The 121,896-nt window shown below is 42.7% G+C and overlaps 8 protein-coding genes and 2 long non-coding RNA genes across 10 annotated transcripts; 9 read left to right on the top strand and 1 right to left on the bottom strand.

Annotated features, from left to right (window-relative positions):
* Positions 1–209: 209 nt before the first annotated feature.
* On the top strand, positions 210–4,439 carry LOC136179468 (interferon-induced protein with tetratricopeptide repeats 1-like). The gene is made up of 2 exons (XM_065956298.1): positions 210–292; positions 3,053–4,439. The coding sequence occupies exons 1-2, from the start codon at positions 210–212 to the stop codon at positions 4,437–4,439; spliced, it is 1,470 nt and encodes a 489-aa protein (XP_065812370.1).
* A 4,754-nt stretch (positions 4,440–9,193) lies between these two features.
* On the top strand, positions 9,194–17,744 carry LOC136179467 (interferon-induced protein with tetratricopeptide repeats 1-like). Its single transcript, XM_065956297.1, has 3 exons — positions 9,194–9,252; positions 15,355–16,671; positions 17,732–17,744. The coding sequence occupies exons 1-3, from the start codon at positions 9,194–9,196 to the stop codon at positions 17,742–17,744; spliced, it is 1,389 nt and encodes a 462-aa protein (XP_065812369.1).
* Positions 17,745–20,476: 2,732 nt separating this feature from the next.
* On the top strand, positions 20,477–22,630 carry LOC136179389 (uncharacterized). The gene is made up of 2 exons (XR_010666513.1): positions 20,477–20,949; positions 21,994–22,630. It is a non-coding gene; the product is annotated as an uncharacterized lncRNA (long non-coding RNA).
* LOC136179390 (uncharacterized) lies at positions 21,993–23,889 on the bottom strand. Its single transcript, XR_010666514.1, has 2 exons — positions 23,636–23,889; positions 21,993–23,029 (listed from the first exon to the last, which is right to left on the bottom strand). It is a non-coding gene; the product is annotated as an uncharacterized lncRNA (long non-coding RNA).
* An 8,412-nt stretch (positions 23,890–32,301) lies between these two features.
* On the top strand, positions 32,302–39,727 carry LOC136179466 (interferon-induced protein with tetratricopeptide repeats 1-like). Its single transcript, XM_065956296.1, has 3 exons — positions 32,302–32,403; positions 35,111–35,205; positions 37,865–39,727. The coding sequence occupies exons 1-3, from the start codon at positions 32,302–32,304 to the stop codon at positions 39,162–39,164; spliced, it is 1,497 nt and encodes a 498-aa protein (XP_065812368.1). The 3' UTR covers positions 39,165–39,727.
* Positions 39,728–54,592: 14,865 nt separating this feature from the next.
* Positions 54,593–60,576, top strand: LOC136179465 (interferon-induced protein with tetratricopeptide repeats 1-like). The gene is made up of 2 exons (XM_065956295.1): positions 54,593–54,675; positions 57,433–60,576. Exons 1-2 carry the CDS (start codon positions 54,593–54,595, stop codon positions 58,778–58,780), a joined length of 1,431 nt encoding a protein of 476 aa, XP_065812367.1. The 3' UTR covers positions 58,781–60,576.
* A 2,998-nt stretch (positions 60,577–63,574) lies between these two features.
* Positions 63,575–71,046, top strand: LOC136179464 (interferon-induced protein with tetratricopeptide repeats 1-like). Its single transcript, XM_065956294.1, has 2 exons — positions 63,575–63,633; positions 69,683–71,046. The coding sequence occupies exons 1-2, from the start codon at positions 63,575–63,577 to the stop codon at positions 70,980–70,982; spliced, it is 1,359 nt and encodes a 452-aa protein (XP_065812366.1). The 3' UTR covers positions 70,983–71,046.
* Positions 71,047–77,509: 6,463 nt separating this feature from the next.
* On the top strand, positions 77,510–82,370 carry LOC110005563 (interferon-induced protein with tetratricopeptide repeats 1B-like). The gene is made up of 2 exons (XM_065956293.1): positions 77,510–77,514; positions 79,217–82,370. Exons 1-2 carry the CDS (start codon positions 77,510–77,512, stop codon positions 80,505–80,507), a joined length of 1,296 nt encoding a protein of 431 aa, XP_065812365.1. The 3' UTR covers positions 80,508–82,370.
* Positions 82,371–94,073: 11,703 nt separating this feature from the next.
* LOC109999801 (interferon-induced protein with tetratricopeptide repeats 1-like) lies at positions 94,074–100,053 on the top strand. The gene is made up of 2 exons (XM_065956292.1): positions 94,074–94,156; positions 96,914–100,053. The coding sequence occupies exons 1-2, from the start codon at positions 94,074–94,076 to the stop codon at positions 98,259–98,261; spliced, it is 1,431 nt and encodes a 476-aa protein (XP_065812364.1). The 3' UTR covers positions 98,262–100,053.
* A 2,998-nt stretch (positions 100,054–103,051) lies between these two features.
* Positions 103,052–110,515, top strand: LOC136179463 (interferon-induced protein with tetratricopeptide repeats 1-like). Its single transcript, XM_065956291.1, has 2 exons — positions 103,052–103,110; positions 109,163–110,515. Exons 1-2 carry the CDS (start codon positions 103,052–103,054, stop codon positions 110,460–110,462), a joined length of 1,359 nt encoding a protein of 452 aa, XP_065812363.1. The 3' UTR covers positions 110,463–110,515.
* Positions 110,516–121,896: the final 11,381 nt, after the last annotated feature.

The following is a 121,896-nucleotide window of genomic DNA, read 5'->3' as shown; positions in this document are numbered from 1 at the left end:
GTATATATGGCTGGATTAATGGGATGCTATGAATATAAATAAATACTATAAATATAAGGATATTTTTAGGATTATAATATACAGATTAAGGTGCAGTGAGCATGCTATACTAGATTACAGATAATATACAGAATATGGACATATTGTACAGGTCGATAACTTATTGAGGTGATATGAACATACTATATAATAATACAGGTGGATGAGAGATGTGTGTGTATGACCAGGAGGAGTGGTGGGGGGACGATGGGTGTGAGGTGATGTGCAGGGGAAAGGGGGCGGAGTTCGGAAGGTGAGATAAAGTTCAGAGTTTGGGGGGCAGAGTTCAGTAGAGAGACAGCTCTGGGGAAAAAGCTGTTCTTCAGTTCAGTTCAGATCTTTATTGTCCCTGGAAGGGAAATTTGATTTGCAACAGTGGACACAAAAACACGACAGATAAACAGACATAAGTTGAGCAACACAACGTGATGAAATACAACCAAGAAATATAAAATATAAAAACTCACTGTTCGTTGAGAAGTTTCACTCAAATGGTATAAATAAATACATGTGCTTGCTCTGCTTGAAAGTGCAGTCAAGGATTTAAAGAAGATTAAGAGCATTAATTGCAAGAGGAACATATGAAAATTTAGATCTGTTTGCCTTAGCCCTGGGCAGCCTGTACCTCCGACCTGAGGGGAGAAGAACAAATTCCTCTAAGAGAGGATGGTCAGAGCTGGACAAGATAGACTTTGCTTTTCTAACAACTTATCTGTTCCAGATTTCTGACAATGAAAGCTGCTGAGCTTTGCTGATTATTTTACTGGCTGTATTGACAATATTGGAAAGACGATTTTTGTTCTGAACAGAAAGGTTACCATACCATGAGATAAAACAAAAGGTTAAAATTGACTCTATAAAAGAGCGGTAGAATAAAACCATCAGTGTCTTGTCCACATTAAAAGTGTTCATTCTGCGCAGAAAGTAGAGTCTCTGAAAGCCCTTTTTGCAGATTGCATCTGTGTTCTTGTCAATCACAGTGCCCAGGTACTTGTAACACTCAACATTCTCCACAGGTGTACCTTTGATCATAGGCGGGAAGGTTGAGTGGGAGATTTTCCGAAAATCAATGACCATCTCTTTTGTTTTTTTGACATTGATCTTTAAGAAGTGGCGGTCGCACCACTCCACAAAGTCCTTCACAACAGGCCCGTGATCGACGTCTCCATCCTGGAGCAGACTGATTAGAACAGTATCGTCTGCAAACTTCAGGAGATGCCTGTTGTCATAGGTGCTCCTACAGTCATTTGTATATAAAATATACAATAAAGGGGACAGGACACACCCCTGTGGTGAGCCTGTGGATGACAGCCACTTCTCGGATAGGGCACCATTTGCCCTGACTGCCTGAGGCCTGCAAGTTAAAAAGTTCAAGATCCATTTCACCAACCCAGCATCAAGGTTAAAATGGGACAGCAGTTTCTTTTCTAAAATGTGGGGTTGGATTGTATTAAAAGCTGAGGAGAAATCTACAAATAAAAGCCTTGCATGTGTTTTTATACCCTCGAGATGTTTATATGAATAGTTAAATAGAGTAATAGTGGCATCAGCCACACCTCTGTTTGACTGATATGCAAAGTGCATCGGGTCAAGCAGGCCCTGAACATGATTGGTCAGAACTCTTTTGACCAATTGTTCAAAAGTCTACATTACTACTGAAGTCAGAGCCACATCCCTCAGGTCATTTAGCTCTTTGGGAGATTTGTTCTTAGCCACAGGTACAACAATAGAATCCTTCCACAGCTTGGGGACCTTGTGCACAGTAAATGACAAGTTGAAAAGATCTGTAAAAACATCACATAACTGATCTGCACATACTTTAAGAAATTTGCCAGTGATCATATCTGGTCCGGGACGAGCAGTGAGCTATAAATCAGGTTGTTTCTGGTCGATTATACACTGACGACATTAGAAAACAGACGAATAAAGACAGACCACTACTGCTAGTCGCAACTCGCGCAGCGCCATAGACTAAATGATCAGTCTGCTGGTTCTGGTCCGGAGGCTTCTGAAGCGCCTACCGGAGGGCAGGAGGGTAAACAGTCTGTGGGCAGGGTGGGAGGAGTCTTTAAGGATGCTGTGAGGTCGCCGCGGACAGCGTTTTTTTTGGACGTCCTCAATGACAGGAAGTGGACACCTTGTGATACGCTGGGCGGTTTTTACCACCCGCTGTAGCGCCTTACGGTCTGTGACAGAGCAGTTTCCGTACCAGACTGTGACACTGCTGGTCAGGATGCTCTCGATCACACAGCGGTAGAAGTTCATCGGTACAGCTGAAGACTGGTGGTGTCTCTTCAGTGTCCTCAGGAAAAAGAGGCGTTGAAGAGCCTTCTTAACCAGACTGGAGGTGTTAGTGTTAGATGAATTAACAGACCCAAGAGATTTTTCCAGAAATCCTCAGAAAGGTTGGTTTGTAATTCGATTTCCCAATCAGCCTTGATCTTATTTACCGCAGACTCGTTAGTTGTGAACAGGAGGTCATAAAGGTAGGAAACCTGACCTTTGGGCAAGACTCTTGCCTTGAGTGCCAGATCAATGCCACTGGAGTTTGGAACTTGAGGGAATGCCGGTGAGTGGGTCCTAGCAACATCACGGAGCTGAAAATATAAAAAAAAAAGTCGGAGCTATTTAAATTGAATGCAGAACGTAATTGTTCGAAACTGGCAAAAACATCATTAATGTATAAGTCACCCAGACAGCGCAGGCCATTCCTCTCCAAAGATGTAAATCGTGGGTCAATCCTAGCTGGTATAAAAAGGTGATTATTACGTATGGGCGTTGCTTTAGGGAGGGAAAGCCACCCAAAGTGTCGTCTAATTTGTGACCATACAATGTTTAGAATTTTAACTGCAGTACTCATTTAAATACTAGGTGTCTGAGTTACATATTGCTCCTTTAAAACATCTTATTTTCTTCATGGGAGATGAACAGTAAACATCCAAACATAGCACACTTCAAAGCAAAAAACTAGCTGCTGATGTGTTTAAATGTTTGTTTTTGTATTCTCCATCAGTGCTGCTCAGAGTCAAACCACACTGGAGTCCCTGCAGTGCCATTTCACCTGGGACCTGGACCGCAGCAGGCCGAAACTTTTACGTCTCACAGACAAGATGGAGGACTTCAGCACAGAGGAGGGAAATAGATGGCTGGGCCACATTTACAACCTGTGGGGGTTCATTCAGTATAAGATGGGGTTAAATGAAGAGGCTAACAGTTTGTTCCATAAAGCTGCAGAGACCCTCAACAAGCTGAGAGATGCAGATGAGGGTGCTTGGTTAGTGGTGAACTACGGGAACCTGGCCTGGCTGCACCACCACCTGGGAGATCAAGCAGAGAGTCAGGCTTACCTGTCAAAGGTTGATGCCCTGATGGAAAAATACCCATCTCCATCACAGGACGACCTCCATCCAGAGATCTGCGCTGAAAAGGCCTGGACCCTGACGTTCTTCGGAGAGGATAAGAAGCTGGTTGTTGATTACTACGAGAAAGCTGCCAGGATGCAGCCGGACATGGTGGATTGGAACACCAGCTATGTCATATGGTTAAAGAACGCCCAAAACTTCAGTGACCCAAGGCTGGACCCTGACCTCTTGGAGAAAATGAGACAAGCCAAGGAACGGGATCCAGAGAACTTGTACCTCGCTGCGCTCTACCTTGACCAACGTGCTGATGAAGGAGAAAACATTCGAGATGAAGTCCGTGAGTTGGCTGGAAATGTGAGCACTCTGTGCTGCAGTGGCAGTGGCATGTGGGCCTTACTAAACCTTTACATAAAATACATATCAGTTGATGAGGCCGTTGATTTGGCAGAGAAAGTTCTGAAAGAACATCCAGATGTGTGTTATCTGAAGAAATTAGTTGCGCTCTGCTACAGATGGAGGATCATTTATAAAAGCAGTAGTTCCCCAGAACAAAGCATGATGGACAGAGCAATCACTCTCCACGAGGAGCTGCTCTCTCTTTACCCTCACTCTTCACTCAGAAACGAAACAGACCTCGCAACTATCTATGCAAAGTCACATCACAGCAAGGCCAAAGCTGAGCAGATATTTCAGAAACTGCTCAAAAATGAACCTGCAGAACCTGAAGACAAACAGATGCTATACAACAAATATGCAAATCATTTATACTTTAATCTAAATGACTCCCACAGATCGACACAGTATCACATGAAGGCAGCAGCAATACCAGAAATATCCTTCAGCCGTGAGAACAGCATCAGAATCCTGGAGGAGACTAAAGACAGAGGCATAATGTGCAGAGAAATAGAGGAGTTTCTCAGAAATCTGCAAGAGCCAAGGAAGTCCAGATGGGGAGGCAAATTTAGGGGGGACAATTTTGTCCAAGCAAAAAAAAAAAATAATAATTCTACAAAGGCGTATTGCTTTCACACGTGGTAATAAAGAGCAACAGAATCCTGGAGAAGAATGAAAAACAGGAGGGGGCCAATTCTGCCAGGGCGTCCAAAAAATAAGGATAAAAACTAACTAAAAACAAATGTCTTGCCATACAAAACTATTTGAAATAAATTAAAGGAAGGTTTACTTTTATTATTTTCTCTTTTAAGTCTCACATTTAACAATAGGTTAAAAAAAACTCAAGTTAAAATTAGGATTTTATTTTAGAATTAAGTCTTGCTTTTCATTTAAGGCCAAAAAAACACTTGTTGCTGCCACTTTTATGTCAGTGCTAAACTATGGCGATGCTCTTTACGTGCACGCATCCTGGCAAAGCCTACATGCGTTGGATACTGTCTACCATGGGGCACTGAGGTTTATCACCAATCTAAAAGCCCTTACTCACCACTGCTCCTTGTATGCTCGGGTTGGTTGGACTGCCTTGTCTGCACGTAGACTAAATCACTGGCATTTTTATTTATAAGGGTATTCTCGATCTGCTTCCATCCTACCTACAGAGCTACATATAAAGTAATGGAAGTTACCATCTTCACCTTCTTACCATCCCTAAAGCCCGTACGGAATTAGGAAAAAGGGCGTTCAAGTATGCTGCTCCCTCTTCTTGGAATCGGTTGCAAGATACTCTAAGTCTTCGGGAGCTGGTTTCCTTGAATGTTTTTAAAGGTGGTCTTAATGATCTGGAGGCAGAAATATCTAACTGTAGATTTTTTAGCTAACTCGTATTGTCCTTTTTGATCGCTTTGTTGCTCATGACTTATGACAGATTCTGGTGAACTGGTTCTTTTTGTGATTCCTGTATTTATGTCCATTGTTGTTAAGTGTTTTATGTCTGAAACCCTGTAATTGTGCTGCTGCCTGTCTTGGCCAGGATGCTCTTGTAAAAGAGATTTTTAATCTCAATGAGACTTTTTCCTGGTTAAAAAAAATATATATATATATTTTCTTAATTATTTTTATTTTTGGGCTTTTATGCGTTTATTTAGAGATAGGACAGTAAATAGAGTTAGAAACAGGGGAGAGAGAGAGAGCGAGAGAGTTGGGAATGTCTTACTAATTCAGGACGGAGTTCCCTTCATGACATCACAAAGGGCAGTAGCCCCTCCCCCAGGTGGGTGACACTCCCACAGCTAGGTGTTTGTTCTGCCCTCTGAGTCTGCCTTCTTACCGTAAACAATAGGACATGGAGCGAGAAAGACCAAGTACACCCAAGCCCTTCCAGAGACAGGGCGTGGTCAGACACAGCTCATTTACATATTTAAAGGTACAGACACAGAAACAGCCTGTTCTGAGCAGGGCTGAAATAGAGGGGTTTATAGGCATGATCAAATACAGGATCAGAGTGGATTTAGAACAAGAAACTTCACACATGTTTTTGGAAGTTCTGAGAATTTTTTTAACTGGTTGAAGAGGAGGAGACTATGTGACCTTTAAATCTTACACCCTAGCTCCTGGTAGGTGTGACGTCCTTTGTAAAACACGGTCGTCATGGTGAATATTTAATGAAGAAATGTGTGAATTGTGATTATCATGTATTTTGCTTCTGTTGTGTTTTTTCAATGCTGTATTTTCAGATTTTAGAATTAATGGATTTTATATGAATGTGCTTCGCTTCAGAAATTTAAAGTCCTCATTGTTCATGTGAAAATGTATTTTCTGTTACCTGAAAATTATATATTAAGATGCTCCTGTTTGCTCAAGCTGTGTTTAAGCTTTATACCAATAAATGAACAGTGTGCACACCAAGAAATCGTCTTGAAGTTTTTTGTTTCAGTGGTTTCACCTTCTTCAGTTCTAAACTATCGGGAGGACGGAGCTAGAAATTTAAGCCTCGTCAGATCATAAGCGTCTGACAATTATTAGAGTAAGTTATTTGGCAGAAATATTCGAGTTCAATGAACATAAATGAAAGAAATTAGCTCTTTAGACAGATTAACAACTTCACATACACTTTACTGCCTGGGTTTACAACTAGCACAGGCGGCATCTGCTGGTGAACTAAGAGTATTACAAGATGGCGTCCATAAACTGATTCATCATCATGTTGCAGAGTACGGTGAATTTATAATCTGCCGCTCTCCTCTCCGAACACACGCACGCTGGCAAACTGATCATGTATGTGTGAGTATTTTATTCAGCCATTATACATATACAATCATTTTTAAACAATACAGACAGTTCAAACAGAGTCAACAGTCATGTGTTATGTAGCGACTGAAAAGGAAAAGGCAGAAGCAAAAAGCTTGAGATGCTTACGTCATCAACATGCAGGAGGAGCGTGAGCAATTAACAGGAAGGCCACCTACTGTCTGAGCCTTTTATACACTTATTGTGTCAGGAAGAATAAGAACATTTCACAGCAGCACATGTTCTGATCATGTGTGTCTTGGCACAGTGAAAGACTAACCATCAATCATGGCATGGATGAACCACTTGTCGCTCCAAACGAGCAACAGCAGAAGAGCAGTTCAAGTTATGTTGGTAGAAAATTTGTGTAATGTAGAACCAAACCCAAACTTTATTTTGTATGCTCATGCTGGAATGCAAAAATAACGTGATTAAAGTTTCAAGTAACCATTAGAAAACCACTCAGTACTGGGTAGATATTGAGTACTTCTTCATCACATGTTGTAGAGTAGTGAATTATTATTTAACGGATAATGAAAGCTGGATAAACCACATAAATCTACCTGTTAACTAATGGTTACCTAGAGCCCTTTTCACATATGCACTCTGGATTATATCTAGTGGTTAGTTTCCCATTCGTCTCCCAGTAAGTATGCAAAATGTATGTACCTTATTGTAAAGTGTTACCCATGTATATTGTGACTTGTTGTATCTCTCCTGTTGATTTTCCATAACACACATTGTCTGTATGCTGCATTCCTGTACTGACTCCGTCCCACTCCGGGCTCCGGCTCATCATTGATGGTGAATTGAAGTTTTGGGCTGAATCCTGGAATAAAAGGAAAACCGATGTTGAAAAACAAAAACCTCATACTCTGTCAGTGTAACAGGTTGATATTGACAGCATAAGACTTTCCCCAAAACACTTGTTTTTCATTTTATATCTTCTTTTGAGTTTTACATTATTCTCCTGCCTGTTTATTTTGGAGTCTGTGTGTGTGTGCCCCAACTGCTTGGGGCCCCAGACCAGTAGGGGCCCCTCAGGGCTCACAAATGTAAACCAAAGCAGTGCCCCAAAATGACAGTAGGAAACCTCCCTAAGGGGGCCCCATCTGACAGCACTCACTGTTGTTGCCCTGCTAAGTGTCACATACATTATTGCTTTGAAAACCAAAATTTGTTTCTGAAAGTCAACAAAGTAAAATGAAGAGGAATAATCCCCAACAGACTCTAGAATTACCACAGTGTGAGTGATGACGTCAGGAATGTGGTCAGAGCCGTTGACAGCTTGGTCGGAGGTAAGTTAATGATGATTCACACTCCGTCGATAAACACATTTTATAGTATTTTTTTAGTTGTTTAGATGTAATCAAACTGTGGTTTTCAGTTACTGATCATATTCGATTCATCCCGTATCAGTTCTGTGGAGTTTTGAATAATATTCATAAAGTTATTCATTAGTCGTGAATGTTAACGGCTAATGTACTGAATGTTAAGCTAGCGTCTCGCGCAATAGGAAACCCCATAGTCACTCCGAGCTGCATCATTACCGGTGACGTCATCATTGTCTTACGTTTAGCAGCTTTACTTTTGTCTCCAAAAAGTTTGTAACCTTACAAACCGATCTATGTAGCCATTTATCCACGACCTATAGTTGTCATGGTAACAGTTGAATAAACAAACTAGACAACGGGCTGCAGACACTCAGGCTCCATCAAAATCTGGTAATATTACTGTACCTTTTGAGTCTGCGTGGTTCCTCATCTTCTCACAGCGTCTCTGCCGGCTTCCTCACCCTTTGTTTGTCAACAAATGCACATGGTGTCAGAGGGGGAGGCGTGACCGTTTTTATGACACTGCAGTTGCACTCAGAGACCTCCTGATGGCGCCAAAGTGCACCAAAACTGACAACATATTGAGACTTTAAGTTTTAATTCTTAAGAAAGGAAAGGAAAGTCACATAACATCCTGCTGATAAGGAAAGTGTCACGCCTCTATCACAGACAATTAAAGCTGCTGCTGCACATCACGTCATCCAGACTAGAGAGCTGAAGCTGGAGCGACTGTAACCAGAGAGCACCATCAAGAGGAAACATCTGCTCGACTAAGTCATCTTCAGAAAACGACTGAGAGGAAGAAACAGTAGAAAGATGAGGTGAGTATCTGACTTGCATACGAATGTTTACATGTTTTTAATTTATTAATTCCAAACCCTTTCCTTTTAGTCTTTTTCTTCCCCTTTAGCTTCATTATTTTAGTGTTTCATAAATTTACTTTTCTCACTTTGTTGCTTTTGTGACTTTTTGTTTGTCTGGGGTAAAATAATAATAATACATTTTATTTATAAGTTTCAATTTCAAGACACTGTACATTTGTTAAAAAGACAGAAGGATCAGAACAGTAAGGACAGACTAACAGACACTGCAACATTACACACAAATCATAAATAAAACAACATAAAGGTGCAGCGACAGATATACAGAACACACATCACAATCATAGATTAAAAGATTATTTGGAGAGGTGAATTTTGATTAGTGATTTGAATGTAGAAGGGTCAGTGCAGTGTTGAATGTGTGTAGGGAGTGAGTTTCCAGAGGGAGGGGGCAGCTATGGAGAAGGCTCTGTCCCCCCGGGTTCGTCGCTTGGTTCCAAGTGGGGGAGACAGGAGGTTGGCTTTTAAAGAATGGAGGCTGCGTGCAGGAGTGTGAGGGTGAACTGTGAGATAGGAGGGGACCTGGTGGTTAAGGGCTTTATGTGTAAGGAGCAGGATTTTGAATCGGATACGGTACGAGACAGGGACCCAGTGGAGATATATAGGACAGGGGTGAGGGGTTCACTGGATCGGGTGTGGGTGAGACGGGGTGCAGCACAGTTCTGGATGTATTGGAGTTTATTAAGGACTTTGGATGATCATTTTTAGAAACAGAAGGGTATCAAGTGTATCACTTTAAGCTAATATTAATAAAAACAAGTTAAAGATGGATTTTGATAAACTGTTGTCTGTCGGTGAGGTAGGATTTTAACCAGGAAAGAGCAGTGCCAGTGAAGTTGAGTGAGTGTTCTATGCTGGATAGAAGCACCGCATTCAAGCAAGGTCAGTTCACCCCTCTGCTCAAAAAACCCACACTAAACCCAGCCCAGGTTGAAAACTACAGACCGCTTTCTCTTCTGCCCTTTCTGTCAAAAATACTTGAGCGCACAGTCTTTAAGCAAGTCTCTGAGTTCCTGTCCAGAAACGATCTTTTTGACCCAAATCAGTCACGCTTTAAGCGGGGCCACTCTACTGAAACTGCACTACTGTCAGTAACAGAATCGTCAGTCCTCAGTTCTATTACTGCTAGACCTGTCTGCTGCCTTTGACACAGTCAACCATCAAATCCTCCTATCCACGCTCTCTGAACTTGGCATCTCAGGATCTGCCCTCTGCTGGTTCGTGTCCTACCTCTCTGGGCGATCCTATAGAGCAGGGGTGTCCAAACTTTTTTTCTTGCAGGCCAAAATTGTCGTGTTAGAAACGCTCGCGGGCCACAGGTTTTTTTCTTACCCTTTTAAATATAGTTGAAAAAATAGTAAGGCTTTGTAGATCAGAATCAAAAGAAACCCTTTCATAAAAGGGAATCAAATATTTTGATTTCTTCGTTCTACTTTATTAGTTTTTTTCTCAGAGCCTGTAACATGGTTCATTTAGCTCAGGTCATTAAATGGTTAAACAACAGTCCGCTTGTTTGCAAAAACTTTGCATATGTTTTTTTTTCATAGTTTACAAAAAAATGTGGAAAATAGTCAAATCTGTAGATTTAAAACAACAACATACATGTTACTGAACATTTTCTGTTTTAGGAATATTGTTCAGCACTTGTTAACATGAAAAATAAGATAACGTGCCAATCTTAATCAATAAAATCTTCTGATTCTTCATTTGAAGTCACGGGTCAAATGGCCCTCGGGCCGCACTTTGGACACCCCTGCTATAGAGTGTCGTGGAAGGGAGAAGTGTCCAAAGCGCACAGCTTATCCACAGGGGTACCTCAAGGGTCAGTGCTTGGTCCCCTTCTCTTCTCCATATACACAAGCTCAATTGGTTCAATAATCCGCTCTCATGGCTTCTCATACCACTGCTATGCTGACGATACCCAGCTCTTCCTGTCATTCCCACCAGACGATGTTACAGTCTCTGCAAGAATCTCATCATGCCTTGCTGATATCTCTAAATGGATGAATGAACAGCACCTTCAACTCAATCTTTCAGAGACTGAGCTCCTTATCATCCCAGCCAGTCCCTCTATGCAACCACAGATCAATATCCAGCTTGGAACAACCAAACTCATGCCCACAAAGTCTGCCCGGAACCTGGGTTTCATGATCGATGACCAGCTAACTTTTAAGGTTCATGTAGCTTCGATTGCCCGGTCATGTCGATTTGCCCTGTACAACATCAGGAAGATCAGACCTTACCTGTCAGAACACGCTACACAGCTCCTGGTACAGGTTCTTGTGATATCACGCATCGATTATTGCAACTCTCTACTGGCAGGTCTTCCTACATGCACTATCAAACCTCTGCAAATGATACAAAATGCAGCAGCACGACTGGTCTTCAACCTTCCCAAAAGAGCACATGTCACTCCGCTGTTCATCTCCTTACACTGGCTCCCAGTTACTGCTCGCATCAAATTTAAAACTCTGCTGCTCGCTTACAAAACAGCCACAAAAACGTCTCCTCCTTACTTTAACTCTCTCATCCAGGTCTACGCTCCCTCCCGCCCACTACGCTCTGCCAATAAAAGGCGTCTGATCCAACCTTCACAACAGGGTCCTAAGTCTCTGACTAGACTCTTCTCCTCTGTCGCCCCCCGGTGGTGGAATAAACTTCCAAACTCCATTTGATCTGCAGAGTCCCTCTGCACCTTTAAGAAAAAGCTAAAGACCCAGCTCTTTCATGAATACCTACTAACTTAATGATGATGGTTTCGATATCATTGATGATGACGGTTGTGACGATTGTTTTTGTTTGATAACGATGACTTATAAGATGGTTTCTATACTGATTAGAGCTCCCAAGAACTGCCGTCAATGTTGTGCTTTGCCTCTGGTCACTTCCTGTCAGCACCTGTGTGTCCAATCAGACTCAAAGCTGATTGTTTGCTCTTACTGACATTGTTCCCTTTTTTCTAGATCCTTGCTTATGTTGTACTTACTCTCTGATGTACGTCGCTTTGGATAAAAGCGTCTGTTAAGTGAATTGTAGAATTTTAGAATTGTAGAATACTGTGGCTGATGGTGTCAGGGGCTGCAGTGAAGAGGTGGATTGTGTAATGGAAAATGGATTTTGCTGATGTGTTAAAATAAAACTGTGACAGTTGCTGAAATATCGCTGTTCAGATTGCACCATGCCCATATCTGAAGGAGGGGGGTTGTGAAGATTTCCATGAGAGAAGGATCTTCCTGCGGGCAATCAAAGAGGCAAAAGCAATAACATTGTCCTGAGTGGTCGAGGTGACAAGGTCGTCAGGAGACCTCCCGAAAATAGCTATATGCAGGGATGGATTGATGTTTAGACCTAAAATGTCGGAGATGGGTTTAAAGAAGGATTGCCAATAATTAACTAATTTATTATTCCTTTTTCCAGAAATCCTTAGAAAGGTTGATTTGTAGTTCGTTTTCCCAATCAGCCTTGATCTTATTTACCGCGGACTCGTTAGTTGTGAACAGGAGGTCATAAAGGTAGGAAACCTGACTTTTGGGCAAGACTCTTGCCTTGAGTGCCAGATCAATGCCACTGGGGTTTGGGACTTGAGGGAATGCCGGTGAGTGGGTCCTAGCAAAATTACGGAGCTGAAAATACCGAAAAAGGTCGGAGCTATTTAAATTGAATGCAGAACGTAATTGTTCGAAACTGGCAAAAACATCATTAACGTATAAGTCACCCAGACAGCGCAGGCCATTCCAATCCTAGCTGGTATAAAAAGATGATTATTACAGATGGGCGTTGCTTTAGGGAGGGAAGGAGAGCAGGAGTCAGCCTCTAATCAGCACCAGCTGCACTGGGGTGAGATAAACCAAAGTATAATTTTGTGAACATTGGCTGCCAAATAGTAGCTGATAAAATTGGGTAGCCCAAGCCCTCCCACTGACCTGCTCCTCTGGAGTAAAGTTTTACCTGTTCTCGCAAATAAAAGAAGAAATAATGTTGTTTATAGATTTAATAAAGGATATATTCCTTATAATTATATCTCCCCCCCCCCCCCCCTTTTGATCCCTTTGAACCCTCAGACCAACTTTAAAGCAACTGATAACGGCTCAATGCGAACAACAGTGAGGAGAGCGGACAGCCTTGCCTAGTGCTGCGAAAAAGAGGAAATGGTTCTGAACGCTGTGTGTTTGTACACACAGATGCGTAGGGGGAGGAGCAGAGTAGCTTAATCCAGGAGATGAAGCTGGCACTAAAACCGAACTGTTGCAAAGTGAAAAAGAGATAAGCCCACTCCACCCTGTTAAAGGCCTTCTCTGCTTCGAGAGATATTACAGCTTCAGGTTCCGTAGAAGAGGACGGGGTGTGAATGATACCGAGAAGCCTTCTGACATTAGAAAAAGAGTGCCTCCCCTTTATGAATCCTGTCTGATCTTCTGAGATTACTGTGGGCATAATAGACTCCAGGCGACGGGCTAGGACCTTAGCTAGAATTTTAACGTCAACAGAAAGGAGTGAAATTGGGCGATAGGATGCACAGCTTGCTGTGTCCTTGTCTTTCTTGTGAATGAGAGATATAGAAGCTTGCATGAGTGTGGGTGGCAAGGTGGCATGATTGGTTAAACATTTCAAGTAGGAGTGGAGCAAGCAGGTCAGAAAACTGTTTGAAAAACTCTACAGGATACCCGTCTGGGCCCGTTGAATTGCCAATGCGCATTGAGCAAATGGCCTCTTTGATTTCAGGAAGTGTGTCTGACTGTCATTAGGGAAAACTTTCGGTAACATTAATTTATCAAAGAAATTACATAATAGACTTTCATCGTTAGGGGACTTGGAGGTATACAGTTTAGAATAAAATGACCTAAATAAGTCGTTTATCTTATCTGGGTCAGAGGTTAGACAGCCTGACTCGTCTCGTGTCTGGGTGATCTGGTTGGAAGCCAATCTGGCCTTTAGTTGGTGGGCCAGAAGGCGACCCGCCTTGTCAGCATGTTCGTACATAGACCCACGAGAGCGGAGGAGGAGACATTCAGCTTCTGTAGTGAGAAGAAGGTCAAGCTCTGTATGGAGTCCTAGCCTTTCTTTGTACAAGTCAGGTGTTTGGGAAGTCGACAGTAAAACATCAAGGTTAGCTATAGATTTTTCTAATTCCCTCTGATCGTTGGAATAACAATTTATTCTATGATGATTTATCTAATTGTTTCTCTAACTTAGGCAAAACAATGGACACCCAACTCTCCCACAGGGAATCGTACAAAGGGGCAGAGGGGAGGCGGAAAAACGGATACATAATACTAACCAAAGAAGAAGAAAACACAGGAAGAAGGGGCTGCAGACTACAAAATAAGACAAAACAGACAATTGCCAGTTACTTTTGGGTAATTATAAAAACATAAACGGTCATCCACCAGCATATTTGACCCTGTTACTCAGACGGCCCAGTGTGTGCAGGTCAGACCACCACAGCAGTCACAATCTACCCACCTGTCAGACCACCGACAAACAAACAACGTCTTTTAACCGTTTAAAGGTTTACTGAACTCTCCTGATCATAATAATTCATCAAACTGAGTCCCAACGGTTTAAATCCAATAAAAGATTTAATCTAAACACATTAGATCCACATTAGGAGCCAAGTGTACCAATCCAACCCTAAAGGTTGGAGCGAGACAAATCGCAGTCCGTTGATTGGTTAAAAGAACCGCCACTTTCCGTCTGACAGCAGTAATAAAGGACAAACAGAAAACGCGCCATGTTTAAATATCCCGTAGGTTTCGAGAGTTATTTCAATGCTGTTTTGGATTTTTGGCCCCCATGGGCGACCTTGGAGGTGCAGACCACTGACCGGACCGCTAGGTGGAAATGAGGCTTTTGACTTGTGAGCCATTTTGTTGTCAGTGTGCAGAATGTGGTTTGACATTATGCTGCTGCAATAAACAAGGCCTTCCCAGAAAAGAGGTTTTCTATTTGGCAGCACATGTTGCTCCAAAACCTTTATGTATGGTTCAGCATTAATGGAGCCTTGACAGATGTGCAGTTTACCCATGCACCCCCATACCATCACAGGTGCTGTTTTTTTATCGGAGCGCTGATAACAAGCCAGATGGTCCCTCTCCTCTTTAGCCCTGGAGGATGCAGCGTCCATTTTTTCTAAAAAGATTTCAAATTGTGAATTGTCAGAACTCAGAACAGTGTTCCACTTCGACTTAGTCCATTTTAAACGACCTCAGGCCCAAGGAAATCCAGCAATGTTTCTGGATCTGGTTTATATACAGCTTGCTCTCTGTATGGTAGAGTTTCAGCTAACGTTGTGAATCCAGAGATGAGCTGTGTTCACAGACTATGTCTCCTGGAAGTGTTCCTGAGCCCATGCAGTGATGTCCACCAAATAATTTAGTCTGTTTTTTATTTATCTGAGAAGTTTACTTGATTATCTGACTATATAATAGGATAATAAAAGTGATTGACAGTTTAGAAGAGTAGAGGAGACACTGCGAGACGAGACATAACAAATAAGAACACAAGAGTCAAAACTAGCTGCTGATGTGTTTAAATGTTTGTTTTTGTATTCTCCATCAGTGCTGCTCAGAGTCAAACCACACTGGAGTCCCTGCAGTGCCACTTCACCTGGGACCTGGTCCACAGCAGGCCAAAACTTTTACGTCTCACGCACAAGATGGAGGACTTCAGCACAGAGGAGGGAAATAGATGGCTGGGCCACAATTACAACCTGTGGGGGTTCATTCAGTATAAACTGGGGTTAAATGAAGAGGCTAACAGTTTGTTCCAGAAGGCTGCAGAGACCCTCAGCAAGCTGAGAAGCGCAGATGAGGGTCCTTGGTTAGTGGTGAACTACGGGAACCTGGCCTGGCTGCACCACCACCTGGGAGATCAAGCAGAGAGTCAGGCTTACCTGTCAAAGGTTGATGCCCTGATGGAAAAATACCCATCTCCAACCCAGAACGACCTCCATCCAGAGATCTGCGCTGAAAAGGCCTGGACCCTGATGTTCTTAGGAAAGGATAAGAAGCTGGTTGTTGATTACTTTGAGAAAGCTGCCAGGATGCAGCCGGACATGGTGGATTGGAACACCAGCTATGTCATATGGTTAAAGAAGGTCCAAAACTTCAGTGACACAAGGCTGGGCCATGACCTCTTGGAGAAAATGAGACAAGCCAAGGAACGGGATCCAGAGAACTTGTACCTCGCTGCGCTCTACCTTGACGAACGTGCTGATGAAGGAGAAAACATTCGAGATGAAGTCCGTGAGTTGGCTGGAAATGTGAGCACTCTGTGCTGCAGTGACAGTGGCATGTGGGCCTTACTAAACCTTTACATAAAATACATATCTGCTGATGAGGCCGTTGATTTGGCAGAGAAAGTTCTGAAAGAACATCCAGATGTGCGTTATCTGAAGAAATTAGTTGCGCTCTGCTACAGAAGGAGGATCGTTTATAAAAGCAGTAGTTCCCCAGAACAAAGCATGATGGACAGAGCAATCGCTCTCCACGAGGAGCTGCTCTCTCTTTACCCTCACTCTTCACTCAAAAGGGAAATAGACCTCGCAACTATCTATGCAAAGTCACATCACAGCAAGGCCAAAGCTGAGCAGATGTTTCAGAAACTGCTCAAAAATGAACCTGCAGAACCTGAAGACAAACAGATGCTATACAACAAATATGCAATTCATTTATACTTTAATCGAAATGACTCCTGCGGGTCGATACAGTATCACATGAAGGCAGCAGCAATACCAGAAAAATCCTTCAGCCGTGAGAACAGCATCAGAATCCTAGAGGAGAATAAAGACAGAGGCATAATGTGCAGAGAAATAGAGGAGTTTCTCAGAAATCTGCAAGAGCCAAGGCAGTACAGATGGGGAGGCAAATTTAGGGGGTACAATTTTGTCCAAGCAAAAAAAAAATAATAATAATTTCTACAAAGGCGTTTTGCTTTCACACGTGGTAATAAAGAGCAACAGAATCCTGGAGAAGAATGAAAAACAGGAGGGGGCCAATTCTGCCAGGGCGTCCAAAAAATAAGGATAAAAACTAACTAACTTCAGTTCTAAACTGAAGAAGGATGGCGCTAGAAATTTAAGCCTCGTCGGATCATAAGCGTTCTAATTCTGCTAAAGCCTATCACACTAAACGATTTCATCAATACATTTAAAGAGACACACACACTAAAACAGAGTGTTCTGAGAGAGCTGGTTTATACAGGGTCACAAACATGACATGAATAACAATGTTCACATCCAGCACAAAGATTAAATAGAAAACAAACACTCATTTCTAACATAATATATTCCTTTTAATTATTAGAGTAAGTCATTTGGCAGAAATATTCGAGTTCAACGAACATAAATGGAAGAAATGAGCTCTTTAGACAGATTAACAACTTCACATACGCTTTACTGTCTGGGTTTACAACTAGCACATGCGCCATCTGCTGGTGAACTAAGAGTATTACAAGATGGCGCCTATAAACTGATTCATCATGTTGCAGAGTACGATGAATTTATAATCTGCCGCTCTCCTCTCCGAACACACGCACGCTGGCAAACTGATCATGTATGTATGAGTATTTTATTCAGCCATTATAAATCTACAATCATTTTTAAACAATACAGACAGTTCAAACACAGTCAACAGACTCTAGAATTACCACAGTGTGTGTGATGATGTCAGGAATGTGGTCAGAGCCGTTGACAGCTTGGTCGGAGGAAGGTTAATGATGATTCATGCTCCGTCGATAAACACATTTTAAAGTATTTTTTTAGTTGTTTAGATGAAATCAAACTGTGGTTTTCAGTTACTGATCATATTCGACTCATCCCGTATCAGGTCTGAGGAGTTTTGAATAATATTCATAAAGTTATTCATTAGTCATGAAAGTTAACGGCTAATGTTCTGACTCTGGCTCTCCTAAATAACACATTTTTTTCATTTATCAGGGGAGATGTTTGATCCCGGCTCACAACACAATTCATCGGTTTCTGTTAATTTGTCTGTAAATACAGAGCCAGAACACACGAGCTGTCTCCTGAGTCCTTTCCACAACCCAGAACACACGGGGTTACATCAGCAATGCACAAACAGACCGTTATATAACGTAACTTTCTACATAGGGTTGCAAACTGGTTATACTACTGCCTAACAAGTCTGTAATACGGCAGAATGAACATCCCTGCAGACATCATTTATTACAGATTGAGCTGTGTCATTACCGGTGATGTCATCATTGTCTCACGTTTAGCAGCTTTACTTTTGTCTCCAAAAAGTTTGTAACCTTACAAACCGATCTATGTAGCCATTTATCCACGACCTATAGTTGTCATGGTAACAGTTGAATAAACAAACTAGACAACGGGCTGCAGACACTCAGGCTCCATCAAAATCTGGTAATATTACTGTACTGCCAAAGTGCACCAAAACTGACAATATATTGAGACTTTGAGTTTTAATTCTTAAGAAAGGAAAGGAAAGTCACATAACATCATGCTGATAAGGAAAGTGTCACGCCTCTGTCACGGACATTTAAAGCTGCTGCTGCACATCACGTCATCCAGACTAGAGAGCTGAAGCTGGAGCGACTGTAACCAGAGAGCACCATCAAGAGGAAACATCTGCTCGACTAAGTCATCTTAAGAAAACGACTGAGAGGAAGAAACAGTAGAAAGATGAGGTGAGTATCTGACTTGCATACGGATGTTTACATGTTTCTAATTTATTAATTCTAAACCATTTCCTTTTCGTCTTTTTCTTCCCCTTTAGCTTCATTATTTTAGTGTTTCATAAGTTTACTTTTTTCACTTTGAGGCTTTTGTGACTTTTTGTTTGTCTGGGGTAAAATAATAATAATACATTTTATTTAAGACAGAGAAATTGAGGAGTTTCTCAGAAACCTGCAAGAGCCGAGGCAGTACAGATAGGGAGGCAAATTTAGGGGGAACAATTTAGTCCAAGCAAAAGAAAACATCTAATTTCTATGAAGGCGTTTTGCTTTCACGTGGTAATAAAGAGCAACAGAATCCTGAAGAAGAATGAAAAACAGGAGGGGGCCAATTCTGCCAGGGCGTCCAAAAAATAAGGATAAAAACTAACTAAAAACTAATTTCTTGCCATTCAAAACTACTTAAAATAAAATAAAGGAAAGTTTAATTTTATTATTTTATTAGTTATTTTTATTTTTGGGCTTTTATTCATTTATTTAGAGATAGGATAGTGGATAGAGTTAGAGACAGAGAGAGAGTTGGGAACGACTTACTAATTCAGGACGGAGGTCCCTTCATGACATCACAAAGGGCAGTAGCCCCTCCCCCAGGAGGGTGACACTCCCACAGCTGGGTGTTTGTTCTGCCCTCTCAGTCTGCCTTCTCACCGTAAACAATAGGACATGGAGCGAGAAAGACTGGAGTACACCCAAGCCCTTCCAGAGAGGGGGCGTGGTCAGACACAGCTCATTTACATATTTAAAGGTACAGACACAGAAACAGCCTGTTCTAAGCAGGGCTGAAATAGAGGGGTTTATAGGCATGATCAAATACAGGATCAGAGTGGATTTAGAACAAGAAACTTCACACAGATGTTTTGAGAAGCTCTGAGACTTATTTAAACTGTTTGAAGAGGAGGAGGATATGTGACCTTTAATTCTTACACCATAGCTCCTGGTAGGTGTGACATCCTTTGTAAATACAAAGTTGTCATGGTGAATACTTAATGAAGAAATGTGTGAATTTTGATTATTATGTATTTTGCTTCTGTTGTGTTTTTTCAATGCTGTATTTTCAGTTTTTAGAATTAATGGATTTTATAAGAATGTGCTTCGCTTTGGATATTTAAAGTCCTCATTGTTCATGTGAAAATGTATTTGCTGTGTGACCTGAAAATTATATATTAAGATGCTCCTGTTTGCTCAAGCTGTGTTTAAGCTTCATACCAATAAATGAACAGTGTGCACACCAAGAAATCGTCTTGAAGTTGTTTGTTTCAGTGGTTTCATCTTCTTCAGTTCTAAACTATCGGGAGGACGGAGCTAGAAATTTAAGCCTCGTCAGATCATAAGCATCTGACAATTATTAGAGTAAGTTATTTAGCAGAAATATTCGAGTTCAATAAACATAATTGAAAGAAATTAGCTCTTTAGACAGATTAACAACTTCACATACACTTTACTGCCTGGGTTTACAACTAGCACAGGCGGCATCTGCTGGTGAACTAAGAGTACTATAAGATGGCGTCCATAAACTGATTCATCATGTTGCAGAGTGCGATGAATTTATAATCTGCCGCTCTCCTCTCCGAACACACGCACGCTGGCAAACTGATCCTGTATGTATGAGTATTTTGTTCAGCCATTATACATCTACAATCATTTTTAAACAATACAGACAGTTCAAACAGAGTCAACAGTCATGTGTTATGTAGCGACTGAAAAGGAAAAGGCAGAAGCAAAAAGCTTGAGATGCCTACATCATCAACACGCAGGAGGAGCGTGAGCAATTAACAGGAAGGCCACCTACTGTCTGAGCCTTTTATACACTTACTGTGTCAGGAAGAATAAGAACATTTCACATATGCACTCTGGATTATATCTAGTGGTTAGTTTCCCATTCGTCTTCCAGTAAGTATGCAAAATGTATGTACCTTATTGTAAAGTGTTACCCATGTATATTGTGACCAAGGGGCAACCTCCGGTCTCGAAAAATGAAGCCTATGCGGAAGTACAAAAAACTGCAGTTCCTCGAGGTTCCGCTTGAGGCTGGCTGCAGAAACGCCGGAAGTGCCATAAGCCCACAGCCAAAAAAGCCCGTTTTTACCACAGGAATCAACATGTTTACAGCCTGGTTCAAAAAACGAGATATATCTGAGAAGTTGACGGCCCCTTCTCCTCACACTGTGGGGGGGGGTGAATTTTTTTATAACTCATCGGATTTTATTCTATTAAGGAAAACGACTATGCCCATATTTGGTTGTGTCAGATTTGATTGACAGCTCTGCGCGCTGCATCTGTCTGTCAGGTCAGCAGGTCAGGAGGCTAACAGCTTGATCCGTCTGATTTCTCCTCTTTCTTACTTCGTTTGGAGAGTTTTTTAACACATATCTGACAACATACACGGCTTGCTGTGCGGTTAACAGACCATCCAACAAGTTGATGCTTCAGTTTTCTTCGGTAAGTGATATAGTAGTGTTATATTTACTGCTTACTCATGTGTTTATATTTACGGACCTAGCTTGTTTAGCGTTAGCTTGTAAACCAGTCGGCTAACTGTGTAGCTCATTATTTACATTATTTATATTATTTACATTATTTACATTATTTACATTATTTATATTATTTACATTATTTACATTATTTATATTATTTACATTATTTACATTATTTACGGTCAATGGTTTAGAAATGTTTGTTGTTAAGATGTTGTTGTTGAAAATAATGAGTTTGTGTGATGTTAGAAGCTAAAGGTTCACCTCGGTGGTTATCTGATGTTATGATGAATGTTATACTCCACGTAAATGTGGACATTAAAAAACAAACTTTGTGTAGTAATTATCCGTCAGTAACATAAACTGAACTGAACCTAATGTGCTGTCTTAAGATTTGAGCAAACTGTTAACAACTTTAAAAAACTTCACTTTGTAAGAGCATCTGTAACCATTAAGAACTATATTAATAACCATATTAATTTTCAATGAACTCATACACAGAATATAGCTGTAGAAATATAAAATATAAATAACATGGAATGAAAATAAGATTTAAAGCACATAGATATAAAGTATAAGAAATAGTTTGAAGAGTACAGCCATGTACTGAGCTCATGTTAATAATAAATGAGTTACTGTATGTTCTGTACTAAAGCACAGAGAGTTGGGACCTGTTACTGATTTAAATAATTCAGGTAATATTTGTTTCATGTTAAGAGTACACAGTACTATCCACAATAAATTGCTTAATTTTTCCTCACAAAATCTGAGACAATTTAATGTGGAATATCATTGTGTGAGTGAGAGATGATGATTACAATAATGTTTATCTTCTTAACTTTGAATAGATGTTGATTACCTGAATACTGGACCTTTGTTGTCTGGGTAGTACACTGTTGAATTTATAAATGTGTTCTTACACACAGATGAATACAGAAAAATAGATGAGAACAAACAAAATGATTTAATGAATAACTGATATTTTCTCTCTTTCTTTGTCATCCTGAAGACCTCGCACTAAAAGTCCATGTTCTCCTGGATCCATGTCACATGCTCGAGCTTCTTCTGAATGACTTTTCAACAGTCAAAGTTTTGCTGAGAGAAGATGGCCAGCAGATAAGACAGCAGTACATGAAGGAGCTCCACAGGCTTCAGGAGGAAGAGGAGGGTTTGCACCTTGGAAGACTGTATTCATGCTGTTCAAATAAAACTAGATCTCCTCCAAACAACTTGCAATCAAACTATTTTCTTCCCATTTTAAAACCCTTTGTCCAGTTTAGATGGGAGAAGTTGATATTATGTGATATTGATCTGGGAAGACTACATTTCTAAATCATTTTTAACTGTGTTTTTATTCACAAGTTATTGATCTTATTTACTCTCCACGTATCTTGATTTAAGAATGGGGCTGTGTTTAAGGGCAAATTTTTGCAATGACTCTGTTCCATCCCACTTTCAGAAATGAACTGCATTAGTATTTATCAAAAGAGTAAGAAGTTGTGTAAAAGTAGACTTCCTTCCCTAAGCTATTGAGTTGAGCATTAATCTGAAATGTATACTCATAAGTAGACATAAAAGAGTGCATTTATATAGAAATATTTATTTAATCTGAAAAACAACATTAAAAAAAGTCTGTTTTTACAGCAGAGATGAACATGTTTACAGCTTGGTACAAAACAAACAAATAGGTGTGATTAGCTCATGTCTCGATGGACACACACTGTACAGGGGGGGGGGGGTGAATGTTTTGATGAAGGATAAGAGTTATTCACAATAAGGCGTGTAGCTGACCAGCTTGACAGGTGGGCGCGGTGTAACGGTTTGTCAAAAGGCTTAAAACATGCCTCAGCTCTCAGCCTGTGGGTGACATCACTCAGGCCATCCGGGGGAGACCTCCCTCACAGCGAGCTGTTGAAGAGAAGCAACTGAAGTCCACCCCAGAAGAACCAACAAATGCAGATGTTGTTGAGGCTCAGGTTTCTTCCTCTGTCTCTGCAGCTCTCTGGGCACCTCGACGGACAAGTCACCAATAATCCACACTGTGTCTATAAGAGAAATACAAAGGTGTTCAATTAATGCCTCAGACAACACAAAATGTACAGTTAACTACATGTGACAGCTCAGGCTGTTTTTTTGTTATGAGCAACATCTGCAGGAATAATATTGAACAAGGTAGCTGCAGCTCATCATAATAGATGCCAGTCTTAAACACTATTTTTTCGAATACTTAAAGTTTTTGGTGTGAAGCTGACACTGTCCACAGACTCCATGACTTCACAGGGTTCAATAGAAAACAAATGTCTTATAATAAATACTAAATAATTATTTTTCAATTGTCATGTTCACCTCATCGCTGTTGACATCAGTAAATATAAGACTCAGACATTCCTCTTTTTGTCAGAACAGTAACATGAACTGTATGCTTTGTAATATTGATTTCTTCTGGATGTCTCATATTTATTTACAGTTTATGGATAAAACTTTGTTAATGTATTTCTCTGTTAACACTGACAAAGTCTAACTTCTCTAACAAATAACTCATAAACATAATTGTATATTTAAAAAAGTGTAGTTTTAAGACTTTAATTAAATATTTGTGTTGAATATAATTCGTTTTAACTGTGTTGTAGAAAAGTTAAATGTTAACTTACTGTTTGTAGAGTTTTCTCAGGACGAGCAGGAATAGGGGATGATAGCAGCCTAGCTGTTAGCTATGCTGTCAAGTGGACTGCTAACGTCGAGCTGAATGGGCGGAGTTAAGTCCCGCCGGTCCTTACTGCTGTCGTTAGGTTGATCCGAAGTTAGGTTGAGACTGCAAATCCAATATGGATGCGGCCGTCGATTGGACTCATTTTCTGCCTATGTCACAGACGGGTCAGGGTTCGTCCAGTAATATTTACAGTCTATGATTGTGACTTGTTGTATCTCTCCTGTTGATTTTCCATAACACACATTGTCTATATGCTGCATTCCTGTACTGACTCCGTCCCACTCCGGGCTCCGGCTCATCATTGATGGTGAATTGAAGTTTTGGGCTGAATCCTGGAATAAAAGGAAAACCGATGTTGAAAAACAAAAACCTCATACTCTGTCAGTGCAACAGGTTGATATTGACAGCATAAGACTTTCCCCAAAACACTTGTTTTTCGTTGTATATCTTCTTTTGAGTTATACATTATTCTCCTGCCTGTTTATTTTGGAGTCTGTGTGTGTGTGCCCCAACTGCTTGGGGCCCCAGACCAGTAGGGGCCCCTCAGGGCTCACTAATGTAAACCAAAGCAGTGCCCCAAAATGACAGTAGGAAACCTCCCTAAGGGGGCCCCATCTGACAGCACTCACTGTTGTTGCCCTGCTAAGTGTCACAAACATTATTGCTTTGAAAACCAAAATTTGTTTCTGAAAGTCAACAAAGTAAAATGAAGAGGAATAATCCCCAAGAGACTCTAGAATTACCACAGTGTGAGTGATGATGGAGGAATGTGGTCAGAGCCATTGACAGCTTGGTCGGAGGAAGGTTAATGATGATTCACGCTCCGTCGATAAACACATTTTAAAGTATTTTTTTAGTTGTTTAGATGAAATCAAACTGTGGTTTTCAGTTACTGATCATATTCGACTCATCCTGTATCAGTTCTGCTGAGTTTTGAATAATATTCATAAAGTTATTCATTAGTCGTGAATGTTAACGGCTAATGTACTGAATGTTAAGCTAGCGTCTCGCGCAATAGGAAACCCCATAGTCACTCCGAGCTGCATCATTACCGGTGACGTCATCATTGTCTCACGTTTAGCAGCTTTACTTTTGTCTCCAAATTGTTTGTAACTTTACAAACCGATCTATGTAGCCATTTATCCACGACCTATAGTTGTCATGGTAACAGTTGAATAAACAAACTAGACAACGGGCTGCAGACACTCAGGCTCCATCAAAATCTGGTAATATTACTGTACCTTTTGAGTCTGCGTGGTTCCTCATCTTCTCACAGCGTCTCTGCCGGCTTCCTCACCCTTTGTTTGTCAACAAATGCATGTGGTGTCAGAGGGGGAGGCGTGACCGTTTTTATGACACTGCAGTTGCACTCAGAGACCTCCTGATGGCGCCAAAGCGCATCAAAACTGACAACATTCAATGCTCTAAATCTCACGCATTGGGAGTGAGAGACACACATTTCAACCTGTTCACACGCTCACACGCCACACCTTGTATTTCTCATGCATAAATTACCAGGATAACGCCCACAAAATTGCGCCGCTATTTTTTTAACAGTGAAACAGATATGAATCAAGTGGGTTTCCCATAGAGATCAGAAGGAGCTTGCCACGCACCAGTTAATCAAAAAAAGAATATATATATAGCTACCCCAACAACCAATCAATAAATAGCATTGCTGTATCCGGGTAAGATTTAGATATTCCCGCTACAACAACGCCACATTCTGGTTACAAAGAAGACGCTCGCACTTTGATTCTGACGCTCGCTGAAGTACAGACTGATCGACGTGGGAGAGGACCGTTATATTTACAGTCTATGGAGAAGAGAACCATATGGTATTAATACAGTAAGTCATCTCATCATTTGATTTCTGTATGTTGGGGAATATTGTGTCCAGTCAGCTGGTAATCAGTAATATTAGCTTACAGTTTGACCAGAGTGTGTGAACTAGACAGCCAGTTGAATTCTTGCTAATTTCAGCAGCTATTCTGACACCTGTTTTTTAGTCCTAGATCAGGAGCCGTATTCACAAAGCTTTTCTCTTACCTCTGTAACCGACCTTTCTGGGTTCGTTGGACCGGATACACTTAATAAGAAAACAATAAACGGCACATAGGCGGGGAGCTTCTTTATCCACGGCTTCCACTTTATTACACACACACCTGTGTACCAGTGTAACAGGATAACAACAATAACAACTGCTTTATGGCAGCTACAGTAACTCTCGCGGGACACCTCACTCTAAAAGCGAGTGAGATATACAGTACATATAACAAACACAACAATCTGTCACAATCTGTGACATACGTCCCCCCCTCAACTTGAAACGTCCCCGTTTCACATAAAACATTGGCACAGGCACCCATGAGACAACAGGAAACCTCTCAAAACAGTCCCCTAGCAGAATTTAACCTGAGCATGAAAAAAACCCCTCTGTATCACAGTTGTCACCCAAATGTACTTGAACAGCAAAAATACATGAAAAAGAGGGAAACAAACACCAAGCATCAAACTCAGAACCTCACAAAATCCTGAAGACGTGAAGGTGGTCGCAGGACACGCCCCCTGCGTTCAGGCCCTGAAAACTCCCCATACAGACTGATGTCCACACCCCCAGCCAATTGTTGCTCAACCATTTGCGGCGACAACGGGAGTGGCGAAACCCCCAAAAGAGGAGATACTTTAAGGGTAGAAGGGGAACAGTCCCTGTAGGCACTGGTAAAGTATAACGTTTCAGCCTGTCATGGTGAACCACCTGAGTCCTCTCCAGAGAGTCCAGAGGGTTGCTGATGCGGTAAGTCAGTGCAGCCTCACCTCCAGACGCCAACGCCTCCATGACCCGGTATGGGCCCTTCCAATGTGGTGCCAGCTTCGTGAAGCTCTCAGTGGGATTATTCAACCACACCATCTCTCCCGCCTCATAGGCACGGTGGCAAACATCAGCGTCATAATACAGTTTTTTTCTCTCATGAGCCTCTGCAGCATTGAGCCTGGCGACTGAGAAAGCAGCCTTCAGTCCATCCACCATGGATGACACATACCATGGCAGAGATCCAGCCCCCCGAGAGTCTGAAACAACACCAGGCACAAGCACATCAGCAGGGACACGCGCCTCCCAACCATGCATACCACGGTCTGTTGTCGCCCCAACAGAGCCAAGGAAACGGGCCTGCGGGAAAGAGCGTCGAGCATTTTTATTGCTAGGGCCGTCCTTGTGCATAATGGTCCAGTTGAAAGGGTCCAACTCCAGCACCCAGCGACCCCTCCGTCCTGTGGGGTTATTATCAATGGCCATGTGCCTGAGCCTCAGCAATGGGCGATGATCAGTCACAATTGTAAAGGCAGACAGTCCCACATAATGTCTAAACTCATGCACAGCCCACACCACGGCCCACAGCTCCCACAGCTTCAAAGGTGGACCAGCGCTTCTGTGCATGCGTGAGAGCCTGGCTGGCATAGACAATCACCCTTTCCAAGCCGTCCACATCCTGTGCCAACACCGCCCCAACAGAGTCCTTAGATGCATCCGTATAGACTTTGAACGGGAGTGCAAAGCTGGGCAATGTGACCACTGGAGAAGATGTGAGCACCCGTTTAAGATATGTGAAAGCCGTCTCACACTCAGCAGTCCATTCAAAAGGCAAATTTTTCCCAGCAAAGCGGTTAAGTGGGGCTGCAAATTGTGACAAATTCTTCACAAATCGCCTGTAATATGAACAGAGACCCACAAAAGCTCTAACCTTAGAAGGAGAGCGGGGAGTTGGTCAGGAGTTCACCTTTTCGGTGTTCCAGGGATCAGGTTGGAGGCCCTGTCTGGAGACCACATGGCCCAGGAACACCACGTGATCCCTGGCAAAGTGGCACTTGCCAGGATTTAGCTTCAGGCCCGCAGACTTTATCCTGGTCAAGACCTCCTCCAGGTTGGCGAGGTGGTCCCTGAATGTGCGACTGTATATCAATATATCATCCAGATACACTATGCAGATGTGCCATGGCAGACCTCTGAGGATCAGCTCCATCATGCGCTGGAAGGTGGCTGGTGAATTAGTCGGACCCATCGGCATGGCCCTCCATTGGTACAAGCCACGGCCAGAGGCGGAGAGGGCGTCGAGGCTGTCATCAACATCACTCAATTACAGGGGGGAACAAGTGGTGTCACATCAGTCTCCTGAACTGGGTAGAATTCACCCAAGTGAAGACCCTGTTTAAGCTCAAAAGCTCTACCAGTGGGCTTGAGGACACGAGCCACAGTCACACCATCTTTCACCCTGGTCACTGTGTGAGCTACCACCAGTCCAGTCATCTCAGGAATGTTGGGCTCCAAATAGCCGTCAAGGCCTGCAGTGGGAACGCTGGCCCCCGTGGGGTAACGGACGTTGCCTGGCACCAAGGCTTCGCTCAAGCGGGGAATGGTCACCACATCAGCTCGGGACACATTACAGCAGCCAGGTACAAGCGTATCCAGCATTTGTTCATTTACTGCACGAGAGTCAATGTAATTCTTCCTCAGGGGCGTGCTCCGCAGGGCAGGGACAGACATGCGAATGCTCTCACTGATCAATGACACAGTGGCCCCAGAGTCCACCAGCACAGCCACTTCAGTTCCTTCAACCACCCCCCTTACATAAGAAGTGGGGCGGTCTAAAGTTTGACTGGCATCCCCACTCACCACAGGTGCAGCTGCAGCGTCCCCTTGAAGGTGAGCGGAACAATTGCTCTCGTCTATCATTTTTCCCAGCTCTCAGTCTTTGATTTTCATCACAAATCTCTTTCATTTCCATCCTCATGAAGCACATCTCATCTGTCAATTTATTTACAGCTCGCTGCAGATTATCCGTCACTGACACAGACTGCACAGTTGAAGTTCCTACAGGTAGCTGGGTGACCAGATAGGTACTCACACATTCTCTCTGGCATTTTCCCAACGCTTCGCAATGGTCAAAGCTTCCTCCAAATCCGTAGCACCCTGCTCAAGACACTTGGCTTTCAGCACCGGATCCAGGCCAGCAAGGAAGCGACGAAACTTCTCCTCTCTCCGTGCAACGGCCCCATAATCCGGGAACGCCTCCGCGACGAGCCGGCTCACATCAGCTGCATACAAGTCCAAGGTCTCCCCGGGAGCTCATGCTCGAGCAGATAAGTTAGCTCTGAAGCGGTCCATATACTGTCTCTGCCCAAAAGCTATCCCCAATCTCTCTTTAACAGCAGCATAGTCCGACTTAACTGCTTCAGGAAGGCTGTCCCACAGCAGAAACGCCGATTTGCACAGTCGGGTGGGGAGGATGGCCACCAGCTCATCATTATAGTCGCTGCCGCAGCCCAGGGCCGCTCTGACCGCCACCTCCAACTGTCTCACCCAGCCAAGGAAACTCTGGTTTCCATCGCCGGCAAAAGGAGTAGGCAGGTCAACACAAACTTCTCTGCCGGGCGAACTGCCGGTAATTCTCCCCGTGCCGGGTTTCAAAGGGTCGTCATAACCGCACCACATGTCCGTTACTTAGTAACGTTACGCTGCTCAACAGGTTAGCGGGCTAGCTATACTGAGGAAGCTAAGCTAATGAACGGCAGCGTGAACGTAGACGGCACGGCAAAACAAAGATTAACCGGTAACCGACAGAAAGAACCACCGCTGCCACCAATGTAACAGAGCTTTCTGGGTTCGTCGGACCGGATACACTTAATGAGAAAACAATAAACGGCACATAGGCGGAGAGCTTCTTTATCTACGGCTTCCACTTTATTACACACAAACCTATGTACCGCAAACAGGATAACAACAACAACAACTGCTTTACAGCAGCTACGATAACTCTCTAGGGACACTTCTACATGCATTCGTACGCTGACACTTTGCATGAAAGTATTTTCATTTAATTATCGAATAGGCTATGCCTTTTCACATATAGGCTATCTAATTGTTGTTGCTGACGTGGGCTATTGAAACAGAAGCACAATTATTCCCTTGCAATTTGGATGTTTTTGTAAGTCACTCATGTGCCTAAAGATTCTTTGTGAATACGGGCCCTGGCCTAGTCATATTTTGAAATAGGCTGGACCATTTTTGTGCAGATACAGAAAATGAAATGTCAAATGCAAAGTCAATTTTAGTCAGTCGGCCACTTTTAATCATAATATTTCATTATATTTTATATCCTGGCCATGCATAGTATTAATAATAACTTTGTCTGTTTCAAAGATGTCAGGGAAGAGGCAAATGAGCATTCTTTCATGCTTCGCTCTGAAGGGTCAGCTCCCTAAAAAGGCAGCCAGGTCAGAGGAGGAGACTGTGGAGAAGGCAATAGTGGAGGCAGTAGATGAGGCAGTGGAGGAGACTGTGGAGGAGGCAGTGGAAGAAATGAAGGAGGAGGCAGTGGAGGAGACAGCTAGGGTGTCAGTAGGGGAAGAGTCAGTGAAAGAGATGGTGGAGGACACCATAGAGTAGACAGTGGAGAAGCCACTGGAAAAAGGGAAAAAGAGAGGAGTATGTGGAGCGACCACCTATAGGTGTTCCTTGAATGGTCAACCCAATGGCCATTCTTCACAATCGGAACTACCAGCTCCTACTACTGGTGCTCTATCTGCAGGCAAGAGAACTCCTGTGCCCATCAAGGCATGAGGGACGTAGGCAGGCATGTAGAAGGCAAGGGACATCGAACCAAAGAAACGGCTCTAAACTCAACTGCTGAGGGAAAATGGCAGTATTTACATACATGGATGCCCCTGCCATATTATTCACAACACTGCCAAACATGCAGGGCAGAGGTTTTTGGAAGTAAGTTCAAACATTTACACTTAATATTACCAATCTGTTAAGTCCAATGCCAAGTAAAAATGTTTGCTGTATAGTGTTGTAATAAATCTTTGATTTCATGTTTTGCAGATATCCGGATTTGATCCAGAGGATCTGACTGTGGATGTTGGGTACTGGTTCAAGGGCAGCACCAACCGTAAAGGTTACCTGGCAGGTTTGTGATTCAACCAGCTCTAGTGTTATAAAACAAAATGCATTGCAACATTTTTTATTTGTTTGCTATTGATGTTATATATATTTTACAGAATTTTGTGACTTCCATGGGAGCGAGTACATGGAAATGCTGCTGCACATTTCAGTGCGATGGTTAAGCCTGGTGGATGCATTTTCCAACCCCCTGACAGAAGTCTATCTCCTATCCTCCTGTCCTGCTGCCCAGTATGTCTGCCTATTTTTTCATTGGCGGATATGTCCTTTTTCGAGTAATACATGGAAATCTTTTATGAACTACAATTTTGCAGATGACGAAGTTCATCTTGAAACTGTGTGCAAGGTTCATGAAGCCGATAGCGCTACAGGGCCGACAAGTCCATGACATCCTCTACAATGACACTAAACCAACTGCCAGGTAATGCTTTCAAGTCTCATAAGGAGATAAACCTGTATGCTCATTGTCCAAAAATACACTTTTTTTGTGAAGATTGTTGTTATGAGTTGAGTGAGATCTCTGATGTGATGGAAAGGGCATAAAATGTACATGTAGTCTATGGGTAAAACCCATAGATATTGTTTGAACTACTTTTACTTAATGTGCTTTATCTCTTTCTTTTCTCTCTCTGATAGGAGAAAAGCTGAATGTTGGCTTCACCACCAGAGCTACCCTCAACAGGCTCCTTGAGGCTGGAGACATCACACCTCAGGAGGTGCAGCTATTGCAGCAGGCAGCACTGGCGTTTCTGATCTAACACCTACAATAAACAACATTAACCATAATCACACAAACACACACATCGCACACACACACACACACACACACACACACACACACACACACAGTCACACTTGAGAGCCCTGCAACATATTGAGGCTTTAACTTTTAATTCTTAAGAAATGAAGAAATGAAAGTCACATAACATCCTGCTGATAAGGAAAGTGTCACGCCTCTATCACGGACATTTAAAGCTGCTGCTGCACATCACGTCTTCCACACTAGAAAGCTGAACCTGGAGCGACTGTAACCAGAGAGCAACATCAAGAGGAAACATCTGCTCGACTAAGTCATCTTCAGAAAACGACTGAGAGGAAGAAACAGTAGAAAGATGAGGTGAGTATCTGACTTGCATACGAATGTTTACATGTTTCTAATTTATTAATTCCAAACCCTTTCCTTTTAGTCTTTTTCTTCCCTTTAGCTTCATTATTTTAGTGTTCATAAGTTTACTTTTCTCACTTTGTTGCTTTTGTGACTTTTTGTTTGTCTGGGGTAAAATAATAAAAATACATTTTATTTATAAGTTTCAATTTCAAGACACTGTACATTTGTTAAAAAGACAGAAGGATCAGAACAGTAAGGACAGACTAACAGACATTACAACATTACACACAAATCCTAAATAAAACAACATAAAGGTGCAGCGACAGATATACAGAACACACATCACAATCATAGATTAAAAGCTTATTTGGAGAGGTGAGTTTTGATTAGTGATTTGAATGTAGAAGGGTCAGTGCAGTGTTGAATGTGTGTAGGGAGTGAGTTTCCAGAGGGAGGGGGCAGCTATGGAGAAGGCTCTGTCCCCCCGGGTTCGTCGCTTGGTTCTAAGTGGGGGAGACAGGAGGTTGGCTTTTAAAGAATGGAGGCTGCGTGCAGGAGTGTGAGGGTGAACTGTGAGATAGGAGGGGACCTGGTGGTTAAGGGCTTTATGTGTAAGGAGCAGGATTTTGAATCGGATACGGTACGAGACAGGGAACCAGTGGAGATATGTAGGACAGGGGTGAGGGGTTCACTGGATCGGGTGTGGGTGAGACGGGGTGCAGCACAGTTCTGGATGTATTGGAGTTTATTAAGGACTTTGGATGATCATTTTTAGAAACAGAAGGGTATCACGTGTATCACATTAAGCTAATATTAATAAAAACAAGTTAAAGATGGATTTTGATAAACTGTTGTCTGTCGGTGAGGTAGGATTTTAACCAGGAAAGAGCAGTGCCAGTGAATTTGAGTGAGTGTTCTATGCTGGATAGAAGCACCGCATTCAAGCAAGGTCGGTTCACCCCTCTGCTCAAAAAACCAACACTAAACCCAGCCCAGGTTGAAAACTACAGACCGCTTTCTCTTCTGCCCTTTCTGTCAAAAATACTTGAGCGCACAGTCTTTAAGCAAGTCTCTGAGTTCCTGTCCAGAAACGATCTTTTTGACCCAAATCAGTCACGCTTTAAGCGGGGCCACTCTACTGAAACTGCACTACTGTCAGTAACAGAATCATCAGTCCTCAGTTCTATTACTGCTAGACCTGTCTGCTGCCTTTGACACAGTCAACCATCAAATCCTCCTATCCACGCTCTCTGAACTTGGCATCTCAGGATCTGCCCTCTGCTGGTTCGTGTCCTACCTCTCTGGGCGATCCAATAGAGCAGGGGTGTCCAAACTTTTTTTCTTGCGGGCCAAAATTGTCGTGTTAGAAACGCTCGCGGGCCACAGGTTTTTTTTTTTAAATATAGTTGAAAAAATAGTAAGGCTTTGTAGATCAGAATCAAAAGTAACCCTTTCATAAAAGGGAATCAAATATTTTGATTTCTTCGTTCTACTTTATTAGTTTTTTTCTCAGAGCCTGTAACATGGTTCATTTAGCTCAGGTCATTAAATGGTTAAACAACAGTCCGCTTGTTTGCAAAAACTTTGCATATGTTTTTTTTTCAAAGTTTGGACCCTTCAATGGATGAATGAACAGCACCTTCAACTCAATCTTTCAGAGACTGAGCTCCTTATCATCCCAGCCAGTCCCTCTATGCAACCACAGATCAATATCCAGCTTGGAACAACCAAACTCATGCCCACAAAGTCTGCCCGGAACCTGGGTTTCATGATCGATGACCAGCTAACTTTTAAGGTTCATGTAGCTTCGATTGCCCGGTCATGTCGATTTGCCCTGTACAACATCAGGAAGATCAGACCTTACCTGTCAGAACACGCTACACAGCTCCTGGTACAGGCTCTTGTGATATCACGCATCGATTATTGCAACTCTCTACTGGCAGGTCTTCCTACATGCACTATCAAACCTCTGCAAATGATACAAAATGCAGCAGCACGACTGGTCTTCAACCTTCCCAAAAGAGCACATGTCACTCCGCTGTTCATCTCCTTACACTGGCTCCCAGTTACTGCTCGCATCAAATTTAAAACTCGCTCGCTGCTCGCTTACAAAACAGCGACAAAAACGGCTCCTCCTTACTTTAACTCTCTCATCCAGGTCTACACTCCCTCCCCCCCACTACACTCTGCCAATAAAAGGCGTCTGATCCAACCTTCACAACAGGGTCCTAAGTCTCTGACTAGACTCTTCTCCTCTGTCGCCCCCCGGTGGTGGAATGAACTTCCAAACTCCATTTGATCTGCAGAGTCCCTCTGCACCTTTAAGAAAAAGCTAAAGACCCAGCTCTTTCATGAATACCTACTAACTTAATGATGATGGTTTCGATATCATTGATGATGACGGTTGTGACGATTGTTTTTGTTTGATAACGATGACTTATAAGATGGTTTCTATACTGATTAGAGCTCCCAAGAACTGCCGTCAATGTTGTGCTTTGCCTCTGGTCACTTCCTGTCAGCCCCTGTGTGTCCAATCAGACTCAAAGCTGATCGTTTGCTCTTACTGACATTGTTCCCTTTTTTCTAGATCCTTGCTTATGTTGTACTTACTCTCTGATGTACGTCGCTTTGGATAAAAGCGTCTGTTAAGTGAATTGTAGAATTTTAGAATTGTAGAATACTGTGGCTGATGGTGTCAGGGGCTGCAGTGAAGAGGTGGATTGTGTAATGGAAAATGGATTTTGCTGATGTGTTAAAATAAAACTGTGACAGTTGCTGAAATATCGCTGTTCAGATTGCACCATGCCCATATCCTGTTTACCCTCTGAGGCCTCTGCGTAAACCTGCAGCCATGCTTTGAAGGAGGGGGGTTGTGAAGATTTCCATGAGAGAAGGATCTTCCTGCGGGCAATCAAAGAGGCAAAAGCAATAACATTGTCCTGAGTGGTCGAGGTGACAAGGTCGTCAGGAGACCTCCCGAAAATAGCTATATGCAGGGATGGATTGATGTTTAGACCTAAAATGTCGGAGATGGGTTTAAGGAAGGATTGCCAATAATTAACTAATTTAGAACAGGACCAAAACATGTGAGTCAGGTTGCAAGGAGCCTGGGAGCATCTACCACAAGTTTCATCGATTGTATCTGGAAATATTCTGGAGAGTTTATATTTGCTGTAATGAAGTCTGTGGAGCACTTTAAACTGGATGAGAGACAGCCTAGCGCAGCTAGAAGATGAATTAACAGCCCCAAGAGCCTTTTTCCAGAAATCCTTAGAAAGGTTGATTTGTAGTTCGATTTCCCAAACTTCCTTGATCTTATTTACCGCGGACTCGTTCGTTGTGAACAGGAGGTCATAAAGGTAGGAAACCTGACTTTTGGGCAAGACTCTTGCCTTGAGTGCCAGATCAATGCCACTGGGGTTTGGGACTTGAGGGAATGCCGGTGAGTGGGTCCTAGCAAAATTACGGAGCTGAAAATACCGAAAAAGGTCGGAGCTATTTAAATTGAATGCAGAACGTAATTGTTCGAAACTGGCAAAAACATCATTAACGTATAAGTCACCCAGACAGCGCAGGCCATTCCAATCCTAGCTGGTATAAAAAGATGATTATTACAGATGGGCGTTGCTTTAGGGAGGGAAGGAGAGCAGGAGTCAGCCTCTAATCAGCACCAGCTGCACTGGGGTGAGATAAACCAAAGTATAATTTTGTGAACATTGGCTGTCAAATAGTAGCTGATAAAATTGGGTAGCCCAAGCCCTCCCACTGACCTGCTCCTCTGGAGTAAAGTTTTACCTGTTCTCGCAAATAAAAGAAGAAATAATGTTGTTTATAGATTTAATAAAGGATATATTCCTTATAATTATATCTCCCCCCCCCCCCCCCCCCCCCTTTTGATCCCTTTGAACCCTCAGACCAACTTTAAAGCAACTGATAACGGCTCAATGCGAACAACAGTGAGGAGAGCGGACAGCCTTGCCTAGTGCTGCGAAAAAGAGGAAATGGTTCTGAACGCTGTGTGTTTGTACACACAGATGCGTAGGGGGAGGAGCAGAGTAGCTTAATCCAGGAGATGAAGCTGGCACTAAAACCGAACTATTGCAGTGAAAAAGAGATAAGCCCACTCCACCCTGTTAAAGGCCTTCTCTGCTTCGAGAGATATTACAGCTTCAGGTTCCGTAGAAGAGGACAGGGTGTGAATGATACCGAGAAGCCTTCTGACATTAGAAAAAGAGTGCCTCCCTTTATGAATCCTGTCTGATCTTCTGAGATTACTGTGGGCATAATAGACTCCAGGCGACGGGCTAGGACCTTAGCTAGAATTTTAACGTCAACAGAAAGGAGTGAAATTGGGCGATAGGATGCACAGCTTGCTGTGTCCTTGTCTTTCTTGTGAATGAGAGATATAGAAGCTTGCATGAGTGTGGGTGGCAAGGTGGCATGATTGGTTAAACATTTCAAGTAGGAGTGGAGCAAGCAGGTCAGAAAACGTGTCTGGGTGATCTGGTTGGAAGCCAATCTGGCCTTTAGTTGGTGGGCCAGAAGGCGACCCGCCTTGTCAGCATGTTCGTACATAGACCCACGAGAGCGGAGGAGGAGACATTCAGCTTCTGTAGTGAGAAGAAGGTCAAGCTCTGTATGGAGTCCTAGCCTTTCTTTGTACAAGTCAGGTGTTTGGGAAGTCGACAGTAAAACATCAAGGTTAGCTATAGATTTTTCTAATTCCCTCTGATCGTTGGAATAACAATTTATTCTATGATGATTTATCTAATTGTTTCTCTAACTTAGGCAAAACAATGGACACCCACCTCTCCCACAGGGAATCGTACAAAGGGGCAGAGGGGAGGCGGAAAAACGGATACATAATACTAACCAAAGAAGAAGAAAACACAGGAAGAAGGGGCTGCAGACTAAAAAATAAGACAAAACAGACAATTGCCAGTTACTTTTGAGTAATTATAAAAACATAAACGGTCATCCACCAGCATATTTGACCCTGTTACTCAGACGGCCCAGTGTGTGCAGGTCAGACCACCACAGCAGTCACAATCTACCCATCTGTCAGACCACCGACAAACAAACAACGTCTTTTAACCGTTTAAAGGTTTACTGAACTCTCCTGATCATAATAATTCATCAAACTGAGTCCCAACGGTTTAAATCCAATAAAAGATTTAATCCAAACACATTAGATCCACATTAGGAGCAAAGTGTACCAATCCAACCCTAAAGGTTGGAGCGAGACAAATCGCAGTCCGTTGATTGGTTAAAAGAACCGCCACTTTCCGTCTGACAGCAGTAATAAAGGACAAACAGAAAACGTGCCATGTTTAAATATCCTTGGAGGTGCAGACCACTGACCGGACCGCTAGGTGGAAATGAGGTTTTTGACTTGTGAGCCATTCTGTTGTCACTGTGCAGAATGTGGTTTGACATTATGCTGCTGCAATAAACAAGGCCTTCCCAGAAAAGAGGTTTTCTATTTGGCAGCATATGTTGCTCCAAAACCTTTATGTATGGTTCAGCATTCATGGAGCCTTGACAGATGTGCAGTTTACCCATGCACCCCTATACCATCACAGGTGCTGTTTTTTTTATCTGAGCGCTGATAACAAGCCAGATGGTCCCTCTCCTCTTTAGCCCCGGAGGATGCAGCGTCCATTTTTTCTAAAAAGATTTCAAATTGTGAATTGTCAGAACTCAGGACAGTGTTCCACTTCGACTTAGTCCATTTTAAACGACCTCAGGCCCAAGGAAATCCAGCAATGTTTCTGGATCTGGTTTATATACAGCTTGCTCTCTGTATGGTAGAGTTTCAGCTAACGTTGTGAATCCAGAGATGAGCTGTGTTCACAGACTATGTCTCCTGGAGGTGTTCCTGAGCCCATGCAGTGATGTCCACCAAATAATTTAGTCGGTTTTTTATTTATCTGAGAAGTTTACTTAATTATCTGACTATATAATAGGGTAATAAAAGTGATTGACAACTCAGGTTTAGAAGAGTAGAGGAGAAATTGCGAGACAAGACATAACAAACAAGAACACAAGAATCAAAAATAGCTGCTGATGTGTTTAAATGTTTGTTTTTTATTCTCCATCAGTGCTGCTCAGAGTCAAACCACACTGGAGTCCCTGCAGTGCCACTTCACCTGGGACCTGGACCGCAGCAGGCCGAAACTTTTACTTCTGAAAGACAAAATGGAGGACTTCAGCACAGAGAAGGGAAATAGATGGCTGGGCCACATTTACAACCTGTGGGGGTTCATTCAGTATAAACTGGGGTTAAATGAAGAGGCTAACAGTTTGTTCCAGAAGGCTGCAGAGACCCTCAACAAGCTGAGAGACGCAGATGAGGGTCCTTGGTTAGTGGTGAACTACGGGAACCTGGCCTGGCTGCACCACCACCTGGGAGATCTAGAGGAGAGTCAGGCTTACCTGTCAAAGGTTGATGCCCTGATGGAAAAATACCCATCTCCATCCCAGGACGACCTCCATCCAGAGATCTGCGCTGAAAAGGCCTGGACCCTGATGTTCTTCGGAGAGGACATGATTCTGGTTGTTGATTACTACGAGAAAGCTGCCAGGATGCAGGCGGACATGGTGGATTGGAACACCAGCTATGTCATATGGTTAAAGAACGCCCAAAACTTCAGTGACCCAATGCTGGACCCTGACCTCTTGGAGAAAATGAGACAAGCCAAGGAACGGGATCCAGAGAACTTGTACCTCGCTGCACTCTACCTTGACCAACGTGCTGATGAAGGAGAAAACATTCGAGATGAAGTCCGTGAGTTGGCTGGAAATGTGAGCACTCTGTGCTGCAGTAGCAGTGGCATGTGGGCCTTACTAAACCTTTACATAAAATACATATCAGTTGATGAGGCCGTTGATTTGGCAGAGGAAGTTCTGAAAGAACATCCAGATGTGCATTATCTGAAGAGATTAGTTGCGTTCTGCTACAGATGGAGGATCGTTTATAAAAGGAGAGATTACCCTGATCCAGAACAAAGCATGATGGACAGAGCAATCGCTCTCCACGAGGAGCTGCTCTCTCTTTACCCTCACACTCCACTCAAAAAGGAAATTGACCTCGCAATTATCTATGCAATGTCACGTCACAGCAAGGCCAAAGCTGAGCAGATATTTCAGAAACTGCTCGAAAATGAACCTGCAGAACCTTCAGACAAACAGATGCTTTACAACAAATATGCACATCATTTATTCTTTCATCAAAATGACTCCCACAGGTCGATACAGTATCACATGAAGGCAGCAGCAATACCAGAAAAATCTTCCTTCCGTGAGAACAGCATCAGAATCTTGGAGAGGAATAAACAAAGACGCATAATGTGCAGAGAAATTGAGGAGTTTTTCGGAAACCTGCAAGAGCCAAGGCAGTAAAGATAGGGAGGCAAATTTAGGGGGAACAATTTTGTCCAAGCAAAAGAAAACAACAACTAATTTAAAAGAATCCTGGAGAAGAATGAAAAACAGGAGGGGGCCAATTCTGCCAGGGCGTCCAAAAAATAAGGATAAAAACTAACTAAAAACTAATTTCTTGTCATTCAAAACTATTTGAATTAAATTAAAGGAAGGTTTATTTTTATTATTGTAACAGCCGACCTGCGGGGGTACTCAGACTTTGGAAGGTCCCCTCACAGGGGTCAAATAAATGACCAGTTAAAAATGAAACACAGAAACACATTTAAAGAGAAAAGGTGCCAAGGTTTATTAAATTAACTAACATAAAATTCATGAGTCACCATAAGATAATTGGCGCATATTTCAATGTCTTACAGGCGGAAGTATGGCTTTGAGTATTTTGATGCTTTACTGAGGAGGAATTCAGTGTCACACTTCTACAGCAAGGGAGTAAAAAGACTCCTTGTCACACAATATCACTGCAACTTAATCACACTATGTATAAGCATGCAATATCACTGCAACTTCAACTATAATCACACTATGTATGAGCATGCAATATCACTGCAACTTCAGCTATAATCACACTATGTATGAGCATGCAATATCACTGCAACTTCAACTATAATCACACTATGTATAAGCATGCAATATCACTGCAACTTCAACTATAATCACACTATGTATGAGCATGCAATATCACTGCAACTTCAACTATAATCACATTATGTATGAGCATGCAATATCACTGCAACTTCAACTATAATCACATTATGTATGAGCATGCAATATCACTGCAACTTCAACTATAATCACACTATGTATAAGCATGCAATATCACTGCAACTTCAACTATAATCACATTATGTATGAGCATGCAATATCACTGCAACTTCAACTATAATCACATTATGTATGAGCATGCAATATCACTGCAACTTCAACTATAATCACATTATGTATAAGCATGCAATATCACTGCAACTGCCCTCGCAACCAAAATTACCTTGACCCTCCCTGATGGTCCGCCCTGACGCTGTGCTGGGGAAATGGTGATAATTAAAACAAACAAGACGAAAAACAAAAAATAAACTAGTCAGCCTACTGAGGCAACCCCATAGATCTGTTGCCTCAAATACTGGCTCATAATGCCAGGCGGACTAGAAACAAAATACCGAAACAAAAATCAACACCGAAGAAAACAAACAAAACCCACACAGTAAGAGCAGCAGAGGAAATCTGCCAGGCTCCCTGAAACAAAGAAAATAGAAGCATTAGTTGGTCACATTAATACATTTCCCTAATCCCAAAATAAACATAATACAAAAACATATCCTCAACATCAATTACACAGTGGCCATAGCTTTATTAGACAAAAAAATACATATCGCTGTGCGTACCTGGTGTGCTGGGCCCAAACCTTCCCAGCAACCCCCTGCCAAGTACAACGCCCGGCAACTTTGCTAAAAATGGAGGACAGGGCATAAGTACACGACTTTATAACCATTTAAGTAAAACTAAATTAAAACCACATTCAAAACTTGTCTCACCGATCGCCAGCTCCGCTACACACCAGAGACACTCACTTGGCGATCAGCCCCTGAAGTCACACCTGATGTGTCCGAACGTTCTGACCAAATGACAACTGGAAACATTATAGTTCTGGTATTAATACCTTCTCTTTATAAAACTTGAAACACAAAACAAAACAAAGCATGTTTCCTTACCAGTTTTCCCAGACGCAAACAAACAAAACAGCCAGCATGGATGAGGGTGTACACCGTCCCTCTCCTTCCGGGTGGGAACAAAAACACTGCCTCTCTGTTCCTACCCCCCCTTTATACCCTCATGGAGAATAGCAGCGTCTCAGGTGCCACCAGTTACAATCATTTTCTTAATTATTAGTATTTTTGGGCTTTTATGCATTTATTTAGAGATAGGACAGTGGATAGAGTTAGAAACAGGGGATAGAAAGAGAGAGAATTGGGAACGACTTACTAATCAGTGTTTCCCCTAGGTTTACAGCGTTGGGGGGTGAGGACAAGCAGAAATGCCGACACGGCGACACAACGACACAAACACTTGAAGGAATCTTGGTGTTCATGTGTTACTTTTAATGACAGCTGTCCTTTTCTGTCGGAAAGGTATCCTTAAATGACTTCTTTCCCTGATTTCCAACTCTATCCACTATCCTATCCCTACAATAAAGGCCCAAAAAGCCCAAAAATAAATCTTAAAAAAATAATATATATATATATATATATATTTTTTTACTTGACCTTCAGGGGGGGCGGGAGGGGCCGTAATATAATGGTAGGGTAAACACTGCTAATTCAGGACGGAGTTCCCTTCATGACATCACAAAGGGCAGTAACTCCTCCCCCAGGTGGGTGACACTCCCACAGCTAGGTGTTTGTTCTGCCCTCTGAGTCTGCCTTCTCACTGTAAACAATAGGACATGGAGCGAGAAAGACCGCTTCCCCAAAGAGTCAACAATAAAGAGCCTATAATCTTTATTCTAGGAGTACACCCAAGCCCTTCCAGAGAGGGGGCGTGGTCAGACACAGCTCATTTACATATTTAAAGGTACAGACACAGAAACAGCCTGTTCTGAGCAGGGCTGAAATAGAGGGGTTTATAGGCATGATCAAATATAGGATCAGAGTGGATTTAGAACAAGAAACTTCACACACATGTTTTGAGGAGCTCTGAGAATTATTTAAACTGGTTGAAGAGGAGGAGGATATGTGACCTTTAATTCTTACACCCTAGCTCCTGGTAGGTGTGACGTCCTTTGTAAATACACAGTTGTCATGGTGAATACTTAATGAAGAAATGTGTGAGTTGTGATTATCATGTATTTTGCTTCTGTTGTGTTTTTTCAATGCTGTATTTTCAGTTTTTAGAATTAATGGATTTTATAAGAATGTGCTTCGCTTTGGATATTTAAAGTCCTCATTGTTCATGTGAAAATGTATTTGCTGTGTGACCTGAAAATTATATATTAAGATGCTCCTGTTTGCTCAAGCTGTGTTTAAGCTTTATACCAATAAATGAACAGTGTGCACACCAAGAAATTGTCTTGAAGTTGTTTGTTTCAGTGGTTTCACCTTCTTCAGTTCTAAACTATCGGGAGGACGGAGCTAGAAATGTAAGCCTCGTCAGATCATAAGCGTCCTAATTCTGCTAAAGCCTATCACACTAAACGATTTTATCATTACATTTAAAGAGACACACACACCAAAACGGAGCATTCTGAGAGAGCTGGTTTATACAGGATCACAAACATGACATGAATAACAATGTTCACATCCAGCACAAAGATTACATAGAAAACAAACACTAATTTCTAACATCAAATTCAAAGTCAAAGTCAACTTTATTGTCAATTTCAAAATATGCCAGACATACAGTGGAATCGAAACTTTGTTTGTCTCCGTCCCGCGGTACAATACAACCAAAATAAGGTAAAATAGATAAAATAAAATGAGGTAATCTTAAGATAAATAATATTTACAGTAATACATTCTAAATTGTGCAAAAGGTACAAAATGGTAAATAAAATAAATAAAAGAAAAGAAAATTGAAAGAAAAAGTAAACTTGTGCAATATGTGCAATGTGCAGTAAACTGAGTGTACTTTTGAATAGTTAGCTTCAGAGTTATTAGTCCAGAGTTCTTGGTGGCAAACGGGAGGGGGTTTCAACGTCCAGTGTTCGTGGGGGCAGAGGGGAGAGAAGGAAGAGAAGGGAGAGAGTTAAGCTTCCTGACAGCTTGGTGGAAGAAGCTGTTTCTCAGTCTGGTGGAGCCGGCCCGCAGGCTGCGGTACCGTCTCCCCGATGGCAGGAGGCTGAAGAGGCTGTGTGAGGGGTGGGTGGGGTCACGCACAATGCTGGTTGCTTTGTGGGTGAGGCGGGTACCGTAGAGGTCCAGAAGAGAGGGGAGTGGGACACCGATAATCCGTTCAACAGCCTTCACTGTGCGCTGCAGGGTCTTGCGGTTGGCAGCAGTGCAGCTCCCAAGCCACACAGTGATGCAGCTGGTCAGGATGCTCTCGATGGTGCCTCTGTAGAAGGAGCACATGATGGATGGGGGGGCTCGTGCTCTCTTCAGCTTGCGGAGGAAGTAGAGGCGCTGCTGGGACTTCTTGGCCAGTTATGTGGTGTTGGTTGTCCAGGAGAGATCCTCACTGATGTGAACCCCCAGGAACTTGGTGCTGCTCACTCTCTCCACAGCAGCACCGTCGATGGTCAGTGGGGGTTTAGGAGTGGGGACTCTCCGGAAGTCGACAACAACCTCCTTGGTCTTGTTGACGTTCAGGAAGAGGTTGTTGTCTCTGCACCACGTGGCCAGTTGGCTGACCTCCATCCAGTAGTGTGTCTCATTGTTGTTGAAGATGAGACCAACCACTGTTGTGTCAACGGCGAACTTCACAATGTGGTTTCTGCTGAAGGATGGAGCGCAGTCGTGGGTCAGCAGCGTGAAGAGCAGGGGGCTGAGCACACAACCCTGGGGGGCCCCAGTGCTCATGACGGTGGTTTTTGATGTGTTGCCGCCGACCCGCACTGTCTGAGGCCTCTCGCTGAGGAAGTCCAGCAGCCAGTCGCACAGGGAAGTGCTGAGCCCCAGCTGGTCCAGTTTGCTGATCAGCTGCTGAGGGATGATGGTGTTGAATGCTGAACTGAAGTCTATGAACAGCATTCTGACGTATAAGTTTTTGGTGTCCAGGTGGGTGAGGGCTGGGTGAAGAGCAGAACAGATGGCATCCTCGGTGGATCTGTTACCTTGGTATGCAGACTGGCTAACTTTTCAATGACTAACCTTTCAAAGCACTTCATGACGATAGGGGTCAGTGCAACATAATATAATATAATCCTTTTAATTATTAGAGTAAGTAATTTGGCAGAAATATTTGAGTTCAACAAACATAACTGGAAGAAATTAGCTCTTTAGACAGATTAACAACTTCACATACACTTTACTGCCTGGCTTTACAAGTAGCACAGGCGCCATCTGCGGGTAAACTAAGAGTATTACAAGATGGCGTCCATAAACTGATTCATCATCATGTTGCAGAGTACGGTGAATTTATAATCTGCCGCTCTCCTCTCCGAACACACGCACGCTGGCAAACTGATCATGTATGTATGAGTATTTTATTCAGCCATTATACATCTACAATCATTTTTAAACAATACAGACAGTTCAAACAGAGTCAACAGTCATGTGTTATGTAGCGACTGAAAAGGAAAAGGCAGAAGCAAAAAGCTTGAGATGCTTACGTCATCAACACGCAGGAGGAGCGTGAGCAATTAACAGGAAGGCCACCTACTGTCTGAGCCTTTTATTCACTTACTGTGTCAGGAAGAACATTTCACAGCAGCACATGTTCTGATCATGTGTGTCTTGGCACAGTGAAAGACTAACCATCAATCATGGCATGGATGAACCACTTGTTGCTCAAAACGAGCAACAGCAGAAGAGCAGTTCAAGTTATGTTGGTAGGAAATTTGTGTAATGTAGCACCAAACCCAAACTTTTATTTTGTATGCTCATGCTGAAATGCAAAAATAACGTGATTAAAGTTTCAAGTAACCATTAGAAAACCACTCAGTACTGGGTAGATATTGAGTACTTCTTCATCACATGTTGTAGAGTAGTGAATTATTATTTAACGGATAATGAAAGCTGGATAAACCACACAAATCTACCTGTTAACTAATGGTTACCTAGAGCCCTTTTCACATATGCACTCTGGATTATATCTAGTGGTTAGTTTCCCATTCGTCTCCCAGTAAGTATGCAAAATGTATGTACCTTATTGTAAAGTGTTACCCATGTATATTGTGACTTGTTGTATCTCTCCTGTTGATTCTCCATAACACACATTGTCTATATGCTGCATTCCTGTACTGACTCCGCCCCACTCCGGGCTCCGGCTCATCATTGATTGTGAATTGAAGTTTTGGGCTGAATCCTGGAATAAAAGGAAAACCGATGTTGAAAAATAAAAACCTCATACTCTGTCAGTGTAACAGGTTGATATTGACAGCATAAGACTTTCCCCAAAACACTTGTTTTTAATTTTATATCTTCTTTTGAGTTATACATTATTCTCCTGCCTGTTTATTTTGGAGTCTGTGTGTGTGTGCCCCAACTGCTTGGGGCCCCAGACCAGTAGGGGCCCCTCAGGGCTCACAAATGTAAACCAAAGCAGTGCCCCAAAATGACAGTAGGAAACCTCCCTAAGGGGGCCCCATCTGACAGCACTCACTGTTGTTGCCCTGCTAAGTGTCACATACATTATTGCTTTGAAAACCAAAATTTGTTTCTGAAAGTCAACAAAGTAAAATGAAGAGGAATAATCCCCAAGAGACTCTAGAATTACCACAGTGTGAGTGATGACGTCAGGAATGTGGTCAGAGCCGTTGACAGAATGGTCAGAGGAAGGTTAATGATGATTCACGCTCCGTCGATAAACACATTTTAAAGTATTTTTTTAGTTGTTTAGATGAAATCAAACTGTGGTTTTCAGTTACTGATCATATTCGATTCATCCCGTATCAGTTCTGTGGAGTTTTGAATAATATTCATAAAGTTATTCATTAGTCGTGAATGTTAAGGCTAATGTACTGAATGTTAAGCTAGCGTCTCGCGCAATAGGAAACCCCATAGTCACTCCGAGCTGCATCATTACCGGTGACGTCATCATTGTCTCACGTTTAGCAGCTTCACTTTTGTCTCCAAATTGTTTGTAACTTTACAAACCGATCTATGTAGCCATTTATCCACGACCTATAGTTGTCATGGTAACAGTTGAATAAACAAACTAGACAACGGGCTGCAGACACTCAGGCTCCATCAAAATCTAGTAATATTACTGTACCTTTTGAGTCTGCGTGGTTCCTCATCTTCTCACAGCGTCTCTGCCGGCTTCCTCACCCTTTGTTTGTCAACAAATGCACGTGGTGTCAGAGGGGGAGGCGTGACCGTTTTTATGACACTGCAGTTGCACTCAGAGACCTCCTGATGGCGCCAAAGCGCATCAAAACTGACAACATTCAATGCTCTAAATCTCACGCATTGGGAGTGAGAGACACACATTTCAACCTGTTCACACGCTCACACGCCACACCTTGTATTTCTCACGCATAAATTACCAGGATAACGCCCACCAAGTTGCGCCGCTATTTTTTTAACAGTGAAACAGATATGAATCAAGTGGGTTTCCCATAGAGATCAGAAGGAGCTTGCCACGCACCAGTTAATAAAAAAAAATATATATATATATATATATATATATATATATATATATATTTATATAGCTACCCCAACAACCAATCAATAAATAGCATTGCTGTATCCGGGTAAGATTTAGATATTCCCGCTACAACAACGCTACATTCTGGTTACAAAGAAGACGCTCGCACTTTGATTCAGACGCTCGCTGAAGTACAGACTGACCGACGTGGGAGAGGACCGTTATATTTACAGTCTATGGAGAAGAGGACCATATGGTATTAATACAGTAAGTCATCTCATCATTTGATTTCTGTATGTTGGGGAATATTGTGTCCAGTCAGCTGGTAATCAGTAATATTAGCTAACAGTTTGACCAGAGTGTGTGAACTAGACAGCCAGTTGAATTCTTGCTAATTTCAGCAGCTATTCTGACACCTGTTTTTTAGTCCTAGATCAGGAGGTCGCAGGTCCCAACCATGCATACCACGTATGCAAAAGCGACCTGTTTTACATAACTGTCCCATTTGCCCCCACGAGAGAGCAACATCTTAGCAAGCTGGTCAATCAGAGTACGATTATGGCGTTCCACCATTCCGTCCGACTTCGGATTGTATGCCATGGTGCATGTTTTCTTGATCCCCAACATCTGACAGAGACCCTGAATCACGTCCGCCTCAAACTGGCGGCCGTGGTTGGTGTGCAGGACCTCAGGGACTCCATGCAGCAAAACATAATCCTCAAAAAGACAGTGAGCAACCGTGTGAGCAGTCTGGTTTGGAAGGGTGTACACATTAACAAACTTAGTAAAATAATCCTCCACAACCAGCACGTACCTATTCCCCCGAGATGTCACAGGCAGTTCCAGAATATCTGCTGCCACCCGTTGCAGAGGGCAGTCAACCAGAGATCCCCCCATGGGATGTCTTGACATGAACCTGCAGTTCGGAGTTAGTGCAGCAGAGAGAATAAGCAGTCTGTAGGTCAGATTATGTTCCTGGTGAGACCGGAGAGCAGTCCACTGAGCCCACAACGTGGTCTGTTGTCGCCCCAACAGAGCCAGGGGAAACGGGCCTGCGGGAAAGAGCGTCCGCATTTTTATGGCTAGGGCCGTTCTTGTGCATAATGGTCCAGTTGAAAGGGTCCAACTCCAGCACCCAGCGACCCCTCCGTCCTGTGGGGCTATTATCAATGGCCATGTGCCTGAGCCCCAGCAATGGGCGATGATCAATCACAATTGTAAAGGCAGACAGTCCCACATAATGTCTAAACTCATGCACAGCCCACACCACGGCCCACAGCTCCCACAGCTTCAAAGGTGGACCAGCGCTTCTGTGCATGCGTGAGAGCCTGGCTGGCATAGACAATGACCCTTTCCAAGCCGTCCACATCCTGTGCCAACACCGCCCCCAACAGAGTCCTTAGATGCATCCGTATAGACTTTGAACGGGAGTGCAAAGCTGGGCAATGTGACCACTGGAGAAGAATTTTTCCCAGCGAAGCGGTTAAGTGGGGCTGCAAATTGTGAAAAATTCTTCACAAATTGCCTGTAATATAAACAGAGACCCACAAAAGCTCTAACCTCAGAAGGAGAGCGGCTTTAACACCACGTGATCCCTGGCAAAGTGGCACTTGCCAGGATTTAGCTTCAGGCCCGCAGACTTTATCCTGGTCAAGACCTCCTCCAGGTTGGCGAGGTGGTCCCTGAATGTGCGACTGTATATCAATATATCATCCAGATACACTATGCAGATGTGCCATGGCAGACCTCTGAGGATCAGCTCCATCATGCGCTGGAAGGTGGCTGGTGAATTAGTCGGACCCATCGGCATGGCCCTCCATTGGTACAAGCCACGGCCAGTTGTGAAGGCGGTCTTCTCACGGTCCTCAACCACCTCCACCTGCCAGTAGCCGTTAGAGAAGTCGAGGGTGCTGAACCAGGAAGAGCCGGAGAGGGCATCAAGGCTGTCATCAACATCACTCAGTTACAGGGGGAAACAAGTGGTGTCACATCAGTCTCCTGAACTGGGTAGAATTCACCCAAGTGAAGACCCTGTTTAAGCTCAAAAGCTCTACCAGTGGGCTTGAGGACACGAGCCACAGTCACACCATCTTTCACCCTGGTCACTGTGTGAGCTACCACCAGTCCAGTCATCTCAGGAATGTTGGGCTCCAAATAGCCGTCAAGGCCTGCAGTGGGAACGCTGGCCCCCGTGGGGTAACGGACGTTGCCTGGCACCAAGGCTTCGCTCAAGCGGGGAATGGTCACCACATCAGCTCGGGACACATTACAGCAGCCAGGTACAAGCGTATCCAGCATTTGTTCATTTACTGCACGAGAGTCAATGTAATTCTTCCTCAGGGGCGTGCTCCGCAGGGCAGGGACAGACATGCGAATGCTCTCACTGATCAATGACACAGTGGCCCCAGAGTCCACCAGCACAGCCACCTCAGTTCCTTCAACCACCCCCCTTACATAAGAAGTGGGGCGGTCTAAAGTTTGACTGGCATCCCCACTCACCACAGGTGCAGCTGCAGCGTCCCCTTGAAGGTGAGCGGAACAATTGCTCTCGTCTATCATTTTTCCCAGCTCTCAGTCTTTGATTTTCATCACAAATCTCTTTCATTTCCATCCTCATGAAGCACATCTCATCTGTCAATTTATTTACAGCTCGCTGCAGATTATCCGTCACTGACACAGACTGCACAGTTGAAGTTCCTACAGGTAGCTGGGTGACCAGATAGGTACTCACACATTCTCTCTGGCATTTTCCCAACACTTCGCAATGGTCAAAGCTTCCTCCAAATCCGTAGCACCCTGCTCAAGACACTTGGCTTTCAGCACCGGATCCAGGCCAGCAAGGAAGCGACGAAACTTCTCCTCTCTCCGTGCAACGGCCCCATAATCCGGGAACGCCTCCGCGACGAGTCGGCTCACATCAGCTGCATACAACTCCAAGGTCTCCCCGGGAGCTCATGCTCGAGCAGATAAGTTAGCTCTGAAGCGGTCCATATACTGTCTCTGCCCAAAAGCTATCCCCAATCTCTCTTTAACAGCAGCATAGTCCGACTTAACTGCTTCAGGAAGGCTGTCCCACAGCAGAAACGCCGATTTGCACAGTCGGGTGGGGAGGATGGCCACCAGCTCATCATTATAGTCGCTGCCGCAGCCCAGGGCCGCTCTGACCGCCACCTCCAACTGTCTCACCCAGCCAAGGAAACTCTGGTTTCCATCGCCGGCAAAAGGAGTAGGCAGGTCAACACAAACATCTCTGCCGGGCGAACTGCCGGTAATTCTCCCTGTGCCGGGTTTCAAAGGGTCGTCATAACCGCACCACATGTCCGCTACTTAGTAACGTTACGCTGCTCAACAGGTTAGCGGGCTAGCTATACTGAGGAAGCTAAGCTAATGAACGGCAGCGTGAACGTAGACGGCACGGCAAAACAAAGATTAACCGGTAACCGACAGAAAGAACCACCGCTGCCACCAATGTAACAGAGCTTTCTGGGTTCGTCGGACCGGATACACTTAATGAGAAAACAATAAACGACACATAAGCGGAGTGCTTCTTTATCTACGGCTTCCACTTTATTACACACAAACCTGTGTACCGCAAACAGGATAACAACAACAACAACTGCTTTACAGCAGCTACGATAACTCTCTAGGGACACTTCTACATGCATTCGTACGCTGACACTTTGCATGAAAGTATTTTCATTTAATTATCGAATAGGCTATGCCTTTTCACATATAGGCTATCTAATTGTTGTTGCTGACGTGGGCTATTGAAACAGAAGCACAATTATTCCCTTGCAATTTGGATGTTTTTGTAAGTCACTCATGTGTCTAAAGATTCTTTGTGAATACGGGCCCTGGCCTAGTCTTTTTTTGAAATAGGCTGGACCATTTTTGTGCAGATACAGAAAATGAAATGTCAAATGCAAAGTCAATTTTAGTCAGTCGGCCACTTTTAATCATAATATTTCATTATATTTTATATCCTGGCCATGCATAGTATTAATAATAACTTTGTCTGTTTCAAAGATGTCAGGGAAGAGGCAAATGAGCATTCTTTCATGCTTCGCTCTGAAGGGTCAGCTCCCTAAAAAGGCTGCCAGGTCAGAGGAGGAGACTGTGGAGAAGGCAATAGTGGAGGCAGTAGATGAGGCAGTGGAGGAGACTGTGGAGGAGGCAGTGGAAGAAATGAAGGAGGAGGCAGTGGAGGAGACAGCTAGGGTGTCAGTAGGGGAAGAGTCAGTGAAAGAGATGGTGGAGGACACCATAGAGTAGACAGTGGAGAAGCCACTGGAAAAAGGGAAAAAGAGAGGAGTATGTGGAGCGGCCACCTATAGGTGTTCCTTGAATGGTCAACCCAATGGCCAGTCTTCACAATCGGAACTACCAGCTCCTACTACTGGTGCTCTATCTGCAGGCAAGAGAACTCCTGTGCCCATCAAGGCATGAGGGACGTAGGCAGGCATGTAGAAGGCAAGGGACATCGAACCAAAGAAACGGCTCTAAACTTAACTGCTGAGGGAAAATGGCAGTATTTACATACATGGATGCCCCTGCCATATTATTCACAACACTGCCAAACATGCAGGGCAGAGGTTTTTGGAAGTAAGTTCAAACATTTACACTTAATATTACCAATCTGTTAAGTCCAATGCCAAGTAAAAATGTTTGCTGTATAGTGTTGTAATAAATCTTTGATTTCATGTTTTGCAGATATCCGGATTTGATCCAGAGGATCTGACTGTGGATGTTGGGTACTGGTTCAAGGGCAGCACCAACCGTAAAGGTTACCTGGCAGGTTTGTGATTCAAACAGCTCTAGTGTTATAAAACAAAATGCATTGCAACATTTTTTATTTGTTTGCTATTGATGTTATATATATTTTACAGAATTTTGTGACTTCCATGGGAGCGAGTACATGGAAATGCTGCTGCACATTTCAGTGCGATGGTTAAGCCTGGTGGATGCATTTTCCAACCCCCTGACAGAAGTCTATCTCCTCTTCTTTCAAGCAACGCTGCCAATGTTCTCCACACTGAACCTTCTACTCCAGAGAGAAAAGTCCTCCATCTTCCTGCTCCATGGAGAGGTAAAATGGAAAGGTTGGGCTATCCTGCTGCCCAGTATGTCTGCCTATTTTTTCATTGGCTGATATGTCCTTTTTCGAGTAATACATGGAAATCTTTTATGAACTACAATTTTGCAGATGACGAAGTTCATCTTGAAACTGTGTGCAAGGTTCATGAAGCCGATAGCACTACAGGGCCGACAAGTCCATGACATCCTCTACAATGACACTAAACCAACTGCCAGGTAATGCTTTCAAGTCTCATAAGGAGATAAACCTGTATGCTCATTGTCCAAAAATACACTTTTTTTGTGAAGATTGTTGTTATGAGTTGAGTGAGATCTCTGATGTGATGGAAAGGGCATAAAATGTACATGTAGTCTATGGGTAAAACCCATAGATATTGTTTGAACTACTTTTACTTTTACTTTTTACTTTCTTTTCTCTCTCTGATAGGAGAAAAGCTGAATGTTGGCTTCACCACCAGAGCTACCCTCAACAGGCTCCTTGAGGCTGGAGACATCACACCTCAGGAGGTGCAGCTATTGCAGCAGGCAGCACTGGCGTTTCTGATCAAACACCTACAATAAACAACACTAACCATAATCACACACACACCGCACACACACACACACACACACACACACACACACACACACACACACACACACACACACACACACACAGTCACACTTGAGAGCCCTGCAACATATTGAGGCTTTAACTTTTAATTCTTAAGAAATGAAGAAATGAAAGTCACATAACATCCTGCTGATAAGGAAAGTGCCACGCCTCTATCACAGACATTTAAAGCTGCTGCTACTGCATCATCACATCATCCACACTAGAGAGCTAAACCTGGAGTGACTGTAACCAGAGAGCAACATCAAGAGGAAACATCTGCTCGACTAAGTCATCTTCAGAAAACGACTGAGAGGAAGAAACAGTAGAAAGATGAGGTGAGTATCTGACTTGCATACGAATGTTTACATGTTTTTAATTTATTAATTCCAAACCCTTTCCTTTTAGTCTTTTTCTTCCCCTTTAGCTTCATTATTTTAGTGTTTCATACGTTTACTTTTCTCACTTTGTTGCTTTTGTGACATTTTGTTTGTCTGGGGTAAAATAATAATAATACATTTTATTTATAAGTTTCAATTTCAAGACACTGTACATTTGTTAAAAAGACAGAAGGATCAGAACAGTAAGGACAGACTAACAGACATTACAACATTACACACAAATCATAAATAAAACAACATGAAGGTGCAGCGACAGATAAACAGATCACACATCACAATCATAGATTAAAAGCTTATTTGGAGAGGTGAGTTTTGATTAGTGATTTGAATGTAGAAGGGTCAGTGCAGTGTTGAATGTGTGTAGGGAGTGAGTTTCCAGAGGGAGGGGGCAGCTATGGAGAAGGCTCTGTCCCCCCAGGTTCGTTGCTTGGTTCTAAGTGGGGGAGACAGGAGGTCGGCTTTTAAAGAATGGAGGCTGCGTGCAGGAGTGTGAGGGTGAACTGTGAGATAGGAGGGGACCTGGTGGTTAAGGGCTTTATGTGTAAGGAGCAGGATTTTGAATTGGATACGGTACGAGACAGGTACCCAGTGGAGATATGTAGGACAGGGGTGAGGGGTTCACTGGATCGGGTGTGGGTGAGACGGGGTGCAGCACAGTTCTGGATGTATTGGAGTTTATTAAGGACTTTGGATGATCATTTTTAGAAACAGAAGGGTATCAAGTGTATCACATTAAGCTAATATTAATAAAAACAAGTTAAAGATGGATTTTGATAAACTGTTGTCTGTCGGTGAGGTAGGATTTTAACCAGGAAAGAGCAGTGCCAGTGAAGTTGAGTGAGTGTTCTAAGCTGGATAGAAGAATACTGTGGCTGATGGTGTCAGGGGCTGCAGTGAAGAGGTGCATTGTGTAATGGAAAATGTATTTTGCTGATGTGTTAAAATAAAACTGTGACAGTTGCTGTCACATATTGCTGAAATATCGCTGTTCAGATTGCACCAAGCCCATATCCTGTTAATCCTCTGAGGCCTTTGCGTAAACCTCTGCACAGGAAGTACATGTTAAGAACAAACAACCCCACTGGTTCAATAGAAATCAGGACGTTGTGTAAAATGAAAAGATAAAGCACGAGAGGGAAGGATCGGTATCGGCAGGCGATGGTGTACTACTATAATACCTCGTCAGGTGAAAGTTTCTCTAAATTTTGAAGCAGAGGTCTCCAGTGAGTGTAAAACCTATCAGAGCACCCTCTAAGAGTGAATTTAATTTTCTCTAACTTAAGGAGAAATAAGACATCGTGCAGCCATGCTTTGAAGGAGGGGGGTTGTGAAGATTTCCATGAGAGAAGGATCTTCCTGCGGGCAATCAAAGAGGCAAAAGCAATAACATTGTCCTGAGTGGTCGAGGTGACAAGGTCGTCAGGAGACCTCCCGAAAATAGCTATATGCAGGGATGGATTGATGTTTAGACCTAAAATGTCGGAGATGGGCTTAAAGAAGGATTGCCAATAATTAACTAATTTAGAACAGGACCAAAACATGTGAGTCAGGTTGCAAGGAGCCTGGGAGCATCTACCACAAGTTTCATCGATTGTATCTGGAAATATTCTGGAGAGTTTATATTTGCTGTAATGAAGTCTGTGGAGCACTTTAAACTGGATGAGAGACAGCCTAGCGCAGCTAGAAGATGAGATGATGAGATGAGATTCAACTTTATTGTCATTACACATATACAAGTATAGAGTAACGAAATGAGGTTTGGCATCTCACCAGAAGTGCAACAAGCAGAAAGTGCAAGAATCTGTGTTATGTACAGTAATTACAAAATTTACAGAAAAAGTGAATTATTGGGTATATATGGCTGGATTAATGGGATGCTATGAATATAAATAAATACTATAAATATAAGGATATTTTTAGGATTATAATATACAGATTAAGGTGCAGTGAGCATGCTATACTAGATTACAGATAATATACAGAATATGGACATATTGTACAGGTCGATAACTTATTGAGGTGATATGAACATACTATATAATAATACAGGTGGATGAGAGATGTGTGTGTATGACCAGGAGGAGTGGTGGGGGGACGATGGGTGTGAGGTGATGTGCAGGGGAAAGGGGGCGGAGTTCGGAAGGTGAGATAAAGTTCAGAGTTTGGGGGGCAGAGTTCAGTAGAGAGACAGCTCTGGGGAAAAAGCTGTTCTTCAGTTCAGTTCAGATCTTTATTGTCCCTGGAAGGGAAATTTGATTTGCAACAGTGGACACAAAAACACGACAGATAAACAGACATAAGTTGAGCAACACAACGTGATGAAATACAACCAAGAAATATAAAATATAAAAACTCACTGTTCGTTGAGAAGTTTCACTCAAATGGTATAAATAAATACATGTGCTTGCTCTGCTTGAAAGTGCAGTCAAGGATTTAAAGAAGATTAAGAGCATTAATTGCAAGAGGAACATATGAAAATTTAGATCTGTTTGCCTTAGCCCTGGGCAGCCTGTACCTCCGACCTGAGGGGAGAAGAACAAATTCCTCTAAGAGAGGATGGTCAGAGCTGGACAAGATAGACTTTGCTTTTCTAACAACTTATCTGTTCCAGATTTCTGACAATGAAAGCTGCTGAGCGCCGATTATTTTACTGGCTGTATTGACAATATTGGAAAGACGATTTTTGTTCTGAACAGAAAGGTTACCATACCATGAGATAAAACAAAAGGTTAAAATTGACTCTATAAAAGAGCGGTAGAATAAAACCATCAGTGTCTTGTCCACATTAAAAGTGTTCATTCTGCGCAGAAAGTAGAGTCTCTGAAAGCCCTTTTTGCAGATTGCATCTGTGTTCTTGTCAATCACAGTGCCCAGGTACTTGTAACACTCAACATTCTCCACAGGTGTACCTTTGATCATAGGCGGGAAGGTTGAGTGGGAGATTTTCCGAAAATCAATGACCATCTCTTTTGTTTTTTTGACATTGATCTTTAAGAAGTGGCGGTCGCACCACTCCACAAAGTCCTTCACAACAGGCCCGTGATCGACGTCTCCATCCTGGAGCAGACTGATTAGAACAGTATCGTCTGCAAACTTCAGGAGATGCCTGTTGTCATAGGTGCTCCTACAGTCATTTGTATATAAAATATACAATAAAGGGGACAGGACACACCCCTGTGGTGAGCCTGTGGATGACAGCCACTTCTCGGATAGGGCACCATTTGCCCTGACTGCCTGAGGCCTGCAAGTTAAAAAGTTCAAGATCCATTTCACCAACCCAGCATCAAGGTTAAAATGGGACAGCAGTTTCTTTTCTAAAATGTGGGGTTGGATTGTATTAAAAGCTGAGGAGAAATCTACAAATAAAAGCCTTGCATGTGTTTTTATACCCTCGAGATGTTTATATGAATAGTTAAATAGAGTAATAGTGGCATCAGCCACACCTCTGTTTGACTGATATGCAAAGTGCATCGGGTCAAGCAGGCCCTGAACATGATTGGTCAGAACTCTTTTGACCAATTGTTCAAAAGTCTACATTACTACTGAAGTCAGAGCCACATCCCTCAGGTCATTTAGCTCTTTGGGAGATTTGTTCTTAGCCACAGGTACAACAATAGAATCCTTCCACAGCTTGGGGACCTTGTGCACAGTAAATGACAAGTTGAAAAGATCTGTAAAAACATCACATAACTGATCTGCACATACTTTAAGAAATTTGCCAGTGATCATATCTGGTCCGGGACGAGCAGTGAGCTATAAATCAGGTTGTTTCTGGTCGATTATACACTGACGACATTAGAAAACAGACGAATAAAGACAGACCACTACTGCTAGTCGCAACTCGCGCAGCGCCATAGACTAAATGATCAGTCTGCTGGTTCTGGTCCGGAGGCTTCTGAAGCGCCTACCGGAGGGCAGGAGGGTAAACAGTCTGTGGGCAGGGTGGGAGGAGTCTTTAAGGATGCTGTGAGGTCGCCGCGGACAGCGTTTTTTTTGGACGTCCTCAATGACAGGAAGTGGACACCTTGTGATACGCTGGGCGGTTTTTACCACCCGCTGTAGCGCCTTACGGTCTGTGACAGAGCAGTTTCCGTACCAGACTGTGACACTGCTGGTCAGGATGCTCTCGATCACACAGCGGTAGAAGTTCATCGGTACAGCTGAAGACTGGTGGTGTCTATTCAGTGTCCTCAGGAAAAAGAGGCGTTGAAGAGCCTTCTTAACCAGACTGGAGGTGTTAGTGTTAGATGAATTAACAGACCCAAGAGATTTTTCCAGAAATCCTCAGAAAGGTTGGTTTGTAATTCGATTTCCCAATCAGCCTTGATCTTATTTACCACGGACTCGTTAGTTGTGAACAGGAGGTCATAAAGGTAGGAAACCTGACCTTTGGGCAAGACTCTTGCCTTGAGTGCCAGATCAATGCCACTGGAGTTTGGAACTTGAGGGAATGCCGGTGAGTGGGTCCTAGCAACATCACGGAGCTGAAAATATAAAAAAAAAAGTCGGAGCTATTTAAATTGAATGCAGAACGTAATTGTTCGAAACTGGCAAAAACATCATTAATGTATAAGTCACCCAGACAGCGCAGGCCATTCCTCTCCAAAGATGTAAATCGTGGGTCAATCCTAGCTGGTATAAAAAGGTGATTATTACGTATGGGCGTTGCTTTAGGGAGGGAAAGCCACCCAAAGTGTCGTCTAATTTGTGACCATACAATGTTTAGAATTTTAACTGCAGTACTCATTTAAATACTAGGTGTCTGAGTTACATATTGCTCCTTTAAAACATCTTATTTTCTTCATGGGAGATGAACAGTAAACATCCAAACATAGCACACTTCAAAGCAAAAAACTAGCTGCTGATGTGTTTAAATGTTTGTTTTTGTATTCTCCATCAGTGCTGCTCAGAGTCAAACCACACTGGAGTCCCTGCAGTGCCATTTCACCTGGGACCTGGACCGCAGCAGGCCGAAACTTTTACGTCTCACAGACAAGATGGAGGACTTCAGCACAGAGGAGGGAAATAGATGGCTGGGCCACATTTACAACCTGTGGGGGTTCATTCAGTATAAGATGGGGTTAAATGAAGAGGCTAACAGTTTGTTCCATAAAGCTGCAGAGACCCTCAACAAGCTGAGAGATGCAGATGAGGGTCCTTGGTTAGTGGTGAACTACGGGAACCTGGCCTGGCTGCACCACCACCTGGGAGATCAAGCAGAGAGTCAGGCTTACCTGTCAAAGGTTGATGCCCTGATGGAAAAATACCCATCTCCATCACAGGACGACCTCCATCCAGAGATCTGCGCTGAAAAGGCCTGGACCCTGATGTTCTTCGGAGAGGATAAGAAGCTGGTTGTTGATTACTACGAGAAAGCTGCCAGGATGCAGCCGGACATGGTGGATTGGAACACCAGCTATGTCATATGGTTAAAGAACGCCCAAAACTTCAGTGACCCAATGCTGGACCCTGACCTCTTGGAGAAAATGAGACAAGCCAAGGAACGGGATCCAGAGAACTTGTACCTCGCTGCGCTCTACCTTGACCAACGTGCTGATGAAGGAGAAAACATTCGAGATGAAGTCCGTGAGTTGGCTGGAAATGTGAGCACTCTGTGCTGCAGTGGCAGTGGCATGTGGGCCTTACTAAACCTTTACATAAAATACATATCAGTTGATGAGGCCATTGATTTGGCAGAGAAAGTTCTGAAAGAACATCCAGATGTGTGTTATCTGAAGAAATTAGTTGCGCTCTGCTACAGATGGAGGATCATTTATAAAAGCAGTAGTTCCCCAGAACAAAGCATGATGGACAGAGCAATCACTCTCCACGAGGAGCTGCTCTCTCTTTACCCTCACTCTTCACTCAGAAACGAAACAGACCTCGCAACTATCTATGCAAAGTCACATCACAGCAAGGCCAAAGCTGAGCAGATATTTCAGAAACTGCTCAAAAATGAACCTGCAGAACCTGAAGACAAACAGATGCTATACAACAAATATGCAAATCATTTATACTTTAATCTAAATGACTCCCACAGATCGACACAGTATCACATGAAGGCAGCAGCAATACCAGAAATATCCTTCAGCCGTGAGAACAGCATCAGAATCCTGGAGAAGACTAAAGACAGAGGCATAATGTGCAGAGAAATAGAGGAGTTTCTCAGAAATCTGCAAGAGCCAAGGAAGTCCAGATGGGGAGGCAAATTTAGGGGGGACAATTTTGTCCAAGCAAAAAAAAAATAATAATAATTCTACAAAGGCGTATTGCTTTCACACGTGGTAATAAAGAGCAACAGAATCCTGGAGAAGAATGAAAAACAGGAGGGGGCCAATTCTGCCAGGGCGTCCAAAAAATAAGGATAAAAACTAACTAAAAACAAATGTCTTGCCATACAAAACTATTTGAAATAAATTAAAGGAAGGTTTACTTTTATTATTTTCTCTTTTAAGTCTCACATTTAACAATAGGTTAAAAAAAACTCAAGTTAAAATTAGGATTTTATTTTAGAATTAAGTCTTGCTTTTCATTTAAGGCCAAAAAAACACTTGTTGCTGCCACTTTTATGTCAGTGCTAAACTATGGCGATGCTCTTTACGTGCACGCATCCTGGCAAAGCCTACATGCGTTGGATACTGTCTACCATGGGGCACTGAGGTTTATCACCAATCTAAAAGCCCTTACTCACCACTGCTCCTTGTATGCTCGGGTTGGTTGGACTGCCTTGTCTGCACGTAGACTAAATCACTGGCATTTTTATTTATAAGGGTATTCTCGGTCTGCTTCCATCCTACCTACAGAGCTACATATAAAGTAATGGAAGTTACCATCTTCACCTTCTTACCATCCCTAAAGCCCGTACGGAATTAGGAAAAAGGGCGTTCAAGTATGCTGCTCCCTCTTCTTGGAATCGGTTGCAAGATACTCTAAGTCTTCGGGAGCTGGTTTCCTTGAATGTTTTTAAAGGTGGTCTTAATGATCTGGAGGCAGAAATATCTAACTGTAGATTTTTTAGCTAACTCGTATTGTCCTTTTTGATCGCTTTGTTGCTCATGACTTATGACAGATTCTGGTGAACTGGTTCTTTTTGTGATTCCTGTATTTATGTCCATTGTTGTTAAGTGTTTTATGTCTGAAACCCTGTAATTGTGCTGCTGCCTGTCTTGGCCAGGATGCTCTTGTAAAAGAGATTTTTAATCTCAATGAGACTTTTTCCTGGTTAAAAAAAAAATATATATATATTTTCTTAATTATTTTTATTTTTGGGCTTTTATGCGTTTATTTAGAGATAGGACAGTAAATAGAGTTAGAAACAGGGGAGAGAGAGAGAGCGAGAGAGTTGGGAATGTCTTACTAATTCAGGACGGAGTTCCCTTCATGACATCACAAAGGGCAGTAGCCCCTCCCCCAGGTGGGTGACACTCCCACAGCTAGGTGTTTGTTCTGCCCTCTGAGTCTGCCTTCTTACCGTAAACAATAGGACATGGAGCGAGAAAGACCAAGTACACCCAAGCCCTTCCAGAGACAGGGCGTGGTCAGACACAGCTCATTTACATATTTAAAGGTACAGACACAGAAACAGCCTGTTCTGAGCAGGGCTGAAATAGAGGGGTTTATAGGCATGATCAAATACAGGATCAGAGTGGATTTAGAACAAGAAACTTCACACATGTTTTTGGAAGTTCTGAGAATTTTTTTAACTGGTTGAAGAGGAGGAGACTATGTGACCTTTAAATCTTACACCCTAGCTCCTGGTAGGTGTGACGTCCTTTGTAAAACACGGTCGTCATGGTGAATATTTAATGAAGAAATGTGTGAATTGTGATTATCATGTATTTTGCTTCTGTTGTGTTTTTTCAATGCTGTATTTTCAGATTTTAGAATTAATGGATTTTATATGAATGTGCTTCGCTTCAGAAATTTAAAGTCCTCATTGTTCATGTGAAAATGTATTTTCTGTTACCTGAAAATTATATATTAAGATGCTCCTGTTTGCTCAAGCTGTGTTTAAGCTTTATACCAATAAATGAACAGTGTGCACACCAAGAAATCGTCTTGAAGTTTTTTGTTTCAGTGGTTTCACCTTCTTCAGTTCTAAACTATCGGGAGGACGGAGCTAGAAATTTAAGCCTCGTCAGATCATAAGCGTCTGACAATTATTAGAGTAAGTTATTTGGCAGAAATATTCGAGTTCAATGAACATAAATGAAAGAAATTAGCTCTTTAGACAGATTAACAACTTCACATACACTTTACTGCCTGGGTTTACAACTAGCACAGGCGGCATCTGCTGGTGAACTAAGAGTATTACAAGATGGCGTCCATAAACTGATTCATCATCATGTTGCAGAGTACGGTGAATTTATAATCTGCCGCTCTCCTCTCCGAACACACGCACGCTGGCAAACTGATCATGTATGTATGAGTATTTTATTCAGCCATTATACATATACAATCATTTTTAAACAATACAGACAGTTCAAACAGAGTCAACAGTCATGTGTTATGTAGCGACTGAAAAGGAAAAGGCAGAAGCAAAAAGCTTGAGATGCTTACGTCATCAACATGCAGGAGGAGCGTGAGCAATTAACAGGAAGGCCACCTACTGTCTGAGCCTTTTATACACTTATTGTGTCAGGAAGAATAAGAACATTTCACAGCAGCACATGTTCTGATCATGTGTGTCTTGGCACAGTGAAAGACTAACCATCAATCATGGCATGGATGAACCACTTGTTGCTCCAAACGAGCAACAGCAGAAGAGCAGTTCAAGTTATGTTGGTAGAAAATTTGTGTAATGTAGAACCAAACCCAAACTTTATTTTGTATGCTCATGCTGGAATGCAAAAATAACGTGATTAAAGTTTCAAGTAACCATTAGAAAACCACTCAGTACTGGGTAGATATTGAGTACTTCTTCATCACATTTTGTAGAGTAGTGAATTATTATTTAACGGATAATGAAAGCTGGATAAACCACATAAATCTACCTGTTAACTAATGGTTACCTAGAGCCCTTTTCACATATGCACTCTGGATTATATCTAGTGGTTAGTTTCCCATTCGTCTCCCAGTAAGTATGCAAAATGTGTGTACCTTATTGTAAAGTGTTACCCATGTATATTGTGACTTGTTGTATCTCTCCTGTTGATTTTCCATAACACACATTGTCTATATGCTGCATTCCTGTACTGACTCCGTCCCACTCCGGGCTCCGGCTCATCATTGATGGTGAATTGAAGTTTTGGGCTGAATCCTGGAATAAAAGGAAAACCGATGTTGAAAAACAAAAACCTCATACTCTGTCAGTGTAACAGGTTGATATTGACAGCATAAGACTTTCCCCAAAACACTTGTTTTTCATTTTATATCTTCTTTTGAGTTTTACATTATTCTCCTGCCTGTTTATTTTGGAGTCTGTGTGTGTGTGCCCCAACTGCTTGGGGCCCCAGACCAGTAGGGGCCCCTCAGGGCTCACAAATGTAAACCAAAGCAGTGCCCCAAAATGACAGTAGGAAACCTCCCTAAGGGGGCCCCATCTGACAGCACTCACTGTTGTTGCCCTGCTAAGTGTCACATACATTATTGCTTTGAAAACCAAAATTTGTTTCTGAAAGTCAACAAAGTAAAATGAAGAGGAATAATCCCCAACAGACTCTAGAATTACCACAGTGTGAGTGATGACGTCAGGAATGTGGTCAGAGCCGTTGACAGCTTGGTCGGAGGTAAGTTAATGATGATTCACACTCCGTCGATAAACACATTTTATAGTATTTTTTTAGTTGTTTAGATGTAATCAAACTGTGGTTTTCAGTTACTGATCATATTCGATTCATCCCGTATCAGTTCTGTGGAGTTTTGAATAATATTCATAAAGTTATTCATTAGTCGTGAATGTTAACGGCTAATGTACTGAATGTTAAGCTAGCGTCTCGCGCAATAGGAAACCCCATAGTCACTCCGAGCTGCATCATTACCGGTGACGTCATCATTGTCTTACGTTTAGCAGCTTTACTTTTGTCTCCAAAAAGTTTGTAACCTTACAAACCGATCTATGTAGCCATTTATCCACGACCTATAGTTGTCATGGTAACAGTTGAATAAACAAACTAGACAACGGGCTGCAGACACTCAGGCTCCATCAAAATCTGGTAATATTACTGTACCTTTTGAGTCTGCGTGGTTCCTCATCTTCTCACAGCGTCTCTGCCGGATTCCTCACCCTTTGTTTGTCAACAAATGCACATGGTGTCAGAGGGGGAGGCGTGACCGTTTTTATGACACTGCAGTTGCACTCAGAGACCTTCTGATGGCGCCAAAGTGCACCAAAACTGACAACATATTGAGACTTTAAGTTTTAATTCTTAAGAAAGGAAAGGAAAGTCACATAACATCCTGCTGATAAGGAAAGTGTCACGCCTCTATCACAGACAATTAAAGCTGCTGCTGCACATCACGTCATCCAGACTAGAGAGCTGAAGCTGGAGCGACTGTAACCAGAGAGCACCATCAAGAGGAAACATCTGCTCGACTAAGTCATCTTAAGAAAACGACTGAGAGGAAGAAACAGTAGAAAGATGAGGTGAGTATCTGACTTGCATACGAATGTTTACATGTTTTTAATTTATTAATTCCAAACCCTTTCCTTTTAGTCTTTTTCTTCCCCTTTAGCTTCATTATTTTAGTGTTTCATAAATTTACTTTTCTCACTTTGTTGCTTTTGTGACTTTTTGTTTGTCTGGGGTAAAATAATAATAATACATTTTATTTATAAGTTTCAATTTCAAGACACTGTACATTTGTTAAAAAGACAGAAGGATCAGAACAGTAAGGACAGACTAACAGACACTGCAACATTACACACAAATCATAAATAAAACAACATAAAGGTGCAGCGACAGATATACAGAACACACATCACAATCATAGATTAAAAGATTATTTGGAGAGGTGAATTTTGATTAGTGATTTGAATGTAGAAGGGTCAGTGCAGTGTTGAATGTGTGTAGGGAGTGAGTTTCCAGAGGGAGGGGGCAGCTATGGAGAAGGCTCTGTCCCCCCGGGTTCGTCGCTTGGTTCCAAGTGGGGGAGACAGGAGGTTGGCTTTTAAAGAATGGAGGCTGCGTGCAGGAGTGTGAGGGTGAACTGTGAGATAGGAGGGGACCTGGTGGTTAAGGGCTTTATGTGTAAGGAGCAGGATTTTGAATCGGATACGGTACGAGACAGGGACCCAGTGGAGATATATAGGACAGGGGTGAGGGGTTTACTGGATCGGGTGTGGGTGAGACGGGGTGCAGCACAGTTCTGGATGTATTGGAGTTTATTAAGGACTTTGGATGATCATTTTTAGAAACAGAAGGGTATCAAGTGTATCACTTTAAGCTAATATTAATAAAAACAAGTTAAAGATGGATTTTGATAAACTGTTGTCTGTCGGTGAGGTAGGATTTTAACCAGGAAAGAGCAGTGCCAGTGAAGTTGAGTGAGTGTTCTATGCTGGATAGAAGCACCGCATTCAAGCAAGGTCAGTTCACCCCTCTGCTCAAAAAACCCACACTAAACCCAGCCCAGGTTGAAAACTACAGACCGGTTTCTCTTCTGCCCTTTCTGTCAAAAATACTTGAGCGCACAGTCTTTAAGCAAGTCTCTGAGTTCCTGTCCAGAAACGATCTTTTTGACCCAAATCAGTCACGCTTTAAGCGGGGCCACTCTACTGAAACTGCACTACTGTCAGTAACAGAATCGTCAGTCCTCAGTTCTATTACTGCTAGACCTGTCTGCTGCCTTTGACACAGTCAACCATCAAATCCTCCTATCCACGCTCTCTGAACTTGGCATCTCAGGATCTGCCCTCTGCTGGTTCGTGTCCTACCTCTCTGGGCGATCCTATAGAGCAGGGGTGTCCAAACTTTTTTTCTTGCAGGCCAAAATTGTCGTGTTAGAAACGCTCGCGGGCCACAGGTTTTTTTCTTACCCTTTTAAATATAGTTGAAAAAATAGTAAGGCTTTGTAGATCAGAATCAAAAGAAACCCTTTCATAAAAGGGAATCAAATATTTTGATTTCTTCGTTCTACTTTATTAGTTTTTTTCTCAGAGCCTGTAACATGGTTCATTTAGCTCAGGTCATTAAATGGTTAAACAACAGTCCGCTTGTTTGCAAAAACTTTGCATATGTTTTTTTTTCATAGTTTACAAAAAAATGTGGAAAATAGTCAAATCTGTAGATTTAAAACAACAACATACATGTTACTGAACATTTTCTGTTTTAGGAATATTGTTCAGCACTTGTTAACATGAAAAATAAGATAACGTGCCAATCTTAATCAATAAAATCTTCTGATTCTTCATTTGAAGTCACGGGTCAAATGGCCCTCGGGCCGCACTTTGGACACCCCTGCTATAGAGTGTCGTGGAAGGGAGAAGTGTCCAAAGCGCACAGCTTATCCACAGGGGTACCTCAAGGGTCAGTGCTTGGTCCCCTTCTCTTCTCCATATACACAAGCTCAATTGGTTCAATAATCCGCTCTCATGGCTTCTCATACCACTGCTATGCTGACGATACCCAGCTCTTCCTGTCATTCCCACCAGACGATGTTACAGTCTCTGCAAGAATCTCATCATGCCTTGCTGATATCTCTAAATGGATGAATGAACAGCACCTTCAACTCAATCTTTCAGAGACTGAGCTCCTTATCATCCCAGCCAGTCCCTCTATGCAACCACAGATCAATATCCAGCTTGGAACAACCAAACTCATGCCCACAAAGTCTGCCCGGAACCTGGGTTTCATGATCGATGACCAGCTAACTTTTAAGGTTCATGTAGCTTCGATTGCCCGGTCATGTCGATTTGCCCTGTACAACATCAGGAAGATCAGACCTTACCTGTCAGAACACGCTACACAGCTCCTGGTACAGGTTCTTGTGATATCACGCATCGATTATTGCAACTCTCTACTGGCAGGTCTTCCTACATGCACTATCAAACCTCTGCAAATGATACAAAATGCAGCAGCACGACTGGTCTTCAACCTTCCCAAAAGAGCACATGTCACTCCGCTGTTCATCTCCTTACACTGGCTCCCAGTTACTGCTCGCATCAAATTTAAAACTCTGCTGCTCGCTTACAAAACAGCCACAAAAACGTCTCCTCCTTACTTTAACTCTCTCATCCAGGTCTACGCTCCCTCCCGCCCACCCACGCTCTGCCAATAAAAGGCGTCTGATCCAACCTTCACAACAGGGTCCTAAGTCTCTGACTAGACTCTTCTCCTCTGTCGCCCCCCGGTGGTGGAATAAACTTCCAAACTCCATTTGATCTGCAGAGTCCCTCTGCACCTTTAAGAAAAAGCTAAAGACCCAGCTCTTTCATGAATACCTACTAACTTAATGATGATGGTTTCGATATCATTGATGATGACGGTTGTGACGATTGTTTTTGTTTGATAACCATGACTTATAAGATGGTTTCTATACTGATTAGAGCTCCCAAGAACTGCCGTCAATGTTGTGCTTTGCCTCTGGTCACTTCCTGTCAGCACCTGTGTGTCCAATCAGACTCAAAGCTGATCGTTTGCTCTTACTGACATTGTTCCCTTTTTTCTAGATCCTTGCTTATGTTGTACTTACTCTCTGATGTACGTCGCTTTGGATAAAAGCGTCTGTTAAGTGAATTGTAGAATTTTAGAATTGTAGAATACTGTGGCTGATGGTGTCAGGGGCTGCAGTGAAGAGGTGGATTGTGTAATGGAAAATGGATTTTGCTGATGTGTTAAAATAAAACTGTGACAGTTGCTGAAATATCGCTGTTCAGATTGCACCATGCCCATATCTGAAGGAGGGGGGTTGTGAAGATTTCCATGAGAGAAGGATCTTCCTGCGGGCAATCAAAGAGGCAAAAGCAATAACATTGTCCTGAGTGGTCGAGGTGACAAGGTCGTCAGGAGACCTCCCGAAAATAGCTATATGCAGGGATGGATTGATGTTTAGACCTAAAATGTCGGAGATGGGTTTAAAGAAGGATTGCCAATAATTAACTAATTTATTATTCCTTTTTCCAGAAATCCTTAGAAAGGTTGATTTGTAGTTCGTTTTCCCAATCAGCCTTGATCTTATTTACCGCGGACTCGTTAGTTGTGAACAGGAGGTCATAAAGGTAGGAAACCTGACTTTTGGGCAAGACTCTTGCCTTGAGTGCCAGATCAATGCCACTGGGGTTTGGGACTTGAGGGAATGCCGGTGAGTGGGTCCTAGCAAAATTACGGAGCTGAAAATACCGAAAAAGGTCGGAGCTATTTAAATTGAATGCAGAACGTAATTGTTCGAAACTGGCAAAAACATCATTAACGTATAAGTCACCCAGACAGCGCAGGCCATTCCAATCCTAGCTGGTATAAAAAGATGATTATTACAGATGGGCGTTGCTTTAGGGAGGGAAGGAGAGCAGGAGTCAGCCTCTAATCAGCACCAGCTGCACTGGGGTGAGATAAACCAAAGTATAATTTTGTGAACATTGGCTGCCAAATAGTAGCTGATAAAATTGGGTAGCCCAAGCCCTCCCACTGACCTGCTCCTCTGGAGTAAAGTTTTACCTGTTCTCGCAAATAAAAGAAGAAATAATGTTGTTTATAGATTTAATAAAGGATATATTCCTTATAATTATATCCCCCCCCCCCCCCCCCCCTTTGATCCCTTTGAACCCTCAGACCAACTTTAAAACTGATAACGGCTCAATGCGAACAACAGTGAGGAGAGCGGACAGCCTTGCCTAGTGCTGCGAAAAAGAGGAAATGGTTCTGAACACTGTGTGTTTGTACACACAGATGCGTAGGGGGAGGAGCAGAGTAGCTTAATCCAGGAGATGAAGCTGGCACTAAAACCGAACTGTTGCAAAGTGAAAAAGAGATAAGCCCACTCCACCCTGTTAAAGGCCTTCTCTGCTTCGAGAGATATTACAGCTTCAGGTTCCGTAGAAGAGGACGGGGTGTGAATGATACCGAGAAGCCTTCTGACATTAGAAAAAGAGTGCCTCCCCTTTATGAATCCTGTCTGATCTTCTGAGATTACTGTGGGCATAATAGACTCCAGGCGACGGGCTAGGACCTTAGCTAGAATTTTAACGTCAACAGAAAGGAGTGAAATTGGGCGATAGGATGCACAGCTTGCTGTGTCCTTGTCTTTCTTGTGAATGAGAGATATAGAAGCTTGCATGAGTGTGGGTGGCAAGGTGGCATGATTGGTTAAACATTTCAAGTAGGAGTGGAGCAAGCAGGTCAGAAAACCGTTTGAAAAACTCTACAGGATACCCGTCTGGGCCCGTTGAATTGCCAATGGGCATTGAGCAAATGGCCTCTTTGATTTCAGGAAGTGTGTCTGACTGTCATTAGGCAAAACTTTCGGTAACATTAATTTATCAAAGGAATTACATAATAGACTTTCATCGTTAGGGGACTTGGAGGTATACAGTTTAGAATAAAATGACCTAATTAAGTCGTTTATCTTATCTGGGTCAGAGGTTAGACAGCCTGACTCGTCTCGTGTCTGGGTGATCTGGTTGGAAGCCAATCTGGCCTTTAGTTGGTGGGCCAGAAGGCGACCCGCCTTGTCAGCATGTTCGTACATAGACCCACGAGAGCGGAGGAGGAGACATTCAGCTTCTGTAGTGAGAAGAAGGTCAAGCTCTGTATGGAGTCCTAGCCTTTCTTTGTACAAGTCAGGTGTTTGGGAAGTCGACAGTAAAACATCAAGGTTAGCTATAGATTTTTCTAATTCCCTCTGATCGTTGGAATAACAATTTATTCTATGATGATTTATCTAATTGTTTCTCTAACTTAGGCAAAACAATGGACACCCAACTCTCCCACAGGGAATCGTACAAAGGGGCAGAGGGGAGGCGGAAAAACGGATACATAATACTAACCAAAGAAGAAGAAAACACAGGAAGAAGGGGCTGCAGACTACAAAATAAGACAAAACAGACAATTGCCAGTTACTTTTGGGTAATTATAAAAACATAAACGGTCATCCACCAGCATATTTGACCCTGTTACTCAGACGGCCCAGTGTGTGCAGGTCAGACCACCACAGCAGTCACAATCTACCCATCTGTCAGACCACCGACAAACAAACAACGTCTTTTAACCGTTTAAAGGTTTACTGAACTCTCCTGATCATAATAATTCATCAAACTGAGTCCCAACGGTTTAAATCCAATAAAAGATTTAATCCAAACACATTAGATCCACATTAGGAGCAAAGTGTACCAATCCAACCCTAAAGGTTGGAGCGAGACAAATCGCAGTCCGTTGATTGGTTAAAAGAACCGCCACTTTCCGTCTGACAGCAGTAATAAAGGACAAACAGAAAACGTGCCATGTTTAAATATCCTTGGAGGTGCAGACCACTGACCGGACCGCTAGGTGGAAATGAGGTTTTTGACTTGTGAGCCATTCTGTTGTCACTGTGCAGAATGTGGGTTGACATTATGCTGCTGCAATAAACAAGGCCTTTCCAGAAAAGAGGTTTTCTATTTGGCAGCATATGTTGCTCCAAAACCTTTATGTATGGTTCAGCATTCATGGAGCCTTGACAGATGTGCAGTTTACCCATGCACCCCTATACCATCACAGGTGCTGTTTTTTTTATCTGAGCGCTGATAACAAGCCAGATGGTCCCTCTCCTCTTTAGCCCCGGAGGATGCAGCGTCCATTTTTTCTAAAAAGATTTCAAATTGTGAATTGTCAGAACTCAGGACAGTGTTCCACTTCGACTTAGTCCATTTTAAACGACCTCAGGCCCAAGGAAATCCAGCAATGTTTCTGGATCTGGTTTATATACAGCTTGCTCTCTGTATGGTAGAGTTTCAGCTAACGTTGTGAATCCAGAGATGAGCTGTGTTCACAGACTATGTCTCCTGGAGGTGTTCCTGAGCCCATGCAGTGATGTCCACTAAATAATTTAGTCGGTTTTTTATTTATCTGAGAAGTTTACTTAATTATCTGACTATATAATAGGGTAATAAAAGTGATTGACAGCTCAGGTTTAGAAGAGTAGAGGAGAAATTGCGAGACAAGACATAACAAACAAGAACACAAGAATCAAAACTAGCTGCTGATGTGTTTAAATGTTTGTTTTTTATTCTCCATCAGTGCTGCTCAGAGTCAAACCACACTGGAGTCCCTGCAGTGCCACTTCACCTGGGACCTGGACCGCAGCAGGCCGAAACTTTTACTTCTGAAAGACAAAATGGAGGACTTCAGCACAGAGAAGGGAAATAGATGGCTGGGCCACATTTACAACCTGTGGGGGTTCATTCAGTATAAACTGGGGTTAAATGAAGAGGCTAACAGTTTGTTCCAGAAGGCTGCAGAGACCCTCAACAAGCTGAGAGACGCAGATGAGGGTCCTTGGTTAGTGGTGAACTACGGGAACCTGGCCTGGCTGCACCACCACCTGGGAGATCTAGAGGAGAGTCAGGCTTACCTGTCAAAGGTTGATGCCCTGATGGAAAAATACCCATCTCCATCCCAGGACGACCTCCATCCAGAGATCTGCGCTGAAAAGGCCTGGACCCTGATGTTCTTCGGAGAGGACATGATTCTGGTTGTTGATTACTACGAGAAAGCTGCCAGGATGCAGGCGGACATGATGGATTGGAACACCAGCTATGTCATATGGTTAAAGAACGCCCAAAACTTCAGTGACCCAATGCTGGACCCTGACCTCTTGGAGAAAATGAGACAAGCCAAGGAACGGGATCCAGAGAACTTGTACCTCGCTGCACTCTACCTTGACCAACGTGCTGATGAAGGAGAAAACATTCGAGATGAAGTCCGTGAGTTGGCTGGAAATGTGAGCACTCTGTGCTGCAGTAGCAGTGGCATGTGGGCCTTACTAAACCTTTACATAAAATACATATCAGTTGATGAGGCCGTTGATTTGGCAGAGGAAGTTCTGAAAGAACATCCAGATGTGCATTATCTGAAGAGATTAGTTGCGTTCTGCTACAGATGGAGGATCGTTTATAAAAGGAGAGATTACCCTGATCCAGAACAAAGCATGATGGACAGAGCAATCGCTCTCCACGAGGAGCTGCTCTCTCTTTACCCTCACACTCCACTCAAAAAGGAAATTGACCTCGCAATTATCTATGCAATGTCACGTCACAGCAAGGCCAAAGCTGAGCAGATATTTCAGAAACTGCTCGAAAATGAACCTGCAGAACCTTCAGACAAACAGATGCTTTACAACAGATATGCACATCATTTATTCTTTCATCAAAATGACTCCCACAGGTCGATACAGTATCACATGAAGGCAGCAGCAATACCAGAAAAATCTTCCTTCCGTGAGAACAGCATCAGAATCTTGGAGAGGAATAAACAAAGACGCATAATGTGCAGAGAAATTGAAGAGTTTTTCGGAAACCTGCAAGAGCCAAGGCAGTAAAGATAGGGAGGCAAATTTAGGGGGAACAATTTTGTCCAAGCAAAAGAAAACAACAACTAATTTAAAAGAATCCTGGAGAAGAATGAAAAACAGGAGGGGGCCAATTCTGCCAGGGCGTCCAAAAAATAAGGATAAAAACTAACTAAAAACTAATTTCTTGTCATTCAAAACTGTTTGAATTAAATTAAAGGAAGGTTTATTTTTATTATTGTAACAGCCGACCTGCGGGGGTACTCAGACTTTGGAAGGTCCCCTCACAGGGGTCAAATAAATGACCAGTTAAAAATGAAACACAGAAACACATTTAAAGAGAAAAGGTGCCCAGGTTTATTAAATTAACTAACATAAAATTCATGAGTCACCATAAGATAATTGGCGCATATTTCAATGTCTTACAGGCGGAAGTATGGCTTTGAGTATTTTGATGCTTTACTGAGGAGGAATTCAGTGTCACACTTCTACAGCAAGGGAGTAAAAAGACTCCTTGTCACACAATATCACTGCAACTTAATCACACTATGTATAAGCATGCAATATCACTGCAACTTCAACTATAATCACACTATGTATGAGCATGCAATATCACTGCAACTTCAGCTATAATCACACTATGTATGAGCATGCAATATCACTGCAACTTCAACTATAATCACACTATGTATAAGCATGCAATATCACTGCAACTTCAACTATAATCACACTATGTATGAGCATGCAATATCACTGCAACTTCAACTATAATCACATTATGTATGAGCATGCAATATCACTGCAACTTCAACTATAATCACACTATGTATAAGCATGCAATATCACTGCAACTGCCCTCGCAACCAAAATTACCTTGACCCTCCCTGATGGTCCGCCCTGACGCTGTGCTGGGGAAATGGTGATAATTAAAACAAACAAGACGAAAAACAAAAAATAAACTAGTCAGCCTACTGAGGCAACCCCATAGATCTGTTGCCTCAAATACTGGCTCATAATGCCAGGCGGACTAGAAACAAAATACCGAAACAAAAATCAACACCGAAGAAAACAAACAAAACCCACACAGTAAGAGCAGCAGAGGAAATCTGCCAGGCTCCCTGAAACAAAGAAAATAGAAGCATTAGTTGGTCACATTAATACATTTCCCTAATCCCAAAATAAACATAATACAAAAACATATCCTCAACATCAATTACACAGTGGCCATAGCTTTATTAGACAAAAAAATACATATCGCTGTGCGTACCTGGTGTGCTGGGCCCAAACCTTCCCAGCAACCCCCTGCCAAGTACAACGCCCGGCAACTTTGCTAAAAATGGAGGACAGGGCATAAGTACACGACTTTATAACCATTTAAGTAAAACTAAATTAAAACCACATTCAAAACTTGTCTCACCGATCGCCAGCTCCGCTACACACCAGAGACACTCACTTGGCGATCAGCCCCTGAAGTCACACCTGATGTGTCCGAACGTTCTGACCAAATGACAACTGGAAACATTATAGTTCTGGTATTAATACCTTCTCTTTATAAAACTTGAAACACAAAACAAAACAAAGCATGTTTCCTTACCAGTTTTCCCAGACGCAAACAAACAAAACAGCCGGCATGGATGAGGGTGTACACCGTCCCTCTCCTTCCGGGTGGGAACAAAAACACTGCCTCTCTGTTCCTACCCCCCCTTTATACCCTCATGGAGAATAGCAGCGTCTCAGGTGCCACCAGTTACAATCATTTTCTTAATTATTAGTATTTTTGGGCTTTTATGCATTTATTTAGAGATAGGACAGTGGATAGAGTTAGAAACAAGGGATAGAAAGAGAGAGAATTGGGAACGACTTACTAATCAGTGTTTCCCCTAGGTTTACAGCGTTGGGGGGTGAGGACAAGCAGAAATGCCGACACGGCGACACAACGACACAAACACTTGAAGGAATCTTGGTGTTCATGTGTTACTTTTAATGACAGCTGTCCTTTTCTGTCGGAAAGGTATCCTTAAATGACTTCTTTCCCTGATTTCCAACTCTATCCACTATCCTATCCCTACAATAAAGGCCCAAAAAGCCCAAAAATAAATCTTAAAAAAAAATATATATATATATATATATATATATATTTTTTTTTTTTTTTTTTTTTTTTTTTTTTTTACTTGACCTTCAGGGGGGGCGGGAGGGGCCGTAATATAATGGTAGGGTAAACACTGCTAATTCAGGACGGAGTTCCCTTCATGACATCACAAAGGGCAGTAACTCCTCCCCAGGTGGGTGACACTCCCACAGCTAGGTGTTTGTTCTGCCCTCTGAGTCTGCCTTCTCACTGTAAACAATAGGACATGGAACGAGAAAGACCGCTTCCCCAAAGAGTCAACAATAAAGAGCCTATAATCTTTATTCTAGGAGTACACCCAAGCCCTTCCAGAGAGGGGGCGTGGTCAGACACAGCTCATTTACATATTTAAAGGTACAGACACAGAAACAGCCTGTTCTGAGCAGGGCTGAAATAGAGGGGTTTATAGGCATGATCAAATACAGGATCAGAGTGGATTTAGAACAAGAAACTTCACACACATGTTTTGAGGAGCTCTGAGAATTATTTACACTGGTTGAAGAGGAGGAGGATATGTGACCTTTAATTCTTACACCCTAGCTCCTGGTAGGTGTGACGTCCTTTGTAAATACACAGTTGTCATGGTGAATACTTAATGAAGAAATGTGTGAATTGTGATTATCATGTATTTTGCTTCTGTTGTGTTTTTTCAATGCTGTATTTTCAGTTTTTAGAATTAATGGATTTTATAAGAATGTGCTTCGCTTTGGATATTTAAAGTCCTCATTGTTCATGTGAAAATGTATTTGCTGTGTGACCTGAAAATTATATATTAAGATGCTCCTGTTTGCTCAAGCTGTGTTTAAGCTTTATACCAATAAATGAACAGTGTGCACACCAAGAAATTGTCTTGAAGTTGTTTGTTTCAGTGGTTTCACCTTCTTCAGTTCTAAACTATCGGGAGGACGGAGCTAGAAATGTAAGCCTCGTCAGATCATAAGCGTCCTAATTCTGCTAAAGCCTATCACACTAAACGATTTTATCATTACATTTAAAGAGACACACACACCAAAACGGAGCATTCTGAGAGAGCTGGTTTATACAGGATCACAAACATGACATGAATAACAATGTTCACATCCAGCACAAAGATTACATAGAAAACAAACACTAATTTCTAACATCAAATTCAAAGTCAAAGTCAACTTTATTGTCAATTTCAAAATATGCCAGACATACAGTGGAATCGAAACTTCGTTTGTCTCCGTCCCGCGGTGCAATACAACCAAAATAAGGTAAAATAGATCAAATAAAATGAGGTAATCTTAAGATAAATAATATTTACAGTAATACATTCTAAATTGTGCAAAAGGTACAAAATGGTAAATAAAATAAATAAAATAAAATAAAATTGAAAGAAAAAGTAAACTTGTGCAATATGTGCAATGTGCAGTAAACTGAGTGTACTTTTGAATAGTTAGCTTCAGAGTTATTAGTCCAGAGTTCTTGGTGGCATACGGGAGGGGGTTTCAACGTCCAGTGTTCGTGGGGGCAGAGGGGAGAGAAGGAAGAGAAGGGAGAGAGTTAAGCTTCCTGACAGCTTGGTGGAAGAAGCTGTTTCTCAGTCTGGTGGAGCCGGCCCGCAGGCTGCGGTACCGTCTCCCCGATGGCAGGAGGCTGAAGAGGCTGTGTGAGGGGTGGGTGGGGTCACGCACAATGCTGGTTGCTTTGTGGGTGAGGCGGGTACCGTAGAGGTCCAGAAGAGAGGGGAGTGGGACACCGATAATCCGTTCAGCAGCCTTCACTGTGCGCTGCAGGGTCTTGCGGTTGGCAGCAGTGCAGCTCCCAAGCCACACAGTGATGCAGCTGGTCAGGATGCTCTCGATGGTGCCTCTGTAGAAGGAGCACATGATGGATGGGGGGGCTCGTGCTCTCTTCAGCTTGCGGAGGAAGTAGAGGCGCTGCTGGGACTTCTTGGCCAGTTATGTGGTGTTGGTTGTCCAGGAGAGATCCTCACTGATGTGAACCCCCAGGAACTTGGTGCTGCTCACTCTCTCCACAGCAGCACCGTCGATGGTCAATGGGGGTTTAGGAGTGGGGACTCTCCGGAAGTCGACAACAACCTCCTTGGTCTTGTTGACGTTCAGGAAGAGGTTGTTGTCTCTGCACCACGTGGCCAGTTGGCTGACCTCCATCCAGTAGTGTGTCTCATTGTTGTTGAAGATGAGACCAACCACTGTTGTGTCAACGGCGAACTTCACAATGTGGTTTCTGCTGAAGGATGGAGCGCAGTCGTGGGTAAGCAGCATGAAGAGCAGGGGGCTGAGCACACAACCCTGGGGGGCCCCAGTGCTCATGACGGTGGTTTTTGATGTGTTGCCGCCGACCCGCACTGTCTGAGGCCTCTCGCTGAGGAAGTCCAGCAGCCAGTCGCACAGGGAAGTGCTGAGCCCCAGCTGGTCCAGTTTGCTGATCAGCTGCTGAGGGATGATGGTGTTGAATGCTGAACTGAAGTCTATGAACAGCATTCTGACGTATAAGTTTTTGGTGTCCAGGTGGGTGAGGGCTGGGTGAAGAGCAGAACAGATGGCATCCTCGGTGGATCTGTTACCTTGGTTACCTTTCAAAGCACTTCATGACGATAGGGGTCAGTGCAACATAATATAATATATTCCTTTTAATTATTAGAGTAAGTAATTTGGCAGAAATATTTGAGTTCAACAAACATAACTGGAAGAAATTAGCTCTTTAGAGAGATTAACAACTTCACATACACTTTACTGCCTGGCTTTACAAGTAGCACAGGCGCCATCTGCGGGTAAACTAAGAGTATTACAAGATGGCGTCCATAAACTGATTCATCATCATGATCGAGGGTGTGGTTAAAACGATGAGTAGGTTTGTTTACACCCTGGGTGAAACCAATAGAGTCTAATAATGACATGAAAGCTGTGTTAAGGCTATCATTTTCAACATCCACATGGATATTGAAGTCACCTACAACAATTATTCCATCACTGCTAAGGAGTAAATTTGATAAAAATTCTGCAAATTCAGATAGAAACTCAGAATATGGGCCAGGAGGGCGGTAAACTACAACAACTAGAACTGGCTGAAAAGTTCTTGAGACTGGATGTGAAAGACTAAGAACAAGGCTTTCAAAAGAAGAAAAATTCAGCTTTGGTTGAGGGTGAACTAGAAGACTAGAATTAAAAATAGCTGCTCCTCCACCACCTCGTCCGGTGTCTCGAGGTATATGAGTATTAAAATGACTGGGAGGAGTGGATTCATTTAAACTAACATATTCATCTCGACACAGCCAGGTTTCAGTCAAACAAAGTAAATCAATATGCTGATCTGATATAATTATGAAAACATAAACGGTGCACCAGTATATTTGACCCTGTTACTCAGACGGCCCAATGTGTGCAGGTCAGACCACCACAGCAGTCACAATCTACCCACCTGTCAGACCACCGACAAACAAACAACGTCTTTTAACCGTTTAAAGGTTTACTGAACTCTCCTGATCATAATAATTCATCAAACTGAGTCCCAACGGTTTAAATCCAATAAAAGATTTAATCCAAACACATTAGATCCACATTATGTGTCAAGTGTACCAATCCAACCCTAAAGGTTGGAGCGAGACAAACCGCAGTCCGTTGACTGGTTAAAAGAACCGCCACTTTCCGTCTGACAGCAGTAATAAAGGACAAACAGAAAACACGCCAAGTTTAAATATCCCGTAGGTTTTGAGAGTTATTTCAATGCTGTTTTGGATTTTTGGCCCCCATGGGCGACCTTGGAGGTGCAGACCACTGACCAGACCGCTAGGTGGAAATGAGGCTTTTGACTTGTGAGCCATTCTGTTGTCAGTGTGCAGGATGTGGTTTGACATTATGCTGCTGCAATAAACAAGGCCTTCCCAGAAAAGAGGTTTTCTATTTGGCAGCATATGTTGCTCCAAAACCTTTATGTATGGTTCAGCATTAACGGAGCCTTGACAGATGTGCAGTTTACCCATGCACCCCCATACCATCACAGGTGCTGTTTTTTTATCGGAGCGCTGATAACAAGCCAGATGGTCCCTCTCCTATTTAGCTCCGGAGGATGCAGCGTCCATTTTTTCTAAAAAGATTTCAAATTGTGAATTGTCAGACCTCAGGACAGTGTTCCACTTCGACTTAGTCCATTTTAATTGACCTCAGGCCCAAGGAAAGCCAGCAATGTTTCTGGATCTGGTTTATATACAGCTTGCTCTTTGCATGGTGTCACAATTGGAAAACAAGGAGGTGTGGACCCAAGTGCAGAATTAACTAAACTATTTATTTTAACAAAAAGCCAAACAAAAACTTACTTCAACAAGTTCAACAAAAACACAGGGCTCAAAAACAGGGAGCCACCGGGACACTGACATAACATACGCACCGACAAACACATACAATGAACTGCCACAGAAGGGACGAAACACAGAGACTAAATAGACATGGGGTAATCAGACACAGGTGAGACTAACGACACAGGTGAAGACAATCAGGGCAAACACACTGGGAAACACACAGAGGCAGGAATACAAGAAATACTGAGGACAACTACAAACTAAATCATGAAACACTAAAGACACACAGAACTCAAGAATCTAACAAAACACACTAGAACACAGAGATACACGAGGATAATAAATGACAAAATAAAACAGAAAACACTGAAGACAAAACTAGGAAACACACAAGGGAAACAAGCAACACTGGGATAAAACAGGGAAACTCAAATACAAAACCAAATCATGACACATGGTTAGGTTTGCCACCCGTCCCTTAAAATACGGAATCGTCCCGTATTTTACACTTTGATATTGCGTCCCGTTTTGAATCAATACGGGACGCGGTTTGTCCCGTATTTCCAAGATGCTTTGAACTCAGCATCATTCAGCCGGCTAGTTCCCGCCTCCTCGGAGTGTCCGTTGGTTTGTTTGGTTCTTTTTTGGCATGAGCAATGAGAGCTTGTCAGTGATTGGGTGAGAGAAAGTCATAGGAGTCAGAAGGAAACATGTCTGCAGGTGTCTCTGATTCCCGCACCGTGCACCATTGAAACGTAAACGGATGCAGAAATACAGACGTGAGTAGAAAGTAATGCCTGGCTTGACAGTGTCAGTGAAAATGAATATAATGTAAAGGAAACTATTGTAGGCCTACTTAATATATTTTCTCCCATGTTTATAAATAGGTTATTCCAGTATAGTTTGGATAGTGTGAATATTTTTCGGTACGTATTTATTTTAGCCAAATCTGTATTCACAGTTTGTCCTGGGTGAGATATCATCAATACAACATCGATATATCGACAGTAGACACTTAATTAATACAATAAGAAAATAGTTCAAAACCATATTAATAGTATCATTCATGATTTCATAAGAAAACAACAAAAACGAAAGACAGGAGGACAGAATAAATGAATGAAAATACTATTAAATTCGTACTGTTTATTTAATAAAAAATTTGTTATCTTACTGCTCCCCTCTATGTTACAGCAGTGTCAAAAGCACTTCAATAATACTCTGTTAATGAATTAATGTTAAGTTAATAACTTTATTTGAAGTTTAAGTTAAGTTGTAAATTAGATAGCTAATAGTAATCATCTGCTGAAGTCGTGTTAGGTGCATTTCATTGTGCATACATTACTGTATCTGCCTTTACACTGAAGTTTTGCATTTTTGTAAATTATTTCAGAAAAAAATGTGTTCATAAAGCACTTAAAACTTTAAGTATGACTCTTATTAGTTCATTAAAACCACGTTTTAAATCATGATTCACCACAACTGGTGCCCCACCCCACCGTTGGGCCAGTGAGGCCCCTACTGAGTTGCAACCCGCTGCGGGGTGTCCCTTGTTTTTCTGCTTGGAAGGTGGCAACCCTACACATGGTAGAGTTTCAGCTAACGTGTTCACAGACTATGTCTCCTGGAAGTGTTCCTGAGCCCATGCAGTGATGTCCACCAAATAATTTAGTCTGTTTTTTATTTATCTGAGAAGTTTACTTGATTGTCTGACTATATAATAGGGTAATAAAAGTGATTGACAGTTTAGAAGAGTAAAGGAGACACTGCAAGACGAGACATAACAAATAAGAACACAAGAGTCAAAACTAGCTGCTGATGTGTTTAAATGTTTGTTTTTGTATTCTCCATCAGTGCTGCTCAGAGTCAAACCACACTGGAGTCCCTGCAGTGCCACTTCACCTGGGACCTGGACCGCAGCAGGCCGAAACTTTTACGTCTCACGCACAAGATGGAGGACTTCAGCAAAGAGAAGGGAAATAGATGGCTGGGCCACATTTACAACCTGTGGGGGTTCATTCAGTATAAACTGGGGTTAAATGAAGAGGCTAACAGTTTGTTCCAGAAGGCTACGGAGGCACTCAACAAGCTGAGAGTAGCAGATGAGGGTCCTTGGTTAGTGGTGAACTACGGGAACCTGGCCTGGCTGCACCACCACCTGGGAGATCAAGCAGAGAGTCAGGCTTACCTGTCAAAGGTTGATGCCCTGATGGAAAAAGACCCATCTCCATCCCAGGACGACCTCCATCCAGAGATCTGCGCTGAAAAGGCCTGGACCCTGATGTTCTTCGGAGAGGATAAGAAGCTGGTTGTTGATTACTACGAGAAAGCTGCCAGGATGCAGCCGAAAATGGTGGATTGGAACACCAGCTATGTCATATGGTTAAAGAAGGTCAAAAACTTCAGTGACACAAGGCTGGACCCTGACCTCTTGGAGAAAATGAGACAAGCCAAGGAACGGGATCCAGAGAACTTGTACCTCGCTGCGCTCTACCTTGAACAACTTGCTGATAAAGGAGAAAACATTCGAGATGAAGTCCGTGAGTTGGCTAAAAATGTGAGCAGTAACTGCAGTAACAGTGGCATGTGGGCCTTACTAAACCTTTACATAGAACACATATCTGTTGATGAGGCCGTTGATTTGGCAGAGAAAGTTCTGAAAAAACATCCAGATGTGCGTTATCTGAAGAAATTTGTTGCAGTCTGCTACAGATGGAGGATCATTTATAAAAGCAGTAGTTCCCCAGAACAAAGCATGATGGACAGAGCAATCGCTCTCCACGAGGAGCTGATCTCTCTTTACCCTCACTCTTCACTCAAAAGGGAAATAGACCTCGCAACTATCTATGCAAAGTCACATCACAGCAAGGCCAAAGCTGAGCAGATATTTCAGAAACTGCTCAAAAATGAACCTGCAGAACCTGAAGACAAACAGATGCTTTACAACATATATGCAAATCATTTATACTTTCATCAAAATGACTCCCACAGGTCGATACAGTATCACATGAACGCAGCAGCAATACCAGAAATATCCTTCAGCCGTGAGAACAGCATCAGAATCCTGGAGAAGACTAAAGACAGAGGCATAATGTGCAGAGAAATAGAGGAGTTTCTCAGAAATCTGCAAGAGCCAAGGCAGTAAAGATAGGGAGGCAAATTTAGGGGGGACAATTTTGTCCAAGCAAAAAATAATAATATAATAATAATAATTTCTACAAAGGCGTATTGCTTTCACACGTGGTAATAAAGAGCAACAGAATCCTGGAGAAGAATGAATAACAGGAGGGGGCCAATTCTGCCAGGGCGTCCAAAAAATAAGGATAAAAACTAACTAAAAACTAATTTCTTGCCATACAAAACTATTTGAAATAAATTAAAGGAAGGTTTACTTTTATTATTTTCTCTTCTAAGTCTCACATTCAACAACAGGTTAAAAAAAACTCAAGTTAAAATTAGGATTTTATTTTAGAATTAAGTCTTGCTTTTCATTTAAGGCCAAAAAAACACTTGTTGCTGCCACTTTTATGTCAGTGCTAGACTATGGCGATGCTCTTTACGTGCACGCATCCTGGCAAAGCCTACATGCGTTGGATACTGTCTACCATGGGGCACTGAGGGTTATCACCAATCTAAAAGCCCTTACTCACCACTGCTCCTTGTATGCTCGGGTTGGTTGGACTGCCTTGTCTGCACGTAGACTAAATCACTGGCATATTTTTATTTATAAGGGTATTCTCGGTCTGCTTCCATCCTACCTACAGAGCTACATATAAAGTAATGGAAGTTACCATCTTCACCTTCTTACCATCCCTAAAGCCCGTACGGAATTAGGAAAAAGGGCGTTCAAGTATGCTGCTCCCTCTTCTTGGAATCGGTTGCAAGATACTTTAAGTCTTCGGGAGCTGGTTTCCTTGAATGTTTTTAAAGGTCTACTTAATGATCTGGAGGCAGAAATATCTGACTGTAGATTTTTTAGCTAACTCGTATTGTACTTTTTGATCGCTTTGTTGCTCATGACTTATGACAGATTCTGGTGAACTGGTTCTTTTTGTGATTCCTGTATTTATGTTCATTGTTGTTAAGTGTTTTATGTGTGAAACCCTGTAATTGTGCTGCTGCCTGTCTTGGTCAGGATGCTCTTGTAAAAGAGATTTTTAATCTCAATGAGACTTTTTCCTGGTTAAAAAAAAAAAATATATATATTTTCTTAATTATTTTTATTTTTGGGCTTTTATGCGTTTATTTAGAGATAGGACAGTAAATAGAGTTAGAAACAGGGGAGAGAGAGAGCGCGAGAGAGTTGGGAACGACTTACTAATTCAGGACGGAGTTCCCTTCTTGACATCACAAAGGGCAGTAGCCCCTCCCCCAGGTGGGTGACACTCCCACAGCTAGGTGTTTGTTCTGCCCTCTGAGTCTGCCTTCTCACCGTAAACAATAGGACATGGAGCGAGAAAGACCAAGTACACCCAAGCCCTTCCAGAGACAGGGCGTGGTCAGACACAGCTCATTTACATATTTAAAGGTACAGACACAGAAACAGTCTGTTCTGAGCAGGGCTAAAATAGAGGGGTTTATAGGCATGATCAAATACAGGATCAGAGTGGATTTAGAACAAGAAACTTCACACATGTTTTTGGAAGTTCTGAGAATTTTTTAAACTGGTTGAAGAGGAGGAGACTATGTGACCTTTAAATCTTACACCCTAGCTCCTGGTAGGTGTGACGTCCTCTGTAAAACACGGTCGTCATGGTGAATACTTAATGAAGAAATGTGTGAATTGTGATTATCATGTATTTTGCTTCTGTTGTGTTTTTTCAATGCTGTATTTTCAGATTTTAGAATTAATGGATTTTATAAGAATGTGCTTCACTTTGGAAATTTAAAGTCCTCATTGTTCATGTGAAAATGTATTTTCTGTGACCTGAAAATTATATATTAAGATGCTCCTGTTTGCTCAAGCTGTGTTTAAGCTTCATACCAATAAATGAACAGTGTGCACACCAAGAAATCGTCTTGAAGTTTTTTGTTTCAGTAGTTTCACCTTCTTCAGTTCTAAACTATCAGGAGGACGGAGCTAGAAATTTAAGCCTCGTCAGATCATAAGCGTCTGACAATTATTAGAGTAAGTTATTTGGCAGAAATATTTGAGTTCAATGAACATAAATGAAAGAAATTAGCTCTTTAGACAGATTAACAACTTCACATACACTTTACTGCCTGGGTTTATAACTAGCACAGGCGGCATCTGCTGGTGAACTAAGAGTATTACAAGATGGCGTCCATAAACTGATTCATCATCATGTTGCAGAGTACGGTGAATTTATAATCTGCCGCTCTCCTCTCCGAACACACGCACGCTGGCAAACTGATCCTGTATGTATGAGTATTTTATTCAGCCATTATACATATACAATCATTTTTAAACAATACAGACAGTTCAAACAGAGTCAACAGTCATGTGTTATGTAGCGACTGAAAAGGAAAAGGCAGAAGCAAAAAGCTAGAGATGCTTACGTCATCAACACGCAGGAGGAGCGTGAGCAATTAACAGGAAGGCCACCTACTGTCTGAGCCTTTTATACACTTATTGTGTCAGGAAGAATAAGAACATTTCACAGCAGCACATGTTCTGATCATGTGTGTCTTGGCACAGTGAAAGACTAACCATCAATCATGGCATGGATGAACCACTTGTTGCTCCAAACGAGCAACAGCAGAAGAGCAGTTCAAGTTATGTTGGTAGGAAATTTGTGTAATGTAGCACCAAACCCAAACTTTTATTTTGTATGCTCATGCTGAAATGCAAAAATAACGTGATTAAAGTTTCAAGTAACCATTAGAAAACCACTCAGTACTGGGTAGATATTGAGTACTTCTTCATCACATGTTGTAGAGTAGTGAATTATTATTTAACGGATAATGAAAGCTGGATAAACCACACAAATCTACCTGTTAACTAATGGTTACCTAGAGCCTTTTTCACATATACACTCTGGATTATATCTAGTGGTTAGTTTCCCATTCGTCTCCCAGTAAGTATGCAAAATGTGTGTACCTTATTGTAAAGTGTTACCCATGTATATTGTGATTTGTTGTATCTCTCCTGTTGATTTTCCATAACACACATTGTCTATATGCTGCATTCCTGTACTGACTCCATCCCACTCCGGGCTCCGGCTCATCATTGATGGTGAATTGAAGTTTTGGGCTGAATCCTGGAATAAAAGGAAAACCGATGTTGAAAAACAAAAACCTCATACTCTGTCAGTGTAACAGGTTGATATTGACAGCATAAGACTTTCCCCAAAACACTTGTTTTTCGTTGTATATCTTCTTTTGAGTTATACATTATTCTCCTGCCTGTTTATTTTGGAGTCTGTGTGTGTGTGCCCCCAGACCAGTAGGGGCCCCTCAGGGCTCACAAATGTAAACCAAAGCAGTGCCCCAAAATGACAGTAGGAAACCTCCCTAAGGGGGCCCCATCTGACAGCACTCACTGTTGTTGCCCTGCTAAGTGTCACATTATTGCTTTGAAAACCAAAATTTGTTTCTGAAAGTCAACAAAGTAAAATGAAGAGGAATAATCCCCAAGAGACTCTAGAATTACCACAGTGTGAGTGATGACGTCAGGAATGTGGTCAGAGCCGTTGACAGCTTGGTCGGAGGTAAGTTAATGATGATTCACACTCCGTCGATAAACACATTTTAAAGTATTTTTTTAGTTGTTTAGTTGTAATCAAACCGTGGTTTTTAGTTACTGATCATATTCGATTCATCCCGTATCAGTTCTGTGGAGTTTTGAATAATATTCATAAAGTTATTCATTAGTCGTGAATGTTAACGGCTAATGTACTGAATGTTAAGCTAGCGTCTCGCGCAATAGGAAACCCCATAGTCACTCCGAGCTGCATCATTACCAGTGACGTCATCATTGTCTCACGTTTAGCAGCTTTACTTTTGTCTCCAAATTGTTTGTAACCTTACAAACCGATCTATGTAGCCATTTATCCACGACCTATAGTTGTCATGGTAACAGTTGAATAAACAAACTAGACAACGGGCTGCAGACACTCAGGCTCCATCAAAATCTAGTAATATTACTGTACCTTTTGAGTCTGCGTGGTTCCTCATCTTCTCACAGCGTCTCTGCCGGCTTCCTCACCCTTTGTTTGTCAACAAATGCACGTGGTGTCAGAGGGGGAGGCGTGACCGTTTTTATGACACTGCAGTTGCACTCAGAGACCTCCTGATGGCGCATCAAAACTGACAACATTCAATGCTCTAAATCTCACGCATTGGGAGTGAGAGACACACATTTCAACCTGTTCACACGCTCACACGCCACACCTTGTATTTCTCACGCATAAATTACCAGGATAACGCCCACAAAATTGCGCCGCTATTTTTTTAACAGTGAAACAGATATGAATCAAGTGGGTTTCCCATAGAGATCAGAAGGAGCTTGCCACGCACCAGTTAATAAAAAAAAATATATATATATATAGCTACCCCAACAACCAATCAATAAATAGCATTGCTGTATCCGGGTAAGATTTAGATATTCCCTCTACAACAACGCTACATTCTGGTTACAAAGAAGACGCTCGCACTTTGATTCAGACGCTCGCTGAAGTACAGACTGATCGACGTGGGAGAGGACCGTTATATTTACAGTCTATGGAGAAGAGGACCATATGGTATTAATACAGTAAGTCATCTCATCATTTGATTTCTGTATGTTGGGGAATATTGTGTCCAGTCAGCTGGTAATCAGTAATATTAGCTAACAGTTTGACCAGAGTGTGTGAACTAGACAGCCAGTTGAATTCTTGCTAATTTCAGCAGCTATTCTGACACCTGTTTTTTAGTCCTAGATCAGGAGCCGTATTCACAAAGCTTTTCTCTTACCTCTGTAACCGAGCTTTCTGGGTTCGTTGGACCGGATACACTTAATAAGAAAACAATAAACGGCACATAGGCGGGGAGCTTCTTTATCCACGGCTTCCACTTTATTACACACACACCTGTGTACCAGTGTAACAGGATAACAACAATAACAACTGCTTTATGGCAGCTACAGTAACTCTCTCGGGACACCTCACTCTAAAAGCGAGTGAGATATACAGTACATATAACAAACACAACAATCTGTCACAATCTGTGACATACGTCCCCCCCTAAACTTGAAACGTCCCCGTTTCACATAAAACATTGGCACAGGCACCCATGAGACAACAGGAAACCTCTCAAAACAGTCCCCTAGCAGAATTTAACCTGAGCATGAAAAAAAAACCTCTGTATCACAGTTGTCACCCAAATGTACTTGAACAGCAAAAATACATGAAAAAAAAAAGATCCCAGAAAGAGGGAAACAAACACCAAGCATCAAACTCGGAACCTCACAAAATCCTGAAGACGTGAAGGTGGTCGCAGGACACGCCCCCTGCGTTCAGGCCCTGAAAACTCCCCATACAGACTGATGTCCACACCCCCAGCCAATTGTTGCTCAACCATTTGTGGCGACAACGGGAGTGGCGAAACCCCCAAAAGAGGAGATACTTTAAGGGTAGGAGGGGAACAGTCCCTGTAGGCACTGGTAAAGTATAATGTTTCAGCCTGTCATGGTGAACCACCTGAGTCCTCTCCAGAGAGTCCAGAGGGTTGCTGATGCGGTAAGTCAGTGCAGCCTCACCTCCAGACGCCAACGCCTCCATGACCCGGTATGGGCCCTTCCAATGTGGTGCCAGCTTCGTGAACTTCTCAGTGGGATTATTCAACCACACCATCTCGCCCGCCTCATAGGCACGGTGGCAAACATCAGCGTCATAATACAGTTTTTTTCTCTCATGAGCCTCTGCAGCATTGAGCCTGGCGACTGAGAAAGCAGCCTTCAGTCCATCCACCATGGATGACACATACCATGGCAGAGATCCAGCCCCCCGAGAGTCTGAAACAACACCAGGCACAAGCACATCAGCAGGGACACGCGCCTCCCAACCATGCATACCACGTATGCAAAAGCGACCTGTTTTACATAACTGTCCCATTTGCCCCCACGAGAGAGCAACATCTTAGCATGCTGGTCAATCAGAGCACAAATTATGGCGTTCCACCATTCCGTCCGACTTCGGATTGTATGCCATGGTGCATGTTTTCTTGATCCCCAACATCTGACAGAGACCCTGAATCACGTCCGCCTCAAACTGGCGGCCTTGGTTGGTGTGCAGGACCTCAGGGACTCCATGCACCAAAACATAATCCTCAAAAAGACAGTGAGCAACCGTGTGAGCAGTCTGGTTTGGAAGGGCGTACACATTAACAAATTTAGTAAAATAATCCTCCACAACCAGCACGTACCTATTCCCCCGAGATGTCACAGGCAGTTCCAGAATATCTGCTGCCACCCGTTGCAGAGGGCAGTCAACCAGAGATCCCCCCATGGGATGTCTTGACATGAACCTGCAGTTCGGAGTTAGTGCAGCAGAGAGAATAAGCAGTCTGTAGGTCAGATTATGTTCCTGGTGAGACCGGAGAGCAGTCCACTGAGCCCACAACGTGGTCTGTTGTCGCCCCAACAGAGCCAGGGGAAACGGGCCTGCGGGAAAGAGCGTCCGCATTTTTATGGCTAGGGCCGTTCTTGTGCATAATGGTCCAGTTGAAAGGGTCCAACTCCAGCACCCAGCGACCCCTCCGTCCTGTGGGGTTATTATCAATGGCCATGTGCCTGAGCCCCAGCAATGGGCGATGATCAGTCACAATTGTAAAGGCAGACAGTCCCACATAATGTCTAAACTCATGCACAGCCCACACCACGGCCCACAGCTCCCACAGCTTCAAAGGTGGACCAGCGCTTCTGTGCATGCGTGAGAGCCTGGCTGGCATAGACAATGACCCTTTCCAAGCCGTCCACATCCTGTGCCAACACCGCCCCCAACAGAGTCCTTAGATGCATCCGTATAGACTTTGAACGGGAGTGCAAAGCTGGGCAATGTGACCACTGGAGAAGAATTTTTCCCAGCGAAGCGGTTAAGTGGGGCTGCAAATTGTGAAAAATTCTTCACAAATTGCCTGTAATATAAACAGAGACCCACAAAAGCTCTAACCTCAGAAGGAGAGCGGCTTTAACACCACGTGATCCCTGGCAAAGTGGCACTTGCCAGGATTTAGCTTCAGGCCCGCGGACTTTATCCTGGTCAAGACCTCCTCCAGGTTGGCGAGGTGGTCCCTGAATGTGCGACTGTATATCAATATATCATCCAGATACACTATGCAGATGTGCCATGGCAGACCTCTGAGGATCAGCTCCATCATGCGCTGGAAGGTGGCTGGTGAATTAGTCGGACCCATCGGCATGGCCCTCCATTGGTACAAGCCACGGCCAGTTGTGAAGGCGGTCTTTTCACGGTCCTCAACCACCTCCACCTGCCAGTAGCCGTTAGAGAAGTCGAGGGTGCTGAACCAGGAAGAGCCGGAGAGGGCATCAAGGCTGTCATCAACATCACTCAGTTACAGGGGGGAACAAGTGGTGTCACGTCAGTCTCCTGAACTGGGTAGAATTCACCCAAGTGAAGACCCTGTTTAAGCTCAAAAGCTCTACCAGTGGGCTTGAGGACACGAGCCACAGTCACACCATCTTTCACCCTGGTCACTGTGTGAGCTACCACCAGTCCAGTCATCTCAGGAATGTTGGGCTCCAAATAGCCGTCAAGGCCTGCAGTGGGAACGCTGGCCCCCGTGGGGTAACGGACGTTGCCTGGCACCAAGGCTTCGCTCAAGCGGGGAATGGTCACCACATCAGCTCGGGACACATTACAGCAGCCAGGTACAAGCGTATCCAGCATTTGTTCATTTACTGCACGAGAGTCAATGTAATTCTTCCTCAGGGGCGTGCTCCGCAGGGCAGGGACAGACATGCGAATGCTCTCACTGATCAATGACACAGTGGCCCCAGGGTCCACCAGCACAGCCACTTCAGTTCCTTCAACCACCCCCCTTACATAAGAAGTGGGGCGGTCTAAAGTTTGACTGGCATCCCCACTCACCACAGGTGCAGTTGCAGCGTCCCCTTGAAGGTGAGCGGAACAATTGCTCTCGTCTATCATTTTTCCCAGCTCTCAGTCTTTGATTTTCATCACAAATCTCTTTCATTTCCATCCTCATGAAGCACATCTCATCTGTCAATTTATTTACAGCTCGCTGCAGATTATCCGTCACTGACACAGACTGCACAGTTGAAGTTCCTACAGGTAGCTGGGTGACCAGATAGGTACTCACACATTCTCTCTGGCATTTTCCCAACACTTCGCAATGGTCAAAGCTTCCTCCAAATCCGTAGCACCCTGCTCAAGACACTTGGCTTTCAGCACCGGATCCAGGCCAGCAAGGAAGCGACGAAACTTCTCCTCTCTCCGTGCAACGGCCCCATAATCCGGGAACGCCTCCGCGACGAGCCGGCTCACATCAGCTGCATACAACTCCAAGGTCTCCCCGGGAGCTCATGCTCGAGCAGATAAGTTAGCTCTGAAGCGGTCCATATACTGTCTCTGCCCAAAAGCTATCCCCAATCTCTCTTTAACAGCAGCATAGTCCGACTTAACTGCTTCAGGAAGGCTGTCCCACAGCAGAAACGCCGATTTGCACAGTCGGGTGGGGAGGATGGCCACCAGCTCATCATTATAGTCGCTGCCGCAGCCCAGGGCCGCTCTGACCGCCACCTCCAACTGTCTCACCCAGCCAAGGAAACTCTGGTTTCCATTGTCGGCAAAAGGAGTAGGCAGGTCAACACAAACATCTCTGCCGGGCGAACTGCCGGTAATTCTCCACGTGCCGGGTTTCAAAGGGTCGTCATAACCGCACCACATGTCCGTTACTTAGTAACGTTACGCTGCTCAACAGGTTAGCGGGCTAGCTATACTGAGGAAGCTAAGCTAATGAACGGCAGCGTGAACGTAGACGGCACGGCAAAACAAAGATTAACCGGTAACCGACAGAAAGAACCACCGCTGCCACCAATGTAACGGAGCTTTCTGGGTTCGTCGGACCGGATACACTTAATGAGAAAACAATAAACGGCACATAGGCGGAGAGCTTCTTTATCTACGGCTTCCACTTTATTACACACAAACCTGTGTACCGCAAACAGGATAACAACAACAACAACTGCTTTACAGCAGCTACGATAACTCTCTAGGGACACTTCTACATGCATTCGTACGCTGACACTTTGCATGAAAGTATTTTCATTTAATTATCGAATAGGCTATGCCTTTTCACATATAGGCTATCTAATTGTTGTTGCTGACGTGGGCTATTGAAACAGAAGCACAATTATTCCCTTGCAATTTGGATGTTTTTTTTAAGTCACTCATGTGCCTAAAGATTCTTTGTGAATACGGGCCCTGGCCTAGTCATATTTTGAAATAGGCTGGACCATTTTTGTGCAGATACAGAAAATGAAATGTCAAATGCAAAGTCAATTTTAGTCAGTCGGCCACTTTTAATCATAATATTTCATTATATTTTATATCCTGGCCATGCATAGTATTAATAATAACTTTGTCTGTTTCAAAGATGTCAGGGAAGAGGCAAATGAGCATTCTTTCATGCTTCGCTCTGAAGGGTCAGCTCCCTAAAAAGGCAGCCAGGTCAGAGGAGGAGACTGTGGAGAAGGCAATAGTGGAGGCAGTAGATGAGGCAGTGGAGGAGACTGTGGAGGAGGCAGTGGAAGAAATGAAGGAGGAGGCAGTGGAGGAGACAGCTAGGGTGTCAGTAGGGGAAGAGTCAGTGAAAGAGATGGTGGAGGACACCATAGAGTAGACAGTGGAGAAGCCACTGGAAAAAGGGAAAAAGAGAGGAGTATGTGGAGCGGCCACCTATAGGTGTTCCTTGAATGGTCAACCCAATGGCCATTCTTCACAATCGGAACTACCAGCTCCTACTACTGGTGCTCTATCTGCAGGCAAGAGAACTCCTGTGCCCATCAAGGCATGAGGGACGTAGGCAGGCATGTAGAAGGCAAGGGACATCGAACCAAAGAAACGGCTCTAAACTCAACTGCTGAGGGAAAATGGCAGTATTTACATACATGGATGCCCCTGCCATATTATTCACAACACTGCCAAACATGCAGGGCAGAGGTTTTTGGAAGTAAGTTCAAACATTTACACTTAATATTACCAATCTGTTAAGTCCAATGCCAAGTAAAAATGTTTGCTGTATAGTGTTGTAATAAATCTTTGATTTCATGTTTTGCAGATATCCGGATTTGATCCAGAGGATCTGACTGTGGATGTTGGGTACTGGTTTAAGGGCAGCACCAACCGTAAAGGTTACCTGGCAGGTTTGTGATTCAACCAGCTCTAGTGTTATAAAACAAAATGCATTGCAACATTTTTTATTTGTTTGCTATTGATGTTATATATATTTTACAGAATTTTGTGACTTCCATGGGAGCGAGTACATGGAAATGCTGCTGCACATTTCAGTGCGATGGTTAAGCCTGGTGGATGCATTTTCCAACCCCCTGACAGAAGTCTATCTCCTCTTCTTTCAAGCAACGCTGCCAATGTTCTCCACACTGAACCTTCTACTCCAGAGAGAAAAGTCCTCCATCTTCCTGCTCCATGGAGAGGTAAAATGGAAAGGTTGGGCTATCCTGCTGCCCAGTATGTCTACCTATTTTTTCATTGGCTGATATGTCCTTTTTCGAGTAATACATGGAAATCTTTTATGAACTACAATTTTGCAGATGACGAAGTTCATCTTGAAACTGTGTGCAAGGTTCATGAAGCCGATAGCACTACAGGGCCGACAAGTCCATGACATCCTCTACAATGACACTAAACCAACTGCCAGGTAATGCTTTCAAGTCTCATAAGGAGATAAACCTGTATGCTCATTGTCCAAAAATACACTTTTTTTGTGAAGATTGTTGTTATGAGTTGAGTGAGATCTCTGATGTGATGGAAAGGGCATAAAATGTACATGTAGTCTATGGGTAAAACCCATAGATATTGTTTGAACTACTTTTACTTTTACTTTTTACTTTCTTTTCTCTCTCTGATAGGAGAAAAGCTGAATGTTGGCTTCACCACCAGAGCTACCCTCAACAGGCTCCTTGAGGCTGGAGACATCACACCTCAGGAGGTGCAGCTATTGCAGCAGGCAGCACTGGCGTTTCTGATCAAACACCTACAATAAACAACACTAACCATAATCACACACACACCGCACACACACACACACACACACACACACACACACACACACACACACACACACACACACACACACACACACACACACACACAGTCACACTTGAGAGCCCTGCAACATATTGAGGCTTTAACTTTTAATTCTTAAGAAATGAAGAAATGAAAGTCACATAACATCCTGCTGATAAGGAAAGTGCCACGCCTCTATCACGGACATTTAAAGCTGCTGCTACTGCATCATCACATCATCCACACTAGAGAGCTAAACCTGGAGTGACTGTAACCAGAGAGCAACATCAAGAGGAAACATCTGCTCGACTAAGTCATCTTCAGAAAACGACTGAGAGGAAGAAACAGTAGAAAGATGAGGTGAGTATCTGACTTGCATACGAATGTTTACATGTTTTTAATTTATTAATTCCAAACCCTTTCCTTTTAGTCTTTTTCTTCCCCTTTAGCTTCATTATTTTAGTGTTTCATACGTTTACTTTTCTCACTTTGTTGCTTTTGTGACATTTTGTTTGTCTGGGGTAAAATAATAATAATACATTTTATTTATAAGTTTCAATTTCAAGACACTGTACATTTGTTAAAAAGACAGAAGGATCAGAACAGTAAGGACAGACTAACAGACATTACAACATTACACACAAATCATAAATAAAACAACATGAAGGTGCAGCGACAGATAAACAGATCACACATCACAATCATAGATTAAAAGCTTATTTGGAGAGGTGAGTTTTGATTAGTGATTTGAATGTAGAAGGGTCAGTGCAGTGTTGAATGTGTGTAGGGAGTGAGTTTCCAGAGGGAGGGGGCAGCTATGGAGAAGGCTCTGTCCCCCCAGGTTCGTTGCTTGGTTCTAAGTGGGGGAGACAGGAGGTCGGCTTTTAAAGAATGGAGGCTGCGTGCAGGAGTGTGAGGGTGAACTGTGAGATAGGAGGGGACCTGGTGGTTAAGGGCTTTATGTGTAAGGAGCAGGATTTTGAATTGGATACGGTACGAGACAGGGACCCAGTGGAGATATGTAGGACAGGGGTGAGGGGTTCACTGGATCGGGTGTGGGTGAGACGGGGTGCAGCACAGTTCTGGATGTATTGGAGTTTATTAAGGACTTTGGATGATCATTTTTAGAAACAGAAGGGTATCAAGTGTATCACATTAAGCTAATATTAATAAAAACAAGTTAAAGATGGATTTTGATAAACTGTTGTCTGTCGGTGAGGTAGGATTTTAACCAGGAAAGAGCAGTGCCAGTGAAGTTGAGTGAGTGTTCTAAGCTGGATAGAAGAATACTGTGGCTGATGGTGTCAGGGGCTGCAGTGAAGAGGTGCATTGTGTAATGGAAAATGTATTTTGCTGATGTGTTAAAATAAAACTGTGACAGTTGCTGTCACATATTGCTGAAATATCGCTGTTCAGATTGCACCAAGCCCATATCCTGTTAATCCTCTGAGGCCTTTGCGTAAACCTCTGCACAGGAAGTACATGTTAAGAACAAACAACCCCACTGGTTCAATAGAAATCAGGACGTTGTGTAAAATGAAAAGATAAAGCACGAGAGGGAAGGATCGGTATCGGCAGGCGATGGTGTACTACTATAATACCTCGTCAGGTGAAAGTTTCTCTAAATTTTGAAGCAGAGGTCTCCAGTGAGTGTAAAACCTATCAGAGCACCCTCTAAGAGTGAATTTAATTTTCTCTAACTTAAGGAGAAATAAGACATCGTGCAGCCATGCTTTGAAGGAGGGGGGTTGTGAAGATTTCCATGAGAGAAGGATCTTCCTGCGGGCAATCAAAGAGGCAAAAGCAATAACATTGTCCTGAGTGGTCGAGGTGACAAGGTCGTCAGGAGACCTCCCGAAAATAGCTATATGCAGGGATGGATTGATGTTTAGACCTAAAATGTCGGAGATGGGCTTAAAGAAGGATTGCCAATAATTAACTAATTTAGAACAGGACCAAAACATGTGAGTCAGGTTGCAAGGAGCCTGGGAGCATCTACCACAAGTTTCATCGATTGTATCTGGAAATATTCTGGAGAGTTTATATTTGCTGTAATGAAGTCTGTGGAGCACTTTAAACTGGATGAGAGACAGCCTAGCGCAGCTAGAAGATGAGATGATGAGATGAGATTCAACTTTATTGTCATTACACATATACAAGTATAGAGTAACGAAATGAGGTTTGGCATCTCACCAGAAGTGCAACAAGCAGAAAGTGCAAGAATCTGTGTTATGTACAGTAATTACAAAATTTACAGAAAAAGTGAATTATTGGGTATATATGGCTGGATTAATGGGATGCTATGAATATAAATAAATACTATAAATATAAGGATATTTTTAGGATTATAATATACAGATTAAGGTGCAGTGAGCATGCTATACTAGATTACAGATAATATACAGAATATGGACATATTGTACAGGTCGATAACTTATTGAGGTGATATGAACATACTATATAATAATACAGGTGGATGAGAGATGTGTGTGTATGACCAGGAGGAGTGGTGGGGGGACGATGGGTGTGAGGTGATGTGCAGGGGAAAGGGGGCGGAGTTCGGAAGGTGAGATAAAGTTCAGAGTTTGGGGGGCAGAGTTCAGTAGAGAGACAGCTCTGGGGAAAAAGCTGTTCTTCAGTTCAGTTCAGATCTTTATTGTCCCTGGAAGGGAAATTTGATTTGCAACAGTGGACACAAAAACACGACAGATAAACAGACATAAGTTGAGCAACACAACGTGATGAAATACAACCAAGAAATATAAAATATAAAAACTCACTGTTCGTTGAGAAGTTTCACTCAAATGGTATAAATAAATACATGTGCTTGCTCTGCTTGAAAGTGCAGTCAAGGATTTAAAGAAGATTAAGAGCATTAATTGCAAGAGGAACATATGAAAATTTAGATCTGTTTGCCTTAGCCCTGGGCAGCCTGTACCTCCGACCTGAGGGGAGAAGAACAAATTCCTCTAAGAGAGGATGGTCAGAGCTGGACAAGATAGACTTTGCTTTTCTAACAACTTATCTGTTCCAGATTTCTGACAATGAAAGCTGCTGAGCGCCGATTATTTTACTGGCTGTATTGACAATATTGGAAAGACGATTTTTGTTCTGAACAGAAAGGTTACCATACCATGAGATAAAACAAAAGGTTAAAATTGACTCTATAAAAGAGCGGTAGAATAAAACCATCAGTGTCTTGTCCACATTAAAAGTGTTCATTCTGCGCAGAAAGTAGAGTCTCTGAAAGCCCTTTTTGCAGATTGCATCTGTGTTCTTGTCAATCACAGTGCCCAGGTACTTGTAACACTCAACATTCTCCACAGGTGTACCTTTGATCATAGGCGGGAAGGTTGAGTGGGAGATTTTCCGAAAATCAATGACCATCTCTTTTGTTTTTTTGACATTGATCTTTAAGAAGTGGCGGTCGCACCACTCCACAAAGTCCTTCACAACAGGCCCGTGATCGACGTCTCCATCCTGGAGCAGACTGATTAGAACAGTATCGTCTGCAAACTTCAGGAGATGCCTGTTGTCATAGGTGCTCCTACAGTCATTTGTATATAAAATATACAATAAAGGGGACAGGACACACCCCTGTGGTGAGCCTGTGGATGACAGCCACTTCTCGGATAGGGCACCATTTGCCCTGACTGCCTGAGGCCTGCAAGTTAAAAAGTTCAAGATCCATTTCACCAACCCAGCATCAAGGTTAAAATGGGACAGCAGTTTCTTTTCTAAAATGTGGGGTTGGATTGTATTAAAAGCTGAGGAGAAATCTACAAATAAAAGCCTTGCATGTGTTTTTATACCCTCGAGATGTTTATATGAATAGTTAAATAGAGTAATAGTGGCATCAGCCACACCTCTGTTTGACTGATATGCAAAGTGCATCGGGTCAAGCAGGCCCTGAACATGATTGGTCAGAACTCTTTTGACCAATTGTTCAAAAGTCTACATTACTACTGAAGTCAGAGCCACATCCCTCAGGTCATTTAGCTCTTTGGGAGATTTGTTCTTAGCCACAGGTACAACAATAGAATCCTTCCACAGCTTGGGGACCTTGTGCACAGTAAATGACAAGTTGAAAAGATCTGTAAAAACATCACATAACTGATCTGCACATACTTTAAGAAATTTGCCAGTGATCATATCTGGTCCGGGACGAGCAGTGAGCTATAAATCAGGTTGTTTCTGGTCGATTATACACTGACGACATTAGAAAACAGACGAATAAAGACAGACCACTACTGCTAGTCGCAACTCGCGCAGCGCCATAGACTAAATGATCAGTCTGCTGGTTCTGGTCCGGAGGCTTCTGAAGCGCCTACCGGAGGGCAGGAGGGTAAACAGTCTGTGGGCAGGGTGGGAGGAGTCTTTAAGGATGCTGTGAGGTCGCCGCGGACAGCGTTTTTTTTGGACGTCCTCAATGACAGGAAGTGGACACCTTGTGATACGCTGGGCGGTTTTTACCACCCGCTGTAGCGCCTTACGGTCTGTGACAGAGCAGTTTCCGTACCAGACTGTGACACTGCTGGTCAGGATGCTCTCGATCACACAGCGGTAGAAGTTCATCGGTACAGCTGAAGACTGGTGGTGTCTATTCAGTGTCCTCAGGAAAAAGAGGCGTTGAAGAGCCTTCTTAACCAGACTGGAGGTGTTAGTGTTAGATGAATTAACAGACCCAAGAGATTTTTCCAGAAATCCTCAGAAAGGTTGGTTTGTAATTCGATTTCCCAATCAGCCTTGATCTTATTTACCACGGACTCGTTAGTTGTGAACAGGAGGTCATAAAGGTAGGAAACCTGACCTTTGGGCAAGACTCTTGCCTTGAGTGCCAGATCAATGCCACTGGAGTTTGGAACTTGAGGGAATGCCGGTGAGTGGGTCCTAGCAACATCACGGAGCTGAAAATATAAAAAAAAAAGTCGGAGCTATTTAAATTGAATGCAGAACGTAATTGTTCGAAACTGGCAAAAACATCATTAATGTATAAGTCACCCAGACAGCGCAGGCCATTCCTCTCCAAAGATGTAAATCGTGGGTCAATCCTAGCTGGTATAAAAAGGTGATTATTACGTATGGGCGTTGCTTTAGGGAGGGAAAGCCACCCAAAGTGTCGTCTAATTTGTGACCATACAATGTTTAGAATTTTAACTGCAGTACTCATTTAAATACTAGGTGTCTGAGTTACATATTGCTCCTTTAAAACATCTTATTTTCTTCATGGGAGATGAACAGTAAACATCCAAACATAGCACACTTCAAAGCAAAAAACTAGCTGCTGATGTGTTTAAATGTTTGTTTTTGTATTCTCCATCAGTGCTGCTCAGAGTCAAACCACACTGGAGTCCCTGCAGTGCCATTTCACCTGGGACCTGGACCGCAGCAGGCCGAAACTTTTACGTCTCACAGACAAGATGGAGGACTTCAGCACAGAGGAGGGAAATAGATGGCTGGGCCACATTTACAACCTGTGGGGGTTCATTCAGTATAAGATGGGGTTAAATGAAGAGGCTAACAGTTTGTTCCATAAAGCTGCAGAGACCCTCAACAAGCTGAGAGATGCAGATGAGGGTCCTTGGTTAGTGGTGAACTACGGGAACCTGGCCTGGCTGCACCACCACCTGGGAGATCAAGCAGAGAGTCAGGCTTACCTGTCAAAGGTTGATGCCCTGATGGAAAAATACCCATCTCCATCACAGGACGACCTCCATCCAGAGATCTGCGCTGAAAAGGCCTGGACCCTGATGTTCTTCGGAGAGGATAAGAAGCTGGTTGTTGATTACTACGAGAAAGCTGCCAGGATGCAGCCGGACATGGTGGATTGGAACACCAGCTATGTCATATGGTTAAAGAACGCCCAAAACTTCAGTGACCCAATGCTGGACCCTGACCTCTTGGAGAAAATGAGACAAGCCAAGGAACGGGATCCAGAGAACTTGTACCTCGCTGCGCTCTACCTTGACCAACGTGCTGATGAAGGAGAAAACATTCGAGATGAAGTCCGTGAGTTGGCTGGAAATGTGAGCACTCTGTGCTGCAGTGGCAGTGGCATGTGGGCCTTACTAAACCTTTACATAAAATACATATCAGTTGATGAGGCCGTTGATTTGGCAGAGAAAGTTCTGAAAGAACATCCAGATGTGTGTTATCTGAAGAAATTAGTTGCGCTCTGCTACAGATGGAGGATCATTTATAAAAGCAGTAGTTCCCCAGAACAAAGCATGATGGACAGAGCAATCACTCTCCACGAGGAGCTGCTCTCTCTTTACCCTCACTCTTCACTCAGAAACGAAACAGACCTCGCAACTATCTATGCAAAGTCACATCACAGCAAGGCCAAAGCTGAGCAGATATTTCAGAAACTGCTCAAAAATGAACCTGCAGAACCTGAAGACAAACAGATGCTATACAACAAATATGCAAATCATTTATACTTTAATCTAAATGACTCCCACAGATCGACACAGTATCACATGAAGGCAGCAGCAATACCAGAAATATCCTTCAGCCGTGAGAACAGCATCAGAATCCTGGAGAAGACTAAAGACAGAGGCATAATGTGCAGAGAAATAGAGGAGTTTCTCAGAAATCTGCAAGAGCCAAGGAAGTCCAGATGGGGAGGCAAATTTAGGGGGGACAATTTTGTCCAAGCAAAAAAAAAATAATAATAATTCTACAAAGGCGTATTGCTTTCACACGTGGTAATAAAGAGCAACAGAATCCTGGAGAAGAATGAAAAACAGGAGGGGGCCAATTCTGCCAGGGCGTCCAAAAAATAAGGATAAAAACTAACTAAAAACAAATGTCTTGCCATACAAAACTATTTGAAATAAATTAAAGGAAGGTTTACTTTTATTATTTTCTCTTTTAAGTCTCACATTTAACAATAGGTTAAAAAAAACTCAAGTTAAAATTAGGATTTTATTTTAGAATTAAGTCTTGCTTTTCATTTAAGGCCAAAAAAACACTTGTTGCTGCCACTTTTATGTCAGTGCTAAACTATGGCGATGCTCTTTACGTGCACGCATCCTGGCAAAGCCTACATGCGTTGGATACTGTCTACCATGGGGCACTGAGGTTTATCACCAATCTAAAAGCCCTTACTCACCACTGCTCCTTGTATGCTCGGGTTGGTTGGACTGCCTTGTCTGCACGTAGACTAAATCACTGGCATTTTTATTTATAAGGGTATTCTCGGTCTGCTTCCATCCTACCTACAGAGCTACATATAAAGTAATGGAAGTTACCATCTTCACCTTCTTACCATCCCTAAAGCCCGTACGGAATTAGGAAAAAGGGCGTTCAAGTATGCTGCTCCCTCTTCTTGGAATCGGTTGCAAGATACTCTAAGTCTTCGGGAGCTGGTTTCCTTGAATGTTTTTAAAGGTGGTCTTAATGATCTGGAGGCAGAAATATCTAACTGTAGATTTTTTAGCTAACTCGTATTGTCCTTTTTGATCGCTTTGTTGCTCATGACTTATGACAGATTCTGGTGAACTGGTTCTTTTTGTGATTCCTGTATTTATGTCCATTGTTGTTAAGTGTTTTATGTCTGAAACCCTGTAATTGTGCTGCTGCCTGTCTTGGCCAGGATGCTCTTGTAAAAGAGATTTTTAATCTCAATGAGACTTTTTCCTGGTTAAAAAAAATATATATATTTTCTTAATTATTTTTATTTTTGGGCTTTTATGCGTTTATTTAGAGATAGGACAGTAAATAGAGTTAGAAACAGGGGAGAGAGAGAGAGCGAGAGAGTTGGGAATGTCTTACTAATTCAGGACGGAGTTCCCTTCATGACATCACAAAGGGCAGTAGCCCCTCCCCCAGGTGGGTGACACTCCCACAGCTAGGTGTTTGTTCTGCCCTCTGAGTCTGCCTTCTTACCGTAAACAATAGGACATGGAGCGAGAAAGACCAAGTACACCCAAGCCCTTCCAGAGACAGGGCGTGGTCAGACACAGCTCATTTACATATTTAAAGGTACAGACACAGAAACAGCCTGTTCTGAGCAGGGCTGAAATAGAGGGGTTTATAGGCATGATCAAATACAGGATCAGAGTGGATTTAGAACAAGAAACTTCACACATGTTTTTGGAAGTTCTGAGAATTTTTTTAACTGGTTGAAGAGGAGGAGACTATGTGACCTTTAAATCTTACACCCTAGCTCCTGGTAGGTGTGACGTCCTTTGTAAAACACGGTCGTCATGGTGAATATTTAATGAAGAAATGTGTGAATTGTGATTATCATGTATTTTGCTTCTGTTGTGTTTTTTCAATGCTGTATTTTCAGATTTTAGAATTAATGGATTTTATATGAATGTGCTTCGCTTCAGAAATTTAAAGTCCTCATTGTTCATGTGAAAATGTATTTTCTGTTACCTGAAAATTATATATTAAGATGCTCCTGTTTGCTCAAGCTGTGTTTAAGCTTTATACCAATAAATGAACAGTGTGCACACCAAGAAATCGTCTTGAAGTTTTTTGTTTCAGTGGTTTCACCTTCTTCAGTTCTAAACTATCGGGAGGACGGAGCTAGAAATTTAAGCCTCGTCAGATCATAAGCGTCTGACAATTATTAGAGTAAGTTATTTGGCAGAAATATTCGAGTTCAATGAACATAAATGAAAGAAATTAGCTCTTTAGACAGATTAACAACTTCACATACACTTTACTGCCTGGGTTTACAACTAGCACAGGCGGCATCTGCTGGTGAACTAAGAGTATTACAAGATGGCGTCCATAAACTGATTCATCATCATGTTGCAGAGTACGATGAATTTATAATCTGCCGCTCTCCTCTCCGAACACACTCATGCTGGTAAACTGTTCCTGTATGTATGAGTATTTTATTCAGCCATTATACATATACAATCATTTTTAAACAATACAGACAGTTCAAACAGAGTCAACAGTCATGTGTTATGTAGCGACTGAAAAGGAAAAGGCAGAAGCAAAAAGCTTGAGATGCTTACGTCATCAACACGCAGGAGGAGCGTGAGCAATTAACAGGAAGGCCACCTACTGTCTGAGCCTTTTATACACTTATTGTGTCAGGAAGAATAAGAACATTTCACAGCAGCACATGTTCTGATCATGTGTGTCTTGGCACAGTGAAAGACTAACCATCAATCATGGCATGGATGAACCACTTGTCGCTCCAAACGAGCAACAGCAGAAGAGCAGTTCAAGTTATGTTGGTAGAAAATTTGTGTAATGTAGAACCAAACCCAAACTTTATTTTGTATGCTCATGCTGGAATGCAAAAATAACGTGATTAAAGTTTCAAGTAACCATTAGAAAACCACTCAGTACTGGGTAGATATTGAGTACTTCTTCATCACATGTTGTAGAGTAGTGAATTATTATTTAACGGATAATGAAAGCTGGATAAACCACACAAATCTACCTGTTAACTAATGGTTACCTAGAGCCCTTTTCACATATGCACTCTGGATTATATCTAGTGGTTAGTTTCCCATTCGTCTCCCAGTAAGTATGCAAAATGTGTGTACCTTATTGTAAAGTGTTACCCATGTATATTGTGACTTGTTGTATCTCTCCTGTTGATTTTCCATAACACACATTGTCTATATGCTGCATTCCTGTACTGACTCCGTCCCACTCCGGGCTCCGGCTCATCATTGATGGTGAATTGAAGTTTTGGGCTGAATCCTGGAATAAAAGGAAAACCGATGTTGAAAAACAAAAACCTCATACTCTGTCAGTGCAACAGGTTGATATTGACAGCATAAGACTTTCCCCAAAACACTTGTTTTTAATTTTATATCTTCTTTTGAGTTTTACATTATTCTCCTGCCTGTTTATTTTGGAGTCTGTGTGTGTGTGCCCCAACTGCTTGGGGCCCCAGACCAGTAGGGGCCCCTCAGGGCTCACAAATGTAAACCAAAGCAGTGCCCCAAAATGACAGTAGGAAACCTCCCTAAGGGGGCCCCATCTGACAGCACTCACTGTTGTTGCCCTGCTAAGTGTCACATACATTATTGCTTTGAAAACCAAAATTTGTTTCTGAAAGTCAACAAAGTAAAATGAAGAGGAATAATCCCCAACAGACTCTAGAATTACCACAGTGTGAGTGATGACGTCAGGAATGTGGTCAGAGCCGTTGACAGCTTGGTCGGAGGTAAGTTAATGATGATTCACACTCCGTCGATAACCACATTTTATAGTATTTTTTTAGTTGTTTAGATGTAATCAAACTGTGGTTTTCAGTTACTGATCATATTCGATTCATCCCGTATCAGTTCTGTGGAGTTTTGAATAATATTCATAAAGTTATTCATTAGTCGTGAATGTTAACGGCTAATGTACTGAATGTTAAGCTAGCGTCTCGCGCAATAGGAAACCCCATAGTCACTCCGAGCTGCATCATTACCAGTGACGTCATCATTGTCTTACGTTTAGCAGCTTTACTTTTGTCTCCAAATTGTTTGTAACCTTACAAACCGATCTATGTAGCCATTTATCCACGACCTATAGTTGTCATGGTAACAGTTGAATAAACAAACTAGACAACGGGCTGCAGACACTCAGGCTCCATCAAAATCTGGTAATATTACTGTACCTTTTGAGTCTGCGTGGTTCCTCATCTTCTCACAGCGTCTCTGCCGGCTTCCTCACCCTTTGTTTGTCAACAAATGCACGTGGTGTCAGAGGGGGAGGCGTGACCGTTTTTATGACACTGCAGTTGCACTCAGAGACCTCCTGATGGCGCCAAAGTGCACCAAAACTGACAACATATTGAGACTTTAAGTTTTAATTCTTAAGAAAGGAAAGGAAAGTCACATAACATCCTGCTGATAAGGAAAGTGTCACGCCTCTATCACAGACAATTAAAGCTGCTGCTGCACATCACGTCATCCAGACTAGAGAGCTGAAGCTGGAGCGACTGTAACCAGAGAGCACCATCAAGAGGAAACATCTGCTCGACTAAGTCATCTTCAGAAAACGACTGAGAGGAAGAAACAGTAGAAAGATGAGGTGAGTATCTGACTTGCATACGAATGTTTACATGTTTTTAATTTATTAATTCCAAACCCTTTCCTTTTAGTCTTTTTCTTCCCCTTTAGCTTCATTATTTTAGTGTTTCATAAATTTACTTTTCTCACTTTGTTGCTTTTGTGACTTTTTGTTTGTCTGGGGTAAAATAATAATAATACATTTTATTTATAAGTTTCAATTTCAAGACACTGTACATTTGTTAAAAAGACAGAAGGATCAGAACAGTAAGGACAGACTAACAGACACTGCAACATTACACACAAATCATAAATAAAACAACATGAAGGTGCAGCGACAGATTAACAGATCACACATCACAATCATAGATTAAAAGATTATTTGGAGAGGTGAATTTTGATTAGTGATTTGAATGTAGAAGGGTCAGTGCAGTGTTGAATGTGTGTAGGGAGTGAGTTTCCAGAGGGAGGGGGCAGCTATGGAGAAGGCTCTGTCCCCCCGGGTTCGTCGCTTGGTTCCAAGTGGGGGAGACAGGAGGTTGGCTTTTAAAGAATGGAGGCTGCGTGCAGGAGTGTGAGGGTGAACTGTGAGATAGGAGGGGACCTGGTGGTTAAGGGCTTTATGTGTAAGGAGCAGGATTTTGAATCGGATACGGTACGAGACAGGGACCCAGTGGAGATATATAGGACAGGGGTGAGGGGTTTACTGGATCGGGTGTGGGTGAGACGGGGTGCAGCACAGTTCTGGATGTATTGGAGTTTATTAAGGACTTTGGATGATCATTTTTAGAAACAGAAGGGTATCAAGTGTATCACATTAAGCTAATATTAATAAAAACAAGTTAAAGATGGATTTTGATAAACTGTTGTCTGTCGGTGAGGTAGGATTTTAACCAGGAAAGAGCAGTGCCAGTGAAGTTGAGTGAGTGTTCTATGCTGGATAGAAGCACCGCATTCAAGCAAGGTCAGTTCACCCCTCTGCTCAAAAAACCCACACTAAACCCAGCCCAGGTTGAAAACTACAGACCGGTTTCTCTTCTGCCCTTTCTGTCAAAAATACTTGAGCGCACAGTCTTTAAGCAAGTCTCTGAGTTCCTGTCCAGAAACGATCTTTTTGACCCAAATCAGTCACGCTTTAAGCGGGGCCACTCTACTGAAACTGCACTACTGTCAGTAACAGAATCGTCAGTCCTCAGTTCTATTACTGCTAGACCTGTCTGCTGCCTTTGACACAGTCAACCATCAAATCCTCCTATCCACGCTCTCTGAACTTGGCATCTCAGGATCTGCCCTCTGCTGGTTCGTGTCCTACCTCTCTGGGCGATCCTATAGAGCAGGGGTGTCCAAACTTTTTTTCTTGCAGGCCAAAATTGTCGTGTTAGAAACGCTCGCGGGCCACAGGTTTTTTTCTTACCCTTTTAAATATAGTTGAAAAAATAGTAAGGCTTTGTAGATCAGAATCAAAAGAAACCCTTTCATAAAAGGGAATCAAATATTTTGATTTCTTCGTTCTACTTTATTAGTTTTTTTCTCAGAGCCTGTAACATGGTTCATTTAGCTCAGGTCATTAAATGGTTAAACAACAGTCCGCTTGTTTGCAAAAACTTTGCATATGTTTTTTTTTCATAGTTTACAAAAAAATGTGGAAAATAGTAAAATCTGTAGATTTAAAACAACAACATACATGTTACTGAACATTTTCTGTTTTAGGAATATTGTTCAGCACTTGTTAACATGAAAAATAAGATAACGTGCCAATCTTAATCAATAAAATCTTCTGATTCTTCATTTGAAGTCACGGGTCAAATGGCCCTCGGGCCGCACTTTGGACACCCCTGCTATAGAGTGTCGTGGAAGGGAGAAGTGTCCAAAGCGCACAGCTTATCCACAGGGGTACCTCAAGGGTCAGTGCTTGGTCCCCTTCTCTTCTCCATATACACAAGCTCAATTGGTTCAATAATCCGCTCTCATGGCTTCTCATACCACTGCTATGCTGACGATACCCAGCTCTTCCTGTCATTCCCACCAGACGATGTTACAGTCTCTGCAAGAATCTCATCATGCCTTGCTGATATCTCTAAATGGATGAATGAACAGCACCTTCAACTCAATCTTTCAGAGACTGAGCTCCTTATCATCCCAGCCAGTCCCTCTATGCAACCACAGATCAATATCCAGCTTGGAACAACCAAACTCATGCCCACAAAGTCTGCCCGGAACCTGGGTTTCATGATCGATGACCAGCTAACTTTAAAGGTTCATGTAGCTTCGATTGCCCGGTCATGTCGATTTGCCCTGTACAACATCAGGAAGATCAGACCTTACCTGTCAGAACACGCTACACAGCTCCTGGTACAGGTTCTTGTGATATCACGCATCGATTATTGCAACTCTCTACTGGCAGGTCTTCCTACATGCACTATCAAACCTCTGCAAATGATACAAAATGCAGCAGCACGACTGGTCTTCAACCTTCCCAAAAGAGCACATGTCACTCCGCTGTTCATCTCCTTACACTGGCTCCCAGTTACTGCTCGCATCAAATTTAAAACTCTGCTGCTCGCTTACAAAACAGCCACAAAAACGTCTCCTCCTTACTTTAACTCTCTCATCCAGGTCTACGCTCCCTCCCGCCCACTACGCTCTGCCAATAAAAGGCGTCTGATCCAACCTTCACAACAGGGTCCTAAGTCTCTGACTAGACTCTTCTCCTCTGTCGCCCCCCGGTGGTGGAATAAACTTCCAAACTCCATTTGAACTGCAGAGTCCCTCTGCACCTTTAAGAAAAAGCTAAAGACCCAGCTCTTTCATGAATACCTACTAACTTAATGATGATGGTTTCGATATCATTGATGATGACGGTTGTGACGATTGTTTTTGTTTGATAACGATGACTTATAAGATGGTTTCTATACTGATTAGAGCTCCCAAGAACTGCCGTCAATGTTGTGCTTTGCCTCTGGTCACTTCCTGTCAGCACCTGTGTGTCCAATCAGACTCAAAGCTGATCGTTTGCTCTTACTGACATTGTTCCCTTTTTTCTAGATCCTTGCTTATGTTGTACTTACTCTCTGATGTACGTCGCTTTGGATAAAAGCGTCTGTTAAGTGAATTGTAGAATTTTAGAATTGTAGAATACTGTGGCTGATGGTGTCAGGGGCTGCAGTGAAGAGGTGGATTGTGTAATGGAAAATGGATTTTGCTGATGTGTTAAAATAAAACTGTGACAGTTGCTGAAATATCGCTGTTCAGATTGCACCATGCCCATATCTGAAGGAGGGGGGTTGTGAAGATTTCCATGAGAGAAGGATCTTCCTGCGGGCAATCAAAGAGGCAAAAGCAATAACATTGTCCTGAGTGGTCGAGGTGACAAGGTCGTCAGGAGACCTCCCGAAAATAGCTATATGCAGGGATGGATTGATGTTTAGACCTAAAATGTCGGAGATGGGTTTAAGGAAGGATTGCCAATAATTAACTAATTTATTATTCCTTTTTCCAGAAATCCTTAGAAAGGTTGATTTGTAGTTCGTTTTCCCAATCAGCCTTGATCTTATTTACCGCGGACTCGTTAGTTGTGAACAGGAGGTCATAAAGGTAGGAAACCTGACTTTTGGGCAAGACTCTTGCCTTGAGTGCCAGATCAATGCCACTGGGGTTTGGGACTTGAGGGAATGCCGGTGAGTGGGTCCTAGCAAAATTACGGAGCTGAAAATACCGAAAAAGGTCGGAGCTATTTAAATTGAATGCAGAACGTAATTGTTCGAAACTGGCAAAAACATCATTAACGTATAAGTCACCCAGACAGCGCAGGCCATTCCAATCCTAGCTGGTATAAAAAGATGATTATTACAGATGGGCGTTGCTTTAGGGAGGGAAGGAGAGCAGGAGTCAGCCTCTAATCAGCACCAGCTGCACTGGGGTGAGATAAACCAAAGTATAATTTTGTGAACATTGGCTGCCAAATAGTAGCTGATAAAATTGGGTAGCCCAAGCCCTCCCACTGACCTGCTCCTCTGGAGTAAAGTTTTACCTGTTCTCGCAAATAAAAGAAGAAATAATGTTGTTTATAGATTTAATAAAGGATATATTCCTTATAATTATATCCCCCCCCCCCCCCCCCCCCTTTTGATCCCTTTGAACCCTCAGACCAACTTTAAAGCAACTGATAACGGCTCAATGCGAACAACAGTGAGGAGAGCGGACAGCCTTGCCTAGTGCTGCGAAAAAGAGGAAATGGTTCTGAACACTGTGTGTTTGTACACACAGATGCGTAGGGGGAGGAGCAGAGTAGCTTAATCCAGGAGATGAAGCTGGCACTAAAACCGAACTGTTGCAAAGTGAAAAAGAGATAAGCCCACTCCACCCTGTTAAAGGCCTTCTCTGCTTCGAGAGATATTACAGCTTCAGGTTCCGTAGAAGAGGACGGGGTGTGAATGATACCGAGAAGCCTTCTGACATTAGAAAAAGAGTGCCTCCCCTTTATGAATCCTGTCTGATCTTCTGAGATTACTGTGGGCATAATAGACTCCAGGCGACGGGCTAGGACCTTAGCTAGAATTTTAACGTCAACAGAAAGGAGTGAAATTGGGCGATAGGATGCACAGCTTGCTGTGTCCTTGTCTTTCTTGTGAATGAGAGATATAGAAGCTTGCATGAGTGTGGGTGGCAAGGTGGCATGATTGGTTAAACATTTCAAGTAGGAGTGGAGCAAGCAGGTCAGAAAACCGTTTGAAAAACTCTACAGGATACCCGTCTGGGCCCGTTGAATTGCCAATGGGCATTGAGCAAATGGCCTCTTTGATTTCAGGAAGTGTGTCTGACTGTCATTAGGCAAAACTTTCGGTAACATTAATTTATCAAAGGAATTACATAATAGACTTTCATCGTTAGGGGACTTGGAGGTATACAGTTTAGAATAAAATGACCTAATTAAGTCGTTTATCTTATCTGGGTCAGAGGTTAGACAGCCTGACTCGTCTCGTGTCTGGGTGATCTGGTTGGAAGCCAATCTGGCCTTTAGTTGGTGGGCCAGAAGGCGACCCGCCTTGTCAGCATGTTCGTACATAGACCCACGAGAGCGGAGGAGGAGACATTCAGCTTCTGTAGTGAGAAGAAGGTCAAGCTCTGTATGGAGTCCTAGCCTTTCTTTGTACAAGTCAGGTGTTTGGGAAGTCGACAGTAAAACATCAAGGTTAGCTATAGATTTTTCTAATTCCCTCTGATCGTTGGAATAACAATTTATTCTATGATGATTTATCTAATTGTTTCTCTAACTTAGGCAAAACAATGGACACCCAACTCTCCCACAGGGAATCGTACAAAGGGGCAGAGGGGAGGCGGAAAAATGGATACATAATACTAACCAAAGAAGAAGAAAACACAGGAAGAAGGGGCTGCAGACTACAAAATAAGACAAAACAGACAATTGCCAGTTACTTTTGGGTAATTATAAAAACATAAACGGTCATCCACCAGCATATTTGACCCTGTTACTCAGACGGCCCAGTGTGTGCAGGTCAGACCACCACAGCAGTCACAATCTACCCATCTGTCAGACCACCGACAAACAAACAACGTCTTTTAACCGTTTAAAGGTTTACTGAACTCTCCTGATCATAATAATTCATCAAACTGAGTCCCAACGGTTTAAATCCAATAAAAGATTTAATCCAAACACATTAGATCCATATTAGGAGCCAAGTGTACCAATCCAACCCTAAAGGTTGGAGCGAGACAAATCGCAGTCCGTTGATTGGTTAAAAGAACCGCCACTTTCCGTCTGACAGCAGTAATAAAGGACAAACAGAAAACGTGCCATGTTTAAATATCCTTGGAGGTGCAGACCACTGACCGGACCGCTAGGTGGAAATGAGGTTTTTGACTTGTGAGCCATTCTGTTGTCACTGTGCAGAATGTGGGTTGACATTATGCTGCTGCAATAAACAAGGCCTTCCCAGAAAAGAGGTTTTCTATTTGGCAGCATATGTTGCTCCAAAACCTTTATGTATGGTTCAGCATTCATGGAGCCTTGACAGATGTGCAGTTTACCCATGCACCCCTATACCATCACAGGTGCTGTTTTTTTTATCTGAGCGCTGATAACAAGCCAGATGGTCCCTCTCCTCTAGCCCCGGAGGATGCAGCGTCCATTTTTTCTAAAAAGATTTCAAATTGTGAATTGTCAGAACTCAGGACAGTGTTCCACTTCGACTTAGTCCATTTTAAATGACCTCAGGCCCAAGGAAATCCAGCAATGTTTCTGGATCTGGTTTATATACAGCTTGCTCTCTGTATGGTAGAGTTTCAGCTAACGTTGTGAATCCAGAGATGAGCTGTGTTCACAGACTATGTCTCCTGGAGGTGTTCCTGAGCCCATGCAGTGATGTCCACCAAATAATTTAGTCGGTTTTTTATTTATCTGAGAAGTTTACTTAATTATCTGACTATATAATAGGGTAATAAAAGTGATTGACAGCTCAGGTTTAGAAGAGTAGAGGAGAAATTGCGAGACAAGACATAACAAACAAGAACACAAGAGTCAAAACTAGCTGCTGATGTGTTTAAATGTTTGTTTTTTTATTCTCCATCAGTGCTGCTCAGAGTCAAACCACACTGGAGTCCCTGCAGTGCCACTTCACCTGGGACCTGGACCGCAGCAGGCCGAAACTTTTACTTCTGAAAGACAAAATGGAGGACTTCAGCACAGAGAAGGGAAATAGATGGCTGGGCCACATTTACAACCTGTGGGGGTTCATTCAGTATAAACTGGGGTTAAATGAAGAGGCTAACAGTTTGTTCCAGAAGGCTGCAGAGACCCTCAACAAGCTGAGAGACGCAGATGAGGGTCCTTGGTTAGTGGTGAACTACGGGAACCTGGCCTGGCTGCACCACCACCTGGGAGATCTAGAGGAGAGTCAGGCTTGCCTGTCAAAGGTTGATGCCCTGATGGAAAAATACCCATCTCCATCCCAGGACGACCTCCATCCAGAGATCTGCGCTGAAAAGGCCTGGACCCTGATGTTCTTCGGAGAGGACATGATTCTGGTTGTTGATTACTACGAGAAAGCTGCCAGGATGCAGGCGGACATGGTGGATTGGAACACCAGCTATGTCATATGGTTAAAGAACGCCCAAAACTTCAGTGACACAAGGCTGGACCCTGACCTCTTGGAGAAAATGAGACAAGCCAAGGAACGGGATCCAGAGAACTTGTACCTCGCTGCACTCTACCTTGACCAACGTGCTGATGAAGGAGAAAACATTCGAGATGAAGTCCGTGAGTTGGCTGGAAATGTGAGCACTCTGTGCTGCAGTAGCAGTGGCATGTGGGCCTTACTAAACCTTTACATAAAATACATATCAGTTGATGAGGACGTTGATTTGGCAGAGGAAGTTCTGAAAGAACATCCAGATGTGCATTATCTGAAGAGATTAGTTGCGTTCTGCTACAGATGGAGGATCGTTTATAAAAGGAGAGATTACCCTGATCCAGAACAAAGCATGATGGACAGAGCAATCGCTCTCCACGAGGAGCTGCTCTCTCTTTACCCTCACACTCCACTCAAAAAGGAAATTGACCTCGCAATTATCTATGCAATGTCACGTCACAGCAAGGCCAAAGCTGAGCAGATATTTCAGAAACTGCTCGAAAATGAACCTGCAGAACCTTCAGACAAACAGATGCTTTACAACAAATATGCACATCATTTATTCTTTCATCAAAATGACTCCCACAGGTCGATACAGTATCACATGAAGGCAGCAGCAATACCAGAAAAATCTTCCTTCCGTGAGAACAGCATCAGAATCTTGGAGAGGAATAAACAAAGACGCATAATGTGCAGAGAAATTGAGGAGTTTTTCGGAAACCTGCAAGAGCCAAGGCAGTAAAGATAGGGAGGCAAATTTAGGGGGTACAATTTTGTCCAAGCAAAAGAAAACAACAACTAATTTAAAAGAATCCTGGAGAAGAATGAAAAACAGGAGGGGGCCAATTCTGCCAGGGCGTCCAAAAAATAAGGATAAAAACTAACTAAAAACTAATTTCTTGTCATTCAAAACTATTTGAAATAAATTAAAGGAAGGTTTATTTTTATTATTGTAACAGCCGACCTGCGGGGGTACTCAGACTTTGGAAGGTCCCCTCACAGGGGTCAAATAAATGACCAGTTAAAAATGAAACATAGAAACACATTTAAAGAGAAAAGGTGCCAAGGTTTATTAAATTAACTAACATAAAATTCATGAGTCACCATAAGATAATTGGCGCATATTTCAATGTCTTACAGGCGGAAGTATGGCTTTGAGTATTTTGATGCTTTACTGAGGAGGAATTCAGTGTCACACTTCTACAGCAAGGGAGTAAAAAGACTCCTTGTCACACAATATCACTGCAACTTAATCACACTATGTATAAGCATGCAATATCACTGCAACTTCAACTATAATCACACTATGTATGAGCATGCAATATCACTGCAACTTCAACTATAATCACACTATGTATGAGCATGCAATATCACTGCAACTTCAACTATAATCACACTATGTATAAGCATGCAATATCACTGCAACTTCAACTATAATCACACTATGTATGAGCATGCAATATCACTGCAACTTCAACTATAATCACACTATGTATGAGCATGCAATATCACTGCAACTTCAACTATAATCACATTATGTATGAGCATGCAATATCACTGCAACTTCAACTATAATCACACTATGTATAAGCATGCAATATCACTGCAACTGCCCTCGCAACCAAAATTACCTTGACCCTCCCTGATGGTCCGCCCTGACGCTGTGCTGGGGAAATGGTGATAATTAAAACAAACAAGACGAAAAACAAAAAATAAACTAGTCAGCCTACTGAGGCAACCCCATAGATCTGTTGCCTCAAATACTGGCTCATAATGCCAGGCGGACTAGAAACAAAATACCGAAACAAAAATCAACACCGAAGAAAACAAACAAAACCCACACAGTAAGAGCAGCAGAGGAAATCTGCCAGGCTCCCTGAAACAAAGAAAATAGAAGCATTAGTTGGTCACATTAATACATTTCCCTAATCCCAAAATAAACATAATACAAAAACATATCCTCAACATCAATTACACAGTGGCCATAGCTTTATTAGACAAAAAAATACATATCGCTGTGCGTACCTGGTGTGCTGGGCCCAAACCTTCCCAGCAACCCCCTGCCAAGTACAACGCCCGGCAACTTTGCTAAAAATGGAGGACAGGGCATAAGTACACGACTTTATAACCATTTAAGTAAAACTAAATTAAAACCACATTCAAAACTTGTCTCACCGATCGCCAGCTCCGCTACACACCAGAGACACTCACTTGGCGATCAGCCCCTGAAGTCACACCTGATGTGTCCGAACGTTCTGACCAAATGACAACTGGAAACATTATAGTTCTGGTATTAATACCTTCTCTTTATAAAACTTGAAACACAAAACAAAACAAAGCATGTTTCCTTACCAGTTTTCCCAGACGCAAACAAACAAAACAGCCGGCATGGATGAGGGTGTACACCGTCCCTCTCCTTCCGGGTGGGAACAAAAACACTGCCTCTCTGTTCCTACCCCCCCTTTATACCCTCATGGAGAATAGCAGCGTCTCAGGTGCCACCAGTTACAATCATTTTCTTAATTATTAGTATTTTTGGGCTTTTATGCATTTATTTAGAGATAGGACAGTGGATAGAGTTAGAAACAGGGGATAGAAAGAGAGAGAATTGGGAACGACTTACTAATCAGTGTTTCCCCTAGGTTTACAGCGTTGGGGGGTGAGGACAAGCAGAAATGCCGACACGGCGACACAACGACACAAACACTTGAAGGAATCTTGGTGTTCATGTGTTACTTTTAATGACAGCTGTCCTTTTCTGTCGGAAAGGTATCCTTAAATGACTTCTTTCCCTGATTTCCAACTCTATCCACTATCCTATCCCTACAATAAAGGCCCAAAAAGCCCAAAAATAAATCTTAAAAAAATAATATATATATATATATATATTTTTTTACTTGACCTTCAGGGGGGGCGGGAGGGGCCGTAATATAATGGTAGGGTAAACACTGCTAATTCAGGACGGAGTTCCCTTCATGACATCACAAAGGGCAGTAACTCCTCCCCCAGGTGGGTGACACTCCCACAGCTAGGTGTTTGTTCTGCCCTCTGAGTCTGCCTTCTCACTGTAAACAATAGGACATGGAACGAGAAAGACCGCTTCCCCAAAGAGTCAACAATAAAGAGCCTATAATCTTTATTCTAGGAGTACACCCAAGCCCTTCCAGAGAGGGGGCGTGGTCAGACACAGCTCATTTACATATTTAAAGGTACAGACACAGAAACAGCCTGTTCTGAGCAGGGCTGAAATAGAGGGGTTTATAGGCATGATCAAATACAGGATCAGAGTGGATTTAGAACAAGAAACTTCACACACATGTTTTGAGGAGCTCTGAGAATTATTTACACTGGTTGAAGAGGAGGAGGATATGTGACCTTTAATTCTTACACCCTAGCTCCTGGTAGGTGTGACGTCCTTTCTAAATACACAGTTGTCATGGTGAATACTTAATGAAGAAATGTGTGAATTGTGATTATCATGTATTTTGCTTCTGTTGTGTTTTTTCAATGCTGTATTTTCAGTTTTTAGAATTAATGGATTTTATAAGAATGTGCTTCGCTTTGGATATTTAAAGTCCTCATTGTTCATGTGAAAATGTATTTGCTGTGTGACCTGAAAATTATATATTAAGATGCTCCTGTTTGCTCAAGCTGTGTTTAAGCTTTATACCAATAAATGAACAGTGTGCACACCAAGAAATTGTCTTGAAGTTGTTTGTTTCAGTGGTTTCACCTTCTTCAGTTCTAAACTATCGGGAGGACGGAGCTAGAAATGTAAGCCTCGTCAGATCATAAGCGTCCTAATTCTGCTAAAGCCTATCACACTAAACGATTTTATCATTACATTTAAAGAGACACACACACCAAAACGGAGCATTCTGAGAGAGCTGGTTTATACAGGATCACAAACATGACATGAATAACAATGTTCACATCCAGCACAAAGATTACATAGAAAACAAACACTAATTTCTAACATCAAATTCAAAGTCAAAGTCAACTTTATTGTCAATTTCAAAATATGCCAGACATACAGTGGAATCGAAACTTCGTTTGTCTCCGTCCCGCGGTGCAATACAACCAAAATAAGGTAAAATAGATCAAATAAAATGAGGTAATCTTAAGATAAATAATATTTACAGTAATACATTCTAAATTGTGCAAAAGGTACAAAATGGTAAATAAAATAAATAAAATAAAATAAAATTGAAAGAAAAAGTAAACTTGTGCAATATGTGCAATGTGCAGTAAACTGAGTGTACTTTTGAATAGTTAGCTTCAGAGTTATTAGTCCAGAGTTCTTGGTGGCATACGGGAGGGGGTTTCAACGTCCAGTGTTCGTGGGGGCAGAGGGGAGAGAAGGAAGAGAAGGGAGAGAGTTAAGCTTCCTGACAGCTTGGTGGAAGAAGCTGTTTCTCAGTCTGGTGGAGCCGGCCCGCAGGCTGCGGTACCGTCTCCCCGATGGCAGGAGGCTGAAGAGGCTGTGTGAGGGGTGGGTGGGGTCACGCACAATGCTGGTTGCTTTGTGGGTGAGGCGGGTACCGTAGAGGTCCAGAAGAGAGGGGAGTGGGACACCGATAATCCGTTCAGCAGCCTTCACTGTGCGCTGCAGGGTCTTGCGGTTGGCAGCAGTGCAGCTCCCAAGCCACACAGTGATGCAGCTGGTCAGGATGCTCTCGATGGTGCCTCTGTAGAAGGAGCACATGATGGATGGGGGGGCTCGTGCTCTCTTCAGCTTGCGGAGGCAGTAGAGGCGCTGCTGGGACTTCTTGGCCAGTTATGTGGTGTTGGTTGTCCAGGAGAGATCCTCACTGATGTGAACCCCCAGGAACTTGGTGCTGCTCACTCTCTCCACAGCAGCACCGTCGATGGTCAGTGGGGGTTTAGGAGTGGGGACTCTCCAGAAGTCGACAACAACCTCCTTGGTCTTGTTGACGTTCAGGAAGAGGTTGTTGTCTCTGCACCACGTGGCCAGTTGGCTGACCTCCATCCAGTAGTGTGTCTCATTGTTGTTGAAGATGAGACCAACCACTGTTGTGTCAACGGCGAACTTCACAATGTGGTTTCTGCTGAAGGATGGAGCGCAGTCGTGGGTCAGCAGCGTGAAGAGCAGGGGGCTGAGCACACAACCCTGGGGGGCCCCAGTGCTCATGACGGTGGTTTTTGATGTGTTGCCGCCGACCCGCACTGTCTGAGGCCTCTCGCTGAGGAAGTCCAGCAGCCAGTCGCACAGGGAAGTGCTGAGCCCCAGCTGGTCCAGTTTGCTGATCAGCTGCTGAGGGATGATGGTGTTGAATGCTGAACTGAAGTCTATGAACAGCATTCTGACGTATAAGTTTTTGGTGTCCAGGTGGGTGAGGGCTGGGTGAAGAGCAGAACAGATGGCATCCTCGGTGGATCTGTTACCTTGGTATGCAGACTGGCTAACTTTTCAATGACTAACCTTTCAAAGCACTTCATGACGATAGGGGTCAGTGCAACATAATATAATATATTCCTTTTAATTATTAGAGTAAGTAATTTGGCAGAAATATTTGAGTTCAACAAACATAACTGGAAGAAATTAGCTCTTTAGACAGATTAACAACTTCACATACACTTTACTGCCTGGCTTTACAAGTAGCACAGGCGCCATCTGCGGGTAAACTAAGAGTATTACAAGATGGCGTCCATAAACTGATTCATCATCATGATCGAGGGTGTGGTTAAAACAATGAGTAGGTTTGTTTACACCCTGGGTGAAACCAATAGAGTCTAATAATGACATGAAAGCTGTGTTAAGGCTATCATTTTCAACATCCACATGGATATTGAAGTCACCTACAACAATTATTCCATCACTGCTAAGGAGTAAATTTGATAAAAATTCTGCAAATTCAGATAGAAACTCAGAATATGGGCCAGGAGGGCGGTAAACTACAACAACTAGAACTGGCTGAAAAGTTCTTGAGACTGGATGTGAAAGACTAAGAACAAGGCTTTCAAAAGAAGAAAAATTCAGCTTTGGTTGAGGGTGAACTAGAAGACTAGAATTAAAAATAGCTGCTCCTCCACCACCTCGTCCGGTGTCTCGAGGTATACGAGTATTAAAATGACTGGGAGGAGTGGATTCATTTAAACTAACATATTCATCTCGACACAGCCAGGTTTCAGTCAAACAAAGTAAATCAATATGCTGATCTGATATAATTATGAAAACATAAACGGTGCACCAGTATATTTGACCCTGTTACTCAGACGGCCCAATGTGTGCAGGTCAGACCACCACAGCAGTCACAATCTACCCACCTGTCAGACCACCGACAAACAAACAACGTCTTTTAACCGTTTAAAGGTTTACTGAACTCTCCTGATCATAATAATTCATCAAACTGAGTCCCAACGGTTTAAATCCAATAAAAGATTTAATCCAAACACATTAGATCCACATTATGTGTCAAGTGTACCAATCCAACCCTAAAGGTTGGAGCGAGACAAACCGCAGTCCGTTGACTGGTTAAAAGAACCGCCACTTTCCGTCTGACAGCAGTAATAAAGGACAAACAGAAAACACGCCAAGTTTAAATATCCTGTAGGTTTCGAGAGTTATTTCAATGCTGTTTTGGATTTTTGGCCCCCATGGGCGACCTTGGAGGTGCAGACCACTGACCAGACCGCTAGGTGGAAATGAGGCTTTTGACTTGTGAGCCATTCTGTTGTCAGTGTGCAGGATGTGGTTTGACATTATGCTGCTGCAATAAACAAGGCCTTCCCAGAAAAGAGGTTTTCTATTTGGCAGCATATGTTGCTCCAAAACCTTTATGTATGGTTCAGCATTAATGGAGCCTTGACAGATGTGCAGTTTACCCATGCACCCCCATACCATCACAGGTGCTGTTTTTTTATCTGAGCGCTGATAACAAGCCAGATGGTCCCTCTCCTATTTAGCTCCGGAGGATGCAGCGTGCATTCTTTCTAAAAAGATTTCAAATTGTGAATTGTCAGACCTCAGGACAGTGTTCCACTTTCACTTAGTCCATTTTAAACAACCTCAGGCCCAAGGAAAGCCAGCAATGTTTCTGGATCTGGTTTATATACAGCTTGCTCTTTGCATGGTGTCACAATTGAAAAACAAGGAGGTGTGGACCCAAGTGCAGAATTTACTAAACTATTTATTTTAACAAAAAGCCAAACAAAAACTTACTTCAACAAGTTCAACAAAAACACAGGGCTCAAAAACAGGGAGCCACCGGGACACAGACATATCATACGCATCAGCAAACACATACAATGAACTGCCACAGAAGGGAAGAAACACAGAGACTAAATAGACATGGGGTAATCAGACACAGGTGAGACTAACGACACAGGTGAAGACAATCAGGGCAAACACACTGGGAAACACACAGAGGCAGGAATACAAGAAACACTGAGGACAACTACAAACTAAATCATGAAACACTAAAGACACACAGAACTCAAGAATCTAACAAAACACACTAGAACACAGAGATACACGAGGATAATAAATGACAAAATAAAACAGAAAACACTGAAGACAAAACTAGGAGGGAAAAACCAGCAACACTAGGGAACATTAACACACAAGGGAAACAAGCAACACTGGGATAAAACAGGGAAACTCAAATACAAAACCAAATCATGACACATGGTTAGGTTTGCCACCCGTCCCGTAAAATACGGAATCGTCCCGTATTTTACACTTTGATATTGCGTCCCGTTTTGAATCAATACGGGACGCGGTTTGTCCCGTATTTCCAAGATGCTTTGAACTCAGCATCATTCAGCCGGCTAGTTCCCGCCTCCTCGGAGTGTCCGTTGGTTTGTTTGGTTCTTTTTTGGCATGAGCAATGAGAGCTTGTCAGTGATTGGGTGAGAGAAAGTCATAGGAGTCAGAAGGAAACATGTCTGCAGGTGTCTCTGATTCCCGCACCGTGCACCATTGAAACGTAAACGGATGCAGAAATACAGACGTGAGTAGAAAGTAATGCCTGGCTTGACAGTGTCAGTGAAAATGAATATAATGTAAAGGAAACTATTGTAGGCCTACTTAATATATTTTCTCCCATGTTTATAAATAGGTTATTCCAGTATAGTTTGGATAGTGTGAATATTTTTCGGTACGTAAAACAAAAAGATGACATTTATTTTAGCCAAATCTGTATTCACAGTTTGTCCTGGGCGAGATATCATCAATACAACATCGATATATCGACGGTAGACACTTAATTAATACAATAAGAAAATAGTTCAAAACCATATTAATAGTATCATTCATGATTTCATAAGAAAACAACAAAAACGAAAGACAGGAGGACAGAATAAATGAATGAAAATACTATTAAATTCGTACTGTTTATTTAATTCAAAATCTGTTATCTTACTGCTCCCCTCTATGTTACAGCAGTGTCAAAAGCACTTCAATAATACTCTGTTAATGAATTAATGTTAAGTTAATAACTTTATTTGAAGTTTAAGTTAAGTTGTAAATTAGATAGCTAATAGTAATCATCTGCTGAAGTCGTGTTAGGTGCATTTCATTGTGCATACATTACTGTATCTGCCTTTACACTGAAGTTTTGCGTTTTTGTAAATTATTTCAGAAAAAAATGTGTTCATAAAGCACTTAAAACTTTAAGTATGACTCTTATTACTTCATTAAAACCACGTTTTAAATCATGATTCACCACAACTGGTGCCCCACCCCACCGTTGGGCCAGTGAGGCCCCTACTGAGTTGCACCCCGCTGCGGGGTGTGCCTTGTTTTTCTGCTTGGAAGGTGGCAACCCTACACATGGTAGAGTTTCAGCTAACGTGTTCACAGACTATGTCTCCTGGAAGTGTTCCTGAGCCCATGCAGTGATGTCCACCAAATAATTTAGTCTGTTTTTTATTTATCTGAGAAGTTTACTTGATTGTCTGACTATATAATAGAGTAATAAAAGTGATTGACAGTTTAGAAGAGTAGAGGAGACACTGCGAGACGAGACATAACAAATAAGAACACAAGAGTCAAAACTAGCTGCTGATGTGTTTAAATGTTTGTTTTTGTATTCTCCATCAGTGCTGCTCAGAGTCAAACCACACTGGAGTCCCTGCAGTGCCACTTCACCTGGGACCTGGACCGCAGCAGGCCGAAACTTTTACGTCTCACGCACAAGATGGAGGACTTCAGCAAAGAGAAGGGAAATAGATGGCTGGGCCACATTTACAACCTGTGGGGGTTCATTCAGTATAAACTGGGGTTAAATGAAGAGGCGAGGAACTTGTTTCAGAAGGCTGCAGAGACCCTCAACAAGCTGAGAGATGCAGATGAGGGTGCTTGGTTAGTGGTGAACTACGGGAACCTGGCCTGGCTGCACCACCACCTGGGAGATCTAGAGGAGAGTCAGGCTTACCTGTCAAAGGTTGATGCCCTGATGGAAAAGTATCCATCTCCATCCCAGGACGACCTCCATCCAGAGATCTGCGCTGAAAAGGCCTGGACCCTGATGTTCTTCGGAGAGGACAAGAAGCTGGTTGTTGATTACTACGAGAAAGCTGCCAGGATGCAGCCGGACATGGTGGATTGGAACACCAGCTATGTCATATGGTTAAAGAACGCCCAAAACTTCAGTGACCCAATGCTGGACCCTGACCTCTTGGAGAAAATGAGACAAGCCAAGGAACGGGATCCAGAGAACTTGTACCTCGCTGCGCTCTACCTTGAACAACGTGCTAATGAAAGAGAAAACATTCGAGATGAAGTCCGTGAGTTGGCTGGAAATGTGAGCACTCTGTGCTGCAGTAGCAGTGGCATGTGGGCCTTACTAAACCTTTACATAGAACACATATCAGTTGATGAGGCCGTTGATTTGGCAGAGAAAGTTCTGAAAGAACATCCAGATGTGCGTTATCTGACGAAATTTGTTGCACTCTGCTACAGATGGAGGATCGTTTATAAAAGCAGTAGTTCCCCAGAACAAAGCATGATGGACAGAGCAATCGCTCTACACGAGGAGCTGCTCTCTCTTTACCCTCACTCTTCACTCAAAAAGGAAACAGACCTCGCAACTATCTATGCAAAGTCACATCACAGCAAGGCCAAAGCTGAGCAGATATTTCATAGACTGCTCAAAAATGAACCTGCAGAACCTTCAGACAAACAGATGCTTTACAACATATATGCAACTCATTTATACTTTACTCTAAATGACTCCCACAGGGCGATACAGTATCACATGAAGACAGCAGCAATACCAGAAAAATCTTCCTTCCGTGAGAACAGCATCAGAATCCTAGAGGAGACTAAAGACAGATGCATAATGTGCAGAGAAATAGAGGAGTTTCTCAGAAACCTGCAAGAGCCAAGGCAGTAAAGATAGGGAGGCAAATTTAGGGGGGGCAATTTTGTCCAAGCAAAAAAAAAAACTAATTTCTACAAAGGTGTTTTGCTTTCAAGTGGTAATAAAGAGCAACAGAATCCTGAAGAAGAATGAAAAACAGGAGGCGTCCAAAAAATAAGGATAAAAACTAACTAAAAACTAATTTCTTGTAATTCAAAACTATTTGAAATAAATTAAAGGAAGGTTTATTTTTATTATTTTCTTAATTATCTTTATTTTGGGGCTTTTATGCATTTATTTAGAGATATTACAGTGGATAGAGTTAGAAACAGGGGAGAGAAAGACAGAGAGAGAGAGAGTTGGGAACGACTTACTAATTCAGGACAGGCCTGAGTTCCCTTCATGACATCACAAAGGGCAGTAGCCCCTCCCCCAGGTGGGTGACACTCCCACAGCTAGGTGTTTGTTCTGCCCTCTCAGTCTGCCTTCTCACCATAAACAATAGGACATGGAGCGAGAAAGACTGGAGTACACCCAAGCCCTTCCAGAGAGGGGGCGTGGTCAGACACAGCTCACTTACATATTTAAAGCTACAGACACAGAAACAGCCTGTTCTAAGCAGGGCTGAAATAGAGGGGTTTATAGGCATGATCAAATACAGGATCAGAGTGGATTTAGAACAAGAAACTTCACACACATGTTTTGAGGAGCTCTGAGAATTATTTAAACTGGTTGAAGAGGAGGAGGATATGTGACTTTTAATTCTTACACCCTAGCTCCTGGTAGGTGTGACGTCCTCTGTAAAACACGGTCGTCATGGTGAATACTTAATGAAGAAATGTGTGAATTTTGATTATCATGTATTTTGCTTCTGTTGTGTTTTTTCAATGCTGTATTTTCAGTTTTTAGAATTAATGGATTTTATAAGAATGTGCTTCACTTTGGATATTTAAAGTCCTCATTGTTCATGTGAAAATGTATTTGCTGTGTGACCTGAAAATTATATATAAAGATGCTCCTGTTTGCTCAAGCTGTGTTTAAGCTTTATACCACTAAATGAACAATGTGCACACCAAGAAATCGTCTTGAAGTTGTTTGTTTCAGTGGTTTCATCTTCTTCGGCTCTAAACTATCGGGAGGACGGAGCTAGAAATTTAAGCCTTGTCGGATCATAAGTGTCCTAATTCTGCTAAAGCCTATCACACAAAACGATTTTTAAAATCCTGAAGGGGACATATTATTAAAAATCCAATGGGGGGGGGTTATTGCATTTAAAGAGGCACACACACCAAAACGGAGCATTCTGAGAGAGCTGGCTTGTACAGGGTCACAAACATGACATGAATAACCATGTTCACATCCAGCACAAAGATTAAATAGAAAACTAACACTCTTTTCTAACATAATGTATTCCTTTTAATTATTAGAGCAAGTAATTTGGCAGAAATGTTCGAGTTCAACAAACATAACTGGAAGAAATTAGCTCTTTAGACAGATTAAGAACTTCACATACACTTTACTGCCTGGGTTTACAAGCAGCACAGGCGCCATCTGCTGGTAAACTAAGAGTATTTAAAGCATTTCTACTTGGTCTTGTCTCAGGTATCAGACTGGGTGTCATGAACGGGTGTGGAAAATCAGGAACTGGACCCAAGTGGAGAATGAAAAATTAAAAATATTTATTTAAACAAAAACTTTCTTTCTTGAAAAGACGAAATGTAATAAAGGTAGCCACGAGGAATCACTTGGAGCACAAGGAAAAGTAACATCTGACATAACTACAAACACCACCGACAAATGACATACAACAACAACCTGACACAGAAGGCAAGAAACACAGAGACTAAATAG

The sequence above is a fragment of the Labrus bergylta genome, chromosome 6, assembly GCF_963930695.1.
Source record: "Labrus bergylta chromosome 6, fLabBer1.1, whole genome shotgun sequence".
Taxonomy (NCBI): domain Eukaryota; kingdom Metazoa; phylum Chordata; class Actinopteri; order Labriformes; family Labridae; genus Labrus; species Labrus bergylta.
The sequence above is the reverse complement of the archived record's forward strand: the minus strand, read 5'-3'. Positions and strand labels throughout refer to the sequence as shown.

What these genes read in the sequence shown, in the direction of transcription:
- LOC136179468 (XM_065956298.1), top strand. Translation starts at nt 210, where the DNA reads ATGTGTGTGTATGACCAGGAGGAGTGGTGGGGGGACGATGGGTGTGAG. An exon ending in AAGGGGGCGGAGTTCGGAAG is followed by an intron (nt 293 to 3,052) that starts GTGAGATAAAGT and finishes ATTCTCCATCAG; the next exon opens with TGCTGCTCAGAGTCAAACCA.
- LOC136179467 (XM_065956297.1), top strand. Translation starts at nt 9,194, where the DNA reads ATGGAGAAGGCTCTGTCCCCCCGGGTTCGTCGCTTGGTTCCAAGTGGG. An exon ending in CCAAGTGGGGGAGACAGGAG is followed by an intron (nt 9,253 to 15,354) that starts GTTGGCTTTTAA and finishes ATTCTCCATCAG; the next exon opens with TGCTGCTCAGAGTCAAACCA.
- LOC136179466 (XM_065956296.1), top strand. Translation starts at nt 32,302, where the DNA reads ATGGAGGCTGCGTGCAGGAGTGTGAGGGTGAACTGTGAGATAGGAGGG. An exon ending in AGGATTTTGAATCGGATACG is followed by an intron (nt 32,404 to 35,110) that starts GTACGAGACAGG and finishes CGTTGTGAACAG; the next exon opens with GAGGTCATAAAGGTAGGAAA. An exon ending in TGGGACTTGAGGGAATGCCG is followed by an intron (nt 35,206 to 37,864) that starts GTGAGTGGGTCC and finishes ATTCTCCATCAG; the next exon opens with TGCTGCTCAGAGTCAAACCA.
- LOC136179465 (XM_065956295.1), top strand. Translation starts at nt 54,593, where the DNA reads ATGTGTGTGTATGACCAGGAGGAGTGGTGGGGGGACGATGGGTGTGAG. An exon ending in AAGGGGGCGGAGTTCGGAAG is followed by an intron (nt 54,676 to 57,432) that starts GTGAGATAAAGT and finishes ATTCTCCATCAG; the next exon opens with TGCTGCTCAGAGTCAAACCA.
- LOC136179464 (XM_065956294.1), top strand. Translation starts at nt 63,575, where the DNA reads ATGGAGAAGGCTCTGTCCCCCCGGGTTCGTCGCTTGGTTCCAAGTGGG. An exon ending in CCAAGTGGGGGAGACAGGAG is followed by an intron (nt 63,634 to 69,682) that starts GTTGGCTTTTAA and finishes ATTCTCCATCAG; the next exon opens with TGCTGCTCAGAGTCAAACCA.
- LOC109999801 (XM_065956292.1), top strand. Translation starts at nt 94,074, where the DNA reads ATGTGTGTGTATGACCAGGAGGAGTGGTGGGGGGACGATGGGTGTGAG. An exon ending in AAGGGGGCGGAGTTCGGAAG is followed by an intron (nt 94,157 to 96,913) that starts GTGAGATAAAGT and finishes ATTCTCCATCAG; the next exon opens with TGCTGCTCAGAGTCAAACCA.
- LOC136179463 (XM_065956291.1), top strand. Translation starts at nt 103,052, where the DNA reads ATGGAGAAGGCTCTGTCCCCCCGGGTTCGTCGCTTGGTTCCAAGTGGG. An exon ending in CCAAGTGGGGGAGACAGGAG is followed by an intron (nt 103,111 to 109,162) that starts GTTGGCTTTTAA and finishes ATTCTCCATCAG; the next exon opens with TGCTGCTCAGAGTCAAACCA.